Below are 144179 nucleotides of genomic sequence, written 5' to 3'. Positions count from 1 at the left end.
AGCCAGGAAAGTAGTTGAAGAGAAAAACAATGAAACAATCAGGAACCCAGAGCCACAGAGCTCCGAGAGTGGGCAGTTTTGCAAAGGCACAATAGGAAAATAACATTCCCTAGTTCAGAGCATTCAATCTAATAAAATGATGAAGGAAATTGGTTTCGAACAGAATGCATTCATCATGCGTGGTTTGCCCCTCTGTTTTAAGCAGTTGAAACAAGTTAGATCTCATTTAGTAAAACTGAGAATAAAGTCATAAAGGCTCAGTGGGATTTGCTCTAAATACCCATTACCAAAACAGTACCAAAAGATTTTTTTTGCTTTGACCTTTTAAGTGAGGCTGCAGTGAGGATGGGGAAATGAAACTTCTTGCTACTCAACATTCCTGCTCCTACTTCTTGTTTTTAGAGGCACTAAGGATTTTTTTTCCTGAGTTCTCAGCAGAACCACACAGAAGATAAGAACTTTACAGACCAACAAAACCTCGTATGATCGCTTCTTTCCAGCATCTTCAAAGGGAGGCAGGGAGCAGGGATCTTGATTTTCAGAATCAGTTTGTGTGGCTGTTCTATGGCACAGAAGAGGTTACACAGGTGTTCCAGGTCTTTGAAGTTTTCTTTTTGCTCATGTTGTTTCCAAAGAGAAGATGTGGGCTAAAGCATTCCCGATGGTTCCTACCGGAGGCGTCAAGCCAAGGCAAGCAGATGTTGGTGTCACATTCACAGCCAATGAGTGTAATATCTGGTTTTTCATAACTACTCTTCCAAAGAGCATAAACAGAACACAGTATAAAGAGCAATAAAACAGGAGGAGACATGCTCCGTGCCCTCTCATCCCACTGAGTTCTCCGAATGACTCCACATCTTCCTGCCTCCATTTCCTAAGCTCCCTGTCAGACAACACAAGTCACTGTAAAAGCTCCTAATGTGTACACGCCTCCTTAAAGGCACATCACATCTTATTTGCCAAGGTTCAAGACTTGGGTCTTAGTCATCTACCAGATGTTTTTATTTACTAGCTGTTATTTAAAATAGCGTGTAGGGTTTTCTCATTTCATTCTGATCTCATTCCATTTGGAAATCTTTAAATGCATGCAACACATGTATTCCTGAAGTAGAGACACAGCAGCAGTAATCAGGACTGTGAAAGTACTTTGTGAAATCCACACAAAACCAGTCAACTGCATGAACACGCTGAATAGTATTTCATACTCATCTTAAGTAATGAATAAAACAGGAACATTTTAATGGAGGGTGAGGGCAGTGAATGCTGTCAGTGCCCTCTGGTCAAGATCCCCCTTTCCTGGGGGGATACTTACCCCCCAGCTTCTGTGAGCGTGGGTGGTTAATGGCCTATAGGTGCTTTTTTCTCCAGAGAATTTCCCCAAACTGATCTAAACAAGAGTGTTCTCCCTAAAGGTTACTGATGTACAGACACAAACATGAATACCAGGGCAGCCCACTGCCAATAACTGAATAACATGCACGTATATAGGGCTCATTCCCTTGATCATGGTACAATTCATTCCCTAGAGCTCCCTGAGGGATCAGCCTGAAGTGCTACACCAGTGGGACCCACATTCTTACACAGATCTTTCCCCTGCCCTATCCTGCCTCTCTCTCTCTCTCAAAAAAGCGCTCCTTGGTCCACTAAAATTCCTGTTCTGCTTCTAGAACCTAGAAAGTGGAAATATCTGAATAATTTGCACGATGGGGTGTTATATGGTATATACTCTGAAGAGAGAACAAAAGTGATAAAGAACAATAAATACGCACAGCTGGAGACACTATCTGATACTGAGCAGCAATTTGATTTTTCATAATGGACTGAATATATACACAAACGAAGATGAAGACGATTACAGGTTATCTTGAGAGGCACTAATATTGGACTAATAATACTGGTTGTTAGGAGGCCAAGCTCTTCAGCAGACATTTGGGTTAAATCTAGTTGCTTGTATTCTCTGATGGTGTGACCTTGGACAAGTCACTGAACTTCTTTGCTTGTTAGTTTTCTTATCCATAAAATGGGTATAATAATAGTGCCTACTCCTAGAGTTATAAGCATTAAATGAGTTAATGAATATAAATTTTAGAACAGTATACAGTACAAAGTAACTACTCAAAGAAACTTAACATTTATCAATATAATACATGTCTGCAGAAACAACATTGTCTTTATCAACAACCATTGTAAGTTTCAGATGTGGGGCATTACAAAGATTTCAAAATGACAAAGTATCCTTCTCTGCTCTGAATCTTGGGGAGTGTCACTAAGATTGGATACAATGGGTTCAGAAAGCAGTTCCAGGCTTCATAGGACACAGCAGAATTTTACTCATTTATTCAATAAACATGATGTACCAGGAACTATTCTGGGAACGGTACATACAACAGTGAACTGACCAGATTCTTGCATTCATAGAGTTTATATTCCAACAATAGCCAAGGCAATAAGCAAATGAAAGTAAGACTTCCTCAGACTGTGATAAAAGCTATGAAATTAGACAGTAACAATCTAGAGTGGTGTTATCCGAAAAAACTCTCTGGATGATGAAAATGTTCCGTATCTGCACTCCTCATCACCACTAGCCACCTGTAACTACTGAGTACTTGAAATGTGTCTAGTGTGACAAGATAACTAAATTTCTAATCTTTTTAAACTTAAAATGAAAATCAAATAGGGCGCCTGGGTGGCTCAGTTGGTTAAGCAACTGCCTTCGGCTCGGGTCATGATCCTGGAGTCCCGGGATCGAGTCCCGCATCAGGCTCCCTGCTCAGCAGGGAGTCTGCTTCTCCCTCTGACCCTCCCCCCTCTCATGTGCTCTCTCTCTCTCTCTCAAATAAATAAATAAAATCTTTAAAAAAAAATCAAATAGTCATAGGTAAATTTGGATTTACAGGAGGATGAATGAGAATCCAGAAATAGACCCACATACACATGAACAATGGTATTATGAAAAAATAACAGTACTTGGACACACTGAAGACTGAGGAAAGAAGAGATTTTTTTTTCAATGGTACTATGTTTTTTAGGTATGAAAGTGAAAATACAAAATTAAACTTGGATCTTACCTCACACCATATAAAGAAATTAATTGTAGGGATTGCATATCTAAATATTAAAGGCAGCACAGTAAAACTTCTGGGAAACAATGTAGGAGGATATCTTTGCTACTTTGGCACAAAAATTTCATAAATGGGACTTACAAATCACTGGACATAAAGGAAAAGATTGAGAAACTGGAGATGATTAAAATTCAAAAAACTTTATTCATCAAGATATTTTATGAGATTTTTTCTTAAAACAAGCCACAGAGTGTAAGGAGATACCTGCAACACATATATCTGACAAAGCACTTGCATCCAGGATATAGAGAGAGAATACCTATAAATGATAACAAAAAGGCAAAGGATGTAATAGAAAAAATGGACAAGACTTAAACAAATCTTCACAAGACTTCACAAAAGGAGATATTCAATTAGCCAATAAACATATGAAAAGATGCTCAATCTCACTCATAGTCAAGGAAATAGAAATAAAAAAAAAAAAACCATGAGCTATCATTGCACACCCACCAAAATGACTAAAAGTAAGAAGGTAGATGATACCAAGCATGTGTGGAGATATGGAGCAATTGGGACCTTATATAAATTTGTAGGGAATGTTGGGGCACTTGGGTGGCTCAGTCAGTTGAGGGTCTGACTCTTGGTTTTGGCTCAGGTCGTGATCACAGGGTTGTGATATGGAGCCCCAAGTCAAGCCCCAAGTTGAACCCCATGTGGGGCTCTTCACTCAGCACAGCGTCTGCTTGAGAGTCTCTCCCTCTCCCACCTTCTCTGCCCTTCCCCCTGCTCGCACAGGCATGCACTCTCTCTCAAATAAATAAATACATAAATAAAATCTTCCTTAAAAAAATTGTAGGGAATGTCAACTAGTATAACCAGTTCTGAAAATCATTTGCATACTCTTTTATTCCAGCAATTTCATTCCTGAATATATACTTAATAGAAATGTATACAAACGTGCTCCAGAATATGTATACAGTAACCTCCACAGCAACACTATTCATAATAGCCCCCAAACAGAAAGCAATGCAAGTGTTCATGAACAGAAGAATGGATAGAAGGCGGTGGATTCACATAGTAAATTATTATGCAGCAGTGAAAAATCAATAAACCACTGCTATATACAATAAACAGCATGGATGAATCCCACAAACATGAGGTGGAATAAAAGAGTTGGAAAACAGTATACACTGTATGCACAGTAGATACCCTATTTAGGGTTCAAAAGCAGGCAAAACAAATCTACAGAGTGAGAAGTCAGGAGAGTCGTGACCTTAGGGAAGTGGGAAGCTCCTGGGAAGATGAGGATACTTTATTTTTTTATGTGTATTGGTAACGTTTGGTTGTGTAGCTTTCTATATTATTCTTCAGTACAAAGCTTGTTTTGAAGAAACACGTAGCCAAACAGAAAATATAGTTTGATCCCATCCTATTCTGTGAAAACATATGTGTGTGTACCTATTCAGAAGACTGAATTATCTTTGGGTGTTTGGAAGGAGTTACTGGCAATTTGTATCTGCTTTCCTTATCATATTTTCTAATTCATCTGCAATAAACATGTATAACTTGGTAATAAGAAACCCATGTTTTTCTTTATCACAACAACAATAGGAACAACAAAAAATAAAGTTAAATCATAGGCAAAGAGAAGATGGAAGATCAAAGGAGGGATTTTCTTTTAGGAGCTAGGAAAGACCTGAGTATTTTTATGTGCTGAGTGGGAAGAGTTAGGGAGAGGCAGGAGCTGAGAGATTTTCGTTTTGTTTTGTCATTGTGAAAACATAAAGACCCATTTGGTCGATTAATACTATGTAAGAGATGGATCTAGTCCTATTATATGCAGTTTGCCAGAATTTGCCTTGGACAGGAGCTATTCTTTTTTATTAGCTTTATTCTCATTTCCATTATAGTCAACCACTCCCAAATACCACCTTTGAAAAGCAGTTAATTCTCTGTGAAAAGAATAAAAATAAATAAGCAGTCAACGACAGCAACAACAAAAACAAACAAAACTACACAAAAGCACCAGTGTTTTCTTTTGCATATAACAAAGTCTTCAGACGGTTTAGCATGATACTCCAGCCTTCATAATGTAATGCCATTCTTCTCCTCTTGTCTTATTTTCCACCACTCACATCAGCCCTGCTATAATGTGGGCATATGGAGACCTGTGCAGTCCTCTAGCTCTTTCATCTTTATAGTATGATCCAGCTCTTCTCCACCTGGCAAAATCCTCCCAGTGTTTTAAGGCTCAGCTGTAATGATGACTGTTTGAAGAAGTTGTCTAAATTCCCCTTGTTGTAACAGTTACCTCCCTCTGTGTTTTCTGAACAATTTGTAATAGTAAGGGCTACCACTATGTACCGGGAACGGGGTGTGTTATCAATATCGCTATTCCTCAAGACTAGTCTACCAAGCTGATACGATTATACCTCTTTATCAGATCAGGAAACTATCCATGCTCACTTAGCCAGTAAGTAGAAGAGTCAGGATTTGACCTCGATGTGCTGTCACTAAGCCAGGATTCTTGTATGAGTGCCTGGGGCCCCGACTGCACAGTGTTTGAGGGCAGGAACCACACCCTAGTAATTTTGGTTTCCCTGACACCTGGCACAGAAATCAACTATATTAAGTAGTTCTAAATGCTTGCAGAACTGAACCGAACTCACTTCAATTCAGTAAGTATACCATCGTGTTATGGGAGTGGTATGAGCCAAATTATGTCCTCTCCGAAATTCATATGTGGAGGTCCTAGCCCCCCACTACCTCAGAATGTGACTGTATTTGGAGAGGTAATTGGGGTAAAATGAGGACATATGGTTAAGACGAGATGAGGACACAGACACACAGAGAGATGACCATGTGAAGACACTGGAGGACAATGGCCATCTACAAGCCAAGGAGAGGTGTCTCAGAAGAAATCAACCTAGCTGACATCTTAATCTCTAGCCTCCAGAACGGTAAGAAAGTAATTTCCTGTTATTTAAGCTACCTCGTCTGTGGCACTTCGCTGTGGAAGCTCTTTCAAACTAATACAGTTGCTTTGGCCATGGCGCCTTAGCTTGAGCCCGATCAAAAGCTCTGCTGAGTTTCTTTCTCTCTCCTGTTTAACTCTGGCTTCCTTCTGCTAAGTCTACAAATCTTCCAGTTCCTGGTTCTTCTTTACCAGCTGTCCCCAACCCCCCACCACTTTGTTCTTCTCTTGGAATCTGCAGTTTCCTGTTCTACCCATCTATGTGATGATCTCTCTATCTTTGCCCTTTTCTATTGGCCCTGTTTTAGGCTCGCTTACCTGATTTTGACTTGTAGCTTTCTGTTATTCACATAACTGCCCGACTAGAATTGCCAGATTTAGTAAATAAAAAATTGTTTATCCAAAATTCAAATTTAACTGGGTGTCCTGTATTTTATTGGGCAGCGCTCTATGTCTGTTGCTTTACCCATCACTGTAGTCTCCAGTGTCCTTGTTGTGGCACAATTACTTAAGAAGTGGAGAAAAACATACCTGCAGTTCAAAAAAAAAGAATATCAGATTTAGACCAAGGCATTGAGTTCAAATCCTAACATCCCCACTAATTTTACAAGTAGTAGGGAACAATTCATTCTATCATTTAGAATCTTTCATCTATAATCCATTAGTCCATTTCTTGTCAAATCTAGCTGAGAAAGGGAAAACTTAATCCCATTCTATTTATATCTGTCCAGCCAGCTCCTCTAAATTGCTGGGCTCTTTATTATTTTTTCAAATACTTCATCCCTCATCATACTTCCTCTAACCAGGAACCAAGGCAATGTTTTCAAGCACTATTTAGTTTCATTCCATCCTATCCAGGGCTCTCCCACCCCCACCCAATTCTAAGGAGTCTTTTTCCATTCATTCCTTCGGTATGAACCATTGGAAACATATCCTCGAGCCATTTACAAACCGTTCCCCACAACCCCATCCCCCACCCAATCCATCGTGTCTTTGACACATACTTTCTTTTGGAAAAAGAGGCTAAGTTGTTTACCAACTTCATAAAGCTCTTCTGTAAATAAAGCAGTCTAAGTTTTGCTTGGGATCTGTTTTTTTATTCAGAGAACTGAATCAATAGTATGTTTTGTGATTCTGCTTAAAGGGAGACATGGTTAAGAAATTTAACAGGGACAGCATGGGCCATACAGCAGTTGCCCAGGCTCTGTAGATGTCGATTAACTCCCAAATGTTCCCTCTTAGACAGATGTTCCCTAGGAAACTTGCCAAAACACATGCATGTTCTGTTAGCAGCGAAGAAGTTAAATAGAAAACCACTTCCTCCTTTTCCTGAATGCATGCTCGAAAATCAGAAACTATAATTAAATGCATATGTGGCATTTTTCACAATATGTTAGGTTGGTGGTTCTAATTATTATCATACGTACCATATTTGATCTGGTAGAACATGTGAAAATGTTTATATACTTTTACATTATGGTTTAACAACACATATAAACATTTAGGTACAAAAGGATTATAAATTTTGTTAAAGGCATTGAATTACTGTCAAAAAGAGAGAAACTTTAGCAATTATCCTTGTATTTTTTGCAAACCTTTTGTCACAGAACAAACTGTTTCGGAAAGTAAAACTGCAAGGAGAACCCAAATTGAGGGAGTGAGACTGAAATGTGTCAAATAAACAGAATATATTTTCCTGAAGCCCTCTTTTAGGGCTCGGTGAGGATCTGGGAATTCAGGGCCAGGGCAGGTCCTGGGCTCAACTATCTCCTCCTCCTCTCCTCAAAGGTGAAGACACAGGAATGGAGGGCCTGTGAATCACCCAAAGTCGCAGAGCAGACGCCTGCCTGGGAATCATCGAGAACTTACTATGTTCCAAACACTTCTCATACATGAATTCTAATCTTTACAACACACTGGCTCTCACATCACAAAGGCAAAAATCGGTTCAAAAATTTTAGGTGGCTTTCCCATTGTTATTTAGCCGATTAAAGGCAGCACCCGGAGCAACAGAACCCAGACTCAAGGGTAAAAGCTTCCTCTGTCTCCAGGGATGAGGGTGGGCTTAGTCTGAGCTTCCCCCTCTAAAGTGTTAGGAGTGTTAAATTAATTCAACCAGGAGGCCATTAGACTGAGGGCGCGCTAATGCTTTGGCTACCTGCATAAGCTAACCAAAGTCTAAGCGTGTAAATGCCTCAAAGTTTACGAAATTGAAACCTAAGGACAATCAATTGCAAACAGCCAACTAGCCTTTGAGCTCCAGCCAATCAATAATTTCCTTACTTTGCTTCGGCCTCTTCTCTATTAAAGTCCCTCCCCAGCCCTAGTGGGTGGAGCAGCTCCTGACCCAGTTGGTGCTGCTTGATTCCAATCGATGAATGCTAGAATAAACTCTTAGAAATGTCAATATGCCTCAGTTTATCTTTTAACAGGGTAAGGAATTTTGTAATTTTTACATCTGTGACTTGTACTAACTTTATATTGCTCGCTAGAAAAATGGCAACGAGTATGCAACGTAACGTTCGAGCAACTTTGCACGTTATCAACTCATAAAATGTCAAAGCTGAAAAGCCACAGGAGGGCATCCGGTCCATTCTCTTCATGTTAAAGATGAGGAATCTGAGGTCAACCAGCTGTGTGACTTGAGACCAGCAGCAACCTGCAAGAGTGTTTTGGAAACCCCGCCCTCCGGCATCCTCATACCTGTAATTCTAAAGCAGGGGGTGGGTGGAGGTAGCTCTGGTTCTATTGGCAGTCTCGAAATGCTAGGTAATGTGTCTTCTTAGGCAGCCAAGTCAATGGGAATGGTCTGGTTAGACGGCCTATAACTACTGCAGGGACCAAGTTTCTCCCAGGATGTGTAAGCATATAGATAACCCAGCCAATTAGGGCCGTTTCTCCTAATGTTTTTTGCTTAATGTAGAGGGTCAGTTAATCAAACTCAAACCGCTCTAGCTAGTGTCCGCTGTTTCCTCCGTAATTGACAGGGCTGGAGTGCCCACCGGAGGGAGCTTCTGCAATCCCCAGTTGTGGCTGCAGATGAGCTTTGCGGTTGGAGGGAAGTTAAGATGCCCTGAAGTCTAGACACAGAGACTTATCTTTAAAGGTGGAATAAGGAGCCATGGAGAGGGACAGTTATAAAAGTGCAGCTCAGGAGTCTGCTTGACTAATGATGACTAGAAGCAACTGCCCTAGGGCTCCCTTCTGACTTAAACTATTAGAGGTAACCACTGTGATTTATAGAAAGATGGGAGTAGAGATCATCCTTCCTTCCTCCCTCCTGTTCCTCTAATGCATTTTGAAGTTTGGTGATATAGGAGCCCCTTTCATTCATTTCTAGCTGTGAAGCGGACCACAATTACCCATTAGGACTGCAAAGTAACTAAAAAATCACATTTTAGCGAGTGTTTTTAACACCATATGGTTGGTTACTGACAGGAGAGAGCACACAGGCAACAGAAAAGCGTGGTGACAGAAGCATTTTCATTAAATCCACCTTTTCCTTCTCTTGCTTCCCATTTCCAAGACTGTTTGGAACAGGGATTGATGTTGGGGCTCAGGAAAAGACAAAACAGCCACTGAACTCACAGGGAATGGGGCCTGTGTGCAGAAGAGGGTGTTGGGTGACATCGAGGGCTTCCTATTCTTTACAGTGTGCTCACAATGAAGCATGTTCCCTTACTCCTTCTCTTCGGTTTAGTCGCTCCTCAAGCTCTCACTCGCAATGGTCTTATTTCTTTTATTCTTTCCCTATTAAAGTGCATCCTGAGAAAAACACTAATGAAAAACAAGATATGAGTAACTACCTAAAAAGATGATTCACTAAATCCGCAGAGACACTCCAAATTAGGTCTATCATACCAGTTTTTAAACACTGATTGAGAACATACTAAGTTTTGTAAGCTGACTAAGCACTGCACAAAAATACAACAGTGTAATTGAGGAAGGGAATGGATGTTGCTTGGGAAGGCTGGGATTGTGGCAAGCTTTTGAAAAGGATTCTTGTAAGAATCTGACTGAGTAGAAAACCACACCACTACTGATCAGAGAGCTTTGCCATGGACCAGTGGTGCCTCAGTGCCTCCCAGCAGCCTCCCACCAACCCTGCAGATGAGAGAGTAGTTTCCCTCAGTTTACAGACTGGGAAACCGGTCCTCAGAAAAGTTAGGTAATTTTCCAAAAGGCAATAGCCAATAAAAGTAGAAACCAGGTTATCTGACTCCCAGGTCCTATGTCACAATTTAATTTTTAAATATATATACCACAGTTCTGGGCTTCTGGGCAAAATGGTGACATGAGTACAGTTGTTTAATTATCCAATAGTGAGAGAGTCCTAGAAAGCCAGATGGAGGAGAACCAGCAGAATGTGACTGACAACTCTCAACTCAGAGAGGAGACAGCCAAAGATGAGAACAGACCAAGCACCACAGAATGGGAAAATGTGAATCCCTCTGGACAGGGTACCATTGGGCTCACTTGCAGTGGCCAGAACAAGCACAAAATGCTTTGGGCCAAAGACAATTCACCTGCAAAGATTGCCCAGTGTTCTGACTCAAAATTCCTGTACACCCCTAGCCTACAGAATACCAAAGCTAGTCAAAGAAAACTATGATAAATCTAGTTTTTCACCTTCTTTATTTGAAAATGAAAGTTGGATAGAAGTCCACATCAATCTCAATTCCAAATTTATTTTAAGTTAATCCTGGGTAGGCTTCTCTATTCAAGGATAAGCAGAGAGAAATCACCATGCTTTTGAAATTATATTGCAGTTCAAAAGAAAAGCATAATCCTGAGATCATCACAAGTGTCTTCCTTTAAAATAGATTTCCTTCGAGAAAAAAGAATATAATTTTTTTAATTCTAACCTGGGTTTTCATATATACACAAGAAGACACTGAATCAAATAAAATGCAGTATTAAGTCATAAAGAGAAAAAGATCTTGGATAAGAAAATGTATACAATGTGAAAGACATGAATTTGCAATTAAAAATTATAGCATAGTGTTTCCATAATCTGAATATAATGCAAAATAAATTTAGTAGAGGACAGATTTAATATTTTAATATAGAATTCAGCAGAACAAGGTAATGACATCAATATTTTGATGAGAGCTAAAGAGATCAGATCCAGTAGAATATATGGGATATATATGTAGGATTTTCATTTCTGTGTGCAGACACCCAATATTTCAGACATCCACAGGGGTCAGAAAATATAATATTTAAGTACTTCCTGAAAACAACTATTTAAACAATTTGAACAATTCGGTGGGAATATAAACTGGTATAGCCACTATGAAAAACAGTGTAAAGTTTCCTCAAGAAACTTTACAAAGAACTACCATATGTTCCAGCAATCCCACTTCTGGGTATATATCCAAAGGAGACAAAGTCACTAACTGGAAGAGATATCTGTACTCCCGTGTTCATAGAAAATATTATCACAAACACTATATCATAGTAAATATTACTCACAATAACCAATGTATAAAAAAAAACCTAAGTGTCTGTAAATAGATAAGTAGATAAAGAAAATGTGGTATGGGGTACACACACACACACACACACACAAAGGAATATGATTTAGCCTTTAAAAAGAGGGAAATCCTATTATTTGCATCACCAGGAATGAAACTGGAGGGCATTATGCTAAGTGAAATAGGTCAGACAGAGAAAGACAAGTATTGCATTGTATCACTCATCCAAGGAATCAAAAAAAAAAAAAACAAACAAACAACAAACAACAAAAAAGGGAAACTCATAAGGAACAGAGAATAGAATGGTAGTTACCATGGACTGGGAGATGAGACAAGTAGAGAGAGGTTGGTAAAGAGTACACACTTTCAATTATGAGATGAATAAGTTCTGAGGATCTTAGAAGATGGTGACTATAGTTGATACCACTGTATTGTATAACTGAAATTTGCTGAGAGTAGAACTTAAATGTTCTCACCAAAAAAAAAAAAAAAGTAACTATGTGAGGTGATGGTTGTGTTAATTAACTTAATGGGAAGAATCCTTTCACAATGTATACATATATTAAATCATCATATTGTACAGTTTAAATACATTACAATTTTATTTGTCAATTATACCCTAACAAAGCTGGAAAAATAAAGGAGGGTGAAAACTTTTGGAGGTAATGAATATGTTTGTGGCATGGGTCTGATGATGGTTTCACAGATGTATACTTATTTCCAAACTCATCAAGTTTTGTAATTGAAGTATGCACAGTTTTTTGTATGTCAATCAGACCATAATAAAGTGGATTTAAAAAAAAAAGAAATTCAAGAAAAGACAACAGTGGGTTGAAAACAGGAGTGAACAGTGAGATTGGTTAAAGAGTGTCCACATAATTTCCAACATGATTATAATACTTAATGCAAATGTGAAAATGGTCATTGAAGACTAGGTGCACAATGTAATTAATAGCAGTAATGTTTAAGTAAAATCTCATTTATGTGTTATACATACAGGTTGATGTTTTTAGATATGTACATATTTATATACTCAAAAATCTGTTCCAGGCAGATCTAGATTTGAATCCTGGTTTTACCACTTAGTTTTCCATGATCTTCGGTAAATATCTTTACAACACCCACATACATATATGAACACATCTATGCACACACATAACATACCTACAATAGGACAATCCAACAAAATGTTCAAAATAATTGCCTCTAGTTGACAGGATTATGTGAAAATTTTCTTATTTCCTGAATATATTTCTCGCCTTACTCAGATTAGTAAAGGAAGCATTTATCACTTCAGGGTCAGAGAATGGCATCAAATACAAGAAGAGAGATACCAAAATTGAAATTATAGTTCTAGCTAAGGATCTTTACTTCGGAAATTTCAATCTACAGAACTAGGAACCTGGGTTGTTTGGGTTGAGCCTGTATTAGTAAGCTTATTGATCACACATGTCATTCACACATCTTGGAAGCTCAAAATCATATCATCAGAATTACTGAGACTCTTGAGTGTGTCACTGATTACTGACATCACTGAGAGGCAGCAGGGAATGGCTGCTGAGAATGTGGGCACCGGGATCAGACTGCCTGGGTCTATTTCCTGCTCAGTCCTTACTCACTGACATCATGTTATGCCTGGTAAACTATGTAACTTCTCTGGCCTTGACTTTTCTACCTATAAATTAAGAACAATAGGAATGCATATTTCATAGCTTGACTGTGAGAAAGAAGCCAGAAATGGCTGAGGAAGACCCCGAAGGTTCGGGAAGCTACAGGGTCAGTTTTAAAGGGAGAGCTGACCGCCTCCAGGGCTCTGCCTTATTGCTCTTGGGTCCTCCCTGGTCCTGAAACCTAGTCCTGAGACCAGGGTTCCTGCAAAGCTGTTTAATATTATTATCTTTTTTTTTTTTATTCTCCATCCTTCTGCCTGACCTGAAACTGCATGTGAGGCTTCTGTTCTGACATCAGAATTCTTCTACTATCAACAAAACGTTTATTCGGTAATTTTTGAAGCTCTACTCTGTGGCAAACATAGCCACCAGATTCTGACCCCTTAAAGTTTTATGTTTCCATTCTAACTCTGAAAGACACATACAGACATCATAGCCAAGGGTGTTGTAGAGCTAAAGCCTCTTAAGCTCCTTTAAAATTCTTATAACAGCACTATGTACTCTGTGCAGATAAATGGATCCGTAGAGAAAAGGAAGGTGAGTCACAGTCGCTATGCCCAGAGGCTTTTGGCTTTGTTTTGCAGTCATTATATTGAGAATATTCACTCTTCTCTTTCTTCAGTTGGCTGCCCTGTTCTTTTGGTTTCTGTCCTTCTTGCTTGAATAGAAGCAAGTCTGAATACTAATGGTTGGCCAATTCCAAACTATCATTTGGAGGTAATTAATTTGGACAGCAAGCATAAACCAAGCATTTGTGGGGCTGACTTGAGGCTCAGTTAACTCACCAGATGAATTATTTTATATTTAGGTAGCTATTCTTCCAAAGACCCATTAATAAGACAGGTATTTAACCTCTGGTCTCACATCTGACTCAGTCCCAGTGGAGCACCAAGTTTCCTAAGTATATCAATAGAATATTTTGGTGTGGTTTTTCATTTAACTGTCACCAAGCCAACCACTTAATTATTTTATCTTTTTTTTTTTTTTGAGGTCAACAGACTCCCAGGAGCACCCAAACCAGAATAAAATGGGGAAAGACATGTTAATTATCCTCATATTAGGCGCTGAAAAGTGCTATGATTGATCTTGCTTATTGAGTAATTATGAAACATATACACCACATTTCAAAAGCATACATTTTCTATCAGGGGCTTACCTTACCAGTTTCTCAAATGTTCTCCCTCTGAGAATCAGAACACAGCCCTTAAAACATTGCTCACCAAATGTGTTTGTGGCGCTCTATCAATACCTCTAAAAAATGGTGAAATTTGCAATCAGCAACTAAAAAATCTTCAAGGACATCCTCATAAGGAGAACACCAGATTTTCAAGCCTGAAACAGATGTGCAACGACGTGAGCTCAGTTCCTTAAGGCCCTTTCTGTGCTAGGAAGTATCACCCAGATGTTGCTACCTGGAAGGCCTTCGACGACTCACAGACTTTGTCCAGCATAATAGGACAGTGACCCAGCTCCCTAGTTCAGAGGTGTAGCACAAATGTAGCAGAAAATGCAATTGCACAGCATGGCGGCTGGTCACTGGTCTCTGCTTTCACCTCAGTAATAAAGTGAATCGTGTCGTCCGACTAAGGATCGAACTTTTGTGCTCCATTTATTTCAGTCACGCTCCGCTGACATGCAGTTAGTCAAACGGGCAGAAGTTAACCTCAACCTCTCCATCCTCCAGAAACACTTAAGTCTGTTTCATCTGATTTAACATGAGCGCATATGTGCCATACAAATCTTTGTTAAAGACCACTAACCTTAATGTTCAGAAAAGGGCACTGCTGAATCTGATGAATTTAAAACATGGAAGGATGAAAACCAAGAATTTCACAAGATTGCTTTCGTTAAAAATGCTTTATTAGTCAAGACTGCCAAATGGGGAATGTATCAAAGGTAAGGCTACTACAAAGAAGAAAAGTGCTTTTCTTCCCCAAACATATGTTTTGCAGCTGAACCCCGTTCCCAGTTTTGAGGCTTGTTTCATGTGGCGGTCTGATTCTTTTTTTGGCCTAAAGCCCAAACATCTCTGATGATACTTTCCCTCTCTTCCCAGACTGCAGATTCAGACACTGAAATGTTCAACAGAACACAGAATAAAGTACGAACATGCAATTGTGTCTCTGTACAGTCAAGAGCTCAAATGACATGTTTGTCCAAAGGAAAAAGTAAAACAAAAGTCATTTTTTTGCTAGTTGGAAAAACATTTGGGGAAAGTTGCATGGTTGTTTTGTTTTTTTCCATAAATATTCCTTCCTCTTCATTTTGAAAAGTGAGGTGAGAAAGGAAATGCAAAGAATGGAGGAAAGGGAGAATTTTTGAAAATTGGCAGAACAGAATGTGAGGGTTCCAACATGGTGTTGATGGATAGAGAAAGGAAAGTCACCGTCAAAGGAAGAGTGGTTAGTGTTAAGACATTTTTAAGGTGCAGATGCATTAATGCTAATTCCATTGAAAAAGATGTAACTGTTTCTGGAAGATGAAAAGGTTAAGGCTCCCTTCCATACATTCTGCTCCCCATATGTCAGTGGTTTATGGCTAAGATAATTGCTACAGTGCTTCCTCCACTCAGAATGAGAGAAACTATAGAGAAAAAGGAGCACATTTGTGGGTGCTGCTCTTTCATGCGGTTTTATGATTCCTTAGCAAGCCTGACCTTATTCTTGATGACTTCAAATCCTATTCTTGTGAGTCTCTTCTCAATGTTCACAACTCTGCTCTGTTATTGAGGAGACCAACCATGCCCTTCCAAACCCAGATTTTCTTTGGCCTTTTTATCCGTTGAGTAACAAATGGGATCACCCAAACATTTGTACTGAAACTTTATTAATTCACAACCCCATCTACTTAAACAGAACTTTGGCTTTCTCAGCTTCTCCCCTACACTGTCACACCTTCGGTGCGTCATGAGATGTCCTATGGGTTCATGAACAAGTCCGCTTGCATGGTGACCATGATGCTACCTGACAGTTGGTACTGCCTCAGGAAAAACAACAGTCTTTCCACACTCCCATGGATACAGGAGAGTCCCTGCCCATGAACACCACTGCTCTGCTGATATCTACAGCAAAAAACATACTCCTCTAGCCTTTGTGGCCCCTTCTTCTCCCTCCTTCCCTAGCACAGAAAAACCATTTGCCTGAGTCACTCCTGAGTCCTTCTCAGTGGCAGAATGAGAAAAATGATGTGTTCCTCTGTGGGTCACATACTGTTTGCAACATTCCTAAAATAGAGTTATTTGGGCCACGTGGGGTATGACTTTTAGTGAAAGTTATTTTAGTTAGTTAGTTTTATGTACTGCATTCTCTAGGATTCAGACATCCCAGAAAATTGAAGCTAGAATACATTCATGTGGGAGACAGTGTAATCCAAATCCATATTCTTCTCCAAATACCTATTCTTTATATTCTTCAAACTCATGATGTCTGGTTTCTTCTTTCCTTCTGGCAATCCTTCTACTCTCTCTCCAATAGACTTTCCTTGAATCATCCACCAGAGCTTCAGATTTGCACTCTATCAGAAAGCAGTCTCCTCTCATAGGTCTCCCACAACAAAGCTATATACATATATATATATATGATTCTCTTAAAACTTTGGACAGTTTCACCTCAATTTTTATATTAGATATTTCAATGGGGCACCAAGATTCAATAGATTTGACATTCGTAAAATAACTACTAGACCAAGATATATATTTACAAAGGAAAATATCTGAAAATTAGTTTCCTGACTGTTATTTCTTTACCTTGCTGGCAGTTTGGGTTGGACTACATGGAGATCAGGAAAGAATTCTAGAAATAAACTCTTTGGAATGAATTTTGGTTGTTCTAGGAGTTCCACTATTCCAAAGCCCAGTGAGAGGGACTTCCTGGGGCCTCTCAAAGAACTTGATTTGTGTCTACTGTATCTGGAACATTTACAGTGGACTCATGTCAGATTTTGACTGTTAAATATAAAGGTAAACAGCCTGGCTGGCCACTCTGAGGTTGAGAAGTGTTGCAGGGCCATAAATGATGTGTATCCCTATGATTTATTAAGTTTTCAAGGCCACATGAGACAAAGAGGTTCTGGCCAAGAGGAATATCTAAAGGCCCAAAGAAGACTCAGCACAGGGTAGCTAAAGTTTGACCAAACTGGGAAGGCTCAAGACCCAACTAAGAAAGGACAGGAAAATAAAAACTTCCTGACACACCTTACCCATCCTGCTTCCATATCGCCTTCACCTCCTTTTCTCCCCTCAAAATCAGTAGCTATCAAGTGGGGGGGAGAAGGTGATCCAAAAAGAGAGAAGAAACTGACTATGCTCTCTTTTCCAGGGCAGATTGCTCGCACTAAAAACCCCTCCTAGTTGAGGATAAGAAGGAAGGTGTGTTCTTGAATGAAGGATCTGAACATTCTAATTTCTAAATTGAAGACTAGAAAGTCCTTGACCAGAAAGCTACAAAAATGCCAAATTTTTGTTCAGGGTCATAGAAAACTAACCCCAGTAGTTAAAGACAAAAGGGCAATGAAAATACAAAATAAAGTTGCTTTATAAAAACAATCCAAGAATTCTGCATCTTCAATACACCAGGTGTGGTAGCCACAAATTCTGGGATGACAAGTGAAAAATCTCACACTTACAATTATATCTGGTTTAATCCCTTTTTCCTTCTTGACCCTTCCAATCCATGTGACACTTCATGTTTCTAATTAGAACAACTTCTGTAGTGTTTCCAACCTCGCTGATTATACCAGAGTTTTATAATCATATACATTTTAAAGGTGGAAGTAAATTTAGGAGCATCTAGTTCAGTGGTTCCCAACCTTTAAAGTGCAAATGAATCACGTAGGATCTTGTTAAGACTCAGATTCTAATTCGGTATATCTGAAATGAGGCTTGAGAGTCCGTGTTTCTAACAAGCTCCCAGAATATGTCAGTGCTGCTAGTCCATGGACCATATTTTGCATAACAAGGCTCTGATCCACATCTGTCCCACCCATACAGTATAATCAAGAAAATGAAAACTCTTAAAATAAAGAATTGAAGGCAATGTCCACAATAGCCAAACTATGGAAAGAGCCAAGATGTTCATCAACAGATGAATGGATAAAGAAGATGTGATATATATACAATGGAATATTATGCAGCCATCAAAAAAAAAAAGAAATCTTGCCATTTGCAATGATGTGGATGGAACTAGAGGGTATTATGCTAAGCGAAATAAGTCAATCAGAGAAAGAGATGTATAATATGATCTCACTGATATGAGGAATTCTTAATCTCAGGAAACAAACTGAGGGTTGCTGGAGTGGTGGGGGGTGGGAGGCATGGGGTGCCTAGGTGATAGACATTGGGGAGGGTATGTGCTATGGTGAGTGCTGTGAATTGTGTAAGACTGTTGAATCACAGACCTGTACCTCTGAAACAAATAATACATTATATGTTAACAAGAAAAAAAAAAGAAATTAAGAAAACAATCTCATTTATAATTGGTTGAAAAAAGATACTTATGGAAAGTTAACAAAAAGTATAAGACTTGTACACTGAAACTATCAAATACTCTTGTGAGAAATGTTAAAAAAATAAATTAATTAAGGGACATCTTATATTCATGGATTGGAAAACTCAGTATTGTCAAAATGATAATTCTCCCCGAATTAATCTATAAATTCAATGCAATCACTAACAGAAGTCTAGCTGACTTTTTAATAGAAATTGACAAGCTGATCCTAAAATGTATATAGAAAAGCAAAAGACCTAGAATTGCCAAAGCAATTTTGGAGGACTTACACTACTAATTTCAGAATTTACTATAAAGCCATAGTAACCAACACAAGGTGGTATTCATGCAAGGAAAGGCACATAGATCAATGGAACAGAATTGAGAGTCCATAAATAAACTCTTACATTTATGGTCAATTGATTGTCAACAAAGATGCTGAGGCAATTCAAAGGCAGAAATGATAGACTTTTCAACAAATGGTGTTGGGACAACTGGCTAGCCACATGAGAAACAAACAAATAGATCTTTATGTCAAACATAAGCAAAAATTAACTCAAAATTGATCATAGACCTAAATGAAAGAGCTAAAAATATAAAGTTTCTGGAATGAGTCATAGGAGAACAACTTTTTAACTTTGGGTTAGGCAAAGAATTTTAGGTAGAACATCTAAAGCATAACCCATAAAAGAAAAATTGATAAACTGGACTTCACTGAAATCAGACTTTCGTACTTCCAACAACACAATTAAGAAAATACGAAGACAAGCCACAGACTAGGAGAAAATATTTGCAAATCAAATATCTTAAGAAGGACTTGTAAACAGAATATTTAAAGAAATCTTACAGCTCAGTGAAAAAAGCAACTCAATTTAAAAATGGGCAAAAGACGTGAATAAACATCTCACTATGCATCTGTTAGAATGGCTATAATAAAAAGACAAGTCAACAGCAAGTATCAGAGACAATTGCTTTAAAATGGTATAGCCAAGTGGTGCCTGGGTGGCTCAGTCAGTTAAGCATCTGCCTTCAGCTCAGGTCATGATCTCAGGGTCCTGAGATGGAGCCCCCATAGGGCTCCCAGACCTGCTTTTCCCTCTTCCACTCCCCCTGCTCATGTGCTCTCTCTCTCTGTCAAGTAAATAAATAAAGTCTTTAAAAATAAATAAAATAAAATAAAAAATAAAATAAAATGGTATAACCAATGTGGAAAGCAGTTGGCAGTTTCTTCAAAAGTTAAACATAAACCCACCATACAACCCAGAAATTCTACTCTTTGGAGTCTACCCAAGATCGATGAAAACATATGTCCACACAAAGACAGGTACATGAATGTTCACATTATTTATAGCAGCTTCAAACTGGAAACAGTAAAAAATATCCAACAACTGGTTAATGGATAGACAAAATTCATACAAATGGAATACTACTTAGGAACATAAAGGAATGAGCTACTACATCAGTGAACCTTGTAAACAGTTTTTAAATTAATTCACTCAACAAATATTTTGTTGTTTTGTTTTTATTGAGATATAATTGACATATAAGATGATATTAGCTTGAGGTATATAATATAAAGACTTGATACTCGTATGTGCTGCAAAACGATCACCGCAATAAGTTTAGTGAACATCCATCACCACAGATAGTTACAAAGTTTTTTCTTGAAATAAGATCTTTTACAATCTAGTCTCTTAGCCACTTTTGAATATACAATACAGTATTGCTAACTATAGTTACCAGAAAAATGTTATTTTAAGTGAAAGAAACTAGACACAAAAAAACCTACATACTGTAAGCTTCCATTTATATGAAATGTCTAGAAAAGGCAAATTCAAAGAGACAGAAATCAGACCGGGGGTACCTAAGGGCTGGGAGTGAGAGTGTAGATAAACTGCAAATGGGTGCAATGAAAAATTCTAAAGCTGGATTATGTTGATGTTTACATAACTACATTTACTAAAAATCTTTAATTGGAGAAAAAAATGTTTTAGGGAAAAAGTGAGGCTAAAGTTTAGAAATCAATTTTTTTTCTTTTACTATTTCAGCATCTCACCCTACTTTTGGTTAATATACTAATTAATGCTGACATTAGCTGTCTAATCAGTTCAAGATATTAGTCATAACATATCTTCTTCATAAAAATGTGTTGTTGCAACAGGGAAACAGTTTGAATGCTGTGCTTGTTCCAAGGGGACCAGCTGAGCACCTGTTCCAAGTGGACTCATTTCACATAATATTTTTTGTGCTGTTTTGGACAATGTCTGAAGCAGCGGTTCTTCTTGTCCTGCATCTTTATCGTGGTTAAGTGATTTCTGGCTCTGTCTTTTCTTTAAAAAACAAAACAAAACAAAACATAAAATATTGAAGTGCCAAGGCATCTTATGAGTAGTGAGTTATACTAGGCTCCAGGAGTTTCAATATGTCATGGTGCACATTGAGCCAAGTGTTTTAATCACTTGCTCCTCATCTTGTTGGTAAGGGAGAGATTCCCACTCTAGGGCTATGGGGATAGCCAAACACACAACACCCAACACTGGACAGATGAGAGCAACAGTTTATTAGTCACATAAAATCCCAGCCTGGGCAAGGAAGACAACCATGCCACAGAAGACCCCCAGGGACTTTCAAATGGGACCAGAGTGAGCAACCAGGAGCTCGTGCTATTGAGACTGCAGGGTGTCCTCTGGCTCCACGGGAGGATGTGATTGCCTTGTTTGAATAATTCTGTGGGCCAGCAAAGAACTGAAATCTGCCACTCAGGGATAAGCAGGAAGTATACCTGGCCCATTTGATAGGGAGGGTTATTTGGCTGGGGGACCTTATTCTCAGTAACAGAGTGGAGAAGTAACTTGCAGGGAGGCCACTAGGGGCCCTCCTGATTTTACCAAATGCCTAGGAAGTATATAATATTGAGTCTTAATATTAGGTGTCACGCCATACCAAGTTTAATACATAAAACACCTTGCTTGCTGTATTTGATTTTATACCCCCAAAAGTGAATCAACAGTCCTGTTCAAATTCTCTATTTAGTCTCCCCCCTGCACCATTTACAATCACAGTGTCTGTCAATTGCCAAACTTAACCATAGTTGGAGAGAAGAAACATTATAAAATTAATTACCAAGAAGTAATCTATAACATGTTTTATATGCTTAGGAAGAAAAACACTAAACAATTACAACCAGGCACGGTTCCTAAGATTACCAAAAAAGGGAAAATTCCATTCGTTCCCATACTTCCTCACTCTACCTCCAGCACTGAGCCAAATTTCTGGCGAAATATAGGAAATGACACCTAACAGTTGATGAGAATTCACTACATGCCAGGCAATGTCCTAAGCAATATGTACACATTATCTTATTTAATTGTCACAATCACCTTATCAGGTTGATAGTATCATTTCAGTTTACTAGATCACAGGTTGGCAAACTTTTCATGTGAAGGGCCTGACAATAAATATTTTAGGCTTTGTGGGCCACAGGATGTCTATTGAGATACTGCTACCATGGCATAAAAGCAGCCAGAGACAAAATGTAAATGAGTGAGCATGGCCACATTCCAATAGAACTTAATTTACAAGAACACTCAGTGGGCTAAATATGGTCTGCAGGCCATAGTTTGCCCCTCCTTGTTTTAGATGGTGGTGTGATTAATTTGCTCAGGGTCACACAGATCACAAGAGCAGAGCAGGATTTTAAACCCAGATTTGTCTAATTCCAAAACTTCTTTTCCTAACCACTCTTTTGTACTGCATCTAACTACTGCACTAATCAATGGGGCTTTCTATGTATGTGTTGAATAAATGAGAACTTCTTTTATTATATTCATTATACAAGAGGAAAAAATGAGTTCAGTTACATTAAGTTAGCACATAGTCAGGGCTTCTGGCTCCTGTTTTAAACTGAATTTAAAATACAATGGAAAATTAATCAGTCTAGAATCAGGATCCCTCTATCTATTGGTTCAGTGATATCTCAAGTCTATATCCAATAAGAAAGACCAGTTACTAACAGAAGAGAAAGAGACACTGGACTATGGGCTCTATTTTCCATTATGTGGATTCTCAACGGCAGTGGCCTCACATTAAATCAGTATCATTTCCTTCTAGCTTTAACTGTGGACTAATGCATTTGACTTTCCAGGGCTATTCGATCCGAAACCTATTCACATTCCCATATGCTAAAAGAAATTCAGATACCCCAGCAACTAGCTCTTTTTGTCTCAAATTAGTTACAAAAGACTAACAATGTTTTTTTCACACTTTGTTGAAAAAATTGCTTCCCAGCTGGGATACTGTCTTCTAATTTTTAACCAAAAATACATAGGATGAAGAATAAAAACTTGCTGACACATCTTTAATTGACAGTGCTTGGAATAATGGCATTTCTAAGATGGTTCAAATATTATTTTCCATAAACTGGAGGAATGAATAGCTACAGTGTTGTTACTTATAATTCAGAGCTAGCAGTATTAAAAAAAAAAAAAAGACATGTGACATCCAGAAAATGTAATTAATTTGATGGTATAAGCCTTCATAAATTATCAAGTATTCCCAGTAGCAGCCATGAAAAACTTAGAGAGAACATGAGCTGCCTTTAAATTGCTTAGTTTGCTCACAACCAGAATTATTTTAAGGTGGTTGAGTTGCTGTTCGTATTAAAAGATGTCTGAATTATTATTACCATTAATGGTGACTCCACCTTTAAATAAGGTAATAGAGATTTGGAGTCACACACAAGCCAGCATCAGTGTCCTGAGGCTGTCATTCTTTTCGCTAATGAACTGCAGCTTACAGAAATTAATTATGGGGGAAAGGTTGTTGTTACCCCACCAGGAAGGAAGTCTCCAGATTCCAAATCAAGTGTTGCTGAGGAGGAAGCGCAGAGACTCCACCTCCCAAAGCTCTGCTCATGTTGTGCTCATTCTGCCAGGAACAAGCCACATGCTTGACTGCACAGTGGGAGAGAATGACTTAGGGAAGGAGTTTTTAATATTCGCAATAAGTAAAGAAGGCAGTCCCAGAAACTGAAACAGAACAATCTGGTGGCTAGAACAATTCCCAGGGCCAGAGCTGTGGGTTTTGGCCAAAGGCTCTGAGTGACCTTGAATTTACCTTTGAATATCTACATGTTATTTGCAAAATAACCAACCTTTCCAATTTGTCTGGAAATATATATATATATTTTTTGATTATGGACTAATGCATACACACACACACACACATACTATATATATATACACATACACACAGCTATGTATGTATATGTGATATACATATATATGTATAAAATATATATGTATGTAAAAATTATACATATTTTTAAATGAATACAATACACAGCATGATTCTATTTTTCTGAAGTAATAGTGAGAAGACATTTACAGTCTGCAAAGTGTTTCGGTGGGATCTGAAGACCACCTATATTAACATTGGCTGCTTGACCGTGGGAGAAAAACAAGCAAACAAAATGCCAGTTTCTCTGCCTTGGGAGGAAGTTAATTGAATTTGTCATCCTGGAGGTATTAAGGCCTAAGTTGTCTGCCTATTTTTGTTAGTTTGTATGGTAGGTTCAGTATCTCCATGAAGTTCTTGTACTGGGTGGTTTTGAGGTCCACTTTATTCCTGTGATGCTTTCACTATGTAATAAGACATTTACGAAAAGTTTGGGCCTTAGAAAATCAAAAGCATGAATTTTGTGACATAGGTCAAAAAAATTAAAATCATAAGCGATCATTTCCAGTATTTTCTGAGTGAGGATAGGAGAGAAAGACCTAGGAATAAGCCAGCCTGCATTAGAATAGGAATTTGGAGTTTTCAGAGTGAAACTGGCCATTTTCCCAACTGCATAACTGCCTACAGCTGATTTGCAGGCAATTTTACAGAAATGTCATCCTCTCACTTGCTGGAAATCAGAGGGAAAAGACACATGGAGTCTGTGGAGCCCTTGTTTAAGATGGGGCACTAGGAATGAGGAGCATGAATTTTAAGACATCAATTATTAACATGCTCCCTATTTACTGGTGACTCAGAGCTGTGAAAGAGTTGTAAAACTCTCAGAAAATACTGAATGGTTTTATAAGAATGTCATAACCACTGGCTCTTGAATATTTGGTGCAAGAATTTTGGTTCTTCTCTTTATGAATTTATTTATGATAATTACAGGTATATTAAATTAGATAGCGACGATGATTTCCTTCTTTTTTTTCCGGTTTTAGTGAGAAATAACTGACATGCATCCCTGTGTAAGTTTAAGGTCTTCAGCAGTGAGAAATGATTACCACAATAGGTTCAGCTAACATCCATTTTCTCAGATAGATACATTAAAAAGAAAAGAAAAAAGGAAAATAAATTCTCCTTGACTCAGGATTTGCTCTCTTATCAACTTCCCTATATATCATAGAGTAGTATTAGCTCTAGTCATCATGTTGTACATTGTATCTGTAGTACATATTTATCTTATATCTGGCAATTTGTACCTTTTGATCCCCTTCCTCCAATTTCTACTGTTCTCCACCACCCTCCACCTCTGGTATCTATAATCTACAAGTCTGATCTCTTTTTCTATCAATTTGGCTTTTCTTTCTTTCTTTTTTTTCTTTCTTTCTTTCTTTCTTCTTTCTTTCTTTCTTTCTTCTTCTTTCTTTCTTTCTTTTTTTAGATTTCACATGTAAGACATTACCATAATGTCTTCAAGGTCTTTCCATATCATTGCAAATGAGAATTTCCTCATTTTTAATGGTGGAATTTTATACATATATATATATATGTATGTATGTATGTATGTATGTATGTATGTATATCACAACTTCTTTATCTTTCATCTATTGATGGAAACTCGGGTTGTTTCCATGTCTTGGCTATCACAAATAATGCTGCTCTGAACATGGGGGTGCATATAGCTTTTTGAATTATTGTTTTCATTTCCTTCAGATATATGGCCAGAAGTAGAATTGCTGGATCATATGGTAGTTCTACTTTTAATTTTTTGAGGATCCTCCATACTGTTTTCCATGGTAGCTGTACCAGTTTACAATCCCACCAATAGTGCACAAGGGCTCCCTTTTCTCCACATCCATGCCACCATTTGTCATCTCTTATCTTTTTGGCAATGGCCATTCTAATAGGCATAAGGTGATAGCTCATTGTGGTTTTAATATGCATTTCCCAAATAACTAGTGATGTTGAACATCTTTTCATGTACCTGCTGGTCTTTCATATAACTTCTTTGAGAAGTCTATTCAGGAGGGAGAATGATTTCTTTTAAATGATACACTGAAACAGACAAAGAATAAAAGTGCCCAATTGTAGAAATACATTTCTTCTGTAAAAAGAAAACAAAATGAGGTCAGAGTAACTGCAGCCTCTACTGTCGGTGATCCAGGTTTATTGTCATCAAAATGCAATGACTATAAGCAGACTCATGTCCTATGTCTCAGGGTCTACAAAACTGATGGTTTGCTTGTACAGTTCCTGAAGATACCAGCAGAAAACATAACCATCCATCCATCCAACCATCCATCCAACCATCCATCTCCAGCTAGCCAGCTAGCTATCATCTATAGATGGATGGATCTATAAATATAGATATAGATGGTCTATATCTATTTATCACAATATATGGACCCAGTCTTCAGCATAGGTTACTTACCAGTCAACCAGTTTCTGTCCAACATTTTGGTAGAAATACATTCTGTGCAGTTGCCAGTCAAAGCCCCTCGAGTTTCCTATGGGAAGCTAAGAAAACAAAGAAAATGACTAAGCTCACTGCATTTTGTTTAAATAAAAAACACGCCCTAAGTTACCATAATTTTCTTCTCTCCTTTTTTTTTAAATTGTCCATGTAGAAGCCAGTGTACTGATCAAGGAAAAGTAACAAAATAACAGTTAAAAAATAGAAAACAAAGGGATCATTCTTTGGGTATTGTGAGAAATGTAAAGGTAAAAAGCCATTTGTATTTTCTATTGAAGGAAGAGGGTACCTGCCAAATTATCTTAAATAATGCCATATAAGCCTTGACAGGTACATGTTTAGCTAAAATAATACTCCCAGTAAAAAGTATGAAAAAAGAATCGATCAACCTACTAAAAAAAAACAAATTCATGCAAATGGAAAACCAGTTAAAGAGGTTACCTGAACCACTCAATTTAGTAAAATATGAAGATTTTGCAATTGTCTTCTATTTTTCCATAAAGAATAGCTTCATTTTTTTTTTTTAGTCTTCAAAAGAGATATTTGGGGATTGATGCAGATGGAGGAGAAGGAACGAATTCATCTCTCAGGTATGGGCAAAGAGACCATGAGTCGCATCAGGAGTGAGAACCACACACAAGCCCTGGAATGGATTGAGGAAACCCAAGAGCAAGCTCCTCATTCTACAGATGAGGACATTGATGTTCAAGAAGTACAAGCAGGGGCACCTAGGTGGGTCAGTCAAGTTGGGCATTGGACTCTTGATTTTGGCTCGGGTCATGATCTTGGGGTCATGAGATCGAGCCCCAAGTCAAGCCTTGTGCCAAGCCCCACGTGGGCTCCATGCTCAGCAGGAATCTCTTTGGGATTCTCTCTCTCTCCCTCTGCTCCTCCCCCCACTAGCACTCTCTCTCCAAAATAAATAAATCTTAAAAAAAAAAAAAAGAAGCAAAAGCGATGCTTCCCAGACTTTGATGATCATAGAAATCATCTTGTTAAAATGATCATTCTGATCCAGTAGGTCTAGAGAGGGACCAGGATTTTGCATTTCTAACAAGCATCTAGGTACTATGTTGCCCTGTGGACCATCCAGAGTAGTGAAGTAGTGATTTTACCAGCTTAGGTGATGCAAGTAAGGGGACCTGGCTTTCCCCAGGTGTCCTGTTTTATATTAAAGAGAATAATTAATTATCTTGTCAAATAGAATCAGGTAGCAGTTTGATTTTTCTTATTATTAATCAGAAGTACCCTTCACTCCCCTCATAGAGAAGTAAAAAGACATATTTTTTTGGTGATAAAAAGCTGGATTCTGTGACCAGCTTTCTGGGTTCAATTCCATTTTTGCCACTTACTACTTATGTGATCTTGAGCAAGTGTCTCAATTTCTTCAACTGTAAAATAATGATGATAATATTATCTACCATGTAGAAGTTTGTTTGTTTTACCATAAGGACATAAAAGAGTCTGGCATAAGCTAGCACTCAAAAAATGTTAGATTTATTGTCAAAGAAGAATGGAGTCTGATTTTTATATGTATGGAATCTGAGCCTTAGAAGAAGAGCAGAGCAGAATCAGAATTAGCACGATTTATTGATGCTTGAGACACTAGGGGAGAGAAAAGTTCAAAAGGCATTTTATCAACTTGTTTCAGAGTGGAATGGAAAATTGCATGTGTGGAATACTGATTGTGCCTCAGATGCCACAAATTATCACCTTTAGTTTTCTTAATAGCCCTGTGGGATTGCATTGTCACCCCCATGTTACAGGTGAAGAAACCAAGGCACATACTTTCAGGGGCTGGTGAGTGGCCTCATGGCTACAAACATGGCAGGTCCAAGTTTCAGCCTCTGCTTGGTCAATTCTAAAACCTGCATGAGGCCACTGAATGCAAGCCCTCTGGTGTGGGGAAGCAGGTGTCTAGGCTAAGCTGAGCGAGGTTAGGCCACCAGCACCTTACAGGATCACCCTCTTAATTCCCGAAGAGATCAGACATTGATGAGTGGTCAGCCAACATTTTAAAATGTGTGGGGAAATGGGATGGCAGTTCTCTTACACACCAAAACAAGTCATTTCCCTCTGACTGGTTGAATCATTTTTTCCGCCTAGAGGAGAGGGTTCTCCTGGTCTCTCTCTCAAACCTCTCCATTCTCCATCTTCCTCTCAAGGAATATCACCATCATGTCCTTACATCCCCATATTAACCTTCATTCTTGCCTGAGCCACTCTGGTTACAGAATTTTCTCCCTCTCTGGGTCACCATAAATAATAGAGCCTCTCAAAAGGATTAGCAGGCAATTTAGAACTTACTAATGATTTCACAAGAGAGATGGAAGAGAAGATTTACATTGGAAACACCTCAGCAAACTGCTTGAAATTATCTTTCCACAAATTTTCTTTATTCCCATGCTGCAAACAGGGCTCCTGGTTCCCCCATTTCTTCATTTAGCACTCACATTTGGTGGTTCTCCTCCTTCTAATGGCCCTTCCAGTTCTCCCGCTTTCCTTAAGCAAAGTCATGTAGCATTCTTCCTTTCTCAAATTGACATATTTATACCCACCTCAGGCCCTTTGAGTACCAGGACCTGCCTTTCTTAGGAAGCAGTGAAGTCCTGTAGCAGGAAGTTTGCTGGCCAGTTACAAAATGTACAAGTATCACCACTGTGACCAGGCAGAAGGAATGCTCAAGAAGCCAGGTGCTCTCCCACTTACAGTCTGGTGGGAAAACCAGCCTTTGACTCAATGACCACAGGGCCTGCAGGAGTTGTGACAGAAGACCAAACATTGTCTAAAGGGAGAGCCCTTGTCAGGAGGAGCTTCCAGAGGGAGGAATATATCAACCAAAAACTGAAGGCTAGGGCAAAATATCTCAGACATAGAGATGGAGGAAGGAGAGTTCCAGGTACAGGGAACAGCAACAGAAAGCCCAGCATGTTCTAATTCCTTGCTTCTCCATGAGGAGGACAGTCTTCCTTCTCGTATCCCTCACACATGAGTTTGCAGGTGACCAGATGTCACAAGTCACTTCAAAGCTTATTATAAGCCCTCAAGGAGCACTTCAGTGAGATATTAATAGCCCATCCTCATCCAGAGAGTGGTGCCATGGTATCTCTCTGAACACATCATCTTTAATCTATGAAGATTTCCATATGGACTAGTGTGTATATCTGATTATTCTTGGAGATTATAGGGAGAAAAAACTAGAAATGCCACCTGCTTAAAAGCTATATGAATACATATATTTTTGGGTGATATATATATGTATATATATACATATACATACACATATATATATGTACATACACATACATACATATAGTTTGCATAAATCAATAAAAAGGGAATTTGTTTTTATTCAACAATTTCCAAGCAACAACGCTACATGATTGTAATTCTAAGTAACCAATGGGATGATCAAACCCATTGGAAGTTGTATTTTGGGCTCCCTCTCCATGACCTCTGCCAAAATTTACAGAAGCTTGAAAATCTGGGATTATTCAAAATAATTTTACAGGATCACATCATTTTTGAATTCCAGTCCCTATCATTCTGGTCTCTGCATTTGCCTCTTTATCATAAAAAGACAGAAAACACCAATGATTTCTATGTCACTCGAGGACAAAGCCAAACTTCTTACAAGGATTCCCAGGCTGTGCTGGATGTTCTTGGCTGGCTGCCCCCAGATCCGTTCACCACTCTTCTCCTCTCTCACATACAAGCTTCATGAAGACATGGACTGTTGTGAATCTTGCTCACCATGGTATTCCTCCATCCTGCAACAGTGCCTGTAGATTATAATTTGAAAAAAAGTACTTTTTAATAACTGGAAATTACAATTGCCTTGTCTTAAGCCAGTAGTGAATCTTGATTCATTGGCCCTCTTTTCACCTCTCCTAGTAGCCTGAGATGTTCTTAAATAAAAATAACTCAGGATTGTATTCATTTTCACAAGTATGTATAAATATGCAAACAATCACTTCTATCTTGTCTTGTAATGATTCCATATCTCAATTTTCTCCTCACCTTTTGCTGGAGAGTAGACTCCTTGAGAGGAGCTGATTCAATTCTGATTCCTTCTGCTAACCTAGAACGGTGCTGGAACATCACAGACGATGTTTGTTGAATATGTGTGAACAAACAAAAGTAAGAGATAGAGTTAACATAACAGATAAACTAGGTCCACATTTTCTAACTAGAAGGTAACACAATCAGCCATCTTCTCTAAACCTGTATTGTTGCAGGTCATTCTAGATGGAGCACTGCAGGGCTACTAAAGATTTCCACTCTGATGGCTCAATACTCGTCGCTTATATCCCCAGGAGCAAGAAGGGCAAGATAGGAAAAGTGACTGAGCTTCCTTTCCATTGATTAGGCTCTCTCCGGCAGCACGACTGTTTTCCCCAGAATGGCAGGTGGCACAAACGTTTTGCTGCTCAGCAGGAGGTATTGGCTTGATGCTCCAGACCTCCGTGATGCGGGCGGGTGCAGCTTGGGGAAGGGGAGCCGACTTCCTCTACATGGGTTCAACTCATTACACCATGAGTCCCCCCAGCGCCAGTGCCAGAGGGCCCCTGGGACTGACTGCAGCCAACCTCCTCATTTACAGAGTTCCCTTTCTGTGATGCCTGACATGTTTAAGGCTGAGCTGGCAAACAATCTATGATGATAACCTCCGGAGAAGAGCCTCATATTAAGTAACCATAATAGCTTGGGTTTATAGGGAATCTTTCTTAGCACTCGTTTTTATCCTCTCTGTGTTTCTTTCCTGGAAAAGCATAGAGTGATTCCCACCCCTGTTTTCCAGCTGAAGAAACAGAAGCACATGGAGACCAAATGTGCTTCTGACTAAGATTAACACCTAGGTGCTCTGATTCCTGGTTGAAGAAAGTTTCACTCCAAGACTCAGAGATAAAATGAAATTTTTTGAAAGTACAAAGATAGCATTTTTTGGAAGAAGTCAAATGTAAATCAAAATGCAAGAAGGCAGGGGCCATTCCCATCTTTCCTCAAATTTAAAACCTAAACTTCCTATATCTGATGTGGTTCATTCCCGAATTCTTTTCTCGACTATTACACATTTTTGTTTAAAAACCATGTTAAATGCCAGGTTATAGAAATTTGGGGGTTAGTTCTAAAGCTATTTGTATTTTCCCCAAAGAAGGAGCTCAACTACTGGCCGGCAGGGGATTTTTTTTTTTTTTTGTAAGTCTAAGAGTCACAGAAAAATCAGAATGACTAAAACCATTCATTTACAGTGTTTCTTTGTAAACTTAACTACAGTATTTTTTTTTGTTTTTCAAAAGTATTTTCTTAACACAAAGACGTGAAAGGAGAGGAAAAATATTCTTCGATATAAAAGAAAATTGAACAATGTAGCACATATTAAAACAAACAAAACAGTGAATCTTGGTGGCACCCCTTTGTATTTTTGTATTTCTCTGTTTTACATAGATAATGGCTTTCTCCATATTATATAGTCAAAATTATCATCTGATTACAAATTTTCTCTCACTTTTGAGATAGGTAGAGTGGTCAATTTCCAATTTCTACTCACTGCAGAGTATAGAAATAAGTAGAACTCAAGACAGGATGAAATCAGAAATCCAATGCACATAAAGAATCCGTTGTCCATCAAAATCATCTTTCTTTAGTACCAGTTTGGCCACCTTCCAGATCAGTTATGTCTTTCCAGCAGAGGAGTTCATTCCTGACATAGACATTAAGCATAACCAGAGGATATTCATTAGAAATTTTCAATCAAAAGAAGATCCATACTCCAAATTATCTAAGCATCAATCAATCTTGTTTTCTCAGCATCTGAAAGACCTTCCCTTTCGTTACAAGAGAAGAAATGTCTCTTGAACATTCTGGACTTTTTATTGTTTAGAAACTTAAAGGCAATCTATTTTAACCTTCCAGATAGCCAAACACCCTTGCTTATTGTAGGCTTCTCTCCATGGTCCTGGGAATGCAGGATAATAGTGAATATTTCCAACCTATTCTACTGCCACTGATTTTTCCATTACAATCCTCTGGATGCGCACATCACCCCAGCAGCTCCAGCCAGAGCCTATGTACTAGCAGCCACGTTCATTCATGGAACTGTTTTTTTTTTTAAATATTGCTTTGAATCATCATCAATTTTGTACATATCATAACAAGTGAGAACAAATATCAGCACTCACTCCTAAAGAAACTAAAGCAGGAAAAGATGGAGGAGATCGTGCAGTCTTACTTTGCTTTGGAGACCAACCCGAAGTTACTAATTCAGAATTTTCTGTACAGGCATCCTCTGTCCCTATGAGCTGACTTCCCTTCTAAGCACATAGTCATGAAGGGAACTTCTTATATTAAGCTTTCTTGACTCTCATAGAACTTTTAAAAACAACTATGGAAAATATTTACTTAAGAGTTTTTCATTAACTTGAGCCTTTGTAAATATGTTCTGGAAAGTGAATCATAGTAATGAATGTGCGTCGGGCATCCTGAAAGGGCTGGCTTACACAGGACTTCTGTCAAGCATTTAGAGACAGCAGTGACTGCCGGGGAGCTCTTAAAGCAGTACTGACATCCTCTGCAGCAGTAAATTAAGCCCCATGAAGAGTGTTAATGTTATTTTTAAAGTAATCATCAAAAATAACAGAAATCCTTATTCCTGATGACTCATACAAAGTAACAAGAAGAAAAGCCACAATTCCAATCGAGTCAGGCTTCCTAGGAGGCCTCAGGCAATCCTTCAGAAATTTTGAAAGATCAATATTTAAGCAGCAGCAAGAAAACAAATATAGAGGTTTCTCTTTTCTTCCCTATTTGTGAAACCAGTGCAGGCCTTCACAGAACAAGGTAGGAAATAAAATGAAAAATCATTTCCCGACATGAAGAGAAAATAAGGCGATGGGTGGGGGTTGGGGGGGGGAGAGATTTTTATAGATCAAACCAGTAAGCTTTACTGAGATCCAAGAGCCAATTACTTTCAGTGCTATTTTCTAAGGGATTTAAAAATACATCTCCTCCTAATATGTTCTAACGCCAGCTCTTGAGATGAGAGATTTGAGCCGCACACAGGTGTTGTGAGCAAGGGGCCCACATTGAACAGAAGGAGCTCACTGGCTGTGCTGAAGAGGTGAGTCTGCACAGGGAACATTCTGGACGGAGCCTCCCCCCCCAAAATCTTACCAAGGCAACGTAGAATAAGAATCCATAAATTATGAGAAACTCTTCGCTTCAGATGAAAGAACTGAAAGGGGTGGGGGCTTCTATCTGCTGATTTTTTTCTTCGCAGTATCTTTCATTTATTCCCTCTGCCCATCAGTTGCTGTGCTGATCTTCCCCATGCTCAGCAGCAGGCTAGACCGCCCCAGTGGGTTGTAGCATATGTTTGTGAAAAAAATCCCCCAAGATGATTTTCATTCTAATTCCCTCATGCTACCCCTTTGAGGACCATCCACTCAAATACTGCCTTAAGCCCCAATATTCCTGTCTATTCTTAGCCCTCTCTCCTGCCATGTATCACATCCTAACTGGATGATTCCATCAATTTCTGTGACTAGACATGTAATGATTCTCTTATGAGTTTCTCTGACTGAGATGTGAATATTTAATTAACTCCAGCTTAGACATTACCTCTTTTTTTAAGTTTTTATTTAAATTCCAGTTAGTTAACATACAGTGTAATTTTAATTTCAGGTGTACAATATAGTGACTCAACACTTCCATACATCACCCAGTGCTCATCACAAGTGCCCTCCTTAATTCCCATCATCTACTTCACCCATCCCCCAACCTACCTCCTCTCTGGTAACCATCAGTTTATTCTCTATAGTTAAGAGTCTATTTCTCAGTTGGCCTCTGTGTCTCTTTTTATTTCCCTCTGCTCTTTTGTTTTGTTTCTTAAATTCCACATGGGAGTGAAATCATATGGTATTTCTCTTTCTGGGACTGGATAAAGAAGATGTTATATATTTATATACATATATATATGTATATATGTACACACACACACAATGGAATATTACTCAGCAATAAAAAGGAATAAAATCTTGCCATTTGCAATGACATGGATGGAGCTAGAGAGTATTATGCTAAGCAAAGTTAGGCAGAGTTAGACCTCTTTGAGAGAGACACAGGTCCATCAAATTCACATTATGTTTAAAAGCGAAATTAAGACCCTCTACTGGAAGGAGTATAAGCCTACCCAAATTAATTCAAGTAAAGGGGGACTTTGAACAGGATACAACAAAAAAAGTATAGGGACAAAAGCCTAGGTGAAGTTAGCCGGTAGGGATTAGACCGGAAGGTCAGAAATCAGGCCCATTCCTCTGAGTATCATCCTGCATTATTATTCTTGTCTGTCAGGCTCATAAGCTCTTTTCAGCTCACACTTGCCTTCTCAGTGGCCTTATAACTTCATATTGTATATAGTATTGGTTTTCTATATGTATTTTTAAAGATGCTTTTGGCTGTAATTTTAAAAAATGACCTACTCAATTTGCCTTATGCTTTATGGAAATTTTTGTTATTTTCTGTTAAAGAAGTAACAAAGTAGGGTTGGCTGATTCATCAGCTCAATGACTTCATTAGAGCTCAAGTTACTTGTCTTTCTACTCAGTCATCCTGCCAGATCTACTTTGTTGTTGTTGTTGTTGTTGTTATTTGTTGGGTTTATTTCTTTTTTTTTTAATTTTATTATGTTATGTTAATCACCATACATTACATCATTAGTTTTTGATGTAGTATTCCATGATTCATTGTTTGAGCTGCCAGGTCTACTTTTATCCTTAGGCCAGCTCCCTCATTGTTGCAAGATAACTGCCACAGTTCCAGGCATCCAGCAAAAGAGGGATTTATTTAATTCTTTTCAAAAGTAAGGGAAACTTCTGAAGAAGACCTCCGTTAGACTTCACCACATATTTGGCGTAATCTGGTCCTGTACCCATCCCAAAACCAATTACTAGCCAGCAGGAGTAGGTTTGCCAATACTTAGTAATTAGAAGACAATAAAAGAATTAGATGGAGTGTGCACTGGGTAGGTAACCAACAATGTATGTCTGTTAAAGACTGGAGCCAGTTTAGCTCCAGTCTCCTCAGTGATCATCCTCCAGTTGTCATTTGGAGCCCAGCTACCTTTCTGTTCTTACTTTCTATCATTCTTCTCCTTTTTCCCTTTGCTTCAGCCACCTTCTTTTTATTTTATTTTTTTAATTTTTTTATTATTATGTTATGTTAGTCACCATACAGTACATCATTAATTTTTTTTATTTTTTATTCTTATGTTAATCCCCATACATTACATCATTAGTTTTAGATGAAGTGTTCCATGATTCATTGTTTGTGCATAACACCCAGTGCTCCATGCAGAACGTGCCCTCTTTAATACCCATCACCAGGCTAACCCATCTCCCCACCCCCCTCCCCTCTAGAACCCTCAGTTTGTTTCTCAGAGTCCATAGTCTCTCATGGTTGGTCTCCCCCTCCGATATCCCCCCCTTCATTCTTCCCCTCCTGCTATCTTCTTTTTTTTTTTCTTTTTAACATATAATGTATTATTTGTTTCAGAGGTACAGGTCTGTGATTCAACAGTCTTACACAATTCACAGCACTCATCATAGCACATACCCTCCCCATTGTCTATCACCCAGCTACCCCATCCCTCCCAGCCCCCACCACTCCAGCAACCCTCAGTTTGTTTCCTGAGATTAAGAATTCTTTTTAAACACAGCAAGCAAACTTCCATCATACCTGTGTCCTGCTTTACTCAGATGTTTGCTCAAATGTAACCGCAAATATTTCCCTATTCTTAGGCATCCGATCTAAAATTAGCACCTTACCACTTTGTATCCCCTTACTCTGCTTTTTCTTAATGGGACTTACCACTATGTGACTTTTTTTTATCTGATTTTCTGCTAGAATATGACTCCAATAACCCAGGGGTTTTTTTTCTTTTTGTTGGGAATATCAACAGTGCCTAGAACATTTTCTGGCTCATAGGTAATGCTCAATAAATATATTTTTACTAATGAAGAATTTCTCAATTTTCTTATCCCAAATTCTAGGGAGAAAGGATCTTATTGGCTAAAATGGATTAGGTGGTTCTCATGGTCCAGGCAACTGTAGACTGTGGGCAGGATCATGGGCTTCATAGATATGGTGAGCATATAACCCACTTATTCTGTAGAATACCAGTTAATACCTGTTGATCTATAGTAATCATTCACTGCTTTCTATTTTCACTCTCTAAAGTGCTCCAATTTAGATGATAAATTAGATGATCACCCTATGCACAAGGAATGCTTCTCCCAGATGCTGTGGAGGGGCTGTTTTCTAAATAATGGATGTGGGTGGGAAGTAAAGATTAGTATATTTAGTACGCTTCCCCAATTCTACTTCTTCACTGGGATTCTCTATCCAGAAACCTTACCACCATTCACCCAAATGGCCAGACCATAAAACTGTTCTCTCCTGAGATTTTCAATCCTCTCTAAGGATATGCCATCCTCCTTTAACTGGTAAGAACTTATTTTTTTAGATATACCTCTTTATCATGTCTCATAACTACCTCCCCCTTTCCATATTTAAAATAAATAGACATATATGATTTTTGTTGAAATCAAAAAAGAGTAAGCAGAAGTTAAAATTCTAGTCATGGAAGAGTGTCCAGAGAGGGGGCAGAGTGAAATATTCCCCACGGGACCACAGAGAGATAGCTAATTTATTTACTTCTATTGTCTACAATAGGAGTCGGTAAATTATGACTCATGGGCCAAATCCAGCTCTGCCACTTTTTTTGTTAATAAAGCTTTATCGGAACACAGCCATACCCATTCATTTCTGTATTTTCTATGCTGCTTTCATGCTACAACTGCAGATTTAAGTCGTTGTGACAGACCATATCTCCTGCAAAGCTGAAAATATTTAATATCTGGTCCTTTATGGGAAAAAATGGTTGCAACCCCTGCTCTACAATATAATGTTAAGTGACTGTCTTACAAAGGTTATTTGATAATGCTCCATTTGTCAATCTAGACCCACTGCCACAGGCTAAGTCTAGAGAGAAACGTCACCATACGAAGAGGAAGAAGGATACCAACACAACTTGAAATCATCATATCCACTCTCATCGTGGCATGACAGAATTTATATCCTTCCCTCCTGGGGCACAGGACATGCCCATGCCCCTTTGGGCCTGGCCCAGACTAAACTAGGACACTCATGAAGAGATAGAGATACTTAACTACATGGGCCTAAGCTATGTTTGGAGATGGCTTATCTCAACAAGGAAAACCTCTGGTATTGTAGGTGCTTCACCCTGATACTGAACCAGGAAGGGCAACTTTTCTTCATCTTTTCCCTGCAGGTACATGATCTGAAATGGGCTCACCACCCCACCCATCTGAGCTTCACTAAGAGGGAAACCTAATGGAAGCAAATAACTGAGAGCTCTCTTCAAAAGCCAAAAGAAAGAAGGGGTATAATAAAGGAGAGTCAGAGAGGTTGGGAGTTTTAGGGAGAATGGTAATGGTGGAGAAGAGAGATGGGGACCAGAGAAGGACTTTCCTGTACTCTGAAATTAATAAGGATCTATAGATTTCCCAAGGGAAAAAAAAGTAATTTCTTTCACTTGGTTTTCTGGGATCTTGATGTGGGCTTGGTTACCTAACTAATGGATTGTCCTTTCCTACCCTTCCCAAGGTGAAGGTGCACAGCTAAGGGGCTTAACCTGCATGTGTAACCTCAAAGCTGTATCACTAAAATGGCCATCAATTTATATGGGGAATGGAATCAAAAGGAGATTAGATCTTTTGTTCTAGTCCATGCTACCATTCCTTTGCCATTTCCCCAGGCCCTAGGACAAAACAGAAACAACAACTCTGGTTTTGGCATCCCAGGAGAGTGTGTTCACTTTCAGTCCTACAGATATTTGCATGTGTGCGATGACATCTGGACATACGTAGGCAATGCTAGCAGGTCTTTACAAAAGCAGATGTTGTGTGAACCATTTTGCACTACTCACCAGTAAAAGGGGCAGGCAAGCAGAACAGTGCCATTCTTTGCCTGGCATTTGGCAAAAAAGAGAAAACAGATGCATTTTTGACATCTGTTCCCGTTCTTTTTTATAGCTTGGCTCTGCCAGCCAAGCAGGCCTGATCAGGCATAATTGATAAATTATTAAAAGCAACTTGACAAGGAGGGAAGTGAAAACTAATAAGAAGAAAAAGGAGAAATGAAATGATTCATGTTTGTCAGGTGCTTTGAAGAAAAAAACTAACAGGACAAGACAAATTTTGAAAATCAGTATTGTTTTAGGAAAAGCCCTACAGTGCCATGGTGACTAAAACATAAATAACTTTGTTCTTCTTTCTTGCCTCCCACGAGTTATTCGGAGCAGATTAAAAAGCTAAATTCTTCTTTTCACAAGATAATAACAGCTACAATTCACTGCACTCTGTAGGGCACTATGGCATCTCTAAATCCTCAATAGAAATTATTCCCATTTTAGAGATTGGAAAATGAATGACCAAGAGTCTATCACACAGCTGACCAGCAGGCAGTGGCAGGGTAGGCAAGATGCCTTCGATGAGCCTTTTCAGCTGGCAAACCACTCCCATGTACATAGCTATTTAGAGAAGTGGCTTGGTGGCAAGAGCATGAACCTTGACACAGGAGAGTTTTGAATCCTGCGCCTGCTACATTGCAGTTGTTGGATTTGGTTTCCTCATTTAACTTCAAAATTCAGCTTCCTTGGCTGGTAATGGGCAAAAAAATCTATCTCACTGAGCTTTAGTGTGAATCAAGAGAGGAGATATTTATCAACTATCTTAGAAGTCATAGACACCCAGTAACCTCTGCTCTTCTTCCTTTTCTCTTTGAATCATGCCTTCTGTACCCAGCTCAAAATAACATTCAGAGAAGACAAATAGTGGCATGTAATATATCATGGTATAGTTTAAAAAATTGTCTCAAGCTGTTGTACTTGATAGAAGATGTTTCAAATAAAAACTTCTGTTTGCACTGGTTCCATTATCCAGTCTTACCACCAGTTATATTACCAGTCTTAATGAACACCTCGACCCAAGGATCCTAAAGTATCAGAATTTTAATATTTTACCGGAATCCTAAATTTTAAAATGTCAGAATTTCCAAACCATCTTTCTAAATGAGTGCTTGAAGGCAAGATCTGGAACAATAGAAAGTCGGTCTCTCACTGTCCTAGCAGAGACACAACCAGCACGGAAAGCCAGTCCATCCAGCATTTATACTTTTATGTGGTAATTGAAAAGTTCCATCACATGCTTTTTTGCCTCTGTCTTATGGATTATCCCATAAGAGCTTTTTATTATACTCTTATTTTTACTATAATTGCATATATCAAATGGGTGTTTAATTATTAGTTGACACACAAGAAAATTAAGAAGACTTGTTATAAATGACTTTTTATGAAATCACTTTCTGAGCGTAAAGCCTATGAGAAATCTGGCAGAGGCGTGAAGAGAGGTGCAGGGAATGTTCTCACCTTTGTAAGTTCTAAGATGACATTTGCCCTTCAGTCTTTTTTTAAGTCCTATTGGAAACATTTTGGTAGCTCTCCCTGTTCTCCTGTATTAATACCTACGATGATTAGACAAAGAACAAGGCACAGTTCTAAATGTTCAGCAAGGTTACATTTTGTAATTTGAATAGTATTAGAAAAGAAATCAAATATAAGTGGAATCAATGTGTATAAGGAGACTGCAAATGAGATGCTAAGTAGTTCCTTTTCTATTTGGATTTCCACTGTTTCTAATAGCAGCGGAGTTAATTAATCAGGTGTTCAGCATTTATTTTTTGAACTCAATGAGGCTATAATTCAAGCAGACATCCTAGGGAATGAGAGCAAAAGAAGATCTAGTCCAGATTAATTTGTGAATGATTTGAACTTTCATTGAAAAGAGAGATTGCTTCATCACCGTGGTGGCCTGAAAATATTTTCTTTATTCTAAAAGCCATGGAAACATCTTACCCATGAACTTGTAATTTCCCAATAGAGACATAAGTGTAAAGATCTGTAGATGAACCTGAGAGAAAGTAATTACCATCAAAGGCCAACTTTCAATTCCATCAAATAGTTATTCAGGAACACTATATATACATATATATAGGAACACTATATGATATATATAATATATATCATATATATGTGTATATATGTGTATGTGTATATATATATGTATATGTGTGTGTGTATATATATATATATATATGCATATGATATATGTATACAGAAAGTGGACAGAACTTGGGGTCAAGCTCTCCCGTTTACTAGTTCTGTATCATTAGTCAAATTCCTTATTCACTATGAACTTTGGTGCCTCATCTGAAAAATTGAGATAAAACTTGCGCTCAGTACCTCTTACTGTCAAACAGATCATCCCAATCATTAATTTTGTTCAGAAATCAGCAATTTAGACAGAACCACCAACAACCTGTCACTTCATGCAGCATCAGCTAGGGTGAGAAGCTGGGGATAACTTGCTAGCTGGGGGCTGGAATCATCTGGGGGCTCACCACTCATATCTGGCAGTGGCCAGCTGATGACTGGAACCTCAGATGGAAATGTGGGGTGTGCACATGCGTTCTTCACCACACAGACCACTCCATATGGTGCTTGATCTTCCTCATGGCATGGAGGCGCTGTTCCAAGAGTAATCTCCTCTACAAAACTATGCAGAAGTTGGAAGCTGTATACCGATATTCTTGAAGTTGAGATACTGTAACTTCCATCACAGTCAAGAGGCTACTCAGATACAAGGGAAGAAAAAGTAGACCCACCTCTCATTGAGAGCTTTCTGGAAAGAACATGTAGCAATGGAGATATTGTTGCACTATTTTTAGAATATAAGGTCTACCACAATAATAAAATCTACCATCTAACATATATTCTGTTCCACTTTTTTTCTTTCAACAAACTTTTTACAAGCCTTTGCATATATTTTCACAATTTTTATCAATTTCTCAAAATAAAAAAAAGATGAGAACTTAACACTGAACTTATTTCGAATCTCACATCTTTCTCCTCTGATAATAGCTTCCTGAGTGAGGATACATGGAAGATACATGGTAGCATCAGTGACAATAAGACAAAGAGGAGTGCCACATGTAAAGCAGTCCCTTTGTTGCTATCTTGTATTGTAAGAACATGCTTTGAATAAACTTTGCTAGTGAAACAAACAGAACCACACTTTGATCAAGACTATGTTTACTTTATGAAAATATCATTTACATCTAATATCCATGTGTTAAACACCTCTTCTTCTTGTGCCCTTTTGTTTTTCATGAAGTAAGAGCATTAAGAAAGGGCTATGTTACTTACTCTCTTGCTTAATATTGTCGTTGGTATTGCATGCTACAATGTATATGAGGGCCTTTAACATTCTAACCCACTGGTTGAATATGCAGCTCTTTCAAAGGAGGTAAAAAAACAAATCTCATACAACAATCAAAAGAACCAAGTTTGCTGATTGGCAAATTAACAATACATTAGTAATTTTGGGTCTCAACATCCTCAATTCTTACCAAAAGAATTACTTATAAGGCCAGTTAGGAGAAATAAAAAGCAGAAATTTTTCCCAAATGTCCCCTAAATGTTCCCCAAATGTTGTAGAGAACCCACAAAGAGAACTCCTTAAATATTTGTCTTCCCATCAGAAAGCTGTTATAATACTCAATGCCAAATATTCAAACAAAATAAACCCCCCCAATTTATTTATAATTCTACATTTTCCAAATTCCCAGATCTTTAACATCACAAAGATTCAACTAAAATCTGTTTACCTCCGTTTTATTTTGGCATTGATTTATTAAACAAGAAACTGAGAAAGTCATTGAGAATAGTAACAAAATGAAGTGCATTACTGAACTGTCAGCAAAACTGCCAGTTTTCTAATTTGTGGGGAAAGGGGAAAAAATAACGTAGTAGAGTTTTCATTACTTTCATTAAACTGTTGCTTTTGTTGTTGCCAAATCATACTATCTGGATGCAGTGCATTGAAGGCAGAGTAGACAGTGAAGATCCACATTAGCAGCCAATACTTCGCCCCAGGTGTTTCCACCCTCTTCTATTCACGGCTGTGTATGCGATTGCCATCTTCACAGTAGTAAGATCAGTGGTGGATTTTCTGTTGCTGTCAACAGGAATAGCCCTTGAGGTTTATGTTGGACCCTGGAAATCAATGTTGGCTCTGAAAAAGATGCATTTTAGACAATGTAGGGGGGAAAAAAGTGTATGTTGGCCAGTTTAAATTGCAGGGCATATTTTACCAGTGCAAATATAACCATTGAGTTTCACTAGTGATGACAAGGTAATTACTTCATCCTTATAAATAGCTTAAATCACTAGACTGAAGATGCCACTTTAATGAACATACACTTTATCTGGAAAGAAGATGACGTAACATAAAGTAGCCTTAAGTAGTGCAGTATGTACACTTCTATGCAGTGTCTTTGTTCTGCCATGCTTTCAAATCTGTGACTATACTCCTGGCGTAAGTTAAAGATGTAAGACTATTGTTTCAGCTAACTCTCAGTTATTCTTGAGAATGGGAGAGTATGGAAAAATAAAACCCACAGATAATACAAAATGTCTCTCACAGGCCTGCCTCTGAGAAAGAAGCTGATGGATAGATTGTTACAAGGGCTCATTTTGAGTCTGAACTGAGCTGGGCTAATTGGTGAGTCAGGCTGCTAGAATTTGGTTGACAAGCACAACAAGGATTTTGGAAGTACTCTGGTGGGAAGTATTATTGTAATCTATTGCTATGCAACAAACTATCACAAACTGAGTGGCTAAAAACAGTATCCATTTATTACCTCACAGTTGCTATGGGTCAGAAATTTGGGCACAATTTCTCTGGGTCCTCTGCTTCAGTTTCCACAAGCCTGCAATTAAATTGTCAGCCAGGGCTGAGGTTTCCTCTGAAGGCTCAACAGAGGAAAGATCTGTTCCCCAATTCAGTGGTCATTGGCAGGATTCAGTTCCTCAAGGGCTGATACACCCTGAGGAGCTTAGTTTTTTGCATGCTCTCAGACTGAGGGCCTTCATTCTTCACTGGCTATTGGCTAGAGGTCATCCTAATTTCCTGCCATGTGGGCCTCTCTACATGGCAACATGTTTCATCAAAGTTGCAAGCCAAGAAAACAATAAAATCTGCTAGCAAGATGGAGGTTGCAGCATTTTATAGCCTCATCATGGAAGAGATATCCCATTATGTTTATGGTGTTCTGTTGGTTAGACAGAGGCCATTATGTCTAGCCCTCACTCAAGGGGAGGGTAGGACACTTGGGCATGAATAACAGGAGGCAGGCCTTATTGGGACCTCAGAGTGGTTGAGGACAGAGGGTTTGGGATAGAAGGAGAGCCATGTGTCTATCCTCGATAGTGGTTTCTGGAGCTGTTCCCAAATTCTATGCTGAGATCCTCAGCAGGCTGAAGTTGGAAGGATTGTTTTCACCTGGAAGGATTCAAAGCAACCTGAGAGGCGTGGCTTTTCTTACTATGTGACAACATGTGACACTGGATGAGTATGAAAGATATGCTCCTCTTTTCTGCATGCACCACAGCATTGTTTTGTCCTTATAGAACCTATGTTCTTTACAGTAAGATCTCGGGTAGTGGAGCTTTACTGCCTCAAGAGATTGAATTATGAGAAGTGTTGGGAAATTGTGTCCTTGGGTTTTTATGCAACTATAAAAGGGAATGTTGAGCATTACAGGAATGGATGACTCTTTTTTGAGCAGCTTTGTGCATACTGGATCTGGATACATAGCTGAAAGCTTAATTATTTTAAGGAATATATATGCTCTATTTTGTAGTTCTTCCATTTTTTTTTAACCTTCCTTCCTTTGACTCAGTGGCCACATTTTCTGGAGGCCTTAAGCATCCTAATTTGTATGTAAAAATAATAAGGGAAGCCAAATATAACTTAATTCTCTAAGTTTCACAGCAGAAGGCTGAGGGAGTGGACGGGCAGGTGATGGCTGCTAATCTGACCTCTAACCTATATCCAGAGGTATGCTTTAACTTGATATTCTCATCTTATTTTAGATAGGTAAGTGCATATCTCAGTATACTAATTTTATACTTTGTGAACAATATTCTGGCCACTAAAATGTATCTGTTTATCTGTCCACATGCTAGATACACAAAGAGGACATAAGTGTTGATACTGATCAAGTAACAATAGGTTAAAGAAGAATATGGAAAAGGGGCGCCTGGGTGGCTCAGTTGGTTAAGCAACTGCCTTCGGCTCAGGTCATGATCCTGGAGTCCCGGGATCGAGTCCCGCATCGGGCTCCCTGCTCAGCGAGGAGCCTGCTTCTCCCTCTGACCCTCCCCCCTCTCATGTACTCTCTCTCATTCTCGCTCTCTCAAATAAATAAATAAATCTTAAAAAAAAAAAAGAAGAATATGGAAAAGAAAAAGGAAGAGGTGGAAGCAGAGGAAAAGAAATGTGGAGAGTAGGTTTTTTATATATAATCTTTATCAGATCTCTCCTGAAAGATAGATTCCAAGAGCCACTACAAAATGTTCATACAGTTTGTTTTTCTTGAACAAAGCACCTCAGACTCTTCATGGAATAAAGGCAAGGACAATAGGAGACCGAAATCTCAGATTTGTCTATTGAATTGGCTCTATAATTTATTTTGTAAATAGTTCTGTAATGAGCTTATGATGGACTGTTTTCTCTGAAATCCTAGAGATTTCAGGATGGTGTTTCAGTACCACCTTATGTCTAATATTTATCATAACAGGAGAGACTAAAGGATTAAAATGTCTAAACTTTATCACACATTTGTGTCTGCTGGCAAGACTATAGAACAGTTGTTAATATTGAAAATGAGATGAAAGATGTTCTAAATTTATCTTATCAGCACTGTCTTTCAACATAATGATAGTTACTTGACACTCTCACATTGCTTTTCAGCCAGTTGAAACCAAGTCTGCAAAGACGCACATTCATTCAGAAGGCATGACTCAGAAATATAGAGTGATGCCAAATGAAACAGATAAGTGTTCACTCACCTGGGAACCATATTTTGCCTGCATTATGGTGCAAGTTGAAAAAAAAAAAGCAATGTTCACATCAATTTAAAAATCATACTTAAAAGACCTCAGATGAAAACCATATATTTTTCCAATATCCATATATAAATTAATATGTACCATCTGGGTTACATCTGGCAACATAAAAATGTTGTCTTAAGAACACTAAAGGTGTGAGAACCATCAAGCAGATCCAAGTTGATTTGGCACATTTGTTCACGAAAGGAGGCAGTTCTTCATGTGGTAAGATTTAACCTAGAAAGTAAGTAGAAGTTTAAGAACTCATCTCGACATACACAGTTTTATCAAAAATATAAAGAGATGAACTACATTAATATTCATAAGATAATCAGATTGCATTCTACATTAGAACATTATAAAAAAGAAGAGTGAATGTTGGAGAACAAATCTGCATTTGGATCTTTTTGTCAGGCTAGTTTGCACCCATTTTAGAAATATAATATTGTATACAGAAATTGTGATTCTCCTAAGAAGGAAAACCAAGGTTTAGCCCTCATTCTGTCTGTTTGCAGGTCTGTGCCCTATGCTATATAAAAGTTTGAAGCTCACCAATATACATATATGCTGACCATGACACAGAAAGTCTCAACTTCAACTCTTACCTTTGTACTCTAATACCAACATTAAGAAAAGTGCTTAATATGCTGCCTATGCCTTGTTGTGGTTTGGAAAAGCATTTATGATTAGGTTACTAAAATGAAAACAAAATTCTTTCCAAATTAACATATTGCTCTCATTTATTAGGAGATATCCAGGCAGAAAGGTAATAGGCTTAACTAAGAGCCTTTATTCAATATGAACAACAGATAGATAAAATAAGGGTAAACAGGTCTATGATTGAATATACAAAGGATGATGTTAAATAATCCTGATTATTCCGCAGGTGATGAAATTATGAATGGGAATATACTAAATTACAAGCGGAATAACAACCCTACCCAGACTTATAATTGGAAGCACTTATTCCATAGAACTGGCAAAGTTGTAAGAAAAGCAATACAATCAAGTAATCCAATATGCTCAGTCTTTTCGATCTGAGGGCTGGAAGAAAATCTACCTGTTAATGCATGCCTTTGTATCTGCCCGGGGACATGGCCCTGGGTGACCCGCTGAAACTGTGCAGTTCTGGGGAGTAGAGAGTGGGGCAGAGAGAGCAAGAGAGCAAGAAGCAGGGAGGCATCTGGGAAGGGCTGAGAACATAGCTCCTGGGCTTCTGTGAGCCTGTGGGTCTGGCTATATTTCTGGGACTCTCAGCAGAGTGCTCAAGCCAAGCCAGACTAGTGGGGAGGGTCAAAAATCACCTCCATGAACTTCCTTTTCCTTGGTCTGCATAATTTTATGCAGGTTAAATCAGTTTAAGTTTAGAGTCAACAGAAACAGTAAAGGAAAAAGAAGTAAGAAAGAGTATCATGGGAGTATCAAAAGTTAACAGAGACTTCCCTGGCAAGATGAAACCTCCCAGGTGCCTCACAGGCTGGCAGCATTGTGCAAAAATCACTAGAATCAAAAGCCTGCTTGCCCCAGAGCTATGCAAAGTCAGAAACCCAATTCTGACCATACCTTGAAAAGAACTGTCTTCTGAGGCAGATTCACATTAATTAAATTCATGAGCCTGATGAAGACAGTAGGAAGGCCGTTTTAGGCCTTCAACGGTCAACAAGGTTCTGCCTATCTGCATTCCTCCATATTACCTTTCTGAGTGAACATCCTTCTACCCTACCTCTTGCACACTGTGCGTGGCCACTCTGTCCCCCATGATCTTCCTCATACACCAGACATGCTTCCTTCTCCCAGGGCCCTTTTCCTTACTTATCTTCCCAACTTGCTCCCTTAGCTCTTATGGACCATTTCACAAATGCCAGCTTCACTCATGTCCTTGTTTAAAATTCAGTATATCTCCATACCCTACCCCATTCTCACTGCTTTCTTTTCTCTGCTTTTTCTTTCATAGCATCATCTGATGCAATTTTATATTTTACTTATTCATTTTGTTTATTTTTTTATTTCCTAGAACATAAATTCTGCTTATTTACTAGAAGGTAAACGTGATGGCAGGGGCTTTTGTTTCTTTTATTCATTACTGTAACCTCAGAATCTAGAACATTGCCTGGAGCATAATAGGTACTCTATTAAAAATACGTTTAATAAACCTAAAATAAGGGACCCTCCCCCAACAAACACTAAGCAAAGCAGTTCCCCTTCTTTGATCCTATCGTAAGGATGGTGGCGGGGAAGGGAGGTATTGGTGAGTTTCAAAGGACTCCTGTGATGGGACAGGGTTTAGAGCTTTATTTTTAAAAATAGCTTGGCAGGGGCACCTGGGTGGCTCAGTTGGTTAAGCGACTGCCTTCGGCCAGGTCATGATCCTGGAGTCCCTGGATCGAGTCCCACATCGGGCTCCCTGCTCGGCAGGGAGTCTGCTTCTCCCTCTGACCCTCCTCCCTCTCATGCTCTCTGTCTCTCATTCTCTCTGTCTCAAATAAATAAATAAAATCTTTAAAAAAAATTAAAAAAAATAAAAACAGCTTGGCATGTGAATATCTTCGTGTGTAAATAAAAATTAAAAAGGGAAAAAATATGTTTAATTAGTTAACTAACTTACACAGAAAAATATAACTAGAACTATGTGTATTAGGGTTCTCCAGAGAAACAGAACCGAATATCAGATATATGTGTCTGTATATGTATACGTGTATGTATACAGATATGTATATGTATATACATCTATGGAGAGAGAGAGGGATTTATTATAAGAATTGACTCATGCAGTTATGTAGGTAGAAGAGTCCCACAATCTGCCATCTGCAAACTGGATAGCAAGAAAAGCTGGTGGTGTTATTCAGTCTGAGTCCAACAGCCTGAGAATGGGGGAGTGGGCAATGGTATGAGTCCAAGTCTGAGTTCAAAACCTGAGTACCAGGAGCACTGATGTCCAAGGGCAAGAGAAGATGAATGTCCCAGCTAAAGCAAAGAGAGTGAATTTGCCCTTCCCCCACCTTTTTTTCTGTTCAGGCCCTCAAGGATTGAGTGCTGCACACCCACATCAGTGAGGGTGACCTTCTTTACTCAGTTTACAGATTCAAATGTTAATCTCTTCCAGAGACACTCTCACAGACACACCCAGAAATAATGTCTTACCAGTTATCTGTGCATCCCTTCGTTATTACCCCTTAAAATTACACTGATAATTTTATCAGTGAGGTTGACACATAAAATTAACCGCCACACTATGTAAAAATATAAGTATGAAAACTTATGTTACATGATATATGGCATGATAAATACAGTGTTTTGCTATCTACAAAATATAAGTATGATACTTATGTACAGTTTGACTACTGTATTTACTCACAGTAGACAGTGGAGCATGGCAAGAAAATTAAAAATTTAAAATTGTTTGGGGAGTATGCATCCAGACTAAGACAATTGATTATACACATAGTAGTGACTAAGTCTCAAACCATAATCTTGGATATGCTCCTCAAAATAAGTAATTTTATTTAATTGCACTTAATGTTTAGCTTGAGTCCCATTCTGTCTGGTGGCCAAATCACCAAATTTCTAACAATTCAGAGTAAATATATTCAATTCAAGGTAGACTCAGTCAATCCAGAATTGTTCTTTCTCTTTTGTTTATTTCTGAATCTCAGGAAGTTTACTTAGCACCACTGCACTGAGGGGTGGGGCTATCTGGTCCTGGCTCATCTTTTGCTACCTTGCTGGCAACTACTCAGACTGCCCCACCCACCCACCCCCCACCTGCCTTGTATGGCTCATGGTAGCTTTCCCTGGTTTCCCTTTATCCCACCCTCAGGACATCTGCCAGCCTTCTTTCCATTACCTTAGTGCTCCTCTGGGAGAGGATCCAGAGGTACACAAGAAAATTTCCTATGCTCTCCCATACCACTCTGGAGGCATAGGAGAATTCCCAGGAGGGTTCTGATGAGGGTGGTGGTGGGTAGGGGATGTCTTCGAACTTCCCTGACTACTCAAGCTGGACTTCTTGACTGCTACCTCACCATTCTAGCGTGGGAATCTCCTCAAATCTTGCCACTTTGCAGAACCACAGATGAGAAGTGGGGTACATGTTGAGTTTTGTCTTAGAGCCCAAACCTACATGGTAACTAGTGGCAGATATGGCCAGCTTTTCACCAAAACGTCCTGCTTCTCCTTCCATAGTATGAAGTTATTGCTGGGTCTAGGCTGTGTGGCCAGGGGCTGTATGTTCAAGTTCTCCTTGCATCAGGTTGTGGGTATATAATTCAAACAGTTCTTGCCAATTGAATAAGAGTAGATATGATACATATCATGTCTATACCATGGTTTATAAAAAGTAGGTGTGGCTTTCTCACCTTCTATTTTTTTCTTTTGCCTGCTGGATGCCAAGGTTCTAGGGACCGAGGAACTACACGATGGGAGGAGCCTGAGTACCTGAGTCATCACATGGAGAACAGCTGCCTACCAATCAGACCAAACTGCTTGGACCATTGCATAAAACATAAAATACTATTGTGGTAAGCCTTCAAAATATGGTTACAGCAGCAAGCATTACTTCCACAAATAGAGAGTTCTGTGGTCCTCCAGAATGAGGTATGGAGATGAAGGGTAGACTCTTTCATAACACACTCAGGGGCATCTGTCTTGTTTCCTCTCTCATATATGCTAATCCTGGCCCACGAGATCTCCATCTCATCTGAATTCACAGGAAAAATGGTTCCTGGCTGATATTTATTCTTTTATGAATATTATTTAGCACAGGGCCAGCCCTATTCTATGAAAAAATCGGTCTTTTCCTTGTGCTTCAGGAGTAAGCTTTGAAATTTGAAGTTGAATATTGCTTTGAAACTTTGTCTTTACATTTCACTGCCATACTTCTTCTGAGGCCCTGGATGCTTCTGGATGGGTGGGAGTTGGAGAGGATAGCTGCTAGTTAGGGTAATCAGCATAGAGGAGGGAAACTTCAAATAAGGTCATCTCTTCCTACCTCCTGTAATTTATACCACAACACAAACATCAGGAGGGACTTCCCATGGAACTGTACAGAAAGTACATAAAGTCTAATAATTAATATTCACTTTTCCCTAGAGACTATTTGGATGAGCCTTGCCAACACTTGCCTTGATGACCTTCCTTCATCTGCATTTTCTTGGCCAATCCTCACTTCTGACCAACACAGGATTTCTTTAGACAGTTCATCTTTTCAATCAGATCATCTTCAGTGCTGATGGCTGGGAGTCATTTGAATCTTTCAGGTGACTGCATTTATCTGTGTCCTTGCCAATTGCATATTTATTTTATTTAGCATATATTAGAGAATGATCAGATATTCCTTCATTCTAAGATTTGGGGAACAGCAACTGTCTACTCACACTCCATGCTCTTAAACACTGGGTTATAGGGGAAGCATTTCTTCTCTTGTCATTTGGCAACCAAACCATACTTTCTGGGAGGCCAACTAAATCTGCCCCCCCCACCCTGAATACTAGGCACAATCTCTGGAGTTATAGAAGAAGGGCCTCCAAATGGGAATGGATTGAAGAGCTATGGATATATGGAATGCATTTTTGGTAAGGAAAGAAAAAGCCCCGGCAGTAGATACAGGTAACTGGGATCACATGCTGAGAACCCCAGCTGTTTCAAATCTGGGTCAATACAAATAGGACTGCTGTCACTCAACGCAAGGCTTCGGTTAGGACAGTGAGAATCCAACGTTTGCACGATGAAAGATACTTGTGTTTGATTTTTGAGTTCAGGTTGTGAAATTTTGGATAATGAGGGTTAATCTTTATTTCCAGGTTCTTCTTTATAAGGGAAAAGGTTCTACTAGATTCTCTAAAAGGGCATTCTACTAGATTCTTCTTGTTATGTCGACCAATGTCCTCTTATTCACTTTGGAGATAAGGCAATTAATTTAATATCAGTATTAGGAATTGTTGAAATGTCTGCATGATTAACAGGAACTTAAACATCATTGACCTTATGAAAATGGATGTATCTCTTCTAGAAGTAGAAGGCATTGCCTCATGCTTTCCCTGTACTTCTCAGATAATAAACTGAGATTCAGAAAGGGAACACACTTGCCTAAAGTTATCCTTCTTTATACAGAATAAAAAAGAACTGTGAAGAAATGCATACTAGCTAGGAGAGGATAGGAGGCATGGGAACATTGTCAATAACGAGGGATGTATTTGTAACATATAAGATACACACACACACGCACACTGGATGGATATAGCACTCTCCCTCTCTTTCTCTCTCTCTTTATACACACACACACACACACACACATTTGCTTCATTAGGCAAGAAGCATGGAATACCAGCATATTAAAATGCAAGAAACAGCACACAATTTTTCTCTATTTTTAGAATGGTGTTATTTGTTAGGGACACATGTTCAGAGGCCTTGGCAGCTGAACCACCTTCTAAATTGAAAACAAGTAAATAAATGAGGTGCTCAAATATGCACACCAAAGCAGTTTGAATATTCAAGGGAAAAGTTGTAGTAACGATGAACTAAATTATAATAGCTGCTAATATGCTAATCTTGATGTTCATTGAATTCTTGTAGCAACCTGATGACTAGTGTAAGGATTGCCATTTTAAAGATGCAGAGACTGAGAGGCTCAGTGGGATTCATGGGCCTTTCTACACAACTAAGCAGCAGGGCAAAATCTGAACACCATTTTCACTCGCTCCAGACTCTCCCTCCCACTATAACACATTGCCTTCTTAACCAAAGAAAAGCAAGTTTAGCTTTTTTCTAACGTACTTTCCCCCTTTTTGTCTAAACCTACCTCTTACTCTGATGGCAGCTTTACTGATGCACTTGTCCCAATGTTTGTTAGGAACCCGGTCCACAGTCAAGGACTCACTGCCCTCTAGTGCACATCAGAGGCACTCAAATACGTAGGAAATCAGTTCTTGTAAACTAGAAGTTCAATACCCAGACTGAGGGAATTTTCCATTGGAAAAAAACTTTCAAGATCCACTAGTCCATAAAGATTAAAAAAAAAAAAAAAAAAAACTGCCTCAACAATCTCCTTACTGATCCCCAAAGAGCCATGGAGTAAAAAAGGGTGGCCATCCATAAAATACAGAGGTAACTTGAAAATTACCTTTTGAAATACGGATCATTGGTGAGGCTATTGCTGCTACTCCTTTGTTTCATTCGTGTGACATGCACAGCTTTGTGAATGGTACTAGAACTTGAGGTCGGGCTCACAAGTGAAACCTCCGTCTGAGCAGAACGAAGGCTTGCCAGCCTTGCTTTCACACATTCCTCTTTAGTGATCTTCTCAGACAAATCTCCTCAGTCTCAATCTGCATCTAGATGTTCTCACTAAAAGGCAAGTGGAGATGGAAGAAGACATGGAGGGATACATACCCTTTTCATTCAGACACGGAGCAGACCGACTGGCGAGGGGCCATGCCCCTTGTCCAGGCAAGGAGCCCCAGGAAGAATCAGACAAGGCTGCTGCCCTCGAGGAGCTTACCGTCCAGTGTCTTTTATGCTCTTTTTCTTATCCACATTCCAACGGTTGAACTGGCATCTCCAAGGTGGGGTCAGCATTATGAATCAGGATAGCTAGCTCTGAAAGAAATGGCAGTGTGGAACTTCTACGTCATACCCCGAGGACCATGAACCCATGCAAAATAAATTTCCTAGCTCGGGTACACTGGCATCTCAAGAATCACACACTAATAGCCAGTTGCACGTTTCCAACAGACATTAAAGTGCCTGCTAGATGCTGGTGCATGCTGGAGGGTAGAGTCCAAAGGACAGACTTTTATCGTGATGACACATTTGTGCAGAGACTCTTCCAGACAAGTAAACACTCCCAAGTTTAATTTGGTCCCTTCACCGACCATCCGCTCTAATTATGCCTCTAGACCATTTGCATGGTGCTTTTCATGCAAATACCCTTATTAGAAAATGAGGTATCACTTGAAGAATCGATCCAGTTTCCTTCTCTGCCTGTAGCCTATAGCTTTAGACTTCAGCCCACAAACTCTGTTCTCCACCCACATGTCACATCCCCCCATCACAGTGAAAGAGAATCTCTGAGTGCATGAATGTCAAAACAATGTGCTAATGTGGAATCCAGCCACCCAAGTTTGCTCTGAGCATTGCTATTGCGAAATCCAATCTATTTTATCACTCTGTCTTCGTGCTGGATTTAGCAGCTTCATAATTCCACACCTCTGTCAATGAGACCCTCATTATGCAGGCTTCTAAACATTTTACTTGGGGAAAGAATAAACAACATATTTAGTACTAATGAGGTGAGATATTGCTTTTTTATTTGCATTACTGTTTAATGATTGTGATATCTCCAGCACTCTGAGCTCTGGGAGCTTGATTTGATTGATGCGATTTTTCAGCGAGCCGCTCTTGCAGACAACCAGCGACTTGCACGGCACAGTATGTCACATGCTCTGGGTGTGTGGCCGCGGGATTGCAGCAAAATGGAGCATCCGCCTTCCATTCACTAGGGTTGCTATACAGGTAATAATGCTACTCACGTTGCTTATGTTTCAGCATAAACGTTTAAAATGGAGCGTCCGCCAACCAGAGAAATTGAATCATAACATTTTTTTCTGGTATGTTTCTCCTTCTTCTCTTTGCTGTGCAACGGCTGTGAAATGCCAACAGTTCTGAATGTTTCCTCTGATCCTAATTCCTCCTAATTCTTCCTGTTTCAGTGACTCTTTCAAAGATCATTTACTTGAACAAACGTTATTCGGGCTATCTTGTAAAATGAAGTGAAATATTCAGTCCTCACTCCAAACAAAGCATGACTGATCAGAGCGACTTTGGGTCTCTAAGTGGGGAGAGCTTGGGAGCAATTAGAATAATGACAGAATTAACTTCAGGACAGGTCAAATGTACAGGCAGAATGAAAAGCATCGGGGCTTTGTGGCCAGGCAGCGCTGGATATGAATCCTGGCTGTGCCACTTAGCAGCTTGTACTAGTTACTTAACGTGACTCTTAGGCTTTTCCTCAGTAAGTGGGGATTTACAAATATCGCCGTCATTGAGTCCTATGGATTCACGAGATAATGTAAGTAAAATTCCAGCGTGCAGAGGCCTGATGCACATGAGACACTCAAAATCTTTTCTTTTCTTTTCTTCTTCTTATTAAAACACTCACACCAGAATGAGATAGGTACATGAGTTAGGTCATCGGTAGCCCGATGCGGGGAAATGGCATCAGTGCTAGAGCTAAGTGTTCCCAGGGAGACCAAGGAAGAGTAGCTTTTCATTCTCTCAGTGTTTAATCCCTGAACTTTGGAAGCACAGGCTACTCTCTCTTTATACCCAAACTTTACTATGCCTAAGGGACATTAAAGAGTTTCCAAATTACTCCCTTACCAGGAAGGAAAGGGTCTATTCTATTCTGAGATGCAGTCCTCAAACAAGCAAGACAGTCAGTGCCTTGCAACAGACCCCTAAGCCCCAACGGAAACCATATAAGCCTCTCAGAGATCCTTATCCAAAGGAAGAATAAAGGCCTAGAATTAGGCTGGGAACCTTGTACTGGGAAACTCTTCATTCAACAGATAATTTTTCAGTCTGAAGACCTGGATCAAATTCTGATTCTATCACTCCCCAGTCTATAAAAGAGAGCTCGGTCCTACTGACACCAAATAAGTGAGGTCATGTAATGGAGGTTGCTGTGAGCAAATTCTAAGACACTTTCTGTACTCTGGGTACCATATTCACTAGCAGAGATGGATGAAATAAGATACTGTTTAATTTAAAATTCCATTTAAATGTATTTGTAGTTTTATTTAATTAGTAAGTGCAAGTCTTGGGAGTACTCAATTTGTTTTTTCTTTCCAAAATGCCTGAGGTGAGATGTCAATGTTGACATCAAGATACCAAGCGCCTCCAGAGCAGACCACACTCATATGTCTATGGATCTCTTCAGTTATAGTCCTTTTCCAGAACACCTCTGTAGCCCATGAGGTGTTACAATAGAAAAAAGAGGAGGCTAGGAATTGAGTTAAAAGAGGGCTTCACAATGGATGAGCAGAGTTTCGGAAATGTTTTAAATCCTACCTGGATAAGAATTTTGAGTTTGACCTCAAGAGGACATCAGAATTCCTTCAGAAAAAAAAATTGACGGCCCATGAGTGCCTAAAGGAAATAATACACATTTTCATCTACTGTCTAGCATCATTCTCTTTCTCTTTGTTTGTGAAAAGCATCTTTGCTATGTAATGTCATGAAACAAAATACACTCAACAACATAGCTGGCGTAAAACTAAAAAATGATCATCGTTTTTTTTCTATTTGCTCAACCCTTCTACATCTTATCTTTTCTTCAAATTTGTCTGTGTAAACATATGAATCACAGTTATGTCTCATGAAGCATAGTCTAATTTCATTTTAAAATTAGCACTGGAAACCATTATTCTGGAGTGCAACAAAAAGTTCTTACCAAAAAAAAAAAAAAGTTTCTTGATTTGGGGCTGGCTTTGAGAAATCCCCAAATACAGTTTAGATTCTTTCTCTGATTTGAATGGCATATTTATTTATTCCTGTGTGTTCAGGGAATTCCTTCTGTGTTCCAGGCACTGTGCTGGGCCCTGGGGTACTGAGGGGACATGGCTCAGGCACAATGCTTCCTGTGCACACAGGTTGGCCCGATGAGCCCGTGGTCCGGGGAGCATGGTCAAACCCTGGCCCGTGGTGTGAAGGGGAAGCAGAAAGTGGAAGCATGGAGATCTGAGAACAGATTTGGGAAGGCATGTAATAGGAAGAGTGGCTGAGAGAAGAAACAACAGAGGTTTGAGGCCTCCCAAAACTCTCACTGGAAAAGAATTTCAGATGTCACTGACTTTCCATAAATAACTATTTATAGGTGAGTTTAAAATTTTTATAGCTCCAAGGAAATGCCAAGTTTAATGTTTCGTATTATAGAATACACAGTGAATTGCTGCATTAAAATAAGGATTGGCTAGAGATTTGAAGTTGTGAGAGTCTGTTTTTATGTCTTTATAATGTTTTAGTATACAGTAATCATGCTCTGCAGTGAAAATAGGTTAAAACAAACCTTTCATAAAGGGAGAATTAAATAAAAATTTTGCTACTCAGAACTATAATTACAAAGGATTAGGTAGGTATTTGAACTCGGACACTATGGAGAATTATTTTCACATATGCTTGGTTAAATGCACGCAACACTGCTGCAATTTATTGTGATTATAACCAACCTGGTTGGCATCCCATAAGCTAGAAATATGGGCTGAAGCACCACTTAACTTAAATCTTTTCCAAATCAGTGGCAACGAGTTGTCAATTCTTACTTAAAGGAAAGGCAGAGAATTAGTTGAAAGAGATTACACACAATTCATCTGCATGTTATTGTGTTAAAAACACATCTTGGAAATTTACTCATTTTATGGAATTCATTTCTTTCCCTACAATATTAATAAATAACAGATACAGAATCTGGGTTTCTTTAATAAAATATCATGTGTGTATCTATAAAAGCATGGAGAAGGCATGAAAATCAACTTTTCTGAGAATTAATTCCTTTCAACCCCTCCAGCTTCCATGCATTGTCCTTTTATTAGCCATCTTTCTGCCCCTGCCTGAGGCAGGGTCATAGGGAGATGGTGACACTCTCATGCAGAGAATAGCAGCACTGCTGTTAGGCAGAACATTTTTCATCTCACACATGAATCTTGACAAATATAGCTACTTACTGGTCTAGTGTCTCTTGATTCTCAACCCGCTGCCCATTTCTTTTAATGCCTACACACATCTAACCTTTCTTCTTTTTACCAGCAGGGCCCACTGGGGCTTACTTAAATATGCCCACTTTTGAACCCAAGCCTGATATGCGAGTTTCTGTTCATCCCACTTTCTCTGTGATTCTCTGACTACCTGGGCAGGAATTATTACATGTTGCTTTTTGGAGAAAATAAACGGTAAAAGGCTCATACAGAAATTACAGGCTCCCACAGAAGTTAATACAAAGCCTGTTTTCTGTAGACAAATGGAGCTGCATACCATACATGGTGGGGAAAGGAACGGATCAGATGAGAGTCACTAGCAATCTCTTAAATACACTAAAAGCGCCATGGATGCCTTTCCATAAATCAACGTAATGTGTTATAAGTAAATGGGCAGAGCACTGCACATTTTGTTTTGGTTTAAAAAAATCAGTTTGCCCAGAGACAACAACTCATCACAAATAAACTATGAGAGAAGAAGGAAGAGGAGAGAAATGGAGAAGAAGATCCCTTTTGGTTCCTAACTCAGTAGAAGTAAATATTTACAGTGGGCATTCATTTCCTGCTGACTTTTGGGGTTAAGGAAAGGTATCTACACAGCAGATGTGTCTAAAAGCTGAATGTGAATTTCTCTTTGGTTTTTATTTTATTAATGTGCATCAGTAGACTCAACTCTGGTTTGAATTTTGAGACTTTACATTGAGCTCAGTAGGTAATAATTATCCATCATTCTATGCTGTTTCCTTCTTTCCACCGGCCTGGTGCATCTCCCATGTATTCTCATTTTCTGCTGGTGCATGAGGACAGTGTGGGCAGAAGGGTTACCAGCCACAGCTCTGCAGTCTTACCCGGCTGCAGGTGGGGCTGAAGTTGGAATGGAGTATTCCTACTCTAGACAACCTCACTTGTTAACGGTCATAGACAAGATCCACCGAGAAGTGTCAACATCTAAATATCAACATGACAGAGTCGAAACGCTAGCAGACACAGGGATCAGAGTAAAAAATCTAGTCTATTATTACTGAACCAAGAGTTCATACAGGGTGAAGAAGGCTCACATCACAATTAGGACAGGAGTAAACACGGAAGGTCCCTAAGTAAATGACCCTAGCACATGTGAGTACTCATAATTTATCTTTAGGTCTCAGGAGGGGAGATCCAGAGAGGTAAAGAGTTATTAAGACAGAGTAAATACACCTATTAAGCCTATAATGATATTACTGGCATCTCTTAGCAGCTTAAACTGTAGCTATTATTCCCTTCAAATTGTTAACTTGTTTTTCTTACCCATAACCAACATAGTTAGAAGTCAGAATTAGAAAAATTCTTGGAATGATGTATTTTAGATTAGATTGGGATAAAGCCACGCAACAACAACAACAACAAAAAGTTGGTGGGATTCCAGAACATTTATGGAAGTCTAATCCCCCGGCTGTACATTAGATTCACCTGGAGTGCTCAGTTTTTGTTGTCGTCATTATTGTTTGTTTGTTTTAGTTTGATTTGATTTTGCTTTTAAAGTCCCTAAGTCCTGGGCTCCATGCAAACAAATTTAATAGAATATCTGGAGGGTGGTCTCAGACATCAATATTCATTTAAAAGCTTTCCTGGTGATTCAGATTCACAGGCAAACCACTAACCTAATTCTATCAGTTCTGAAAGTCAAGTTCAGCCTTTTAGGGAAAACTGAGACAAGTTATTGACTGAATGTTCAAGCATAAAATATGAAATGAGGGAAGAATAACTACTATTTATAGTTTCTATACATACCCTTCATTATGTTCATTAATTCATCCAATAAGCATTTATCGAATGGCTATTCTGTACCAAGCACAGGTACTAAGGAGATGAGCAAACAGCAAAATCACAAGCAGAGATGAGTCGTCTGTCTTTTAAGGAAACCCAAAACACATGACACCTCTCTACCCAGGAGCAATAAAAGGAATCAGGGACAATTCAAGGTCATTTCAGGAATTTCCCTGGATCTTTTTGTTTGCTTGTAGCCTGGTCTTTCATAGATTTTTGTCTACTTGGCTTGAGATCTTTTGCTCTGTGGCCCCTATTCTGCCTGTGGAACGGTGACCCTGGTATTTAGATAGGATCTCTCTATTTCACTTTTAGATTCCTCCAGTACGTTTGGTCTTCACATGACTCTCTGATTCTTCCTACTCCAGGCTGCTTTGGATTGGTTTTTACTCTTCAAAGAATAATATTTTTTATAGTTCTAGTTCACTAGTAAAATGGGAGAATTCCAATTCACACATATTTACTCCTATATCCCAGGAAATAAGAAGTTAAGTTGAAACTAATTTTAAAAAAACAAACCAGCATTTTCTGTTACCAATGTAAGAGATAACTCAATGGCAAACATAACCAAATCCTAACTGATCAATGAAGTATACATGAAATGCCACAAAGTTTCAGTCTCTTAAGTGATTCCCAAATTTGGCTCTTTGTCAGGATCAACTAGTATTGAGTGTGTAGGGGGATGGTTGAAAATAGCATTCCTAGGTACCGCTCAGAGCAACTGAATCAGAAACTTGTGGGGACGGTGATGGAGGATAGACACATATGAAGGTAGGAAGAAACCCCAACTCCAGTAGCTTTTGTTAACTCACCAGGAACCCTTACAAACTATATGACTTTTTCGCTTCGGGGCCTAAAGGAAGCTAATAAAATGAATTCCATTGGCCTTTCATAAAGAGGAGGAAGAAAAGGAAATTCAGCTAAACTACACTGATTTTGCAAAGGGGCCATGGATTTGGTTAGTACCTCAAAGTACCTCAGAGTTTCTGTTTGGCATGTACTTTGCCCAAGGGTTTTTATCTTTTAATGACATACTTTTGGCTGAATTATCTTATTTTATTTTATTTATTTATTTGAGAGAGAGAGAATGAGAGACAGAGAGCACGAGAGGGAAGAGGATCAGAGGGAGAAGCAGACCCCCCGCTGAGCAGGGAGCCCGATGTGGGACTCGATCCTGGGACTGCAGGACCATGACCTGAGCTGAAGGCAGTCGCTTAACCAACTGAGCCACCCAGGCGCCCTTGACTGAATTACTTTAAAGGTACTTTATTCTCCAAGACCATCACCATAGCTCTCCCTTCAAAAACCATTATTCTCCCCAAACTTATATGGCTTTTGAAAAGAAAAAGAAAACAAGGTAATATCAAAAACAGATCAAGCGACAGTCAATAATGGATCAGCACTTTTAGTGTGAAAAGAAAATTAAGTGTCATCTACTTCTAAAGATTAACAGGTACCCTTTAATTTATTTTGAAAACCTGGTGACTGGTTGTATAACTCCATCACATCTCCCTTAAAGTATTTGTGTTCTCTGTGGACACAGTATGGGGCTTCTCAATTTTTCTAACATCTCTCTTTAATTACACAGCAGGCCATTGTGTACTTCACTCTCATACGCAGGCTCCCCAACTAGTGGTACCATTGTGCTGAGCGCAGTATGGGGCCTCTCCATTTCTGCAAAATAGCTCTCTCATAGAAATTTCATCCGTAGACTAATGGTTTCACTACAGATTGTCTTTCCCCAAGTGGAAATGCCGCATATTTGTTGTTAGACTTTTTCGTCTTCCCTTTACCTAAGTCACAAATCCCTTCCTCTGCAGAGAAGTCCATGAAAAAAACAAGTGCATTACTGGACCAACATCCTCTTTTTTGTGAGAAAAGCCTTAAGATATGTTAATCCTTTATGTATCAGAAATTCCAGATCATTTTTCTTATCTCGACATAAAAATTTCATATTTTGTTCCTTTAAAATTCTTTTTTTATTTAAAAACTAGGAAGTCTTCTAGGATTTTCCTAATTTGCACATGGCTTTAAATTTAGACGTATTCATGTTTGGAATCAAGTCTGAGTCAGTATTTTTATCCTGAAATTATAGAAGGGAAACACTTTTTTAAAAAAGCAATGAACAGGCTGGCTTGTCTAAAAACTCATTTTCAAATTTTCACTCAAATCACCAATGCACATGGCCTCAACTTATTAGCAGGAAAGGTACGGCTGCATCAGAATGTACACTAATACCCCTGCGTTTTTCATTCATCCTTTTCTCTTTTCAATCACCTACTGTTACAAGGTATTTTGCTACAATTGGGTATAGATAATACAAACATGAGGAGCACATTGTTTCTGTCCTCAGAAACCTTGAAATTTCAGTGGTGTGAAAGGGATGGCATAACGGAATAAAATAATGCTATCAGAATTTGATGAATGTCACAGAGACGTACAAAGTGCTATGCAGGTTCACAGAAGGGAGAATAGACACCTTTCACTGGGGTACAAAGATCAGGGAAGTCTGTTTCTCATTCATTGAAGATTGTCAACTCCACCATCCTTCATGGATATAGTGAACAAAATATCTTTAAGGTACAGAAGTATTCCTCAGGCGTAAGCCGTGCCTGTTGTACAGCAAAAGGCAGTCACCATTTCCCACAAAAGAACCGGGGGCGTGTAAACATGGCTGTCGCTAGTGTCTCCTCAGGTCCCTGAAGAGAGGGCATGGACGGCTGAGGCAGCCTACCCCGCCGGCACAGAGGTGCCCCCTTTAGGTAGCACTGATCGTCAGCCCACTTGGCATACTGCAAGTTACCTTCACGGACCGGCAGGAGGGGCAGGCCGAATTATTCTTATCCAAATTGAATCTTAACCTTAATCAAAACAGGTGAATTTATCTTCAGAATTTCAGACTGTCCTTTCTGGATCTTTTTCACTCCTATTTGATACACTCATTTCCACCAACTTGCTTCAGAAGCCCAGGGATATAACCTATTAAAATATACCTTTAGGTCACTCCACATCACATAAAGATATGAATGACTGATATTATGCAAACATATGCTATTAGTCATTAAAAGAAATTACCAATGATAATAAGAATAACTCATTAGTTTTGCATATATTTATAGTTTGCCGTACCCTTTTGCTTTTGTTTTCTAATTTGCTCCTTGCGAGAGCTCTGCGAAATAGTCATGCAGGTATTATTGTCTACATTTTAAAGGTGTTGAAAATAAAGCTAAAAGAGATCATCTGGTTTTTGCAAGCCACACAATGATCGGGTGCCATTGCCATGACTCAGACACCAGTGCTCTGACTCGAAATTCACTGCTATACACACAGATAATAGTGAAAGTTCAGGCACCCATTCTGTTCCGAGGGAAATATTTAGCAGCTTTACCAGTTCCCAAGACAATAGACCATAAAGATAGTCCTTTATTTTGCCTTCATATTTGACCAACTCTCGTTATATTACCAGGGACAATAAGCTTTTTGGTAATTTTCCCTTTTTCCATTAACTTTAGTCTACCATTTGTCATTCAGAGTGCATTAAACCAGGGGGAAAAAAACCCCACAGGAAATCAACATTTAAAATTCAAGACTGGAGCGTGATTTGGACAAACTAAGGATGCCACGTGGTATCTGCTGATAACATAGCTGTCACTCAATAACTTTCTCAGGATTCTCCTCCAGCAGCAAAACACAAAGTGTCTAAGCTTAGCCAAAGTAGGACCAATGATGAGCTGAAGTGACAGAGCTTTCACTGCACGGGAGACAGTTTAGCTAGCTCTTGCATTGGACTCCTAAAAGATGCATATGGAACACTCAGTCTATGAATGAAGCATGTGTGATCTTCAGGGAGAGCCGGCCAAAGTGCTAAAGTGCATGGATTTTAGATAAGTCAGTGTGAACATGTGGCACTGTGTGAATAAAATGTGCTAGTGCCTATCAGAATGAGCCTGTATCATATTCTTACTTGACACATTAAGCAAAGCGTTTAGTTCTGGGTGTACTGATGATGGAATTTTGTTCACAATTGTTTCGTGATAGCTTGTTCAGGGATTTTAAAACCAAAGGCTCTTTATCTTCCCATCAGGAAAGACTGCAAGGGAGCACCATACACTTAATGGTGTACTCCGTACCTCCAAGGTCAAGAATTCATTTTTTCTCATCTTCAACCTAAAGAGCTCAGCCTGTTGAATCCTTCAGCAGATGTTATACTTTACATAGAGAACCTTTTCTTTCCACTGCCCAGTCCAAAGCACTGGACCAAGAATTATATATTTGAGTTGCAACACCACATTCTTCAATCGCAATCCATTGGTCACATGCAATAAAGGGGATAATTGTGTGCATGTGTGTGGGTCCTCCGATATATTTGTTCATATATACTGAGCTAAACAAATGGGGGTGGCACCTATGTTTGTATTTATTTGTTTCCATCTTACTTTGAAACCTCGAATTTATACTAATATAATTTTTCACTACATTTTCATGGATCATTTTTAAGGTCAGGGTGTCTTAGACTGGGTTCCCCAGAAATTGAGTCCTAAAACAAAGTGGAGGTGCTTTACTGGGAGATGTGATCCAGGAAGAAGAAATGAGAGATGGGGGAGTGAAGAAGGGAAGAAGGAGGAACCAATTCAAAGACGCCTCGCTGAGATGGCTGTTGCTGTGATGTAACTGGTTCTTCAATCCCGTAAGACCTCTTGAAGAACTTTATAAAGCACATCTTAGGACTCTTGTTAGACTAGGAAAGGAGGAAGCTCGCATCCATGTGCACCTGTCTCTCATCAGTCAAAGGTCTGTCCTTCAAAGCACTTCCAGATGACCTGTGAGTAAGTGTTCAGAGGGTCGCCTCACTCCACAGCTGTATTGCATGGAGGGCTCGCAATGCTGTGGGAACATACCTGGATGCAACTAGCCTGAGCTAAAGCAGAACTGGTTGTTCCTGTGGCTGCAAGAAGAAAGAACCTGTAGTGGTACCCAAGCAATGTCTGACACATGAAGGCTCCATGATTTATGAATAAGCTGGATCCAAACGTTTATTTGTAAGTCTGTTATACGAATGTTTTATGCCTCACCCTAACTACTTAAATCTCTATATCCTTCTCTTCCTATGGACATATATAAAGAAATTCTCAAGGTAATCCATAGAAGCCCATTTAACCCATAAGATAAAAATAGCCACTTTTTCAATGAAAACAATATGCTAAACAATACTACTGTAACTCTCTAGCACACTGTTTTAGCTAAACATGCTATTAGACATCCAGTAGCTCTTGGGAAATGGTTAACAGTCTCAGCCAAACCAGGCTGACTTCTGAAATTCATTCTCACCAGAGTCATCGTGAATGATATCAGATCAGTAAGTCTGGGGGGAAAGGAAGAAAAAAACATGAGAGTGAAGTCTTGAGGGAGAAAATTGGCAAAGGTAAAAGTTTCCTACATTGCTTTTAGCCATCTGACTGCTTCCCAGCCTCCCTGCCTCTCCCAGCCTTGCGTCCCATACATTGTTTGTATATTGTGTCCCCTCTGACCACAATCTTTGAGTCTGGGTCTGCAGGGCAATTCAAAAAACCGTGCATAGCACTGTGAATCAACAATGAGTCTTTTATTTTTCATTCATTAATTGTTAAGTCATTATTTGAATGGCTAGAGAAGAAAAAATGGTAGGCAGCACCAAGTCATTCTGTATTTTTATTATGTTTGTAAATCAAGCTGTTAAAAAGTGAGGAATGTATCTATTTTTATTATAGCCAAATTTTACTCTTTAATTCTGTGTCTTCTTATTTTTATTTGTAGAGTGGAAAAAAAGTCTGGAAAAAATCCGGTTTATTATTTTGAAGTCCTTCTCTAAAAGTTCTTTTAAGAAGGTATGCTTTCCTTAGGAATTTATCCACAGTTATCTCAAGAGGAGAGACTATCCCTTTGAGATTTGACTCCATGCTTAATCATTAGATTTTGAACAAGCAATAAAAGCTATATAAAAAAAAAAACTTACTGAAGAGTGATGTCAGTGCAAATTGTGGAGGAAGGAATTCCAAAAGTCCATCTCTCCATAAAAGCAATGAAAAATCTAGCAAAAATGGCCAGAATCAACTTTTTGGGAACTCTAGAAACTAATTAAAAGCTTTTCATAAAGGGTAAAAACTATATCAGAGAAATGAAGTAAATCTTGCTAAGAGAAGTGAGAGTTGTGGCATTTTAATTTACCATGTCCCATCTCCCACTCCCCAGGGCAGTGGTGGTCTTCGAGAGAACAGCCTGCATTTCTGGTGCACAGAGGGAGCAGAATGGATCACATTTACAAGGAACTCTGGTTTTTTGCTTTGACCTGTCTGGTGGTTCCATGGAGGAACAGGTCAAAAGGACTTCTTTAATCTCACCTAACTCAGGACTCTCTAATGCTGAGGGGGCCTTTGTCAAAATATTTATAGGCTATGTATTACTTGTTGCTATATATGGCAATGGATACCAGTTGGGGCAAACAATAAACTAATCAAACCTTGGGAGGAAAGGCTGGGGAGTTAGACACTTTGAGGGATAAGGATATGAAAAGCTCTGACATATTTCTGGAAATCTAGAAGTTCCTACACATGCCCAGGGCTAAGTGCATGCTCAGAAAAAAAAAAAAAAAAAGAAAGAAAGAAAGCCCTATGCTGTCACCTCTGGTTGACCTTCAAGTTTTGCACAAGTAAGAAATGAAGTCTAAAGCAGTTGTAAATGGTTTAGCTGTGTGTTGAAAGTGTGTTGCAACACACGCACAGAGCCCATCTGCCAAGACTGGAAGATATTTTTTGTTTCCAGGTGTCTAAGGTAGTATCTGTTCAATCACTAGCTACCCACTAAGCTAACAAAATAGAGACTTCAGTCACCCCACACAACAAAGAATACAGACATTAAAAAACTAGTTCAGAAAAGTCAGTAAACAAATATATAACAACTACAAAGGCGGGGTCAAAAATAAACGCTGGGGAATAAAATTAAAAAAATAAAAGAAATAAAAACTTTAAAAAGTAAACCCTGAGTAGGAGGCAAAACCTGTTTCCCAGAGTTGGCACATTATAATACTCAAAATGTCCAGCTTTCTACAAAAAAAATATATATATATGTATATGAAGTATGCAATCAAATAAGAAAATATGACCCATACATAAGGGGGTAAAAAGCAAGTAATAAAAATTTTCTCTGAGGAAGCCCAGACATTAGATTTACTAGACGATGACTTTAAATCACATATTTTAAATATATTCCAAGGGCTAAAGGAAACTATGACCAAAGACCTAGAGGAAACTGTGAGAATATGGGTCATCAAATAGATAATGTTACTAAAGAGATAGGAAGTAGATTATTGATAGCCAAAGTCTCAGAAGAGAGGGGAACCCAGAGTAATTACTAGATATGGGGTTTCTTTAGGGGTGATGAGATATTCTAGAATTAGATAGTGGTGATGTTCACACAAAATTGTAAATATAAAAAAAAATCACTGAATTGTATACCTTAAAATGGTTAAAATAGTGAATGTTAATTATGTAAATTTTATCTCAATAAAAAATTTGAATGTATTAAAGTAAACATGTCAAATATTTATTTTTGCACTCTTAAGTATCAGAATTAAAATATTATATTAAGTTATAATACATTAATAAACATTTAAAGTCCCATGAGTAAGGTAAATGGCATAGTTCTTAATTTTTCAACTCCTAGGCTATCTTTCTCATTAAATATAAAGAAATGGATTGTAAGGTTATTTGAAAATCCCTCTTTGGCAGCTGCCTGAAGAGAAAGAAGTAGGCTTTTCTGTTTAGTATGAGAACCAGGCTATTCCTTTGAATTAAACAAATGTAAACATTTTTATCTCAAATCATTGGATTCCCAGGAATAATGGACTTTAACTAAAACTTCCAGTTATATTCATTTAAATTCAAATTTGGGACTAAAATCAAAATTCTTTCAAGTAAATTAAATAGACACACAAATTTGTGTCTCTGTCTCTGGCACTGGAGGTAGAGCTCCTTGATATAATTAAATCCTTCATCATTTGGAGCCTTTCTAAGAGTGCACTAATTGTACTCACACTGAAACTTTCAGGCAATAAATCATGAGCTAGGGCTCCCTTGCCCCAGTACGATTACAGCGCGGTTTCAGCGCCCATGCGCTTCCTCTCGGGGCTTGCTAATGCCTTCAGTTGTTGCAGCGTATCAAATGCCTTCTGAACCGAATTGTACTGGAATGCATGGTGCATCCTTCAAGATGCATTTGTTTCAAGGTATTTAGGCGAGGCTGGATAAAACAACATGGATAAAATAAACACTAAACCTGATCGTGTCGGATATTAACCGTTTTTCCCTACGATTCATTCACTCACTTGACGGACACCTACTTAGCGCTTATTCTAGCTAGGCACGGCTCTCGACGAGGAATTAAAGTTTAACATTCACTGCTTTCAAGGAGACCGTAGTATCTTGGGGGATATGGAGACAAAGATAAAAATAATGATAATTCAATGTGGCAAGTACGGTGACAGAAACATGCCAGAGTGAGAACCCAGCGGAGGACCTCGTAGCATAACCCGGATGGCGAGGGAAGGCTTCCTAGGGGAGGAACGTCGGCTTCTGTGCCTAACCCAGGTGCCTGGAGGACAAGAAGAGGGGAAAGGAATTCTAGGATAATCACTCATGAAGACACACGGGGCAGGAAACAGGCTGGAGTGCTAGCAAACGGCGAGATGTTTTGCCTAGAAAGGGTCTGATCAAGAAAGGCTTTGTCTGCCATGTGAAGGAGTTTAGATCTCGCCATGTTGGTAGCAAAAAGCTACTAAAGATTTTTAAACAACAGCAAAAGTACACATTGATTTGTATTTTACACAGTACACTTCTGAAGGAATGTGGAATTTCAGGGGGTATACTAGAAAATGTTAGAGTGAATCATCTGTACGACACATATTGCATGCATCATAATAAAAAGCCTTATAAATTCATGGTATATCTTCACCGAAAATTAAAGAGGATTTTTTGGCATATATGGGCATGGGTTTAGAAACTGAGGCAGAATGTCACTTGTAAATCTGAGTACTATTTCCTCAAAAGGAATTTTTCCTGAGTCAAGAGCAGATACCAAGCTAGTGGTTAGAGTTTAAGCGTACAATGAGGGTTCGGGTTCAACCAGTGCTATCATGAAAATCCCAATCTTTAGAAAACAGAAAAGTAAGGATCCCTAAACTTCACATATTAGGTCCCCGATACTTCATTTTAGTGATATCTAGAGATCCCTCGATTCCAAAACAATGCCCAATCCAATAAGTAACATTTGATTGGACATTTTCCAGTAAACTTGAAAAGTTAAATAAAAAAGTAAAACAGAACAATCAATCAGATGACCACAAAATCCAATCAACACGGTACTTTTTGTTTTGCTTTGTTTCTAGACAGATTTTAGTGACTGTATCAGATTGACCGTCTATGTGGTTATTGCAAGCATTGTAAAGACCACAATGCGTTGTAAAGACCACAGTGCACAACCATTTGGCAATGTCATCAATTGCTTCGCAGTAAATTGTGAATATGGATATGGCCAGAGGACAAAGCAGAAAAGAGTTGAGACAAATCCCAGATAAAGCATAAAAGCAGAGACTCCTCTTTTTTTTCCTCCCTCTCTCTCCAAAAACTTTCATCTCGTAAACTGAAACAGTGTCTTATTGTCCTGAACAAAATCCCTCCTTTCTCAGAGGAAAACACCATGAAAATTAACGTCCACTAACATCAATGTTTGTTTGAAGTAAAGAGTCTATTATAACTCCATTAGAAGAGAATTGCTTGTGGCATCAAATTACTGTGGGAAACCAGTCCATGATCCGCCTTCCCATACACACATTGCTAAGACCCCGTAGAGAATCCATTAGTGGGACCCAGAGTCACACTAGCCTATAATTTTTCTTTGCCTTAGGAAAACAGTAGCCTGTAATTTTTCTTTGCCTGGGGTTTTAAAAAGGCCGTCCCTGGCTGTCTCATGAATGCTGTCGGAGTCCTGAGTCCAACCCATATCCTAGTTACCCGTCTGGACACCTTCGCAAGAAGAGAAGACTCAGTGGAAACAGCTTTTCTTGTTTTACAGTTTATCTAGTGAGGAAAGAATTCCTTTGAGCCCTTTTTTGTGATTTTTCCATTGTACATTTGATTTAATTTTATAAATATTCTCAAATATTTGGTTTTAGTTTAATATTAGATACAGTCTATCATCAAAAGTTTGCATTTGATTTTGTAAGCTTTATACTGATGATATGAAAACTTAACTATGCTATGTTGAAACAGATTTTTTGTCGTTATGCAAAGCCATATTTTTATGAGCATACTATAATGCTTAAATATATTCTACTGAAGTATCTCAGCCTGACGTTACTTTAAAAGACAGCATTTATCTCGATATGGACACAAAAAGTTAAGATAATTGTTAGAGTAGGTCAAACATGGATTGTGTTTACTCAAAGACACAATAATTTCTTAATTGTTTAGGTGAATGGAGAAAAAAGAGACATAAGTCTTAGGACAGTCTATATATTTAAAAGACATAATTTTAATTCAGTAATTTTTTAAAAACCTCCCCCAAATCTCAAATATGTTATAGCTCCTGAGCAGAATTATTTGAATCTTCTCTAGGCTAGTCCCTCTAGGGCCATGGACTAATGATAAAGCAGCAATGTCTTCCCAAGAGGGACTTCTGTCACATTTTTAGATACTTTAATATTACACAATGTTGCTTTTTCCATCTCTAATGATTGTGACATATTTTGTCAACCATTTGCTGTCCATATCTGTTGCCCTTGCTCATTTTACCTACTAGTACCTACTAGTACTTCAGAGCACTAACATTACACAGGTTCATTTCTTTATTGTCTACCTTCCCTTACCCGGATGTACATTTTTTGAAGGCAGAGTTAGTTTTAGTCTCTAAAGAATTTTCATCAACTAGGGCAGCATGTAGTAGGTCCTCCAACAACATCTGAGAGTCAATGAATTTGTTATGCCTTATACTAGGGAACATGTTTTACTGACTTCATGTTAAAAGTAATTTTAAAAGTTTTCTGTTTTGAAGAAAGAAGTGTCAGCTTCCCAAGCTGTCTTTCAATTTCTCAAAAACCTGCTTAAAATATAAATGATTACATAAGCTTTAAAAACAAGCCTGCTACTTTGGCAAAGAGACAGCCATGGAATCTCTTGCCATTTATGTGCTAGTGCTGAATCTCTCTTCTTCAAAGTATTAACTCCTTTGCTGGTAAAAATATTCTCATAGAAACCCTCTCAATCTTAAGACATTTGTTCGGTGTTCGGGTCTGTGATTACAGCCATGTATACATCTTTGTATTTGCTCTTGAATGCTATTTTTTTTAAAGATTTCATTTATTTGACAGAGAGAGACAGCGAGAGAGGGAACACAAGCTCTTGAATGCTATTTTTAAAAAATCTTCAATCTTCATTAACTGGCCAGCTGTTTAACAGCAATATTTAAGCATCGGGCATATGTATATGAAATAAATATATTGTTTCTATGATTTTTAGGAAATAACTTAGTTGTGTGGGCATTAAGATTTAACAGAGATAAGTTTTCATGCAACCCATGGTCCTTGGATTAAAGGTTTCAACACATTATGCATTTCATGTAAGGTTAATTATATCACTTATTGCAACCAAACAAGGCAAATACATAGACATCTCCTTGTAAGATACACAATCCACAAGAATTTGACTTGCAAGAATTTCCCAAATCCTTCCAGAAGGTAAAAGGGATAAAAATGTGTGAAAGGATTTTACATTATCACACAGAGAAAAAAAAAAGATTCTGTAAAACATTTGGGAGGAAACTCTCCTAGAATTCTCTGTCCCTTGGATATTCTTAGTTACAGATACCCTTCTTACTCATTAATGACACATTTCTGGCATTCATCACATTGCTAGAACTCTGTTCTCCCCACTTTCATTAAGTGTGGGAAAAAGCAAACTTTGGCTTCCTTTTCAGGGTTCAAATATTATGTCACTGTTTATCAAATACCCAGATTTAGCACATATTTTCCCCCAGGTATGTTTCAGTCAAACCTAATATATCTGCTTAGTATCATCCATCACAACAATAATATACTTGGGGTTTTTCCCATATATACATTTCAGAATCAAACAATTTGAATTTGGCAAATGGTGAGTGGTATACAGTCAGATTTTTTAGAGTACATTCTTCTTTCTGGTGGCAGAAAAACTAAGAAATTTTTCATATAGAGTATTTCCCAATAACAATATCTTTTTGGATGTGCCCATTTGGGGATATACTTTTCTGGAATCATTTCTTTGGCATGCTATGGATTCATGTATAATATATTGCAACAGTACACTGCAATATATTTTTCTGCCTTCCTGATCTTTGTCCTATTCTGGTCAACAATTTACTTCCACATATGTTATATATCCCACTATACATTATTACTATTTTTGCTTTAATCAGTCAAATATATTATAATGAAGTTTTGAGAAAAGAAGTAATCTTTTATCTTTACCCACAATTTTACCATTTCAGGCTATTCCTTCCTTTGGACAGGTATGAGTTTCTATCTGAAATCTTTTTCCTTTAGTCTGAAGAAATTTTTTAGTTCTTTTAATGCAGGCCCCTTATGACAAATTCTCTCAGATTTTGTTATTCTGAAAAGGTCTTATTTTACTTTCATTTTTGAAGGTTATTTTTGCTGGATATAGAATTCTAAGTCAACTTTTTTTTCAATCTTTCAACTCATTAAAAATATCGTCCCATTTTTTTTTCTGACTTGCAGTATAAGTAATGAGAAGTCAATTCAATTTCTTTTCTTTGTTCCCTTAAATGTAATGTATCATTTTCCTCTGAAGACTTTCTCTTCATTATTAGTTCTTAGATGTGTCTATGCATGGTTTTATTCATATGTTGCCAGCTTTGGTTTCGTTGAGCTTCTTGAATTTGTAAAGTTATGTATTTTACCAAATTTAGGAAATTTTCAACCTGATTCATTCAAATTGTTTTATGCCTTATCTTCTTCTCCATCAACAGCTTCAATTACAATGAATTCAGTTGTGCTAGAGAGTTTATTATTGTCCAACAGGCCATTGAGTCTCTGTTTACTTTTTCTGTTTATCATTTTTCTCTCTTCAGTTTTGAAAATTCTAGTGCCCTGATCATTGCACAAAACATTTTCTTCTGTGGTATCTAAAGTATAGTTAAACTCAGCCAATGACTTTTTTGCCCCAAATATTCTATTTTTTATCTCAAGAAGTTTTATGTTCTTATTTTGTAAAGAGACTTCATTTTGTCTCCTAATTATGTTTATATTTTCTTTTAAATTCCTGAAGATATTAAACCTATTTTATTTTTTTTTCACTCCATCTCTCTGTATAAGTGCTCAGAAACTGTAGCCCATGGGATTGTTTTATAAGGTCCATGAGCTAAGAATGGTTTATATATTTATAAAGAATTGTAAAAACGCAAACACATAAATACACAATACAACATAACAAAGAAAAACGTATGACAGAAACTATATGAAGACTTCAAAGGCTAAAATGTTTATTTTCTGGCCCTTTACAGGAAAACATTGTTGACTCAATCTATATTGTTTCTGCTGATCGACTTACCTTCTGGCTATGGGCATCATTATTTCTTCACATGTATAGTAATCTGGTTGAATGCTGGATTTACTTGGTTGGTTGGTTGTCTGGATTTGGGGGGCTTTTTTAAAAGAATGTTGAGTTTTATTCTGAAAGGTAGAATTTTTATTTGCAAACCATTTGATCATTTCGAGAATTATTTTACAGTTTCTTAGGGCTGATTTAGAGTAACCTTTATTTTAGAAGTAGTTTAGCTCTACTCCTAAAGTGTGGCCTTCTGAAGTCTCTCCTGAATATCCCAATTACTCAATAAGTTCTCTCCACTCTGGAGAGTCAAATTTTGAATGTCTTCCAACTCATTGTGATCTCTGATATATATATATATATTTTGGTAATCTTATTCTCTATGTGGTTGTTCTTTGCTCAGTCTGATTATTACCACCATAATATTTAGTCAAAGACTTTGCCCAATTTATGCACGCCAACTTAGTATTTAGCTAAAGTTAAGGGCCCTTATTGATTTCTACAGTTCTTTGTTGACATAGCTTTCTTTTGACTCATACAGTGCAATTATAAACCCATCTTATGTTAATATGAATAATGCATGTTCATGAAAATATCTGTATTGTCCAAAACAAATTTCTTAAAAAACACATATTTTTACCCTTAAACTACTATCTTAGATAATTGGCAAGAAACACAAGAATATGCAAGTACATATTCCATTAACCATCATTACAAAGACGTAACTACATATACTATAGTTTCTACATTTTTGAGAGAATAAGGTCAAAGGTTACATAGAGTACTATTTTTTTTCTTTGCATTTTATTGAGCTTTAATTCACAAACCATACAGTTTATCCATTTACAGTGTATAATACAATGGCTTTTAGTATTTTCACAGAGTAGTATATCCATCAACACGATTAATCTTATATTATTTTTATTACCGTAAAAAGAAACTTTACACTCTTTAGCCACCAAATGCCAAGCTCCCATCCCCTACATCCCTAGACAGCCGCAAATCTACTTCCTGCCTCTGTAAATTTGCCTATTATGGACATTTCATCAAAAAGTAATCATATAATATATAGCCCTTTGTGACTGGCTCCTTTCACTTAGCATAATGTTTTTAAAGTTTATCCATGTTGTAGTGTGTATAAATATTTCATTCCTTTCTATGGCCAAACACCACATTTGTATGGCTAGACCACATTTCATTTTTTTTCATTCATCTGGACATTTGGGCTATTTTACTTGTTGTCAATTATGAATAATGTTGATATAAACATTTTTATATAAGGTTTGTGCATACATATGTTTTCATTTCTCTTGAGTGTATACCTAGGTGTAGAATTGCTGGGTTATATGGTTACTATATGTTTAACCATTTTCAAAACTACTGGACTGTTTTCCATAATGGTTACATAAATCTACATTTCTATTACCAGTGTATGAGCATTTTAATTTCTCTATAACCTTGACAACACTTGTTATTATCTTTCTTTTTTATTATAGCCATGCTATCGGGTGTGAAGTGGTATCACACTGCAGTTTTGATTAGAGTTTCCCTTATGGTTAATGATGTTGAGCATCTTTTCTTGTGCTTACTGGTCATTCGTGTATCTTTTTTGAATAACTATCCAGATCCTTAACTCATTTTTTAATTGGGTTGTCATTTTATTATTGAATTTTAATAGTTGTTTATATATTATAGGTACAAATCCCTTATCAGATATAAGATTTACAAAAGTGTTCTCCTGGGGTGCCTGGGTGGCTCAGTCCTTTAAGCATCTGCCTTCAGCTTAGGTCATGATCTCAGGTTCTTGGGATCAAGCCCTGCGTTAGGCTCTCTGCTCAGTGGGGAGTCTGCTTCTCCCCCTCCCTCTCTCTCTCTTGCTCTCTCTCAAATAAATAAATAAAATCTTTTTTAAAAAGTTTTCTCCCATTCTGTGAGTTGTCTTTTCATTTTCTTCATGGAGTCCTCTGAGGCACAAAAATTTTTAATTTTGATGTCCAGTTTATTTTTCCTTTTTTGGTATGTGTGGTTTTAGTGTCATATTTAAGAAACCATTAGCTAATCACAGGTCATGAAGATTTACATCAGTATTTTTTTCTAAGAATGTAATAGTTCTACATTTAGGAATTTAATCCATTTTGAATTAATTTTGTATATGGCATAAGGTAGGGGTACAATGTCATTATTTTGCATGTGGATATCCAGTTACCCTATTACCATTTGTTGAGAAAACTATTCTTTCCTCCATTAATTGTCTTGATACCCTAAAATTGTTATTTTTTTTTATTTTGGATCCCAAGAAATTATCTCAGTATTTCTATGACTCTCTAGAAAACACTGAGAACTGCTATAGAGAATAGACTTATATATTTGTATTTGATACAGAATTCTCCCAGAAGCCATTTTAAAAAGTAAGATTTCAGTGTGTCCTAATTCGTCCTCCTGAGATAAAATGGTTACATAAAGTAGCATAGTTATAATATGTAATTGAACAAAATGTGGTTTCTAGCCTAATGAATGGCCCCTGGTTTCTTTAAAATATTTAAATGTATCTTCATCACCCATTGCCTATTTCAAGTAGGATAAGACTGAATATGGCCTCAAAGGACCCAAACACCCTTCTATACAATTTGGATTTCACTCACCCAAAAAAGATAAATTTAAAGCTTTATAGTAGTCCCTCTTATCTGTGGTTCCAACTTTCCACAATTTCAGTTACCAGCAGTCAACAGTAGTTTGAAAGCAGATGATCCTCCTTATGAATTTCCAGAAAGTCAGTAGCAGCCTAATGCTGTCACTGTGCCTACATCATTCACCTCATCATGCAGGCATTTTATCATCTCACATCACAAGAAGAAGGGTGAGTTCAGTGCAATAAGACATTTTGAAAGACTATGTTTGCATAATTTTTAATACAGTATATTATGCTTCTTCTACTTTATTATTAGTTATTGTTAATATCTTACTGTGCCTAGTTTCTAAGTTAAACTTTATCATAGTCATGCATGTACAAGAAAAAAAACAAGGTATGTATAGAATTCAGCACTTTTTATGATTTCGGGAATCTATTGGGGGTCTTGGAATGTACTCCCTGTAGATAAGGGGGACTAACTATTTTATAAAATCCTGAAAAGTATGAGTTTAGGTTCTCAGGATAGATAAACCTCTGCAGTTGAATTTTGTTCCACAACTTACTATGTGTCCTCAGCATATTTCTAAAACTCTTTAAGCCTCAATATAAATGAAGACTATAATCTATAATCTATAAAATGAAGAAAATAATAAAGCTTCATAGTACTGGTGTAAGTACTTGGTACAGATTTGGACTTACAGTAAGGACTCAATACATATTAGTTATAATTAATCCATAAGTATTCACTGATTATGGAAGGCATTATTAAGCACTGGAAATAATAAAATAAGTAAGAACCAGTCCTCAATTCCAAAGCAAGGACTGATATATGTTGTCTTTACCAACCTCTTACCTTTTTGCTTAAAGATTCCCTTTCTGGGTATGTTTTTATGCTTAGAGTCATCCTCTTTGATCTTCAGATACTCAATGGCTTCTTTCTTTTAATCTACCCTCCCAAAATACAACCCCCAAAATAAAACACAAGGTAATCAAATATCATCATTTACATTTTGACTTAAACTCATTTACACCAAAGTGTGTGTTAAGGTTCATTCAGTCATTTATTTCCTCATTTATTCATCAATCAAATCATCAAAATATATTGAGCTCTTACTAATGCTAGGCACTGAGCAAGATACTGGGGAAATAAATAAGACATGATTCCTAAACCAAAAGAAAGAATATAGGTTATGAATATGAACAAGAATATAAGACAATATGATAATTACTTAACAATAATTATAATAAACACTATAAATGTTCAAAGAAAGATGAGGCAAATATGTTTGAAGGTACTATGTCCGCAATCTATGCATATAGATATCGTGGTCTGTATCTCACTAAAGAGGTCATCTGCTTACAAGATTAAGAAAAAATAGAAGAAACTTGACCACTAATTCATAGTTGAGACTATATTCCAAACTTGTACCATTTCGCTTAATGGATAGGACAATTGTTTTTATTTTCAATTTCTTTCAGTTGAATAGACTGTGATTCTTATTTAACATGTCATGTTTTTGAATCATTATAATCACTTGAAAACAATTAAATACTCATGTCATACACACTAAGTCTGAATTAGTTTCTGTTGATTGCCAATAGATTAATGATCTCTCCAGCATATTGATTAGGTTCATAAAACTTAACTAGATAACCTGTAATTTTAGGCATTAACTTCTTATGATAAGCACCTGTGTCTATTGTAATATCTTCTTCAGCACTGCTGTTCTCACAGTTATTCATTCTTTGAGTATAAGTTGAGTAAGGCCAAGTTGCTTCCTGAGAGCAGAACTGATTTACTTTGTCCAACAAGAATAAAAAAAAAAATCTCAGAATATAAATAGTTTAAAGATACTTTTTTCTACTGTAAATGGCACACAGATGGTGCTTAACTGTTCTCTGAATCAATTCCAAAAATGTGCAACATCCTTAATAGAACTGAAGATGGTTGAGGTTCTATGAAAATCTTTAGAACTTGTAACGTTTTTCTAGATTTTAGATTGAAATTTTATTACTTGTAAAGTTGTTTGGAGGAAAAACCATTTTTATAGGAAATGACTTTGAATGATATTTAACAATGTCTGTTTAATAAAATATTTTAATTTGCCTTGTACATTATTGCATGGATAGTTAAGACTCTAAAGACCCAAATACTTCCGACTTCACCCCCACCCTCTGGCTAGCTTGTATGCTCACAGATGGAGCTTTTAACAATTTTATTTGGATTTCACTCTTCCTTGAAAGATGTATCATTCTGTTTCCAGAATTCTATCTCTACATGTTTTATTTTCTTGCATTTAATTATTCTTTCTTCTCTTTCATATTCCTTCTTCTATTTCATGCCTTACCTTTCTTCTTATCCTTTAATAGGAAGTGATAAAAGCAAAGGAAAAGCAGGTAAATGAGAGAAAAAGAGAAAAAAGAATAAAAGGAGGAAGAACAAGACCTATAAATCACATGATTCCTACAGAAGGCCTGGCATACACCAATGACTCTCATACACAAGCACACATCCACATCTATGAAATGACCTATATGATATGCCATTTTCCCATCATGGAGTCAAGGAGGATTTGAAAACAGTCCTGGAAAGTCTTGGGCTCAAGGAAACATAGAAGTACATATCACTCAAGTAGAATAGTACATTGTTATAGAACATCCCCATTCTCAAATGAATGCCCAGAATCAAATAAGTGGCTCATGCTTCCAACATTAAAAAAATTCACAGACCAGCATAATTGAAAGTGGTGCTTCTATATGAATCACCTCTCTAGGATCCCTGAAAGAATGTTTATCCACTGAGTATGTTTCTGTTCAATACTACTGTGTGCCAGTCATTTGACTTGGTCTTACCTTGCAAAGACAAATGACAAATGGTCCCTGATTACAAAAACATACAGCACAGAGGCAAGTGCATAGAAAGTAACAAGAATCTACAGGGTCCAATAAACAAAGAGTTATTTATTCTGCCTGGGGCCTGAGATGGAACTGGGCAAGAACAGAGTGATAGACTCAGAATATCTGAAAAGGGCTTGAAGACTGAGGAATGCTGCACTACCAACAATTACTATGGATAATAATCACAATGAATTGGTTTGACTTAGGGATGGTGTTTTACGTACAGTAAGAGTCAACTCAAGCCTGAGTATTAACTTTTTCTTCTGGCAAGGCAGAAATGTACAACCTTAAGCTATGTCTGAAGATGCTCTGATGGAATATTTCAAAGAAAAAGAAAATATAATTAACAAGCTAGATGTTTTACTCCATAATTTTACTTGTGGCAGGGTTGGCACATTCAAATACCCATAAGGGCCAAACAGAAAGTGTAAATGAGTGAATGGAACAGGATAGAGATAAAACACATATGAATAGAGTTCATTTCCATAAAGAAAAACACAAAGTCAGTTAGGCCTTTTATTTTTTCACTTTTGATCAATACACAGGTTCAGAGAAATAATTCTCTGACATCTGCTCTCAGTTTGCGGGAACAATAGGAATTGTTGGGAACTGGGGCAAACTGCAGAGCTCTTGAACTGCCCAAAAAGGGTAGTTGCTCCTTAGTTTCAGGCAATTTTTGCTATTCCAGAATATGGGGCAAATATTAACAGAAATTTGAGTTTTTGAGAACGGGAAATAATTTTTATGTGAATAATCTTAATTTTTATAAGGCATAATTTACATAAAATGTAATTCACTCTTTTCAACTGTGCAATTCACTGAGTGTTGGCTACTTTATGTGGGTGTGTTCCCAGCACCACGGTCAATATATAGAGCATTTCCATCCTCTCCCACTATACTGGCTCTTGACAATCTCTCATGTTTCTTCTAGCCTTATAGATTTTCCCCTTAAAAATCTTTCATATAAAGGGAATCATACAGTATGAAGTTTTATGTGATTTGCTTCTTTCACTTAGCATCATGATTTCATGTAGACGTATATACATTTATTTTTATTTCCGAGTGGTATTCCCCTGTAAGGTTCTACCACAACTTGTTTACCATTCATCAGTTGCTGGATATCTGAGTTGTTTCCAATATTTAGCTATTATGAATAAAGCTGCTAAGAACCTTTTTCTACAGGTCTTTGTATACATTCATTTACATTTATATCTAGAAGTGGAATTGCTGAATTTTATGTATGTGCTTAATAGGAAACTAGCCAACTGTTTTCTAAAGTGGCTGTGATATTTTGCATTCTCACCAGCAATATTTAGGAGTTCCAATTGCCCCACAACCTGTCCAATCTTTGGTATATTTATTTTTTTTTGTTTTAAATTTTAATTATTCTAATGTATTTGTATTGGTATATGATTATGATTTTAAATTGTATTCTTTCTAATAACTAATGATGTTGAGCATCCTTTTATGTGCTTATACTACTCATGTATCTTCTTTGATGAAGTTTTGGTTTGGAGCTTATGCCCATATTTTGGGTTGATTGTTTCATTATTGAGTTGTAAAATTTTCTTATAAATTCTATATATAAATCTTTTATTAAAATGTGATTTGAAAATATTTTCCCCAGTTTATTGCTTTTTTTTGAGTGTCTTTTGAAGAGCAGAATCTTTCAATTATTATGAAGTCATATTTGTCAACTTATTTCTTTCATGATTCATGCTTTTTATATCCTATCTAGGAAATCATTGGTTAACCCAAAGTCACAAAAATTTTCTCTTATGTTTTCTTCTTATAGTTTTGGTTCTTAAGTTCAGGTCCATGGTCATAATACATATATTTATATATTGTCAAAGTTCATTTTTTTCCATATAGATATGAAATTTACCAACACTTACTGTTAAATAGATTATCCTCTTCCTATTGGATTATCTTGTCAAGTTAGTGTAAAGATAATTAACAACATACATGTAAATCTATTTCTGGACTTTTATCTGTTCTAGTGATCTTATGCCAGTTGACTGTTCTTATGCCAACACCACATTGAGTAATGTAGCTTTATAAGTATTTAAATGAGGCAGTAGAAGTGTTCAGACTTTTTTTTCTTTCTCTACATTGTATTGGCCATTCTAAATCCTTGGTGTTGCCATATAAATTTTAAAATAAAGTTCTTAATTTCTACAAAATAGTCCTGATTTGAATTTGAGGGAGATTGCACTGGATCTACAGATGGATTTGGGAAAAAGTAACATTTTTAACATTTTAACATTTTCATTCTGTGTCTTTCAAACACACAAGCACATGATATATTTCCACTATTCAGAAATGTTTTGTAATGTTCAATATATGCATCTTACATATATTTTGTTAAATTAATAAGAAGAATGTCATTGTTTTGATACAGTCCTATATGGTACAGATTTTTTTAATTACCATTTCTAATTATTAATTTCTAGTACAGAAATTCAATTTTTTTATATTGACTTTATATCTTGTGACTTTGCTAACTTACCACTTCTTGGTTTTAGCAGCTTTTTTGTAAATTTATATATAGGACTTTCTATATTGACAACCATGTCAGTCATGAATTAAAAAAGTTTTTTGTATTTCTTTACAGTGAGTATGCTTTTCTTCTTTCTTACATCTTTGTCTCATTTCTTAATTATTCATTTGTATTTAATAATATGCATCTTTAACTTATCATAGTTTTCCTTCAAATTATAGTATACTTTTTGCAGACTGTAAGAACCTTATAGCAGCATGCTTCTATTTCCTCCCTCCTACCATTTGTACTATTATTGTCATATATTTTACTTTTACATGTGTCATAAAAACCATAATATTTTGCTATTCCTTTTGTAACAGAATGTCAATGATCTTTGAAAAAGATCAAAAATAAGAGAAAAAGACTTTTATGTTTGCTCACATTTTTTTTTTACCATTTCTGGTGCTAATTCATTCCTTTGTATAGAAATAGATTTCCAACTGGCTCATATTCTTTATGCCTATAAAACTTATTTTTACATTTCTTGTGGTAGAGGTGTGCTGGTGATAAACTTTTTCTGTTTTTTGTTTTTAATCTGAAAAATTACCTTACCTTTATTTTTTAAAGTGATTTTTTGTTGGGTATAGCATTCTCAGTTGACAATTTGTTTTCTTTATCGAGCCAAGTGTCACTTCAATGCTTTTTGGCTTACTTACTTTCTAATAAGCAGTCTACTATCATTATTAGCTGTGCTCTTCTCTATATGTTTCTTTTTTTCTTTTTTTTTAAACACCGTTATTGAGAAATCATATATTCATACAGCTCATCCATTTAAAGTATACAATTCAGTGGTTTATGGTACAATCACAGTGTTGGGCAATCATGCTTATGATCTAATTTTAGAATATTTTTATCACCCCCCAAAAAAACCCCATGCCCATTAGCAACCACTGCTCATTCTCCCCAGCTCTTAAGCCCTTGGAAATCATTAATCTGCTTTCTGTCTTTACAGATTTGCCTATTCTAGACATCACATATCAGTGGAATCATACAATATGTGGTCTTATGTTTCTTTTTTTTCCTGAGTGCTTTGCAATTTTTTTTCTTTACTTTTGGTTTTCAGCAATTTGACTATGATGTGCCCAGGTGTACTGAGCATGCTTAGGGTTCTTTGAGACTTTTGGAAATATTGCTTATTGGTGAAGGGTAGCATAATATATCACTCTAAAATATAGTACTTGATATATTAATTATTTTAAGCTGTAGACACTTGAAAAACAGCAAATCCAGGGATATGCTTTCTCTCAGATCCTCCAAAGGAACTCAATTGTCATAGATCCCTTCCCTGAAAGTTTCATCAACCAGGGAAGACTGACTCATCACAGGAGAGGAGACTAGAAGTCCACACCACACTCAAACTTCATCACAAAGGATCACACCTACCATCTATTCTTCTAAGGGCCCACTCATCTTTCCTAAAAATCATTTACTCTCCCCTAAGAGCCCTATGACCCCTTCTCTATTAAGATGGTATTTGATCTTAATTCTAAAGCCACCTCTTTGAGCTACTCATTTTTCCTGGGTATTTCCCTTATATACATGAAGTATACATGTTAATAAACTTCTGCACGTTTTTCTCTTGTCTTTTATTCCAGGAGTCTCAGCTACAAACCTAGAAGGGTAAAGGGAAAATTATTTTTCTTCTCCTACGTTGGCTTCAGTTGGTTTTGGAGAATTCTTGGCTAGTATCTTTACATATTTTATTGTACCCCCACTCCTCCCTCTGAAAAGAAAATACTTGGAAAAATCCAAGTATTTTAAAGAGTTTGGTAATGTCCCACATATGCCATAAATGACCTCATAGGTATTTTATAGAAATAAAATAATTTTATTTCTTTAATGTAAATAGGCTCTATGTCCAGAAATTACTCCACTAAATATTTTAATAAATTTTAATAAATTAAATGCATAATAAAATAAATTAAGTGCTCTCTAAGTCTAGGGAGAAAAAACAGAATTTTACCTTCACTTTATGTAGGGGGATGAAATAATTATCTTTCATATAGTCTATGAAGGGGAATATGATCTTTTGAGATTTGCACAAATTTCCTGATTATAGACAGTGTCACAAGAAATATCCAGACTGGATTGCAGCCAAATACATGAAAATATATTTTTCCATGCAGGGTTTTCTGACCCAAATGACTCTAATTTGCTTTTAGACATTTGGTGTTTTAACAAACAAAATGTCCATTAATTTAGGCCATCTGGGAAGTACTTCTGTGCTAGGGCCATAAAGTCAGGGATCCCTCTGCCCTGCTGTCTTTAACCAGATTATTTGTGACAATGAGGTTCACACACTCAGCATTAGGCAAGATAGTTCCAATATGTAACTGGCCAATCTTTTTTTTAAATTTTATTATGTTATGTTAATCACCATACATTATATCATTTGTTTTTGATGTAGTGTTCCATGATTCACTGTTTGCATACAACACCCAGTGCTCCATGCAGAACGTACCCTCTTTAATACCCATCACCAGGCTAACCCATCCCCCCACCCCCTCCCCTCTAGAACCCTCAGTTTGTTTATCAGAGTCCATAGTCTCTCATGGTTCATCTCTCCCTCCAATTTCCCCCCTTCATTTTACCCTTCCTACTATCTTCTTTTTTTTAACATATAATGTATTATTTGTTTCAGAGGTACAGTTCTGTGATTCAACAGTCTTACACAATTCCCAGTGCTCACCATAGCACATACCCCCCCAATGTCTATCACCCAGCCACCCCATTCCTCCCACCCCCACCACTCCAGCAACCTTCAGTTTGTTTCCTGAGATTAAGAATTCCTCATATCAGTGAGATCATATGGTACATGTCTTTCTCTGATTGACTTATTTCACTCAGCATAATACCCTCCAGTTCCATCCATGTTGTTGCAAATGGCAAGATTTCATTCCTTTTGATGGCTGCATAATATTCCATTGTGTATGTGTGTGTGTATATATATATATATACACATACATATATATATACATATATACATATATATACATATATATACATACATATATATACAGTATATATATCACATCTTCTTTATCCATTCATCTGTCGATGGACATATTGGCTCTTTCCATAGTATGGCTATTGTGGACATTGCTGCTATAAACATCAGGGTGCACGATGAAAGAAATTGAGGAAGACACAAAGAAATGGAAAAACGTTCCATGCTCATGGATTGGAAGAACAAATATTGTGAAGATGTCAATGCTACCTAGAGCAATCTACACATTTAATGCAATCCCTATCAAAATACCATCAACTTTTTTCAAAGAAATGGAACAAATAATCCTAAAATCTGTATGGAACCTGACCAATCTTTTTGATAGCAGATCTTCCAGATGGTCTTTTAGATACACACAAGTTTGCATTAAACCCCATTTTTCTCCTTTCTTCTTTCTTTCCTCTTCATTTTTTCACTTGTTGCCCACTGTAAATTCTTGTCAAACAACTATTCTTACTTTCCTACACAGGAGAGCACTATTTTTACACTTCAGTAATTCAAATACTGTCTTCATGATATTTGTCACATACCACTTATAGCAGAATTTATTTTTAAATTAAATTTAAATAGATTTTTTACTTAGCCTTGTCCTAATTAGAATAATAGAATCAGCAGTTCTCAAACTTTAGTACACATTGGAATCACCTGAAGAGCTTGTTGAAACAGATCGCTGGGCTTTACCCTGAAATCTCTGATTCAGTAGGTCTAGGGGTGGGGCTTGATAATTTGCATTTCTTACAAGTTCCCAGGTGATGCTGATGCTGTTTGTTTGGGAACCACACATTAAATTGTGGTTTTGTTGGGCTAATTATGCACAAACATAAACACATACGTTTTCTAATAATAATGATTTTGAACAGCTCCAGACCCTCCGTTCTCCCAAACTTTGCCCCTAAATCCGGTGGAATTACATCATTATTCTGAGTCCCAGAAGACTATGTTCTCTTTATCATGTTACATGTAAACTACTAAAGTAATGGACTGGAGAACTGCATTTAAGCATGGTTGTTTATTGACATACATTGACACTGATGAATATAACTGCAGATTAGACAAATAATATGACAAGCAGATTACTGAGATATCATCATTATTATTTTTGTTATTGTCTAATGAACATTACTGCCACTAATGCTCTTAACAAGTCAACAATGGCAAGGTCAGCAAAATCAGAAAAGAGATGGAAATTCAAGACATTTTCTAAAGCCATCTCTCAGCCATTGAGGTTAAGGCACTCACATTATATTTTCACAAACAAAATGAAAATGCACACCTTGCTTCCTTTTACCCTTAGGATTTCCCTTACAATGCCGTTCTCATCTGGAATGTCTTCCTTTCTCACCTCTATCATTCAAACTTGACCTTTGCTTTAAGGCTCAGCTGGAACACCGCCCCTCTAACAGAGCCTTCATCAATCTTTTATTCTTGGGAACACCTAAAGCAATTATGTGATGTACAGTTTAGCACTTGTATTCTGTTATATATTTTTCAACATTGTTTAATCAATATTATTTTTCCCTCAACCGAAGAGCAAAGGGTGTCCTTCCCAGTCCCTATAACTGTACTAAGTATTTTCCCATTGATTCCTTTGTGTTTATATATTCTAGTGACTCCTAAAAAAATGTCTAGTTATCCTGCTTTTCTTGTTACTTAAATCCATTTCTTATTTTACTCATAGCTGAAAACAGTCCGAGCCAAAATTCTGCTATTAATTTCTTGCACAGTCATAAGGCTTATATATGTGTGTATTTTACCTATTGTCTTCTTAATAATTTTCATTTAATTTACTAGGGCCAACACAACGTAGTTTTATAGAGAATTGGTATTTTAACTCAAAGCATTTAAAATGGAATATTATTTTTAAATTAGTCGCCTAAATGAATAAATAGGCTCTTAATAATACCGACTACTTCAAAAGTGAAGAAAGACACCACCAATTTTATATCCATAAGAAAGAAATTATAAAGCATGATATAATTTTCCTGCTTCAGGAAAAAAAAAAAAAACATAATAGCTAGCATCAGGAAAATTAAAGTTATGGCTATACAACATCATATAACTAGTTTATTTGCATTTTTCTTTTGTCAACAGCCGTTTGGCATCATGTAGACAATGCTAATGTCTATATGATGCCAAAATATTTACCATAATAGTCATGACATGTGCGGGGAAAGCATGATTTCTTTCATATACTTGATGCTAAACCACTGGCTCAACTTATTTTTTTAAATGGAAACAGCTATATTAACTGGAAGTTTATATCCTAGTCTCTCCAATTTTGGCTGAGTGGGGAAAACATGGATATTTCTTTTGTCTTTGCCAGGAGGCCCCTTGCCGCTCTATAAAACCTACAGAGGAATCCTGACTTAAGGGAGACAGGTCAGGCCTAGTGCAGCCTGCTGAGGAGGAGGGGGAAATGCTTTATCGATCACACACAGAAATTGTCTCAAGAAGCCTCTACCCTCACAAATAAAAGCTCAGCTGAAAACTGTTGTGATACTGAAAGCATGGTAAATTGATTCAGAGGAGGGAACAAACCACTTTTTGATCAGAAAAGGCCACCATTCAGCATTTTCCCTTTACTTAAAGGTACAGAAAAGAGTATTAAACTAAGCAACCCTAAGTTAGGTCCTGCCATATTCTAATTACACCGTAGTTTGTTTTTTGGTTTGGTTTTTTTATTTTGTCCTTTTATTTGGCAATAATTCAGATTCTGATGGTTTCCACTGAGGTATAAGAACATTAAATTATGAACTGTAAAACTTATTTTCCAAAAAAGTTCTGAAGTAAAACCAGTACCTAATACAAAAGGGAAATAAATCTTGGAGCCAGAAGACTTGGATTCTAGTCTCCTTCCTTATAAACTAGTTCTGCTGTGCCCTTAACTAGTTATGTCAGCTTGGTCCAGCTGCCTTAACTGTCTGAACCTAAATCTCTCATCTTTAAGATGAAATTACTAATACCTGCTTTACCATTCTGTAGTGAGATTAAATGAAATAAGACATAGAAATACTCTTTGTAAACCATAAAAAGCCAAAATAAAATAAAATAAAATACACAAAAGTCCAAATCACTGACTTCTTTGTTGTTATTCATATCATCAGAGAACAAATGGGCTGTAGGGCTGTCACACTCTGTCATATACTCATGAGAGCTGCATCAATTCTATCAGTGTCCCTTAAAAATATGGATGCTTAGACGATGGACTCTGAGAAACAAACTGAGGGTTCTAGAGGGGAGAGGGGTGGGAGGATGGGTTAGCCTGGTGGTGGGTATTGAGGAGGGCACATTCTGCATGGAGCACTGGGTATTATGCACAAACAATGAATCATGGAACACTACATCTAAAACTAATGATGTAATGTATGGGGATTAACATAAGAATAAAAAAAATGCAAAAAAAAAAAAAAAGAAAAGCTATACCTGTTCCCTAGAAAATCAGGACTTCTTGGAGGCACAACCCTAGCCATTGCTGAGCCTTTTCTTCATGTTCACATTTCTGTGTGTCCTTTGTGGGGATCATCGCATCCACACCACAACCTGATGGGGGTTGAGGGACACTCCATTTGGGATGAGGATGTCAAGGTTCAGAGATTAAGTAGTCTGCCCCATGGCAGGGCAGGAATTTGAATTTATGTTTGTTTAAATTTTAAAGCTCTGATTTTGTAAACGAAGGCTGGAAAGAAAGGAAAATGCTTCGCCACCAATAAAGCAAAAACACAAGAATTATAAGCAAAAAAAAATATATATATATATATGGATGCTTCAAGTCCCACCCTCTTGTGAATATTCAGTGTCAATTTGAATAAAGCATCTGCATGATCAATTTAATTTTTATTTTCTTTTGAAAGTTAGTGATGTGTGAGCCCCCAAAGAAAAGTTTTTTTAAAAAATTCACTAGAAGGGGCGCCTGGGTGGCTCAGACGGTTTAGCTTGGGATTCTCTCTCTCCCTCTCGCTCTGACCTTCCCCCACTCTCTCTCTCTCTAAAATAAAATCTTTAAGAAAAATGCACAAGAAATAAAGGATGCTAAGCAAAGGTGGCAATCACATTAAGAACTAAACAAACAAAGAAACCTACCCCAGTGTAATTCAACCTACAGTGGTGAATGAGATTGTGAAATCCATAGAATCTGGGCATTTACCCCAAAGATACAGATGTAGTGAAAAGAAGGGGTACGTGTACCTCGATGTTTATAGCAGCAATGTCCACAATAGCCAAACTGTGGAAAGAGCCTAGATGCCCTTCAACAGATAAATGGATAAAGAAGATGTGGTCCATATATAAGAAGATGTGGTCCTTCTTTCTTAGGAGAAGGAAGGGAAAAATAAAGGGGAGGAAATCAGAGGGGGAGATGAACCATGAGAGACTCTGGACTCTGAGAAAAAACTGAGGGTTTTAGAGGGGAGGGGGTGGGGGATGGGTGAGCCCAGTGATGGGTATTAAGGAGGGCACGTACGGCATGGAGCACTGGGTGTTATATGCAAACAATGAATCATGGAACACTATATCAAAAACTAATGATGTACTGTATGGTGACTAACATAACATAATAAAAAATAAGAAGAAGAAAAGAAAAAAGAAATCCATAGAATCTTAAGAGTTGGAAGAAAGTTTAGAAATCAAATCCTCCCCCTCCTCCCTCATGAGAGAATTCCCTCTATGGTTTTAGGACCAGCCAGATCCTCTTCATTCCATCACTCATCAGGAATTTTCTTCTCTCCCCTACAGCTAATGTGTCAGCTGATCTCACAGTCATCCCTTAAAGGACATGACAATTTTTCTAGATCCCTTCTGAATTTTTTCTGGAAAGTGTCACAGATGATGATGTCTGCTCCTGACAGGCGATATCAGAGAATCTTTTAGGGATAGAAGGAGTGGGTGGCATGAAAGCAACCTCCTTTGCCTGCTATCTAGATGAATTTTAAAGTGCTAAATATTTTCAAAAGTTATTTCAATCTAATGGAGATTTACACAGTCCTGTTTGTGAATATTTCCATGTCTCCATACAAATTTTTTTAACTAAATGGGATTTTTTAGTAGATATTCTGATGGCTTCCCTATACTAGGTGTTTTTAAACTGTATCTGTTTAGTAAGGTTGTGATACTGAAAATATAGTTTGGCTTGTTTACACATAAAATTAATGTATATGTAACACATTAACTTAGATTCAGAAATTAATTTATAAAAATAATGTATTCTTAATTTTAAGTTATTACCATTCTTTAAGTATTCTAACATCATTGTTCTTCTTATCCCATAGCCTTTTTCTCAAATGTAATCAAGAACTTTACCAGAAATATAAAACTGTAAGTGTTTCCACCTATAGGTGGAAAATTTAAGACATTTGTTTTATCAGGAACTGAATTAAGAACAAGAATTGAAAGGAGAAAAAGAGAAAAATTGAAAATATGTTTTAACTCATAGTCTCCAGGCCTCAGAAGACTGTGACTTCAAAATAAAATACTTCCTTTTTGACTGATTTATTTTGGTGCAGGTACTCATTCTGTTTGACTCAGGGATGGTAGTCTTTTATTAGGTTTCTTTCTCCCAGGGACCTCCAGGAATCCTGAGAATATCAAAATCTTTTCTGGAACTCACCAGTCACTTGGAAAAACCAACATCTTACTCTGGACCCTGTTCCCTAGCGCTTAGTTGAGTTTCATTTCATGTGTTTTAGGGCGAGGGGTGGTTCTCCCTCTTCTTAGCTTCACCCCAAGCATAGTAATAAACTCATCCCTCAGTTCTCTTAAGTACAACAGGACTATATAATGTTCAACAAGACTACTCCTAAAAGCAACCAGAGAAGGGAACTATAATACAGAAGACTTAGAATTGGTTGTAGTTGTTTTCAGAACCTACCAAGCCACAGTCAGGGGTCTCCTGACACCATTTTTCTTTTCCCTTAGATATTAGCCTGCCTCACTGTAGTAAAAAAATCAACCTCCCTGCCATCTCTCTTCTATTTTATAGAGTCCTGCTTAACTCCTGGTGGATAGACAAGGTGAATTTCCTAAATGCACCTCTTCTCCTGTAATCTTCATGCCAACTCTCTGAAGCCAAAGAGAATAGAAATGACCTTTCCTTCCCCTTGACTCCCCCAGGCATCCTCAATTTCTGCCCTTGACAGAGCTCTCCTCAGCCTGACTCATGGGGAACACAAATTCTCTTCAGGGCGAATGCTATCCCCTACCCACACGTGTTGGTGTCCCCAGCCTTCCTTCAAGATAATTCCACAATACAGAATTCTCTGTGTATTTCCCAAAGTATCAAATATTAAGCATTGAAAAATGTCAGTGGAGTCAAGGAAGTTGGGATTAAGTAGCAAAACTTTCGTTTCCGTTACTAGCATTTTGTGAGCAAATGCTTGCATAGGAAAACTCACAAACGCATACATCCCCTAAGAACAAATGAAGAGACAATAAAGCTAACAAAAGCCAATCTAAATCAGAATCATATTGCCAAAGAGAACATTTGCTATCTTAGTCTTAATTGTCTGCATGTGGATTATTTTTCTGATTTGAAGATTTTCTCAAGAAGAAAATGTGGGTACCTTTCTGTGTGTCTGAATAACTTTAAAAATCCCACAACAGTAAACCTGCCAGAGTAGAGAGAAGGATCGTCACAGGACAATAAGAAAAAAAAAAAAAAAAAAAAAAAAAACTCCACCCTAGAAAGTAGAAATTAGGTTTTAGTAACTTTTTTAAGACAATTTTTTTAGAGCAGTTTTAGGGTCACAGCAAAATTGAGAGTAAGGCACATAAATTTCTCCCATACCTTCCACTTCCATACATGCATAACTTCCCCCATTATCAACATCCCCCACCAGAGTGGGTATATTTGTTATAACTGATGACACTACAGGGACACTATAATCACCCCAAATCCACGATTTACCTCAAGGTTTATGCTTGATGTTGCCTATTCTATGGGTTTGGACAAATGTATAATGACATATATCCATCATAATAGTATATCATACAGTTTTCCCATTGCCCTAAAAATTCTCTGCCTATTTATCCCTCTCCCCACAATCCCTGGCAAGAACTGATCTGTTTACTGTCTCCATCATTTTTTCCAGAATGTCATATAGTTGGAATCATACAGTATATAGCCTTTTCATATTGACTTCTTTCACTTAGTATATGCATTTAAGGTTCTTCCATGGATTGTTAATTACAACTTAGTAAAAATTTTATCTTATAATTTTCCTAAAGTGGTGTGAATAGGTTTCTATATAAATATGTGTATATGTTGTGTTATACTTACTCCAGATCCATAAAAAAGTAGGGCAGTTTAATACTTATTTTACCACTTGTTTAAAGTTTTACTAATTCCTTTGTTGTTGTTGTTGTTGTTGGTTAGAGAGGGAAGGCAGGAGGGGCAGAGGGAGAGGAAGAATCTTAAGCAGGCTCCTTGCCCAGCACGGAGCCCTACATGGGGCTCAATCTCACAACCCTGAGATAATGACCTGAACCAAAATCAAGTCAGAGGCTTATCTGACTGAACCACCCAGGTGCCCCCGTTTTACTAACTTCTTAATATCACTTTCTAAATCTAAACCTTCAAAATCACTAAGGATATATCATACTAAACTTCTAGGCAGTCACCAACTCCATTTTCTTTTTTTTTTTTTTATTTTATTATGTTATGTTAGTCACCATACATCATTAGTTTTTGATGTAATGATCCATGATTCATTGTTTTCGTATAACACCCAGTGCTCCATGCAGTATGTGCCCTCCTTAATACCCATCACCAGGCTAACCCATCCCCCCTCTCCCCTCCCCCTCTAAAACCCTCAGTTTGTTTCTCAGAGTCCATAGTCTCTCATGATTCATCTCTCCCTCTGATTCACCCCCCCTTCATTTTTCCCTTCCTTCTCCTAATGTCCTCCATGCTATTCCTTATGTTCCACAAATAAGTGAAACCATATGATAATTGACTTTCTCTGCTTGACTTATTTCACTTAGCATAATCTCCTCCAGTCCTATCCACGTTGATGTAAAAGTTGGGTATTCATCCTTTCTGATGTCTGAATAATATTCCATTTTATATATGGACCACACCTTCCATTTTCAAATAATGTTGTGTAGCAGTCTTTTAAAGTATAAGCATATTTTCCATTTTTGTCTTTTGTGATAGATAGAATTCTAAGTAACATCCAATGAGTAACACTCTTGTATAGTTACCTCCCCTAGAGTGTGGGCAGGACCTATAACTGGCTTTTAACTAATGGCATACGGAAAAAGTGATGGGATAGTCATGGCCTTGGTTAGGTTACATTTTATAACAAGATTGGATGGATATTTTGGATGTAGTTAAGGTCTATAATTACTTGACAGTAAATTAATAAAAAGAAAGTTTGTGGTGGGTGGGTCTGACCTAATCAGCTGAGGGTTCTGAAAGAGGGTCTAGAAGTCAAAAACTCTCTTTCCTTCTAACCTTGAATAAGCCAGCTTCCATGCATTTTTACTGTTGCAAGAAAATGAATTGTGTCAAGGGCCACATAAGTTTGGAAGAGGACACTGAGCCTCAGATGAAACTCCAGCCACAGGTAACACATCAATTGCAAAGCTTTGTGAGATCTGGAGCAGAAGGCATAGCTGTAGCAGTCATTCCCAGATTCCTGATCCATGGAAACTGTGAGATAATAAGTATGTGTTACTTAAGCTACCAAGTTCGTAGTAATTTGTTATGCAGCAATAGAAAACCAATACATCTTTAAAGAGCAAATATTTATTGAGAACCTAATGTGCCAGAAACTCTTCTAGCATTGGGGATACAACACTGAAAAAAGACAGGAAAAGTCCTTTCCCTCAAGAAAATTCTATTATTCACTGAAGGAGTGGATCAATGCTATAGTCCATTTAATATAGCCAGCCTTTTCTATTTTTCTCTGAGTCATGTCAGTTTTTTGGGTGTTTTCTGTTTTGTTAAGGTAATGCTAGCTGCCACAACAGATAAATCTCCATATTTCAGTGTTTTAATATAATACAAGTGTATTTTTTTTCTTGCACAACAATTCAGTAAGAATGTCTGGCACATAGCTTTCCACATGATGATTCAGGACAAGGAATCTTTCCATGTTGTGGCACCACCATCCCCTAAGGGTCTCACGGTGTTTTGCTTACAGCTTAAGCAACACACACTTTTCTTTCCCATGGAGAAAGGGAAGTGAAAGTGGAGAGGGCACATCTGCTTCTTTATCAACTTGGCTTGGAAGTGGTGTACCTCCACTCATATTCCACTTACAAGAGTTAATTTCATGAAAGTCAGCTACACAATAGCTTCTTAGCAAATAGTCTCCTTTATGAAGGGGAACATGGGTATTTACTAGACAGCTGGATGTGTCTGCCACCATTCTTAATAGCTTGACATTTCGCTTCAGGTAGACAAAACCATATTATGGTCAGTGAGTGGATAAATGAATGTGCTTATGTACACACGTGGGGATATATTATGTTAATTAAGCCTATAGTGAACATCAGTTGTTCTGGTTTGTGCAATATTCCTTCCCACTTCTGGTATCACATCCTTTACGCTTTGGCTAAAGCCACAAAACCCACTGCCAACCACCAACTGGGGAACACATTGACCAGGCCTCGTCACTCAGAGTGGACTGGACCACTCCTCCAGCAGCAATAATTGGCTCACGAACCAATCTGGGCCAGTCAGTGTTCTCCATGGGGTTTAACAGCTTGAAGGATGCAGATACAGAATGAGTAGTAGCTGTCATGCCCTGCATAAGAAAGGTGTCCATAAGAAAGAAAGCCTCAGAGATCACTAGAGAAGACCCAGCCCAGTGTTATTTTTATTTTCTCATTTTCATTTATCATACATCATTCTTACTCATACTTTCCCTGATCAGGTTCTGAAAGAATGGGCAGCAAGAAGAGAAAGGAACCAATTAACAATGAGGACAAGTGTGTGAAGAAAAATGTGAAGGGGAGCATGTGTGGAAGACGCTGGCCTGGCTGGATGACAGGGAGGACAGAGGCTTAAAGGAAAATGCAGTTGCTCAGTAAGATGGGGCCATACCAGAAAATGTCTTTAAAGCTAGAAAACTTAGTGTAAGGTTTCTTCTGTGGGCAGTAGGTGAACATTAAAATTTGGGGGAAAAAAACAGTTATACGGGGTCGTAAACCTAAATTAAGAATCTATAAAACTTCAGAGTTGGAAAGACAGAGATCATTGTGTCAAATACTTTTATTCTCTCTATAATTAAGTTCAGGTTCAAAGTTGACAGTTGGATAATTGGAAATTTACCTTGTGGGAAAATGAAAAATGGAATGGTGTGGGATGGATTGACAGTAGGCTTAGGCTAGAAAAGTGGTCCTGAAAGAGAGGGGATGATTATTAAAAGCATTCCATAGAGAGTACCAGAGTAAGGAAAGTGACATGCATGGAGATTATAAGTGAGGAAGTGGAGAGACTTGATACCACCAACTGAAACAAGGAGGTTGAGTGAGAATGCCAGTTCTAGGGAAATACCAGCAATTCTATTTTAGATGTACACATTGGGAGTATGTTGAGTTTCTGAATATGGCATATCACCCAGGAAAACTTTTCAGTAGAACAAGTTATAGAGCATATATTATGGGCTAAGCACTATGATAAGTGATTTACAGACATTATCAAATTTGATCCTCACAATACTTCTTGGGGTGTTTGACAAGATGGTTTAGCAGCTTCGCCTAAACTCCCCCAACCACTGAGGGCTAGGGCTGGCAGTAAAGCCAACACTCAGCTGTCTTCCAGGCTCATATTCTCAATAATGATGTCTCCCATATTCCATTCTCTTAAAGTTAACCAACATGACTCAGTGGCCACCTACATACAGGCATACAGGATCTGAAGAAGGTGAAAGGGTCTGATACTTCCAAAGTAGAGGTGGACATATAGGTGTTTAAATTAATCATACAGAAGTGATGTGATTGCTTTGAAAAGGACATGAGTCAGTTCTCAAGTTGTGATAATGTAATGAGAAAAAGAGTATGGAGCAAAGACAAGGTCTTAAACATGCATACCCACAATGAAGTCCTTAACAGAAAAAAGACCTAATAACAGGGCAGAAAAAGGAAACTCAGAAAAATAGAAGATTTAGAAATGCCAGGTTTTAAAGTATGTAATAGCTTAGAAACCAAGGAAGAAGAGGTTTAAAGAAGGTGGATCTGATTACTTAGGTCAAAGCAAAAAGAAAATAAATCAAGCTAAAATTGTGAAAAATAGATTTGGCCATTACCATACCACAGTGATCTTAGAGGGTGTAGTTCCCTAGTAATAGGGAACTAGTTTGTGGTGGTTAAATAGAGAGTTAGAGATACAGAAATAAGAATAGTAGGTCTAATCCTGCTTTCACATGGATTTTTTCTTCATCTGTCTCTATATCATATAACCATAACTTCATATGATCTATATTTCTACATTTGACACTCTATCAAAATATCTATTTCACTTAGACTTTGATCCTTTGCTGCTTGGTTCCCTCAACAATTCTCAGGTCAGCCATTAGTCCAAGAGCATCTGCATACTCTAAAAAGAACAGATATTGCTGTCTGTGTTCTAAATCACAATGACTTAGAACAGGCAGAAATCCATTACAGGGGAAACCAGTGGGAAAGAGCTGTGTAGTGATAAAGGAAAGAGGACAGACTTGATAAAGCTTTTTAAAGGAATTTCTTCCTTTCCCTACTGTTACCTGTCTGGCTGCAAATCACTCCCAGCCAGATGGAGTGAGGCCTGCAAGAGCTGTCTTCCTGGCAGAGACCACAATTGTGTTACTTCTCAAAGTGGAGGTAGCCAGTCCTCCTGCAGAAGCAGTCCTCCTTCTAGATTTCAACATGGAATTTTTATGCAGTTGTGTTTGCTCCTCTTTGGTGTTATAAAACAGTCAAGCAAGATGAATATGGCTGGTAATTTATACTAGCAACTTGCATTGAATTATACTTGGATGACTTATTAAATGAAGGATATTATCAATATTACATCTGTCATAAATGAAAAACTCCACGTTTGAATAGATCTAATCCATTCATTGTTTTATGAGCACACTGGCCTCCAGAGAGAGTCACAAATCCAAATGATGTTCCTGAATGATAGTTTTTATGTTCTCTTCTCAGGCATGGCTGAAAAATGTGTGAAATCCTTATGCAGAATGAGGGTTCCCCTCTGTCCAAGCATCGAAAGTGTCTTTGATAGAAAAACTTCATGGGACTTTCAGGAAATGTTTCTGTCCAGCTGCAACAATTATGAAAGGCAAGGAGGTGAATGGCAGATGGGTAGATATGGCCTCAGATAAACAGAACTGCATAAGACCTCTTGTTTACTTACTAGTCCCTATAAAGTCATTTGATAAAAGAGCCTGGATTTGGAAGTCTAGGCTTCCTCCGCTCAGTGATTATTGTTTAATTCACGCATTGTGTTTTGCAACAAAACCCAGGAAATTAAAAACTACAACAGTTTCCTCATTTTCTTAAGCAAATTCCCTATTATATATGATATTTTGCTCCGATTTGTCATACTTAATCTCTTTTTGGTGAACTGTAATATCTTCCATACAAGACACAATCCATTTTGTGTAAACTCAAGTCTAAAATAAAAATGGATGACTGGTAATGTTCTAGAGGCTTTACACATCCTCTCTTATTTAATCCTATAAGGCCTCTATGAGATGGGTTATACCATTATACTAATTTTTGGATAATAAAACTGAGGAACATAGAAAGATTTAAAAATTGCCCAATGTTAAACACTATGCTTCAGAACTCTGGAACTCTCACTTGTAACCATTAAATATAATTCCTCATGAAAACACTTTAGAAGAAAATATCCCAGTGCGAATATACATTACTCTACTGATTGAAAGTGTGCATCAAGTTCCCAGTGCAACAGAGGAAAAAGGGATCTCACCAAAGCATATCATTTTGAAATTTCATAGTAGGAGTGAGGAGTATAACTAAAAGCTTCAGAAAGAATAAACATCAGCTACACAGAAATGGAGAATCATATGACATCAGGCATTTTAAAGCAGGTTTCGTTGCTAGAAGATCATAGAGAACATTCTCAAATTTTGGAGAAGTAAATTTTAGCCTGGAATTTTATACCCTGTCAGACTCTTAACCAGTATTAAGTAGAATGAAGACATTTATGAACAAGTATGGTCTCTGAAAATTTACCTGCTATGTATTCTTTTTTAGAGAGCTCCTTCCGAGTGAACTACAGCAAAAGCAAATGAGCAAACCAAGAGAGAAAAAGACACTGGATTTAGGAAACCATGACTGAATATAAGAGAACAATAATGGGCTTTCCCAGAATGATGTCCATGCCCGATGCCCTGAAGTACTGAAGCCAGCATAAGGAAGAGCTTCAGAGGAAGGTCATTAAGAAAAAAGGTTAACTCATTAAAATTTTTTAAATGATGGCCTGTCTGTAAAGAAAAAAAAGAAAGAGGATTTTTTTTTTTAATTTTTTTTTTAACCACAACTAACTGAATTTTTATTACCAGGACTTTAGTTTTCAGTGGTTCAATTACTTCTTCTTCTTTTTTTTTTTTTTTTTGATTCATTGTTTGCATATAACACCCAGTGCTCCATGCAGTACAGAAAGAGGATTCTTTTAAGTCATTGACATAGGGAATGGAAGAGAGGGATATTTCAGAGGGAAGAATTAATAGTATGATGATGAAGATACTGGGGAAAGAATCAGGAATGGGCAGAAGTAAGAAAAAAGTTATTTTGAAACAGAATTACCAGATTAGAGAATTTATGTTATTTTCTAAGATGACGAGGTTAGAAATTTATTTTATCTTTCTTATTAGGCCACCTCCAAAATGTCTTTTTGCTAATTACCATTTTCTGGCTGGGAAGGCTCTTTTGTGGGTGATACAGAGGAGGAAGGATACTAAAAGGGCTTTCTTCCCCCACCGCCATCCCCACCCTCATGGAGTCACCAGGGAAGTCAACTAGATGAGAAAGAGATGAGATTTGTAAATGAAATCAGCCAAACTGGTCAGGATCTAAAGAAATTTTTCTGCAAGTTTCCAAGTCTAATGTTGGTGTATTGTGGGTGAGAACTGGAGAAGGAGGAATGAGGAGAGACACCTTTAACAAAGGAATCAACATTGAAGCCTGGAGTAGGAATTAGTCAAGTTAGACAAGCCAAAGTGAGCAGTTGGGAAAACTTTCCAGGCTGAGGGAACAGCTTGGCAAGAAGTGAGAAGACCATTATCACATTCTGGAAACTGATAAAAGTTGTTCTGTGTGACTAGATTGTGAAAGATCTCAATTCATGTTTGAAAAACACACCAAAAAGGAGGAGAGTAGTTCAGAAATCCTTGCTGGAAGGATGAACCTTCCAAACCTGAGCTGTTCAATGTGAAACAGTTCTGAATCCATGTCCAAACATGGGGAATTTATGTTCCAATATGAATATATTTAAAAAAATAAGAAAACAGAACAAACCCATGTGAATAGAGAAGTAAAATTTTACATATAAATCCACAAAGCAAGAAAAATGGTGGAAAGCAAATGTGATCAGACTGAGTAAAGATAATTTCTATAATGCTCAGACAAGATGAAGAATTAGCTATAGACTTGGAAGACTAGAGTGACAGCAAAAGCATTTATCAACTATTTTCTTATTATGAAAGTCATGAACGTTGGATGTTCATATTCAACATGGGAGGAATGGTTCCCACCCGCCCCCCCCCCCGCCCCACTGCCCCGGGTGCATGGAGCTATGGCTCTAGGTGATGCTTAGTGGGAAGAGTATGTACCAGGACCAAGTCAGGAAATGAATGGCCCTTTCATGGTCTCAGTTCATATCAAGGTAGCTGGGCCAATAAACAGAGACCTGAAGTGCGGTTCACTAAGCTAGAGTAGATCATCTGAAGTCTAGTCAACGTAACAATAACTGCCCTCTGACAGTAAGAGTCAGGAAACAAAATTAATTTAGGACCTTTAGGACATTTTTTGATCCATGCCAGTATTACATCAAAAAAATTGTGTTTCTTACTCTAGTGGTATGTGAGCATGTGTGTCTTTCACGCAAAGGTTGTATTGCTGCTTATGTTTTTCTTACTAACCATGTTCTACATATTTTGGCTGCCTTTGTACTCTGCTACCATTCCATGACCATGAGATGAGAGGAGAGAAGAAATTATTCAGGAAGTGAGTCAGCCATCATTTTTGACAAGTACACTTAAATGTCTTATGGGAGCTCCTCCACCCTCCAGAAGGAGATACAGTGGACTTCAATATCAAAGTCATAGTTGTGGGGAGTATAGCTTTTAGTAAGAAGAAAAGGCTGAGGGCTAGAAAAAAGAAGGCCAGGGGGAGGCAAAGTGGGTTTTAGGAGAACAGGAAGCTTTTGAGAAGCACATATGGGCAATGGATTTCCCTGGGTTAGAAGTTTGGGGACAAACATTAGTATGAAAAATAACATGAGCATTTACCTGTAATGCAATCTTTGCACATATCCCCTGAAAAGCCAAGCGGTAGGATTCTGTGACTTGAGGCCTCAGCCATTTCTCTTTCCCTCAGGGACATAATTAACACTCATTATCCCTGTAATAAAACAACCAATAAATACTTTTAAAGTATTCACTTGATATCTATGTACAATGGCTCCAAGATAGAATATATCTTTTTGAAATCACAGAATTTTTTTTAAAAAGTAGAATAAGGAGTAATTTTATCATAAAAATAAAAAAGGGAAGACAAACACACAAACTCTACTACATTTTTTTCTTATTAGAAAGATTATGAATTTCTTTTACAAAATTAAGGAAGTATAGATTAGCAAAACTATACACAGGTTTTCTTACAAAACAAATTTGAATCACAACCTATATTGCTTTATATTCTGCTTTTTTGTTTAATGCATACCATGAATATACTTATTTATCATTAACTTGTCCTCCACAAAATCATTTTTAATCATAACTTACTACTCCGTTCTATAAATATCCTATGATTTATATTATCAATTATTAATAGTTGGATATTTGGCTTCCTTTTGCTCCCTCCTCCTCTTAATTTATTGCTGGTTTCTGATATTTTCTATCCATTTTTTTTAATTTATCAAAGCTTCAAAGGATAGCAAAGGAAAAACACTGTATCTATATACATCGGTGTACACGATCTGCATAGCACAACAATGGAAAACTAAAATAAAAACTGCCCTTAAAAAAAAATTACCCTTGCCTTGGCCAAGAATTAAAACACTTAAAATGATTATGAGAAGAACCATAACCATTTCTTTTGGTTAAAATTCTAATCAATGTATGCAATTATCTAGTGGGGGGGATGAAAGTTGGGTGTGATGCACAATATCCCAACTGTGTTTTATAATAAGACCTATTAGACATCTACAAAGGAAAAGAAGACTTGACATCCTCTCTTAGCCCACATTCAGATTTATGTTATTAAAATAAATAGATTACTTAGAGTAGAGAAGATAGTGTCATGTTTTTCTAAATTCAGTTTGACAGGGAGGTGTTAAGCCTAAGAGCTTATTAGGAACCTTTACAAATAAACTTATTCTCATTTCTGCTTGAATAAAACATTATTTTGAAATAAATCTCTTAGATGTACAACTGTATAATGTACCTGCCTTAAATTTATTTATTTATTTAGAGTATATCCTGAACTGGGCAATTTCTTCATGGCCCAAGGTTAACAAACTTTCATAAGTAAAATTGCTGACTCAGTGGGCAACTGTGCTTCTGGAATACTAACTCAAACCCTCTCACTTTAATCTGTCAGCCTACAGTGCTGACATATATGAGTACATCTGTCATTGCCCCGAGAGTGTATTAACTCTCCTGCTTATCCTTCTTTCTCACTAGACTGGAAGCTCCTTGAGGACTGGGACCTCATCTTTCATGTCTTTGTGTCTCACTTCCTATCAAAATGTAGCAAAGCAGAACAAATATTTGCTAAACAAATTAATCATCAAATTACTTTTTTATTGAGTTGGCAGGTGTGCATCTTCAAACGCATTTGGTAGAAAGAATACTGGCTTCTGAAAGAATATGTAACTATTCTAAATGTTCTAGTTTGTACTTTATCACCACTTACATATCTCAAGGACTCATGTCTAAGGCATTTTAGGCAGGAAAATAAAACATGACCTGACAATGAAAATAGTTTGAGATTAAACTGACTCACACTTATCCCGTGCAAAATCAGATTGAGTCTTCCATATTTGATCTAGTTATTGAAATGGATGGTAGATAATCCCACAGTAAGATGATACTAATAAATAAATTTTAGGCTCCCATGATGAAGGAGGAAAATTTTCTATATTTCTCTCAATCTCTTTTCTGGTGTTTTTAGAACGTATCCTCTAAATTTGGGTCCATAAAGTTGGGAAGACTCAATGACCCTCAAGAAAAAAGGAGCAAATAATAAGGTGGTTGTGAGACTTGGTAGACTATAATTGAAACCCTTACTTTTTAACAGGAAGATTACTTTTACCCACATTTTCCTTTAGATCTAAATAGACTATTAAACTGTATTTGAACCCCTCGTTTTAAAATATGTATGAACATTATACACTTACACTTAGTTCTTTGCTAAGAAGTCTGTACTCTGCCCGTATCAAAGATGACATGCAGGACTAAGCTGAATATCAAAATGTGTCTCTTTGGAGACAACATGTTGTGCAGGTTGAGTCACCCATACAAAAGGAAATTATTTACTTCATTTCTATTTATTTAAAATATCTAAGAAGCCATTTGATGGCACACCATTTTCACTAAAAGGGAAATAGTGACATCTGGTGGAATAATCCAAATTTATCCCAAAGTCCTGTCATTAGCCTTTCATGCTCTCTCAAAGTAGGTGTTTAAAATTATCTTCCTGGAGAACAAATGTGCCCTTATGATGGAATTGACACCTGCCATATATCATGATGCGACTTTATGGTACCAATACTAGTAACAAATTCCCTTCTTAAAATAAAAATATGTTGAATCTTCAGTAGCTGTCCAGAACAATAAATTAAGAAAAGAAAAGAAAAAGAAACAAAACCCTGATTATAAGGATTTGAATCTTCTACCTTACTAGTCATTTGGACAGTGCAACATGAAAGCAGTAAGCAGCAAGCAATATGCTATGTAGAAAGGTGTGTGTGTGTATATATGTATATATATATATATATATATATATATATATATATATATATGTATATATATGCAGATCTTCCTCAAATTAATGATGAGGTTTTGTCCCAATAAATTCATGGTAAGTTGTAAAGGTATTTAATACCCTAACCTACTGAACATCATAGCTTAGCCTAGCCTGGTGTTTAAATGCTCAGAACACTTACATTAGCCTACAGTTGGGGAAAAATCATTGACCATAAAGCTTATTTTATAATAAAGTCCTGACTATCTCATGTAATTTGCTGAATACTGCACTGAAAGTATAAAACAGAATGGTTATATAGGTATGAATGGTTGTAAGTATACTGGTTGTTTGTCCTTGTGATCACTTGGCTGACTGGGAGCTGCAGCTAGCCACTGCCCAGCATCACGAGAGGGTATTGTACCACATATCAGTAGCCCAAGAAATGATCCAAATTCAAAACCTGTAGTATGGTTTGTACTGAATGCATATTGCTTTCACACCGTCATAAACTCGAAAATTCATAAGCCAAACTATCATTAAGTCAGGGACTGTCTGTATTATATATTTAATTATATATGTAATTATATATAATGTAATGATATATGTATATATATAAACGTAATTTGTGAGGTCAGGCAATATGGAGGAAAGTGCAATACAGTTTTATAATGTTCAAGAGGGCTTGACCCAGACCATCATAAATTTACAGATCTTCAAATGCCTATGTAGTATATATTTTTTAATTAAATTGTAAATGAATATGAATAGGGAAGCACAAAATAGCCATAAATTACAGTGCCCGGCACCCACATAGCAGCCACAAAGGGTTAATTTTTCCATGATTACTAATTGTACTAGATGTCCTGGAATGTGAGTCATTTGCAACTATTGTATGCTGCAGATTCTAAGCCAAATAAATGCAGTGGTCTCCCCTAGGTTACATGGAAAGCAGTCTTGAGAGACAGTTACAGTCTTAGACCTGGATTCCCACAGACCTGGGTTAAAATCCTGGTTCCATTAGAGGTGTAAAATTAGGCAAGTTATTTAATTTCTCTGTATCTTAGTATCTCATCAGTAAAATGGGGACAAAAATCAACAGACTTGTGGGTATTAATTGAAAAATACAGGTAAAATATTTTGACAGAGTAACTAGAAAATAGTGCTTATTTGTCATAGGTATCATTATTATATCAATCCCTTTCTGTGTCACATATTGGTGTGTAACATACTATGTGACATATTATGCTATATCACAAATTTATTGTCGTGTAAAAGTTTCTTGGAAGGTACTATTTTTCATTAAGAAGAAACATCAGAGCTACACATTATTTTAGAGATTGGAGTCTAGAGTCATATCAGAATGTGGTTCAAATCCTGGCTGTGTCACTTAACTGTGTGATCTTGAGCAAGTTACTTAATTTCTCTCTGACCCAGTTTCATCAGTTATAAAATGAAAATAAAACTTTATCTTATCTCATACAGTTTTATCATGAGGATTTATTATAAGGTTTTATCATGAGGATTAAATATATTTATGCATGTAGAGCTTTAGAGTACTGCCTGGCCCAAGGTAAGAGCTGTATAAATGTTAACTCTTAGTATTGCATTATCTAAAATCTAATAACAACAACAACAACAACAAAAAGAAAAGAAAAGAAAATGTTGGCCACTCTTCCAAATAATTTCAGGGAGTGTGGGTAGGGAAATTTATCTAAGTTTGACTCCTAAAGTATAAATAGTCAAAAAGAGGTAATTACATATTCACCGATCACTTTGTCTTGCCTATCCATTTATGACTACATATACTCAACTGGAATATGTAATTCATTTTTCCTTCTTATATAAATATGACCTCAGCTGGAGCCTGAATTGTGTTCACTACTGGGATTCAGACATGGTTGGGTATCACTGGCTGACTGGAAGAACAGGACCAGCTTGAGTCTATTTGTGTAAGGAATTGAAAAGTTTCTTAGGAAATAACCCATTCTAAGAGAAAAAGAAATTTACACAGACAAATATGCCCAAAGACAAAGCCTGGGTTCTCAAAAAGACCAGGTAAGACTTGAGTTTGCCCCATTCCACATCTTAAGGATTTATGTGACTTTTGTTTCACTCCTGGGAAAAAAGGTGGTGGTCAGTAGTATTTTAAAACTCCAGCAGCCCACAGAATTCAACTGGTTTTAGAACCAATAGGATAATGTGTAACACAAAGCAAGGAGAAATGTTAAGAGATAACATCCTTGTCACGGACATTAGAATTCTCATGCTAATTCCTACCGTCAGGACAGTAATAAGTAATGAAATACCTGGAAAAGCAATGGAGACACAAGCAAAGAACCACTGTGAATGGAAGGGAGCTGGGATGATGAAAATGGGAGATGAACAGGCGCCTGGGTGGCTCAGTCATTAAGCGTCTGCCTTCGGCTCAGGTCATGGTCCCAGGGTCCTGGGATCGAGTCCCACATCGGGCTCCCTGCTCGGCGGGAGGCCTGCTTCTCCCTCTCCCACTCTCCCTGCTTGTGTTCCTGCTCTCGCTATCTCTCTCTGTCAAATAAATAAATAAAAATCTTAAAAAAGAAAAAAGAAAAAAAAGAAAAAAGAAAATGGGAGATAAACAATAAGAATGGAAAAGATTTAATGTTGAGTGAACATAAGACAATGTACGGGTTTCTAGAAATAATCAATGAAGCTTTGAGAAAGACTGGAAATCTGTAACAGAAAAATAACGTTAGAGCCAAAAAATGGAATTATGTGTTGATATTTTCCAAACTTAGTACAAGAAAGGTTCTTAATAATTGTTGAGTGAAGCAGAGAAAGAGAGAGAAAAAAGTGGAAAGGAGGTGAAAGAGAGGCTAGTCATCCCACACTTTAATATGTAGATAGAAAAATACATAAGCTTATGTGCTTAAAAGAATGTTTTAATGAAAATTTTAAAACTCTTCTTGTGTTTCCAACAAATTTTGCCGCTGATCACCTATGTGTTCTTGGACAAGTCACTTGAACTTTCTCAGACCTGCTTTCCTTATCCATTCATTATTCTTGCATTAATTCAGCAAAGATTTATTGAGCTTTTACCATTTACTAAGTACTGTGCTGGGCACAAAAGCTCATATAACATATTCCCTATGTCCAAGGTCATTACAGTCTAGTTAAGAAAATATAGAAAAGAAGTAACTAAATAAGATTGGGGGTAGGCACTGAAGGAAGGTTTTGCATGGCAGGACACTGTTAGGCTAAGTTTTTGAAGGATTCATAAGAGTAGTCTTGACAAAAAAAAGAGAGAGAGAGAGACAAGCACTCTAGGTGTGAAAAGCACATGGGAAGGCATTGAGGCATGAAATACCATGATACATTTGGGAATCTACCAGAAATTCTGTAAAACTGAATCCAAGGGTAAGTTGAGGGAATATTGTGAGTTGGAACTTGAGTGGTGGATAGAAGTCAAATCAAAAAAGGCCTTGAGTATTAACCAATCTATCAAATGGAGAGTTGTATTACATAATCTCCTTTTTTCTGGCTTCATGGAACATTTCCTCTCATGGACATAAAGCCCTTTCTCCTACATCATATGGAACCATAACAGTTCAGGGGTGGGTGACACTAGCTCCTAATTCCAATCTGAGGCAGGAATCCTGTCAACATTCCTCTTGAATGATTGTCTATTCTCTGCTTGAACACCTCCATTGACTGAGACTGCATCACCTCTTGAGACAGTACATTCTGCCTTTTAGAAAGTAATTACTAGAACTTAAAGTCAAACCAGGAATGTCAAGGAAACTTTGGAAGCTGATTTGGCAGAATAGAGAAACTTGAAACTTACACTAGCAAGGTGAAAGACATGGAAAAGCTCAGATATATCTGAGGGGTGGTATGGGGCTGAAAATGGGAGAATTTATTGAAAGGCTATATAAGAAGAATCAGAAACCCAGATTCTCTCCCTCACCTCATGAAGCCAAGAAACTGTCCTCCTTCCCACCCAGGCATGTTGGTTTACTTGCTGAAGATGTTGAACCATAAGATTGTTCACACTTGGACACCTGACACAGTGGATGGTGAAGCTGAAGCTCTTTTGAAAACAGGAGGATGAAGTATAGGTTTGCATATTGAACACTAAGCCCCTCTACTGGCCTTCCAGCCCACTACCCAACTCCTTCCCCATTACATGTGTGGAAATTTACCAGCCAAAGAGAAATACCTCTAATACTGACATTTGAGGTCTCTCTTCCTAAGTGATCTCCCTCCCAAAATGACCACCTTGTGAGGTCTACCATTTGCCTAACCTCATCCATATCACAGCATTTTAACACCTTGCTATAGTGGATGCTATATGTATCACCCAGATTCTCCCTTCAGGACTATAAGCTGGTACTCCAACTGCTGGAAGTGTTAGTGGTTAATGGATCATAGCTGATTCCTTTTCAGAGAATTGCCCTCAAACAAAGAAGGCTGCATTGCCCGAGGTCACACCCCTTCCCAGAGAATAGCCCAAATCCAATGACTTGTAGATGTGAGGTAAATAGGTCAATTTGGTACATCCTTGGGGAGCCATCCCAGCCCCAGAACTTTCCATATGATTGTGTCATAACTAGTTTAAACATTCTCCTATCCAATTTCCTCCTCTCCCCCTCAGGTATTAATCCCAAGAAAATCCACAGTAAACCTGCTGTACAGAGTCTATTTCCCTGGGAACCCAATATAACACACATAATGTAGAATATGAAATGATATCCCAGCATTTATTTCTTAGGAAAGGCACTAACATGAAAGACTGAGTTCCAATCAATGCACATTGGGGGAGGGGAGAAACTTGGAGGAGATAATGCAGAGAATATTAATACTAAATTATTCTCAAAGAGATAAGATACCTCATTCATAAAACAGAAACAGAATGTTATAAGAACAGAATTTTTAAAGAATAAGGAATAGCTCTTGGGAATTCAACATACATTAATGGAGATGAAAATTTCAATAGACTAATTGAATAATAAAATTGTGGAACACTCCAGAATATAGAAAAAAATACAAAGAAATGAAGATAAGAAAGACAACATAAGAGAATTAGAAGATCCACATACAACAGTTGACTAATAAGAGTTCAAAAAAGGATTAAAAAAACAATGGAAGCTACAAAATTAGTTTTCAAAAGAAAGTAATAAAGCATATAAAAAATTTCCCAGAATTGAAGTCCAATTGAAGTTGCTAAAGTCTCCCATATAATAAGCTTTAAAAGTTCCATATTAATGCATATCATTGAGAGATTTCAAACTAGTAAGAATAAAAGAAATTTATTGAAAATTTTCCAGAAGGAAAACAAACAAATATAGCTTATATGCAAAGAACAACTTCAGACTTCTTAACAGCAGTCTGGAAATTAGAAAACAATAGTGTAATCCATGTCTTGTTACATACAAAAAAACAAAAAACAAAAACCCTAAGGCTATCAGCAGTTTTCTCAGCAGAAACTTTGACGGCCAGGCTAGAGTGGCATGACATATTCAAAGTGCTGAAAAGAAAAATCTTCCAACCAAGAATACCCTACCCAGCAAAGTTATCATATATATTTGAAGGAAAGATAGTTTTCCAGACAAACAAAAGCTAATGGAGTTCATCACTACAAAAATGTCCTTATAAGAAATATTGAAGGGATGTCTTTCAGCTAAAAACATGGCACTCATTAATAACAAGAAAACACACAAAAGTAAAAATCTCACTAGAAAAGGTAAATACATAGTAAATGTAGTGGATTACTTACTTATAAAGCTACTAAGAAGGTTAAAAGACAAAAGTAGTAAAATTAACTAAAACTACAATAAGAAGAATTTTATGTATCTCTTAGTTAAGAGATACATAAAAAAAAATATAGAAAGTGACATCAGAAAAAATGTGAGCAGAGGAGTAAAATTGTAGAGTTTTGGAATGTGTTTAAATTTGTTTCTATAAACTTAAAATAGACCATTATAAACATAGAATGAAAAATGTGAACCTCACCATAACCACAAAACAAAAAGTTATAGTAAATACACAAAAGAAAATGAGAAAATTATCTAAACATAACACCAAGAAAGTCATCAAACCACAAAGGAAGAGAGAAAGAGAAGAAAGGAACAGAGAGGAACTATAAAAACAACCAGAAAATAATTAACAAAATGGCAGTAAATACATACCTATCAATAATTACTATAATGTAAATGGACTAAATTCTCTAATCAAAAGACATAGAGTGGCTGAATGGCTTAAAAAAAAAAAAAGGACATATCTATATACTCTTTACAAGAGACTCACATCAGGAGTAAGGATACAAGGATGGAAAAAAATATTCCATGCAATGGAAATGAAAAGAAAGCTGGTATAGCTATATTCAAATCAGACAAAATAGACTTTAAAACAAAGACTAATAAGAGACAAAGAGGGACATTGCATAATGATAAAGGGGTCAATTGAGCAAGAAGATAAAACATTTATAAATATACATGCCCCTAACATAGGGGCACTAAAATATATAAATCATATATTAACAGACCTAATGGGAAAAACTGACAGCAATTCAAACATTTTTTTTTTTTTGCCACAACGGGATAAAACTAGGTATGAATAATAAGAAGAAAAACGGGAAAAGTTAAAATACATGAAGATTAAACAACATGTCCCTGAACAACTACTGTGTCATAAAATAAATCAAGGGAGAAATCAAAAAATACTTAAGACAGATGAAAACAGAGATATGACATATCAAAATCCGCAGGATGCAGCAAAAGCAGTTATAAGAGAGAAGCTCATAGTAATACAGACCTACCTCAAGAAACAAGAGAAATCTCAAATAAACAACTTAACTTTGAAACTAGAAACAGAAGAACAAGAAAGCCCAACTTTATTAGAAGGAAGAAAAGAATATAGATCAGAGCAAAAATAAATAAAATAGATACTAAAATGAAACTAAGAGCTGATTCTTCGAAAAGATAATCAACATTGGTAAACATCTACCAAGAAAAAAGAGAGAGGGCTCAAGTAGATAAAATCAGAAATGAAAGAGAAGTTACCACTGATACCACAGAAATATAAAGAATCAAGAGACTATTATGAATATGCCAGCAAATTGAACCATCTAAAAGAAATGAGAAAATTCCTAGAAATTTAAATCTTCTCAGACTAAATCATGAAGAAATAGAAAATCTGAATAGACCAATTACTAGTAAGGAGATTGACCCAGTAATCAAATATCTCCCAACAAATAAAACTCCAGGATGAGATGGCTTCCCACTGGTGAGTTCTACCAAATATTCCAAGAAGATTTAGTGGCTACCTTTCTCAAACTCTTCTAAAACTTTGAAGAGGAGGGAAGTTTCCAAACTCATTTTACAAGACCAGCATTACCCTGATACCAAAACCAAACAAAGATACCACAAAGAAAGAAAGAAAGAGAGAGACAGAGAGAGAGAGAGAAAATGACAGGCCAATATTTTTGATGAACATAGATGCAAAAATCTTCACCACTATATTAGCAAACCGAATTCAACAATGTATTAAAAGGATCATACACATTGGGTGCCTGGGTGGCTTAGTTGGTTAAGCGACTGCCTTCTGCTCAGGTCATGATCCTGGAGTCCCAGGATCGAGTCCCACATCGGGCTCCCCACTCAGTGGGGAGTCTGCTTCTCCCTCTGACCCTCTCCCCTCTCATGCTCTCTCTCACTCCCTCTCTCTCAAATAAATAAATAAAAATCTTAAAAAAAAAGATCATACATAATGATTAAGTGTGATTTACTCTAGGGATGCAAGGATTGTTCAACATCTGCAAATCAATGTGATATATCACTAACAAAGTAAAAGATAAAAATTATATGATCATCTCAACAGATGTAGCAGAAGCATTTGACAAAATTCAACATCCATTTATGATAAAACTCTCAGTAAAGTGGGGTAGAGGAAACATTCCTCAGCATAATATATGACAAACCCATACTCAGAATGAAAAGCTGAAAGCTTTTCCCCTGAAATCAAGAACAAGACAAGGAGCCCCACTATTCCCACTTTTATTCAACCTAAATTGGTTATCCTAGCCACAATGAGGCAAGAGAAAGAAATAAAAGGCATACAAATTGGAAAACAAGAAAGAATACTGTCACTATTTGCAGATTACATAATACTACATATAGAAAACCCTACACTTAACCAAAAAAACTGTTAGGACTAATAAATGAATTCAGTAAAGTTGCAGGATACAAAATTAATATCAAAAATCTGTTGTATTTGTATAGTAATTTGTATATTTGTATAAGTAACAAAAAAGTATCAGAAAGAGAAATCAAGAAAATAATCCTCTTTCAATTGCATTAAAAAAAAAAAACCTAGGAATAAATTTAACTAAAGAGGTGAAAGACCTATACACTGAAAACTTTAAGACATTGATGAAAGAAATTGAAGACACAAATAAATGGAAAGATATTTTATGCTCATGGATTGGAAGAATTAATATTATTAAAATGTTCATACTATCCAAAGGAATCTATAGATTAGATGCAATTGTTACCAAATTCCAATGGCATTTTTTTTCAATGGCATTTTTCACAGAACTAGAACAGATAATTCTAAAATTTATATGGAACCACAAGAGACCCTGAATCACCTAAACTATCTTAAGGAGGAAGAACACCATCACATGTATCATGCTCCCTGATTTCAAATTATACTACAAAGGTATAGTAATCAAAACAGTATGGAAAAAAAGCAAACACATAGATCAATGGAACAGAATAAAGAGCCCAGAAATAAACCCACATATATATGGTCAATTGATTTACTACAAAAGAGGCAAGTATATGCAATGGGGAAAGGATAGTCTCTTCAATAAATGGTGTTGGGTAAACTGGACAGCTACATGCAAAAAGAAGGAAGGAAGGCAGAAAGGAGAGAAGAAATTGGACCACTATCTTACCCCATATACATAAATTAATACTCAAAGTGGATTAAAGATTTGAATGTAAGACCTGAAATCATAAAACCCCTAAAAGAAAACATGGGTGGTAAACTCTTTAACATTGATCTTAGCAACGTTTGTTTTGGACCTGACTCCAAAGGAAGGGAAACAAAAGCAAAGGTAAACTATTGGGAGTTCATCAAACTAAAAACCTCCTGCACAGTGAAGGAAACAATCAACAAAATAAAAGGGCAACCTACTAAATGGGATAGGATATTTGCCAATCATATATCCAATAAGGGATTAATATCCAAAATATATAAAAAGCTCATACAAGTCAAAAACAAAAAAATCCATTTAAAGAATGGGCAGAGGATCTAAACAGATATTTTCCAAAGTAAGCATACAGATGGCCAACAGGGACGTGAAAAGATGTTCAACATCACCAGTCACCAGGGGAATGCAACTCAAAACCACCATGAAATAACCCCTTACACCTCTCAGAATGGGTACTATAAAAAGACAAAAAATAACAGGTGTTGTCAAGGATGTGGAGAAAAGGGAACCCTTGTGCACTGTTGGTGGTAATATAAATTGGTACAACCACTATGAAAAACAGTTTCCTTAAAAAATTAAAAATAGAACTACCATATAATTCAGTAATTTCACTACTGGGTATCTATTTGAAGAAAATGGAAACACTAATTTGAAAACAATGTGCTTCGCTATGTTTACTGTAACATCATTTACAATAGCCATGACATGGAAACAACTTACATGTACAATAGATGAATGTATAAAGAAGATGTGGCATATATACAATGGACTACGACTCCATCATAAAAAAGAATGACATCTTACCTTTTGTGACAATACTTTGAGGGTAATTCTTTTAAAAAGCAGAATATGCATGGTATTTTGAAATAGAGGGCAAAACCAGAAGAGTAAGTGAAAATATTCCCAAGAGGTTGCCTCTAGCAAACAAGGATTAGGGTGGAGAGTGGGGTGAGGAGTAGGAAGATAACTAATTTGTAATTACATGCTTCGTAGTATATTTGTCTCTGTAAACTGTGTGTGTGTATTACTGTGATAATTTTTTTTTTAAGAAAATGTCTTTCTTTTGCTGACCTAATATCTGCCTTTTACCTTCTGGTTCTAATTATACTCTCTCGCAGAAAAAATAATAATAATAGTTTCTCTCCACCACAACGATTTTTCAAGTACTTTAAACCAGAGCTCATGCTCTTCCTTCAGTTTTCATTTATAAGGACTAAAATTGCTCAGTTCATTCAACCACACCTCATATGAAATCCCTCCCCTCCCCAACCTGATTGCTTTCCTCTGTACTCAAGAAAGGGGTATCCAGAACTGAAGCTGATACTCTGGATAGAGTCTGGCTAATTTACAGCAACAGTATCACCATTCTCATTCTGTATATTATAATCCATTAAGGCAACAAAGATCACATCAACTTTCATAGAAGCTAAACCACATGAATGCTTCATATTGAAACCTTAGAGCCTGTTCCACACATGTGATTTTTAAGTTACCCATCATACATGGAATTTGTTTTTTGAGACTTCTTTTTTTCACCTTGGTGGAGGACCTTACATTTATATCTATTAAAGTGTAACTTACTAAAGTCACCTTATTGTCAAACTGAAAAGAAAATATATTTGGCTCTTCGTTTATTCACAGAAGATATTAACTATTTCTTCTAAATCTGTGTCACTCACAAATTTGATAATTGTACTTGCATTCAGGTCTTGAGTGAAATTGGTGAACACCAGTGAAGCTCACAAGGCCAAGCCCTTCAGCCACCAGAACATGCGTTTCAGGTTAACAACCATCTGTTAGGCAGCTTTATGTTGCAAGTTATCCAACCATTAGAAGTTCATCAGATCTGGCCAACGGCCAGATACACCAAGTAGATGACAGTCCTCTATGTTAGCCATTTATTAACCCAGTCATTAAAAAGATAAATTAAGGGGCGCCTGGGTGGCTCAGTGGGTTAAGCATCTGCCTTCGGCTCAGGTCATGATCCCAGGGTCCTGGGATCCAAGCCCCGCATCAGGCTCCCTGCTCAGCAGGAAGCCTGCTTCTCCCTCTCTCTTTGTCTGCTGCTCTCCCTGCTTGTGCTTGCTCTCTGTCAAATAAAGAAATAAAATCTTTAAAAAATACATAAGTAAAAATTTAAAAAATTAAAATTAAAAAATAAATTAACATAAATAATTAATCTTTTCTCTGACGTGCATTATTATGAAACAAGTAAAGCAGCTACTACCCTTCCTACTTCACTAGGTACTCAGAACAGAGATGCTGTTTGACTTATCTAAGATCTTAGAGTGACAGACCTGGGGTGCAGGCTTTGATTTTGGCTCCTGACTTCTAGCCCTGCTCCTGGAAGTAGGCCAGTGTTTTGGGATACATTACTGTTGTTGTCGCTGTTATCTTGGGGTCAGGTTTTAAACCTAATATTTTGGGCTGTATTTTTATAACCTGAAATTGCACCCGGATAGGGAATGGTTCAGTCCTGGAGGTCATGCCATAGATATTAAATTTTAATGGGCCAACCCTGCCCCCAGCAGACCCAGCTATTCCCATTGCTTTCTGCCAACTGACTGAGGATACAGCTTTAAGCCTTTAAATATTCCTAGGCAAAGAGTCTGTGCTTTGACATTTGCATTTATCTCATTATGTTTGATTGGCATATTGAGATCCATAAGCTTGTGGTTAATATATTGCCAAGGATTCTTAATTAAGCTAGTTGTGCAAAAAAGGCATCAGAGTCTCCCGAGAAATGTATAATCTTTGCCAGTCATTCACGTTGAATTAGCCTTGCTGCCCCTATAGTACAACAGTAGCACTACCCGGAGGATTGGAGCCTTGACATAACGACCACAGGCTCTTGGAAGCTGCTGCTGCCATTTGAGTTTGGAGGAAAGGGAGCCTGTGACCACGGAGAGAGGAGACAAGCAGGGTATCTGAGTCCATAGTCCCGGCAGACAAATGAAGCCGAACAAAATATAGGACAGGCACACTGCCAGTTGTCATACTCCAAGGAATTATTAAACATTAATATGTTTACTTTCGCCTTACTTTCTCTTACTAGTCTTTTCATGAAATTGATCATTTGGGAAGCCGAGGCAGGAAAACGAACCTCTCCTGAATCAAAACCACCTGGAAATGCTTCCCAGGCCCCTGTGTGCTGGAAGGCAGTGGGTCTCAAAGTTTGTTGCCCGGACCAAAAGGATCTGTATAGCCTGGCAACCTAGAAATGCAGATTCTTAAGTCCCAACCAGTCCTGTTTAATCAGAAGCTTTCACAAGCAAACTGGGGTCAACAGGTACAAATTTCTAGCGATAAAATATATCAGTCTGGGGGATGTCATGTACAGCGTGGTGACTGTAGGTAATAATACTGTATGGCATATGGGAGAGCTGCTAAGAGGCGATCTCAAATGTCCACATTAAAAGAAAAAAAAGGCAACTATGCACAGTGATGGTTGTTAACTAGACTTATGGCGGTGATCATTTCACAATACATATGAATACCAAATCGTTATGTTGTACACCTGAAACTGCTATAATGTTATATGTCAACTATATTCAGTAAAGCAAAAACAAGCAAACAAAACAAGCCATCCACGGTATTCTGATGCACTTGAGTCTGAGAACCGTTGCTGTAAAGGAATGACTCAGATTTTGCAAGGTGGGAACCTCTCAAAGGAGATGATTGAGTTATTTGGAGCAAGTCTTCGGTAACGCCAGTCCAGCGCTACTCGCTGACTCCCTTTTTCCCGTTCTGCCCGCTTGGCTGTCACTGCGTTGTCATCCGCCGTGGGGCAAACGCCACAGGGACCCCAGTGACCAACAGGTGTCTTCAGGACCCCCTTCACGCCACAGCATTCGTCCAGGAGCATGATGCATTTCTCCGCGTGACTTGTTCCCCGCCAAGGTTAACCTCCGCCTTTGCCTTCAGCCCTCTTCGCTCTGCCCGGTGACCATGAGCCTGGCAAGAACATTTTGTTGACTCCGGACATTATGCATTCACCTCTCCCCCACAGCCCCTCTCCTTCCTGCTCAGGATTCCTCCAGGCATCCCCTTTACGGCCTGACTTCAGCAGGAAGCTACGGTTTAAATGGGGGTCATGCGATGAGCCGTGTGCCACTGGAACCTAGCGTGCTCAGCTTTCCTCCCACCCTGTTGATTTCAAATGATCCCGCTCTCGATTTAATTCCAAACCGCTAGCTGATGCCTCCCTGGCACACAACGGCTGAGACATCTCAACACTGTGGTGCCCCCTGAGCATCCGTGAAATCCAGAGAATATTGATTGGGCTTTTGCCGGAGAAGCGTTTGGTGAAATTTCCCTTATTTGTTATATACACAAAATATCCCTATGGCAGGTACCCCAGCACAGAAATTTCTCCATTAGGAGGAATTTGGGGTACATGCTGTAACAGAACCATTTAAATCTTTTCGATCTGTGGATTCCTAGGTTGTTTTTCTTTTGCTATTCACTCAGTGCGCCTAACCTTTGCCAAACAATTGCAGAGCTATGTCCTGGCCACAGGTTTTATTTGCTGCCTTGAGTCATTTTTGATTCCTTAGCAGAAGCAAATACAAGGGTAAAAGTCAAATGGAAAGCAGGTTTGTGTAAGCTCCATTCCGGCCATACATATTGCCAAGAATCCCTGCATGCACTTGAGGCAAGGAAGGAGTTTCTGTTCTGATTTGGAACACCATAAATCAAATAACTGCAGTTCAGCCACCCCCAAGACTGCTGACATGGCCGCCTCCCAATATTTATTGCCAAATGTGAGAGCTTACAAACGCCGGCAGGAGTATGCGTCCTGCATCTGGCAAATTATTTCTGGTTTCTCAGAAAATCCAGGGGCAACTTTCGTTTGATGTTAGCATCATTCAGTGATTGTTTCGGGGCCATTTGCGTGATACTCATCTCACAGGGAATCAGAGAGGGTGGGAATTACCTGAAGAACCTCCGGGCCTCACACTTGCGTAGTTCTTTTCTCCATAGGCACAACCTGACAAGCCTCTCTTCATATGTGCCAACATTTAAACATTTCAAAGACAGAGGTGGAAGGTGAGAAAGTGTTTTCATGGCTCTCTCGTATAGTTGGTTGAGTCGTTATTTCCGTGGGTGAGAAAACGATGGGTGTGTTGGATGGCCATTTCGCAAGCGTCCTGAGTGTGTCAGCAACTCTGCTGGGGACATCGGACACAGACCCCGCCCACAGGAAGCTTACATCCTCTAGCACCATTTAGGAATGATAAAGGGAGATTACTTATTAATCCACCATCACATTCCAGGTGTCCAAATAGCTTTCTCCTGGCTTGTTTACTAACACACTTGTGTACTCAGAGAGGTCTGAGAAGTTCTTAGTTGTTCTCCTTTGCACTGAGCTCTGTGGGAAGGAGTCCGTCATCCTGTCATTGTCACCCAGCTAGTAACAAGGCACTTGGAACTCTTAATTGACATTATCTAATAGCATAACCAAAGTTAACTAGGATAGAGTTTTCAGGAGACAAAGATTTTTTTGAAAAATCTATGGTAACAATAGATTATCTACTTAGAAAAATATAAATATTAATGTAGAACCACATGTAATCTCTCTCCCCAGAAAGAAGCTGTTGTCATTTTGTTATAACTGTATAAATATACCTATTTATAAACATGAAATATGGATTAAAATGAACATACACTTTTGAATCTGGTTTCTTCATCTGTTTTGCATATTATTAAAGGTATAATGGTTGATAATATTTTATTATTTGGACATGCCATGATGTTTTTAAAAGGTTCTCCTATTGCAGTACATGTAATCTTTCTGATTTCTATCAGTTCTGATATTCCTATGATAAACATTCTTATACATGATCTTTCATGTATAATAATTGCCAATTATTTCCTTAGGATCTATACCTAGAAGCAGATAAATACCTAGGTTAAACCCTATGGGGTCTTTTAAGTCTCTTGGTTACAGAATGACAAAATTATTTTCCAGAAGTGTTAGACCAATTTAAATTTCCAATTAGAAAATTTTAGGAGCACCTGAGACCAAGAGGGATTTTTTTTTTTCCAAAATCTTGTATAAAACAATAAAACACCTTACACATCAGAAAGTGTATATTTTTTCTAAGCAATCTTCCTTCCAACTGAATATTTTTAATATTATTCTTTATATATTTCTTTGCATGATATATGCACTACAGTAAGGCAGTGTTTTCTAGAAGAGTAATCTGACCCTTATAATGGACTGTGAAAGCTATGAAGTTTGCCATCACAGTATGTCCCCTGCTCCCCTGCTTGGCTTACAGCACCCTGTTTTTCCTTCAGAGAATAACGTCAGAGAATAACCCCCAGTGGGCTCTCATTCAAACTACCATACCTTTCTCTAGACACAAAATGTAGAGAACTACACCCAAGGCTGGCCATTGCAATATGATCACTTGATTCTACTCCAGCTAATCTGTATTTCCTAAGGCTTTTCACTTGAGCTAACAGGGACTCCAGTCCCATGAGTGCCACATGGAGAGAGCCTGCGTGGAGAATGAAGTCAAGCAGAGACAAGCAGAACAGCAAAAAAGATCCCTAATGATAATCTCTGATTTCTAGGATGCAGCTATGCCTGAAGTTGGCTTTATTCCTAGAATTCTAAGTTTCATGAGACAGTAATTACTATTTAGCTCAAATTGGCTCTAGAATTTTTTTCAACACTTTCAAGCAAAAAGAATCCATTTGAATATACAACTCCATTTCTTTGTGTCTTCCTCAATTTCTTTCATGAGTATTTTATAGTTTTCTGAGTACAGACTCTTTGCCTCTTTGGTTAGATTTATTCCTAGGTATCTTATGGTTTTGTGTGCAATTGAAAATGGGATCGACTCCTTAATTTCTCTTTCTTCTGTCTTGTTGTTGGTGTATAGGAATGCCACTGATTTCTGTGCATTGATTTTATATCCTGCCACTTAACTGAATTCCTGTATGAGTTCTAGCAGCTTTGGGGTGCAATGACGTGGATGGAACTGGAGGGTATTATGCTGAGCAAAATAAGTCAATCAGAGAAAGACATGTATCATACGACCTCACTGATATGAGGAATTCTTTTTTTTTTTTTTAAAGATTTTATTTATTTGAGAGAGAGCACACAAGAGGGAGAGCCAATGTGGGACTCGAGCCAGGGACTCCAGGATCAGGACCTGAGCCGAAGGCAGTCGCTTAACCAACTGAGCCACCCAGGCGCCCTGATATGAGGAATTCTTAATCTCAGGAAACAAACTGAGGGTGCTGGAGTGGTGGAGGGTGGGAGGGATGGGATGGCTGGGTGATAGACACTGGGGAGGGTATGTGCTATGGTGAGTGCTGTGAATTGTGTAAGACTGTTGAATCACAGACCTGTACCTCTGAAACAAATAATACATTATATGTTAAAAAAAAAAAAAAAGAAAGAAAGAAGATGAATATACAACTCCAAATTATCCCATAAAGCTAAAGGATATATAAAATCTTAGGCCAAGTCAGGACCACATTGAGTAAAATATGGTTCAGGGAGTTGGTAGAAGAATATATCAGTTTGAACAGAACTACCTATCCAAAGAATGGAAATAATTCTCAGGTTAAAGTAAATGAAAAAGCACGTAGAAATGTACTCATTCGGTCTTACACAGTACATGCTTGCTTTTCTATAAATATGAAGAAAGAAAGCTCTTCCTCATATTCCATATTATGATAGTTACTGGAGAGGGAAGAATGTAAGTGGAAAATATGGCCCTCACTTCCAAGAATTACTAATCGAGCTTGACAAAATTCATATGTGCATATTTAAGAGAAAAGTGATCTAAGCAGCCTGCTCCTCTTAAGCATGTTCAGAACTTTTTAGAATATAAATTATATATAAAACTACATAGGATCCTCACTTGTTCCCATTTTTACTCCAGCTTATGCTAGCATGCGTTCTCTGAAGGTACATAATATGTAAAATATATGTAAAATATCGTGGAGTAATAGAAATAGCCCTGAACTGATAGCCCGGAGGGGTGTGTGGTCCAGGCCCTTAGTTGTCATGGGACTTAAGCTGATCATTTACCTCTATGAGCTCCAGTTTATTTATATATACAAGAAGTGATTTCAACTTCCATAGGCTCTAGCACTGAGTCAGAGATTCACTGTCAAAAGGTAGTACCTCAGTGGGGCGCCTGGGTGGCTCAGATGGTTAAGTGTTTGCCTTCAGCTCATGTCATGGTCTCAGGGTCTTGGAATCGAGCCCCACATGGGACTCCCTGCTCAGCGGGGCATCCGCTTCTCCTTCTCCCACTGCATCTCCCCCTGCTTGTGCTCTGTCGCTCTCTCAAGTGAATAAATAAAAAATCTTTTAAAGAAATGTAATACCTCAGTGTAAGGAGTTAGAGTTGTGGTCAAGAACCACTTTTTCTTCCACACTCAGCTCATGTCACCACCTTGATGAATCCCCTGAGCTCCCTATACAGAGCTATAACACATTGAAGTATTCAAGATGGTTGAAAGTAAAGAATGAAAGAGATAAAAATAGTCAGACACTTAACAGCGAGCTGGTGTAGCTATGTTAATAACACTATCAAACTTGTGTATATAATTTAACAGACTAGGAGCAAGTACCCATCTTGTACTTGTGCCTGCCATCCAGATCATGAAGAGGGCATAGCTGGTACAACCCGCCCCCACCGGAAACCGCTGCTCATCTCGTACTGATCACAATGGTTTCCTCCCCTCCTGGAGCTGCGACGGTGACTTTATGGCAATTGTGTTCTTGCTATACTTTATATACTTACCACCATTGTTTTTCAACTTAATATAAAATAGAATCATAGTATATCCATCCTTTGTAATTTGCTTCTTTAAGGTAACATTGTATTTGAAAGATGTTATGGCCAGTTGCAATTTGTTTACTTTTACTGCCATACAATAGTCCATGTATGCCAGTTATTGACTGCATCTCTTGCCCTTCCTCTTCCTCACTCTGTGATACCGGAGCTGCACCATGCACATATTTCTCCTTTGTCTCTGGCACACTGTTCAGCTTTGTGAGTAGAGTCCTGGAGGGGCACTGCACGAAGAAGGGGCTTTTCTTCCTGGTTCCAGTGTTTTCTGAGTCTTGCTCCTGGGGCTTACAGCCTCCAGCAGCTGCAGGGACGGCTGATGACACGCACCCTACAGTGAGTTGTGGTGGCATCTCAGTGGACGGCTGTTCAGAGAATTCCACAGCACCCCCGCAGTCTGCTTCTTCCTGAGTTTCACAGGCATCTCAGGGGCTGGTTTCCTGTTTGCCCACCCTGGCCTATGGCCCCTCAGCAAGTCTCTCTGACATGAGTGGGTCACGGCCACACCATCTCCCTGAGGTGTGAACCTCATCGTTATAGGAGGGCCCTCTTCCAAGGCCCTTTCTTCCTTGGGTGCCTTCTCTCAGCTTGGGGCTGTCCCTATACTGGTTCAAGTTCTCTTTACCTCTCTTAGTACTTTATACTCCACCACTAGGTAATCTTTTCTATTAAATCTTCAATTACTGGTATGGTTTTTGTCCCCTGACTGACACACTTTATATATGCCAAATATTTGTTAATTGTATTATTTTTTTCAAGTAACCAACTCTTGTTCCTGTTGATTTTCACTATTGTTATGTTCCTGTTCTGTATCACTATTTTCCGATCTTTATTGCAATCTTTCTTCTATTTTGTTTGGGTTTCTTTTGCTGTTTATTTTCTACTTCTGAGATGGGTACTTGTTTTGTTTGTTTTACCTTTCTTATTTTCTAATATAAGTGTTTAAGGCTTTAAACTGCACTCTAAGTACTACCGTAGTTTCAGCATGCATGTTTCTACATGTAATAGTTTTATCATTTAGCGCAAAACATATTATTCCTATTTTTATTTCTTTTTAACTCACGGAAGACTTATTCCCAAATATTTAGGAATTGTCTAGTTCTCTTTTTTTATATTGACTGTTAGCTTTTATCTGCCTTTTTATCAGATAATAGTTGTTATGGCTCAGTAAATGGAAAATTTTTGCTTTATATATCTTGAGGCTATATTATTAGGTGCATAAAATTTTAAATTGTTATATTTTCTTGATGAATTTAATCCTCTCATCAGTATGAAGTGATCCTCTTTATCTCCCTTAATGTTTTTGTCAAAAATCTAATTTATATATTATTAATGTAGCTACAAAAATTTTCTTTTGGTAGGTATTTGCCTAGTATATGAATTCTCAGATTTTCAACCTTTCCATACCCTTAGGTTTTAAGTGTTTTTCTTTTAAGTGGTATCAATGGATTTTTTAAAGACTTCATTCAGAATGGGGTGCCTGGGTAGCTCAGTTGTTAAAGGTCTGCCTTCAGCTCAGGTCATGATCCCAGGGTCCTGGGATCCAGCCCCACATTGGGCTCCCCGCTCAGCGCAAAGCCTGCTTCTCCCTCTCCCACTCCCCCTGCTTGTGTTCCCTCTCTCGCTGTCTCTCTCTGTCAAATAAATAAATAAAACCTTAAAAAAAAAAGAATTCATTCAGAAAATCTTTATCTTTTAACTTTTATTCTCTTTGCATTTGTATAAATACTGATATATTTGGGTTTATATCTACCATGCATTTGTCCTGCTTGATAGATATTCTTTTTTCCTCATCTCTATTGCTTACTTTTATATTGCTAAAAATTTGTACCATTTGCCTTTTTTTTTTCCTTTTAGGTTCTAGTGATTATCTTGAGAATTAAAACTTGCATACTTAGCACAACTAATCAAAACATTTGCCCTCCTCTGAGATAATACAAGGGCCTGAGAATATTTCAGCTCCACTTCAGTCTTCTTGACTGGTATTTTATAGTTTTCCAGGTATTTTTAACACAATAAATTTTAACTGAGACATTATTCTAACTATTCTGTACAATCAATGTTCATTTTCATTTGCCCACATATTTAACTTGTTCTCCATTAATTCACTTTTGCATCTTAGCCCTTCCACCTGGGATCACTTTCATTCTTCCTTAAACCTCTTTAGAATATCCTATTGAGATACTTTTATTAGTAAGTTCTTTCAGATTTATTTCTTTGAAGATATTTTATTTTTATCCTTAAAAATATTTTTTATGGGGTGCCTAGGTGGCTCAGGCCCGGTTGAGTGTCTGCCTTTGTCTCAGTTCATGATCCCGGGGTCCTGAAATTGAGTCCCGCATCGGCTCCCTGGCTCCCTGCTCCGAGGAAAGCCTGCTTCTCCCTCTCCTTCTGTCTGCCACTCCCCCTGCTTGTGCGCACTGTCCCCACCACTCTCTCTCTGTCAAATAAATAAATAACATTTTTAAAAAAATATTTTTTATGGGTGTGAAACTTTAAGTGGGGCGAGTTTTTCCCTAGCGAATTGAAAATATGATTTCACTGTGTAAGTTGGAAATGAATGTAAGTTAGGTAAATTTTTCTTTTTTATTTTTAAATTTTATTATGTTATGTTAGTCACCATACAATACATCATTAGTTTTTGACGTGGTGATCCACGATCCATTGTTTTCGTATAACACCCAGTGCTCCATGCAGTACGGCCCTACTTAATACCCATCACTGGGCTAACCGATCCCTCCTCCCCTCTAAAACCCTGTTTGTTTCTCAGAGTCCATAGTCTCTTATGGTTCATCTGTCCCTCCAATTTCCCTCCCTTCATTTTTCCCTTCCTTCTCCTAATGTCCTCCATGCTATTCCTTATGTTCCACAATAAGTGAATAAGTGAATAAGTGAAACCATATGATAATTGACTTTCTCTGCTTGACTTATTTCACTTAGCATAATCTCCTCCAGTCCCATCCACATTGATGTAAAAGTTGGGTATTCATCCTTTCTGATGGCTGAGTAATATTCCATTGTATATATGGACCACATTTTCTTTATCCATTCATCTGTTGAAGGGCATCTTGGCTCTTTCCACAGTTTGGCTATTGTGGACATTGCTGCTATGAACTTTGGGGTGCATATTGGGTAAATTTTTCTGATCAATTTTTCAGTTCACACATATTTTTCTTTGTACTGTCTGCTGCTAAACACTTCCATTGAATTTTCTTGTTAATTTTAACTGCTTATATAGAAATAGATACAGTAATACAGTAAACTTAATATTCACACAACTTCAATATTATTAGCTCACAGCCAATCTTGCTTCACTTATAAATTCCCTCATTTATCCCATACCTGTAATATTTTGAAGCAATTCTCAGAGAACATTTCACTTCATCTGTGAGTATTTTAGTGTGTTTTTTCTAAAAGAAAGAATTTTTCAAAAATAATTGCAATATCAGAAGGGAGCCTGCTTCTCCCTCTGCCTGCCTCTCCCCCTGCTTGTGTTCTGTCTCTCTCTCTGACAAATAAATAAATAAAATCTTTAAAAAAAAAAAAAATAATAATTGCAATAATATTATCACAGATTAAACTTTGAAAGTCTTTACTATGATGAAATATCCAGAGTTAAATTTCCCATTGTCTTGTAAGTACCCTTTATTTGGGTACTTTTTTGTTGTTTTCTTTTAAATCCTTGAGGTTACAGAGCTTACTTATTGGAAGTTTTTTTTTTTTAATCCTTGTCTGCTAATTTCATCATCTCTGTCATTTCTAGGTCTATTTCTGTTGACTGCTTTTTCTGCTAGCTATGGGCCTTTATTTTTCTTCCTGCTTCTTCACATGTCTAGTAACTTTTATTAGATCTCAGACATCCTAAATCTTATTCTTCAATACTGGATTTTGTTGTATTCCTTTAGAGTTATGGGTTTTGTCTGGCAAGAAGTTATAGTACTTGTGAACTAGCTTGATCTTTTCTAGGGATCTTGTTAAACTTTTGTAGAATCAAGTTAGAGTAGCTTTACTCTAGCTTTTCTTTAGTCCTACTACTAAAATTTGACCTTCTTACATCTCTAATTAGAGGCTAATATATTTACAAGCTCTCTCCAGTATAACTAGTGGAAACTCAAATGACTCCCAGTCTTCGTGGACTTTTAACACTGTTCATTTTACTATTCCCTAGAAATTATTCCTTTTATACCCTTTGTCTTTTGCATAATCTTTGGAGTTTCATCTTACATGTGCACAGATGGGTATTAAGACAAAGGTGATGGGTGTTAAAGAGGGCACGTTCTAGGGGCGCCTGGGTGGCTCAGTCGTTAAGCGTCTGCCTTAGGCTCAGGTCATGATCCCAGGGTCCTGGGATCGAGGCCCGCATCGGGCTCCCTGCTCGGCGGGAAGCCTGCTTCTCCCTCTCCCACTCCCCCTGCTTGTGTTCCCTCTCTCGCTGTGTCTCTCTCTGTCAAATAAATAAATAAAATCTTTAAAAAAAAAAAAAGAGGGCACGTTCTGCATGGAGCACTGGGTGTTATACGCAAACAATGAATCATGGAACAGAACATCAAAACTAATGATGTAATGTATGGTGATTAACATAACATAATTAAAAAAAAGACAAAGGCTGAAGGAAATCTCTATGCAGATTTCTACAGCTCTTTCTCTGCATAACTCCCTCCTCCATGATACTTTCTACTTGCAAGTTCTCTGTCTCAACTAAGTAAATTTGCTGAACTCCATTTGGGTTCGCTAGCTTTGTATCAATTCAGAAATTGCTATGAGACACATAGCTGTTGTGATTGTAGGGCTCACTACCTTTGTTTCTGAACTATTGTTCAATGTCTGAAAACAATTGTTTCATATATTTTTCCAGTTTTCTAGTAGTCTACAATGATGAAGTAAGTCTTATAGAAGTTAAACTGTCATAATCAGAAACAGAATTCTGTTCATTATTTTTTTAACATAGAAAATATAGATATTTTATAATCTTTGGATAAGTTTTATATATGACATCTCTTTCTCTGCTGGTTCTTGTTTATAGTGCTTTGTTTCCTTTTAACTATCTTTGGCAGGATGATGGCCAATGGTTTTGTTGTTTATTTTCATTATCTGGAGATTTCCTAAGTCCTAGGATGACTGTGTCCTTTACCAGAAATATCTGGCAGTATTACCCATTAGGAATCACCTCACAGGGCGCCTGGGTGGCTCAGTCATTAAACGTCTGCCTTCGGCTCAGGTCATGATCGCAGGGTCCTGGAATCAAGCCCCACATCGGGCTCCCTGCTCAGTGGGAAGCCTGTTTCTCCTTCTCCCACTCCCCCTGCTTGTGCTCCCTCTCTCGCTGTGTCTCTCTCTGTCAGATAAATAAAATCTTTAAAAAAAAAAAAAAAGGAATCACCTCAATCTGGGGCAAATAGTAATAATAATAATAATAATAATAATAATAATAATAGGGAAGATTCACTTAAGTTCTTAGATATTTTTCCCCTTCTTTTCATATTCTCCTACTTCACTGCTCCCTAAAGCAGATTTTTCTGTGTTTGGAAAGAAAGACAAAGATAGTTTCAATTATGGGTTGCCTTTATCTCCTCAGAATGAGACCTTTTTAGGTCTTAGCCTAATGTGGGAGAGAAAATCATAAATTATAGAGAGGATCTTTTATAAAAAAACAAAAACAAAAACTTGATTTTAATTTCTGTTTCCTTGCCCCAGGAAGCCCAAGAATGTGTCACCCTCACATATCTTCACAACACAAAACAAATAAGCAAACAGCTTTAGTGCTCTGATATTCTGTTTATCTCCTTGCTTTTCTAGGTTTAGACTTTTCCAAAATATTTCATATTTGATGTACAGTTTCCCACTAATACATATTTCATATAAATTAATAATTGTAAAAATATATAACCAATAATGCATAATCAATAATGTATATGATCTATATAATACATATTATATACATATATAAGATATATATGGAATGAGCATATCATTCAACTATATCTTACTGTTTTCAAGAGGAGGTAATCCAAATAATTGAACTCCCTATTCCCAGAAATAGATTCTTTCAACTAATTTCTTAAAAAACTGAAATCAGGGGCACCTGGGTGGCTCAGTCGGTTAAGCATCTGACTTCACCTCAGGTCATGATCTCAGGGTCCTGGGATTAAGACCACCATTGGGCTCACTGCTCAGTGGGGAGTCTGCTTCTCCCTCTCCCTCTGCCTCTGCCCCCAACTTGTGCTCTCTCTCTCTCAAATAAATAAAAAAATCTTAAAAAAACACACATACACAAAAAAAACTGAAATCATAAAAGGTGAGAGAATTGTTCTCATCTTTCTCGGCCCTAATCCAATAAGAGGCAGTGATTTGGGTATGCGAGACTGCTCTAAAGACCAAACTCCCCCTCATATGGGCTGTTCTAAATCCAGGCTCAGGGGAAGAGATAGTATTAGCAGGTTGATCTGATTACAGATCTACAGCCATACTCTTCACTCAGGTTTCTCAGTAATAAAGTTTATATTTGACTCTAATTCTCTGTTTTCTATGTCTTATTTCTCAATTGCTTCCAAAACTTGGAAAACAAGAATAGTTACCCATCCTACCCACCCAGACCCCCAAGCTGGCCCAAAAGAAAAAAGAAAAACACAACAGTATGTATTAAAAAAATAGTTTTCCATTTAGTTCCTGGCTAAATTTATATGAGGAGTTATGAAAAGATAGATAAGAAAGAAGCAACCAAGTAAATGCAAACAAATACTGTTTGCTACTTATGGTAATTGAGATGGGAAAGAGGATAGATAGTTGTTTTTACTCCTCTGCTGCCCAGAGAATAACTTGACAGTCCCTACTACCATGTCAAATGGTGCCCCAAAGTGCCTTGCTGCAGTTTGTGGTTTTACAGCTTGTGGGTCCACCAGATAAATGCATTACATTGTTTTATTTCTAAGGACAACTAGGTCATTACACACAACCCTGTCTCCTTCTAGCACTTTTTCATTCAATGACTGCTCTAAACCTCACCAGTGAATACTCATTTGAGGGGCCCTTGCATTTCTTTAACCCCTCCAGCCAGATTATTAAAAACAAAGAAACAAAAACACTTAAGAAATAACTAAAGACATCTCAATGAGGTAAGAATTCAAGAAAATTGCATAGTCCTTAAATACATCTAAAATTATTAGCCACAGAATCTCTGCTCTCTGTGAACTCTTCAAATCATTCTGGTTTCTGGTGCCTGGGACCAGCTGAGAGCAGCCTGCACTGTAAGTCGGTTATCAGCCCACTAGCATCAGTGACGCAGTACGAGACAACCTCGTATTAGACGACTGAAGAGTCTGTGTTGGGGTGTCAAAAAGTTAAAAGGTCAGAAAGGTAAACAGAATCTGGGCTATTGAGAGCTTTATAGGTCATTAAAAGGATTTTAAAAACCATATGCTGTCTAGGAGGCAGCCAAGATAGAGACTGTAAGATGGGAGCAATATGATCTGTAGATCAAGCCCTAGTAACAACGCTGGCAGCAGCAGCATTCAAAACCATCTGCAGCCAGTTTAGCAAACAATCTGGAATGCCACCAGGAACAAATTAAAATAGTCAATCCTGGAAGAAATGAAAGCTTAGCATGGATGAGTGAAATGTTGCTTGCTGGAGAACGCAGAGCCTGTAATCTTACAATATTCTAGAAACCATAAAAAGAATTTTTCACCACCAAAGTAATATGGAGATTGAAAGTTAAATTGAGGACCATAAAAAGAAACATGCGTGGTAAAACTGCCACTCCAAGGCAATGGACATGAATCCCAATCCCAGTGGTCCTGCGAGCATAAGGATCGACCAGGAAGGGATAAGTTTAATTCTGCTGCAATCTGTAAGGGACACTGCTCATCTGGCCAGCCCTGGAAGTGCAATCATGTTGAGGTTGATCGTTGCTTTTATAAAGCCCTCAGTTGGAATAATAGCCCTTGATGATACCTGAAGTGGACTCTTAGATCAAAACTATATAATGATCACAACATGATGTGTTAGCATTCATTGAGAATGAACTCATGTCATTCAGTAAAGTTACATTGATTCTTCAATAGGAATTAAAAATAAACAATATGATCACTAACATTTATTAAATGTTATTACATGCCAACACAATTGTATGTGCTTTGTATAAAGTCTAAGGTAATTCTTTTTTTAATTTTTTTAAATTTTTTTAAATTTTAAATTTTTATTTTTATTTTTATTTTTACTTATTTATTTTTAAATTATGTTCAATTAATCAGGATATCATTAGTTTTTGATGGAGTGTTCAACAATCCATTAGTTGCATATAACACCCAGTGCTCATCACCACACATGCCCTCCTTAATACCCATCACCTGGTTACCCCATCCCCCTCACCCCCTTCCCTCTGTAACCCTCACTTTGGTTCCCGGAGTCCAGAGGTAATTCTACCACCATGAATTACTGTTATGTTTTATATTGTTTCGTTTAAGCTGAGTGCTAAGGTGTCCTGTAACCCTTTTTCCTAACCCCTAGCCCAGAAAGAAAGTTCATGCCCTGCCTATTGCAATCATTGGAGCAGGCAATTTTTAAGAATGAACATGGGAATTCTAGCATTGCAGCTGCATGTGTGGAAACTGATGGGACTAAGTATCCCAAATGACATAACATTGAAGTAATGTTATCATCCCCATTTTACAGATAAGAAAACCAAGGCACCATAAAATGTAGTAGCTTGCACTTTAGTATGTGGAAGAGCCAGAATTTGAACTCTGCTGCTTTGAAATGTTATCAAACAAATCTAACCACACAGTGGATTTAATCTCAGAATCTAGTCCCATCTCACTCCAGCAATGATGAAACCATGAGACAGGAAGAGCTGAGAGATTTCATCCATCCTGCCTAGGTCTCCTCCCGAGTTCATCAAATTCTGTACTAGTCACTGACTACCTCTTGAGCCAACTCTATTCTCAGGCTCTCTTTCCTTTTTCTGTCCTCCATTACACACTATATTAGGATAAATGTAGAAACTAAGGTGTATTTGGGTATCTACCGGAAACTGTTCACAATCCAGAACTTTTAAAGACAAGGTCTTCCACAGGAAGATTGAAACATCTCCACTTCTTTGTCCCATCTTTTTCTGCAATGTTAGAACTCCCATATTCAAGTGGAGAAGTTGTCTGCTCCAGGTGTCTGTTCCAGTTGCCTGCAAAGGGCCAAGTATAGCCTCTTTTCTCTCTTGGCAATGTGACTACAGTGTTAAGCAGAGAAGTTACAGAATAAACTTGGCAGTAATAACTTTCTATTTGAGTTCTGCCTCTAAAAGTTATACCCCATTGTAGTGACTTTTAAAAGCTATACAGATACTTTCCGTGTTAGACTCATAAAGCCTATTCTTATTGCAAGAAAGAGTTACAAGTGTTGACCCAGAGTACCATCCTGCTATTTAAGATTTCATGCTCACTGTGTTGGCTTTACTTGCAGGTCCCAAAAGAATATCAACTATGAATGATTGGAGACTTGAAAGTGGGCTTAAACCTCTTCAGAAATAATACCCACCCAAGCATGAAGGGGCAGAAAGACATATTAAAAAATGGCAATATCTGGTTAAACCACACAGCAACCATGAAAAGTTAGATGAATGTTTAAAAGTTTTTATTTGTTTTATCATGATTCTCAAAAGAGGAACTGTAACAGAAACAACCCACTTACAAGGAAGCCAAATCTAATATGTAAATTTTGAGAATGATTCAAAAGTCAGTTAAGCGTTACAAATGATTTTGATATTTTAAGTAGGTGCTTTGTAATTTTGCTCTAAAATATGGTATAAAAGATTATTCTAATTTTGAAGAGTGCTATTAGAACTGCATTTGGAGCCAAATTTATGAACACGGAAAGACATTTTGGAATCTCAAAAATGTAAAGTATCAAATTTACATATAGAGATGTCATTACTGACATTGATAGCAATTGATTTGGGGAATAAAATTTACAAGCGTCATAAAGTTATTTTTGTCTTTATTGCCTCTGTACATATGAGACAATTTAGGGATTAGAATTAAGTGTTTTAATAGCTAATTCAATAGAATGCTTTTGATGATTATTCCATTTAAAGTAAATACCAACTGTTGGTGCCATAATTTATCAGAATTTCTTAGCAAAGAAAGAAACTCGGGCATGAGACTGAAAGATCCTGAAGAAAAGAGAAGATGTCATGTATGCAAACCTTAAAATTTGTTAGGCACATCCTAAATTCTTTACATTCAGTGTCCACTCGATCAATCCTGCTCTATAAAAAATGCTTTAGAGATGAGAACTCCAACTATAGTAGCCAATGGGCAACAAGAAGTTACCATTTAAAAGTATAAAAATAGATTAATACTATAAATGTCTAAATCAATGCTTCATAATCCAGGATTTTGACATATTCTGTAGATGGCATTGTTGTTCTGATGCAGTGTCTAAATATTTATTTCAGTATTTTTGTCAAGAAATATTTTCATACTCTTCAAAGCTGGAGATTCCATTATAAATGCACATTCATGTATACACACACACACAAACACACACACACACATATACAAATACACATATACTACACTCTGAAAATAACTGACATTAATCATGCAGAAATTTGGGCAAATTTGAAATGATCCAGTGAATCCACTCCCAGCTGTAGACTCGAAAGAAATGAAAACATACACCCATACAGAACTCGTGCATACATGTTCATACCAGTATTAATCATAGTAGAAAAAAAGGGAAACAACCCAAGTGTCTATCAACTGATGAACAGATAAACAAAATACAGCATGCTCATGCAATAGAATGTTATTCAGCAATAAAAATGATGAAGTACTGATATATGCTACAACATAAATGACCCTTGAAAACATCAAGATAAGTGAAAGAAGCCAGTCACAAAAGACATGCTGTGTATTTTCATTTATATGAAATGTAGAATAAGGAAATCCATGGAGTCACAAAGTAGTTTAGTGATTCCAGACACTAGGGAATAGGGAGTGACCACTAACAGATATTGAGGTGATAATATGTTCTAATATTCGATGGTGGTGATGGTTACATATCTCTGTAAATATACTAAAAACCTCTGACTGAATATTTTTAAAAAGCAAATTTTATGGTAAATGAATTAAATCTCAGTAAAGTTATAAAAATATATAACTATGATCACACTTAAAATAATATAAATTCATGAATTTATGAAAGCAACATACATCAAGAGAAAAACATTGGGTAGAGGTATATGGCAAATAAAATTAGACAATTCTGATGCAATTCCAGTCTAGAGGTTATTAACTTTTAAAGGCAGATAACTAATTACCAAAAAAGAGAATATGTGATGAAATTAGTTTTCATAGGCAAATGATTACAAATCTAGCTTGAAATTTGAAGGTCACTTTATAAAGCAATTTTTAAATATTATGCATTATCATTAGTAAACATGACCAGTCTGAAGTGGTAAATAAAAGGAAATCAACTCAAACCAAAAATTAAGCTAAGATATATTCTACCTTTTATGAGAAGATGTCATTATTTTGACTCTCACATTTAAGACTATTTAAAATAGGTCCATATAATATTATGTGTGACTCTTTAGAATAGGATATAATACACAAGAAGAAGACTGATATTCAGTTGGACCACTGGTATGACAATACCAGTGGTTAAAATAGTGAAATAGTCCATACTGGCTGGTAAATAGCCTCTGCCTCTGTTAGTGCCTCCCTGCCCTCCAGATGATCTAAACTCTACCCTAGACCCCAACCCCAGACTTCTATATAAAGCAGCTCTAGGGTTGAAACAGTGGCATGGTTCATGCCAAGTTCCCAAGCAACCTTCCTCTTAAGACCATTGGATACAGAAACCGTGTGATGCTATACACCTCAAGGATTTAAATTTATTGAAAAGTAGATAAATGAAAGTGTGAGGTGAAAATCTTGGAAGGAAATTACCTCAACATAATAAAGACCATATATGAAAAACCCACAGGTAACATCATACTCAATGATGAGACTAAAAGCTTTTCCTTTAAAAACAGAATAAGACAAGGATGCCCATTTTAGCCAGTTCTATTTAACATAGTCCTAGAGGTCTTAGCCAGAGCAAACAGGTAAGAAAAATAAAAGGAACCCAAATTGGAAAGAAAAAAGTAAAAGCATCTCTGTTCATAGATGGTATGATCTTATATACAGAAATCCACAGATTCCACAAAAAAAGTGTTATAAATAATAAATGAATTTGGCACTTACTTATAAACATACAAAAATTAAAATCAATACACAAAAATCAGTTTTGTTTCTGTAGAGTAACAGTGAACAATCTGAAAAGGAAATTAAGAAAACAATTGAATTTGCAGTAGCATCAAAAAGAATAAAATGCTTAAAAATTAAAGAGACAGAAAACTTGTACACTGAAAACTATAAAGTATTTCTGAAGGAAATTAAAGAAGATAGAAAAAGGAAAGATATCCTGTGTTTACGGATTGTAAGACTTAATATTGTTAAGATGTCAATACTACCCAAAATTACCTACAAATTCAATGTAATCCTTATCAAAATCTCAATTACTTTTTTTTTTGCAGAACTTGAAAAATTCATTCTAAAATTTATATGGTGTATTAAAGGGCCCTTACTAGCCAAAACAACCTTGAAAAAAAGCAAAGCTGTAGGCTTCACACTCCTGATTTCAAAAATTACTACAAATCTAAAGTAATCAAAAGACTGGTACTGGCATAGATACAGACATATGGACCGATGGAATAGAATAGAGATCCCAGAAATAAACCCTCACTCGTGGTTAAAAGATTTTCAATGAGAGTGCCAAACCACTCAAGTGGGGAAAGGACATTCTTAAACAAATGGTATTGAGAAAGCTGGATATCCAAATGCAAAAGAATAAAACTGGACCCTTATCTTATAGCATATACAAATATTAACTCAAAATGGATCAAAAACCCAAAAGTAAGACCTGAAATTATAACTCTTCAAGAAAACATAAGGGAAAACCTTATGACTTTGGATTTGGTGATGATTTATCACTCATGAAACCAAAAGCACAGGCAACAATAAAAAATAAACTGGACTACATCAAAGTTAAAATTTTTTGTACATCAAAAGATATTATAAACAGTAAAAATACACCCCACAGAATGGTAGCAAGTTTTGCAAACCATATATCTGATAAAGCATTGATATCCATAAAGTATAGAGAACTCCTATAACCCAACAATAAGCAAGCAATCCAATTGAAAAAACTGGACAAAGGACTTGAACAGATATTTCTCCAAAGAAGATATACAAATCCAGAGCCAGTGTATGAAAAGATGTTCAATGTCACTAATAATTAAGAAAATGCAAATAAAAACCACAATGAGATATTACTCTATACCCACTGGGATAGATATAAAAAAATAAGAAAACAACAAACATCGGTGAGGATATGGAGAACTTGGAATCCTTGTGCATTGTTGGTGGGAATGTAAAATGGTACAGCCACTGTGGAAAACAGTATTATGGCTCCTCAAAAAAATTAAAATATAACTACTATATGATTCAGCAATTCTACTTCTGAATATGTATGCAAAAGAAAGCAGGGACTTGGGGAGGAGCAAGATGGCAGAGGAGTAGGAGACCTAAATTTCATCTGGTCCCAGGAATTCAACTAGATAGGTATCAAACCATTCTAAACACCTACAAACTCAACAGGAGATCGGAGAAAAGAATAGCAACAACTCTCTGAACAGAAAAGCGACCACTTTCTGGAAGGTAGGACGTGTGGAGAAGTGAATCTGAGGCGATATTTGGGAGGATAGACGGCGGGGGAGGGGCCTCCGTCAGCCGCTTCTGGCAAGTGATAGAACCATGGAGCACAAAATCGGAACTTTTAAAAGTCTGCTCCGCTGAGGGACGTCACTCTGGTGGCTAAGCAGGGGATGGAACCCTTGCTGGGACAGTGTGGTCTCAGGACCCTCGGGGTCACAGAAAGACCAGGGGTGCCTGAGTGTGGCAGAGCTCCCAGGTATCTGAGCGGGGAAGCCGGCTGCAGAGACGGAGCCGAGGCGCGGGCTCTCAGCTCAGGGTTGCCATAAACCGTGATCCGGGGCACAGTCAGGCACTGCTCCTCCAGCAGGGACCCAACAAGCAGCAGATCCGGGGAGACTCACCTTCTTCCCCGGGAGGAGTGGCGCGGGAGTGCACCGCAGGGATCTGCTGGGTTTGGAGACTCCACACGGGGTCGGGTGCCAGAGATAGAAACGCGCGGTCACAGGCCAGGTTAGCACAGAGTGTGGCTGGAGACCGGGGAGATGGGAGTGACTGACGGCTTTTCTCTGCGGGCTCACTGAGGAGTGGGGCCCCGAGTTCTTGGTTCCTCCGGGGCGGAGATTGGGAGGCCGCCATTTTCACTCTCCGCCTCCGAAGCTCTACTGAAAGCTCGCAGGAAACAAAAGCTCCCGAGAGCAAACCCGAGCAGATTACTTAGCCCGACTGGCAAGGGCGGGGCAATTCCGCCTCCGGCAAAGACATTTGGGAACCACGGCAACAGACCCCTCCCCCAGAAGATCAGCAAGAACTGCCAGCCAAGACCAAGGTTACCGATGAGAACTGCAAAACTCCAGTGCTAGGGAAATAACTGCACATAGAATTCATGGCTTTTTTCCCATGATTCTTTAGTCTTTCAAAGTTAATTTTTTTTAACTTTTTTCTTTTTTTTGAATTTTTCTTTTTCTCTTTTTCAACCAACATTTTATCAATCCCTTTTTTAAAAATCTCTTTTATTTTTCATTTTTAGAGTCACATTCTATTCCTTCATAGTAGTTAACCTTATTTTTGGTATATATATATATATATTAGTTGTTCTCTCTTTAAAATTTTGGGATACAGTTTCTTCTAACAGACCAAAATATACCCTAAATCTCTAGTATATGGCTTTGTTCTAGTCTCCTGCCTGATCACATTCTCTCCCTTTTTTTTTTAAATCCTCTTCTTTCTTTTTTCAAACAACTTCTTATCTTATCAATTCCTCTTATAAAATGTTTATAATTTCAATCTTTACAGTCATATTCCATCCCTTCATCGTATTTACCCTTTTTTTTGTACATATATAAGTTTTTCTTTCTTTAAAATTTTGGGAGGCACATTCTCCTAACAGACCGAAATATGCCCAAAATCTAGTGTGTGGCACTGATCTATACACCAGCCTGATCATATTTGATCATATTTTGGTTTTTTGTTTGTTTTTATCTTTTTCTTTTTTTCTTTTCTTTTTTCTTTCTTTCCCTTTCTTTTCCCCCAGTTTCAGATCTCTTCTGATTTGTTTAGTGTATATTTTTCTGGGGTCATTGTTACCCTGTTAGCATTTTGTTCTCTCATTCATCTATTCTCCTCTGGACAAAATGACAAGATGGAAAAAATCACCCCCCAAAAAAGAACAAGAGGCAATACTGACTGCCAGGGACCTAATCAATATAGACATTAGTAAGATGTTGGAAATAGAGTTCAGAATGATGATTTTAAAGATACTAGCTGGGCTTGAAAAAAGCATGGAAGATATTAGAGAAACCCTTTCTGGAGAAATAAAAGAACTAAAATCTAACCAAGTTAAAATCAAAAAGGCTATTAATGAGGTGCAATCAAAAATGGAAGCTCTAACTGCAAGGATAAATGAGGCAGGAGAGAGAATTAGTGATATAGAAGACCAAATGATGGAAAATAAAGAAGCTGAGAAAAAGAGAGATAAACAACTACTGGATCACGAGGACAGAATTCGAGAGATAAGTGATAACATAAGATGAAACCATATTAGAATAATTGGGATCCCAGAAGAAGAAGAAAGAGAGAAGGGGGCAGAAGGTATATTGGAGCAAATTATAGCAGAGAACTTCCCTAATTTGGGGAAGGAAACAGGCATCAAAATCCAGGAGGCACAGAGAACCCCCCTCAAAATCAATAAAAATAGGTCAACACCCTGACATCTAATAGTAAAACTTACGACACTCACAGACAAAGAGAAAATCCTGAAAGCAGCTCGGGACAAGAGATCTATAACCTACAATGGTAGAAACATTAGATTGGCAACAGACCTATCCACAGAGACCTGGCAGGCCTGAAAGGACTGGCATGATATATTCAGAGCACTAAATGAGAAAAATATGCAACCAAGAACACTATATCCAGCTAGGCTGTCACTGAAAATAGAAGGAGAGATAAAAAGCTTCCAGGACTAACAAAAATTAAAGGAATTTGCAAACTCCAAACCAGCCCTACAAGAAATATTGAAAGGGGTTCTCTAAGCAAAGAGAGCCTAAAAGTAACAGAGACCAGAAAGGAACACAGACAATATACAGTAACAGTCACCTTACAGGCAATACAATGGCACTATATTCGTATCTTTCAATAGTTACCCTGAATGTAAATGAGCTAAATGCCCCAATCAAAAGACACAGGGTATCAGATTGGATAAAAAAACAAGACCATCGATATGCTGTCTGCAAGAGACTCATTTTAGACCCAAAGACACCCCCAGGTTTAAAGTGAGGGGGTGGAAAACCATTTACCATGCTAATGGACACCAAAAGAAAGCTGGAGTTGCAATCCTTATATCAGACAAATTAGATTTTAAGCCAAAGACTATAATAAGAGATGAGGAAGGACACTATATCATACTTAAAGGGTCTATCCAACAAGAGGATCTAACAATTGTAATATCTATGCCCGTAACATAGGGATAGAGGGTACATACCTCAATATCATAAAAGCCATCTATGAAAAACCCACAGCGAATATCATTCTCAATGGGGAAAAACTAAGAGCTTTCCCCCTAAGGTCAGGAACATGGCAGGAATGTCCACTATCACCACTGCTATTCAACATAGTGTTAGAAGTCCCAGCCACAGCAATCAGACAAAAAAAGAAATAAAAGGCATCTGAATCAGCAAGGAAGAAGTCAAACACTCACTCTTTGCAGATGATATGATACTTTATGATGAAAACCCAAAAGACTCCACCCCAAAACTGCTAGAACTCATACAGGAATTCAGTAAAGTGGCAGGATATAAAATCAATGAACAGAAATCAGTGGCATTCCTATACACCAACAACAAGAGAGAAGAAAGAGAAATTAAGGAGTCAATCCCATTTTCAATTGCACACAAAACCATAAGATACCTAGGAATAAATCTAACCAAAGAGGCAAAGATCTGTACTCAGAAAACTATAAAATACTCATGAAAGAAATTGAGGAAGACACAAAGAAATGGAAAAATGTTCCATGCTCATGGATTGGAAGAACAAATATTGTGAAGATGTCAATGTTACCTAGAGCAATCTACACATTCAATGCAATCCCTATCAAAGTACCATCAACTTTTTTCAAAGAAATGGAAGAAATAATCCTAAAATTTGTATGGAACCAGAAAAGACCCCGAATAGCCAGAGGAATGTTGAAAAAGAAAAGCAAAGCTAGTGGCATCACAATTCCGGACTTCAAGCTCTATTACAAAGCTGCCATCATCAAGACAGTATGGTATGGCACAAAAACAGACACATAGATCAGTGGAACAAAATAGAGAGCCCAAAAATGGACCCTCAACTCTATGGTCAACTAATCTTTGACAAAGCAGGAAAGAATGTCCAATGGAAAAAAGACAGTCTCTTCAACAAATGGTGTTGGGAAAATTGGACAGCCACGTGCAGAAGAATGAAACTGGACTATTTCCTTACACCACACACAAAAATAGACTCCAAATGATTGAAAGACCTAAATGTGAGACAGGAGTCCATCAAAATCCTAAAGGAGAACACAGGCAGCAACCTCTTCGACCTCAGCCGCAGCAACTTCTTCCTAGAAACATCGCCAAAGGCAAGGGAAGCAAGGGCAAAAATGAACTATTGGGACTTCATCAAGATAAAAAGCTTTTGCACAGCAAAAGAAACAGTCAACAAAACCAAAAGACAACCGGGGGAATGGGAGAAGATATTTGCAAATGACATATCAGATAAAAGGCTAGTATCCAAAATCTATAAAGAACTTATCAAACTCAACACCCAAAGAACAAATGATCCAATAAAGAAATGGTCAGAAGATATGAACAGATATTTCTGCAAAGAAGACATCCAAATGGCCAACAGACACATGAAAAAGTGCTCAGCATCGCTGGGCATCAGGGAAATCCAAATGAAAACCTCAATGAGATACCATCTCACACCAGTCAGAATGGCTAAAATTAACAAGTCAGGAAATGACAGATGTTGGCGGGGATGTGGAAAAAGGGGAACTGTCCTACACTGTTGGTGGGAATGCAAGCTGGTGCAGCCACTCTGGAAAACAGTATGGAGGTTCCTCAAAAAGTTGAAAATAGAGCTACCCTACGATCCAGCAATTGCACTACTGGGTATTTACCCCAAAGACACAAATGTAGGGATCCGAAGGGGTACGTGCACCCCAATGTTTATAGCAGCAATGTCCACAATAGCCAAACTGTGGAAAGAGCCAAGATGTCCATTGACAGATGAATGGATAAAGAAGAAGTGGTATATATATATACAATGGAATATTATGCAGCCATCAAAAGGAATGAAATCTTGCCATTTGCAACAACGTGGATGGAACTGGAGGGTGTTATGCTGAGCAAAATAAGTCAATCAGAGAAAGACATGTATCATATGACCTCACTGATATGAGGAATTCTTAATCTCAGGAAACAAACTGAGTGTTGCTGGAGTTTTGCGGGGGTGGGAGGGATGGGGTGTCTGGGTGATAGACATTGGGGAGGGTATGTGCTATGGTGAGCGCTGTGAATTGTGTAAGACTGTTGAATCACAGATCTGTACCTCTGAAACAAATAATACATTATATGTTAAAAAAAAAAAGAAGAAGAAGAAGATAGCAGAAGGGAAGAATGAAAGGGGAGAAATCGAAGGGGGAGACAAACCATGAGAGACTATGGACTCTCAGAAACAAACTGAGGGTTCTAGAGGGGAGGGCAGTGGGGAGATGGGTGAGCCTGGTGATGGGTATTAAAGAGGGCACGTATTGAATGGAGCACTGGGTGTTATACACCAACAATGAATCATGGAACACTACATCAAAAACTAATGATGTAATGTATGGCGATTAACATAACATAAAAAATAAATAAATTAGAAAGCAGGGACTTGAACAGATATTTGTTCATTATTCATAGCAGTATTATTCATAGCTGTATTCATAGCAGTATTATTCACAATTACCAAAAGATGGAAGCAACCTAGCGTCTATTGAAGGATGAATGCTTGATACATATATATATATACACACACACACACACAATGGACTATTATTCAGCCTTAAAACAGAGGAATCTGATACATGCTACAACACAGATGGGCCTTGAAAACATTATGCTAAGTGAAATAAGCCAGTCATAAAATTATAAATATTGGATGATTCCATTTGTATGAGTTACCTAGAATGGTAAAATTCATAAAGACAGAAAGTAGAATGATGTTTCCTAGGAGGTGAGGGGACAGAGAACATGGAGTTAGTATCTTATAGTATAGAGTTTCAGTTGGAGAAGATGAAAAAGTTCCAGAGATGGATGGTAGTATGGTGGGGATGGTTGTATAAGTGATGGTTGTACAACAATGTGGGTCTATTTAATGCCATAAAACTGTATACTTAGAAATCGCCAAAATGGTAAAATTTACATTATGCATATTTTACCACAATAAAAATTTATTTTTATGTTTATTGTGGTAGCGAGCATGGAATTCACTAAATCAAAGATGGTGCCATTAGAAAATAGAGCTCAAGAAGCTCAAGAAGCTTATCCTTGTGATAAGTCCAGAACTAGGTACTCAGGGAAACCAAGAAGAGTTGAAGCTGTAGCAAAACTCTGAAGTTGATATCCCATAAGACCCCATGTAGTAGTTTGCAAAGTCTACAATAACAGAACACCATGGACTTGGTGACTTAAAGAAATTTATTTTCTCATAGTTCTGGAGTCTGGAAGTCCAAGATCAAGTTGTCAGCAGGGTTGGTTTCTGGTGAAACCTCTCTTGCTGGTTTGCAGATGGCTGCCCTCTCACTGCTTTGCCTCCATGCATGAACACTCCTGGTGTCTTTTTTCCTTCTTCTATGAACACAGTTCTACTACATTAGGGCCCCACTCTTACGACCTCATTATTTCTTAATTACCTCCTTAAAGGACCTATCTCCAAACGCAGTCATGTCGGGGGTTAGAGCTTCAACATATAAATTTTGAAGGACACAATTCAGTAGATAACAGATCCTTATGTACTCTCACATGGCACCATCATCACAGACAAATTGCTGACCAAATTCTAACAATTATTATGCTACTAATCATATAAAATTATTTGTTATTTGATAATAAAGTAACCATGATTATGTTGCCAACTAAATAGAAATTTTCAAGATAGTAAATTAGTTGAAAATGCAGTGTCTAGTTATTCTCTGGGGGAAAATTCAAGTTCAATTATTCAATAAGAAAGCACAGAGCATTGCACCTTTGCATAGTACCACATCCATCAGACCAGATAACTGCATCTTCATCCATCATTTGATACAGTCAAAATAAAATTGTTATAACAGAACATCAATGTAGACTGCTTTGAAACTAAATACTTCATTTCAATAAATGTCTTGGCTGCTCCTGTAATTCCATCTTACAATGCATTAACATTATCTCTGGTCCACATCCCATCCCTCTCATATTCTCTGTTAATTAAAGTTTAAGAACATTTGATTAGATAGACAAAACAGAAGCTTCTTCAAAACCCAGAGGCTTTATACTAAAAGCATATTTTCTGTCTTGCCCAGTTTTTTAGTGTCCAGCTTTCAGAAAAAAAAAAAAGTGGTAGGTTGCTATCTTGCTAGTAATGAATCAATGCTACATACTCTGCCTCATCTTCGCCACGTAAACCTGAGGTCCAAAAACACTGACTCACTCTTGTCACTTAGGACATATCCAGTTTCTTTAGTGCATCCCAAATATTTAAAGATCCTAAAGCTATTCTCTATCATATCCATCACTATAATATTTTTAAAATCAGGATTTGCCAGTTGAGGGTAGTCAATTATTTAATAAAGCAATTTTTAAAACTTACTTATAGGAAGAAATAAAATATAGGAAATACTCCATTTCACAGTTGACTTCTCACTACTGTAGCAAACTTAAAATATGTCTTTCTGGATGGTTAGGTTTTTTAGAGAAAACCTTTAAATGCTTTTTCTGTGGTTATCTTATTTAAAATAAGTTTATTTTGCAAACAAAACTAACATTACCACTAATAGGACATCATTATGTTATCAAATTTTAGAGTATTGATAACAGATGCTTGCTGATCATTCAGTTTGTTCCTAAGAAATTGAGACTTCTGGAAAGCCCTGTTATCATGGAGAGATACCAAGTAATATATGCACATTACAATGCACATTACAATTACAAATTAAAGGCACTTGATAGATAATAATTATAATAAAATAATTATTATATTGCTCTTTCATTCTGTTCTGTGACTAAGATTCAAGTAAAACATTATTTTCATAAAAATAAATACAGTTCCTATCTTCAATAAGAAATCATTTAGCATATAATTATTGAGCATCCACTATGAACAAGTCTTAGCAATGACCTCTGAGAATAAATCAGTGCATAAAACAACAGTTTGGAAATGGCTAATAAAAAAAACCAAGACTCATTTTTCAATTTCAGATCCTTTGGAACCCCCTTTGCCTTCATACAACTTAAAGTCAATTTGCATGACTCACAGCATAATATTTTGAGTGGGATTTTCCTTCAGTACTCCATCACCATCACTAGTACAAAATTACTACAGCATCTCTTTCTTTATCATGTGGTTCTATCATTGCTGGAAAATATTAAAGACATAAAGAGATCTGGTCTCAGTTTCTTCTTAAGGGCTCTTAAATTTGACTCACTCTTCATCAACTCCTCCAGTGTTTCCTGAAAGAGAAAAATAGAAGTGGTTGGCCAAAGGCAAGAATATCAAATGAAGAAGTTGTGCTCACTCAACTCTTTTTAGCTCACTGACATTTCACATACATTAAAAAAAAAGAGGAGAAAAGAAAAGTGATAAGAGAGAAAGAAAGAAAAAAAACCACCTCTTCTGAGCTACAGTAGCCCAGTTAAAAAGTGTAAGAACAGTCAGATCTGTTATAGTTCTCTTCTGAGAACTTGTAGTCAGAGAAAAGGAAGATCAAAAAGGAAAAAGTCCTCCTCCAACATTATGTTTTGTAAAGAATTTCCCAAAGATTTCCAGCTTTCCTATAGAAAAGAATCAGGGTTCATTGATTCCAGTGGTCATCTCTACCTTTGGGATTAAAATCCGATGAACATAGATCCTTATCTTAGCTAAAAACCTTAAAAGGTGGTGTTTGACTACAGATGAGAGAAGGTACTGGTTAGATTCAGGGCTTTGCTGCAGTTCAATGAAACAAATTTCTATTATAATTCCACTGAACTCAGCACTGTATTGCATTACTAGGCCAAAAATATCTTCAGGCATGCTTTAAAATATAAGAACGTTGTTATTAGAGCTAAAATATACAGTTTACAAGTATTTAATCTCTATCTAGTTGACTAAAATTATACACATTTATCAATTTGGAGATTAATCTCAAGTACAATAAAATAGCATTAAATCACCAAAATTATTTCTTTGGATCTATTGCAGTGAACAGTACAAAAGAATTTGAAAATGAAATACAGAAGCTGTCTTATGCAATTTCACATAGACTAACTTAGAGTTTTGTTTTGAACATCAGGAAAATGACCAAAATTGGGATGCTACAGATCTTTCTTTGAACAATTGCACATAGGTACACTTATTTATCATTGTTAATCTTTGAAAAAAAATGAATGTGAAGCTTAACTCTTAGGCATTTATACATACCAAATTTGAAGCTGAAAACACAAGGGTATTTATGCTGAAAACTTTGCCTCAGGACTTGGCTGAGTCTCCACTGGATTGTTGCATGTTAATACCAATCTTGCTTTGCAGTGCCCAGAAATCCAAGTCCTAAAGGAGATCTCCTTTCAGTTTTATTCCCATTTCTTTTGTTAATTTTTATTTTTGAAAAAATACTATAAAATAACTTATTTATACCTTTTATAAAATAGAAACAATTTGGTCCTTTCCTTGTTCACATAGAGCATTAATGAAATGATAAAATAGAGAGTTTCAACAAGTACTACCCAAAATCAGTAAGACTTTTCTCTGAGCGCAAAAATAATTCCTCTCCAAAATAGGGAGCATAGTCATGAAATCATCCATCATTTAACAAATATGAGTTAAACACTTTAGACATTGTCTCAGACATTGTGATGACATATTATACAAAATGAATAAGGCAGGGTCCCTTTCCTAAAAATGTCACCACCTAATAAGGGAAATACATAATTAATGCAGGGTGATCAATTCTGTAGCTATGTTTAGGCCCTCAGAGCTTAATGGTCAGCTTAATCTGAAGGTATCAAGAGAGAATTTGGTAAGAAGTGATGTTCAGAGTCTTGAAGGATAATCCTACAGCTCATCCACAAAATATGAGGAATACTGTGTGCAAAGACACAGAGACATGGGGCAGGGGGTGCTTGTGAATGTGGTGAGGTATGACTAAACATTAAGTGTATGTGTGGGGATTGTATGAGTCAGTGCTCCTTTTCTGCAAGGAGCAAAGACAGAAATATAGCTCAAATGAACTTAAACATAAAAAAGGAAACCTGTTGATTTAAAAGCAAAGGTAGCCTTTGGGACAGTGGGATCCAGGGACAGAACTTCTATTAGGACTCTGTTTCTCCATCTTTCTTTCTTTCAGTCTCCAATCTCTGATTTGTTTTACATTTCATGAGTCTTTTTCACTATACAGGGGGCTTCCCAAAGGGTAGAGAATACAACCACAGGGAGTTAAAGGCTCACATCCTACCCATTCCAGCAACAGAGAAGAAAGCCAACTCCAGAATAAGAATTTCCACAGGAGGACTAATAAAATAGGCCCAGTTTGAGTCTTATAAAAGGGAGCAAATATAAGAGCTACAACAGGATAATAGAAAACATAATTACAAAGGTAGGCCATGATCAGATCTTTGAGAATTTTTAATGCTACACAAAGTTTGGGTTTCATCTTTTAGGTTAAAGGGAACAAGTGAAGGATTTTAAACAGGGGAGTAATAAGATCAGATTTCTATACTTAGCGCACAGAGGATGATAGGGTAAGGGGAGAGAGGGTAGGTGATGGGACATGGTTGCAATGATTTATGTGTGAGGTGACAATGACTTAAACTGAGAAATAGCAGTGGTAATGTAGAATAAATAGAACACATAGAAATTGGTATCTACTAGTCATAGGTATCTAAGAGAGAAAGCTATATAGAATGAATAAAAGATTTCTGATTTGGATGCTAGGTAAATAATGGTACCCTTAACCAGAATAAGAACTATACAAAGATGAGAGAGATGAATTCATTTTGAACAAGTTGAGGGTCATGTGAAATATCAAGGTGATGTCCAGGGGGCATCTTTGATGTC

Source organism: Mirounga leonina, unplaced genomic scaffold (genome assembly GCF_011800145.1).
Source record: "Mirounga leonina isolate KUSES-001 unplaced genomic scaffold, KU_Mleo_1.0 Mir_165, whole genome shotgun sequence".
NCBI classification, from domain to species: domain Eukaryota; kingdom Metazoa; phylum Chordata; class Mammalia; order Carnivora; family Phocidae; genus Mirounga; species Mirounga leonina.
Note: the sequence above shows the minus strand (reverse complement) of the source record.